This window comes from Equus caballus, chromosome 12, assembly GCF_041296265.1.
Source record: "Equus caballus isolate H_3958 breed thoroughbred chromosome 12, TB-T2T, whole genome shotgun sequence".
In the NCBI taxonomy this organism is placed as follows: Eukaryota; Metazoa; Chordata; class Mammalia; order Perissodactyla; family Equidae; genus Equus; species Equus caballus.
In genome coordinates this window covers 28,363,355-28,503,712 of record NC_091695.1, presented here as the reverse complement: position 1 = coordinate 28,503,712, position 140,358 = coordinate 28,363,355, and the positions used below count along the sequence as shown (strand labels likewise).

Here is a 140,358-nt window from a genome sequence, read left to right as displayed (position 1 = left end):
ATTGTACTTCAAGTCTAATTTTTATAAGGAGTCTTCTTCTATGGTGGCTCATTTAGCCTGAAAAGACAAATCTGTAGAGGGATGATCTAAATTTATAGGCTGTGTCAATACACTTTGGCATAAATGGGGAGCTGGAACCCCTCTGAGACTATTGTTCATATTTAAAAGGAGAAAACAAAGAGCCAGAAGAAAAGGTGTGGGTAATTATTGAGAGGCCTATACTTCCTGATTTGTTCCACTAACAAGTCAAATTTGAGCATTCTACAGAAGTCTCCCTAACTGAGTGGACTCAGTTCAACTTTGATGAACAGGTCAGTTCTTGAGGAAGTGAGGGACCACCAGTTGAAAATAAATGCAATGCTTGGTTTTCTGACAGTGATCCTGCCCATATTGTTCCTGATAAACAAAGCTCTTCAGATTTTGTTTCCTGCTCTACAAATATGGTGAACTTTTCCAAAGTCAGCTAACTAAATATTAGGAAGGATTATTGATGAAATATCTTAAAGAAGCAGAGCTTGTCAAATGGGCCACTTTTTAATAGTCTCCTTCCATTTCCTTTGTTTTTTTTTTTTAATTTACTAAGCAGAGTAAAATGGAGGTCAGTATGTGGAGGGGGACTATCTGATGTCAGAAATGACTTGAGAAAAATTGAAGGAAGAGAATCCACATAAGCTTTATCCCAAGATAAACTTTATCCAAAACAAAAGGTAGAAAGCTTAGGAGTCCTTAATAAAGAAGAGGAAACTAAAAATAAGGTTTAATTAGAAATGATAGAATCTGGGCTGGTTGAGAAAAGCAATGTGGCAATTAAAAGGTGCTCTGGGATAAAGAATAGCATCACTAGTCTGACATAGTTCTCTGTGTGTGGTACAATTGGCCTCGGTAATTTTATCTTAGACATCTGTGGGTACAAGCTTTGCAGTGTTCACCATCTAAACCTGAGATTTCCCTTTCTGGCAGTTATACCAGCACGTATTGCAAAACATTTTAATATCCCCTTATTTCTTCTTCCTGAAAGAAGATAAATTCTCCTTCAGTTTATCTCACTGACTTGGCAAGCAGTCACCATTACAGCCTTTCTGTTCATTTCCTGAAAGTGCATCTATGTGAAAAGATGTGGTGATCATGTTATTGAAAGCATGCTCAATTACGTTTTCATTGCCCTGTCCATTTTTATAATAATGCATCTGAAATGGTGTCTGTCATTCTAGAGATCTTTTGTGAGAAATTCTTGCAATGACTATGCGGGGGCATTCCCCCATCTCTAATCTCTTGCCCACATCCTGTCAGTGATCACCTACAAGAATTTATCTCTGTCTTTCCCATGCCACACATCATCTCTCGTTTTGTGCTATGTCTCTATGGGTACATTTCTTATCTCTCTTCCTGGGCTATAAGCTCCGTATTGGCTCGTTTACATCATCCAACGCACCAAGTATAGTCCTTTACACTCTCCAGTGTTTAGAAACAAGATTAATGCAGCAATTAACATATTTTAGTGTGCAGTTTTAGTGCAGATATTTAAAACGTGGCTCTGGAGTTAGACTGCCTGGATTTGAATCCCAGTTTGGCCTTTCATGGGTTGTGTGTCCTTTAAGTTCTTTGCTGCTCTGACCCAAGGTCTTCTCATTTGTAAAATGGCAATAACAAGTGCACATATCTCATAAATTTTAGTTGAAAACTAAAATAAGATAAAACATAGAAGTATTCAGAATAGCACCTGGAACATAGTACATACTCAATAAATATTAGCTACCTAAAAATATACTTGATCTTCTGGCAAATTCAATCCTATTAGAAGCAGAAAAAAATGAAGCAAATCAAGTAGCTTTGCGTTTTAGAAAAAAAATGGCCAGGAGTAAGCTGCAGTATTCAACTCTTTCACAGAAATATTATTTGTAAAGGTGTTACTGTTAGTACTGTGGACTATATATTCAAGGAAACTAGTAATGCCAGATAAAATTTAAAAGAATTTTTTAAAGGCTGAGTCAGTGAGAAAGCAAATAAACTTATAAAGATTCAGAAATGAGAAGAAAAAGCACAAACCTCAGAGGCAGTGAGCTGGGGCCAGTATTTTCCCCAGAGGATCTGCTAATCTCTGGTCGCCTCATTGTGGGTTTCAATGAGCAAATATCTAAGAGTTAGGAGAAAAAGACAATGTGTGAGATGGACTTAGAGACAGCACCCTTTCCCCTCAATGCCACTGAAAACAGGGACTCTCCAGGAGTGACATTCTCAGACGGCAAACTATTAGAAAAAAGAAAAAACTATGCACAAAATGAGACAGTGATAAGCACACCTCCCTCAGCTTTAGTTTGAGAGAAAGAGAAAAAGCAAAAGAGTCTTCCTTGATAATTCTGTTTTTAAAATTTATTTTTATTGAGATAATATTGACATATGACATTGTGTAAGTTTAAGGTGTTTGATGTGTCGATACATTTACATATTGCAATGCACTTACCACTCTAGCATTAGCTAACACCTCTATCATATCACATAATTATATTTATTATTTTGTGGTGGGGACAATTAAGATCTAGCCTATACAGATTTTGAAATATACTGATGTACCTCCGAAATTTATATAATGTTATAAACCAATGTCACCTCAATAAATAAATAAAATATCTAGTTTCTTAGGAACTTTGAAGTTTAAGATAGAATATTGCTGTCTGTAATCACTATACTGTGCATTAGATCTCTAGGATTTATCTGAAAGTTAAAAGTTTGTACCATTAAACAACATATCTCCAATTCCCTTAGCCCCCAGTCTCTAGTAACTTCCATTCCATTTGTTTTTACAAGTTCGGCATTTTTAGAATCCACATGTTACTATCATATAGTTCTGTCTTACTCTGTCTGACTTATCTCACTTAGTGTAATGCCCTCACTGTCCATCCATGTTGCTGCAAATGGCAGAATTTCCTTCTTTCTCTTGTCTGAGTAATATTCCACTGTGTGTGTGTGTGTGTGTGTGTAACATCTTCTTTATCTATTAATGCATTGACAGACACTTAGGTTGTTTCCATATCATGGCTATTGTGAATAATGTTGCAATAAACATGAGAATGAAGAGATCTTTTTGATATCCTTTTTTCATTTCCTTTGGATATATACCCAGAAGTAGAATTACTGGATCATATGATAGTTATATTCTTAATTTTTTGAGGAATCTCCATACTTTTTTCCTTAGTGGCTGGACCAGTTTACATTCCCAAGGCAACACATGCGAGTTCCCTTATCTCCACATTCTCGCCAACACTTGTTCTCTCTTGTCTTCTTGATGACGACCATTCTAACAGGTGTGACGTCATATCTCATGGTTTTCATTTTCATTTCTCTGATGATTAGTGATATCAACCATCTTTTATGTTCCTTTTGGCAGTTGAATGTCTTCTATAGAAAGAATGTCTATTTATTTTCAATGTCATTTTTAATCAGATTATTTGTTATTAAGTTGTATGAGTTCTTTAAATATAGAATATAATAAGCCCTTATCTGATATATGGATTGCAAATATTTTCTTCCATTCTGTTGGCTGCATTTAATTTTTTTGATTGTTTCTTTTGCTCTGTAGAAGCTTTTTAGTTTGATCTAGTCCCACTTGTTGATTTTTGCATGTGTTTCTTGTGCTTTTGGTGTCATACAGAAAAAATCATTGCAAGATCAATGTCAAGGAGTTTTCCTCTATTTTTTCTTCTATTTTATGGTTTTAGGTCTTATGTTTAAATCTTTAGTTCATTGCAGGTTAAGTTTTGTGAGTTTTGTGAGTAAGGGATCTAGAGTTTGCTCTGCCTTTCTTTGGGTACTCCTGGTTCACTCTTCTTGTTCCCTCTTGTGGCTGAATTCTTAAGTTATTGTGTCTTTGGTTGTTACCACTCACTAGGCTGGCTACTGGAAACCTCTTTTCTGTTCCAGAAGGTGGTGCTCTAGCTCATGTTTGCAGTTTCTCCCTTGTACAAAGGCCAGTTCTGTTTTTCTGAGAGCAGTCTGTTTGCCAGATTCAGGAATGTGCACAAGGAGCCAGTTGCAGAGTGGAGAGAAGTGTGGGTTTGGCACTGGAGTTTTGGGCATTCCTGTGGATGTGGTGGGGTAATCCTCTGGTGAGGTACTCCTGGGGCCTCATGGGAGGACTTCCTGCTGAAATCATGAGCCCTTGCATTCCTCTAATTCTCTCTGATATTCCTATCTGCCTTTTAACCTGATCTCCCTTCTCCCTCTGCTCATGGTCTATCTGCCTCAGTAGTCTAAGTATCTCTAGAGAGCAAGGAATTCCTAGCTGCATCCATATTTGGGGAAAGGAACCCTTTTACCTTATTTATCAGGCTATACCTTATGCTTCTATAAGGATTTTCTCTTTTCATTCATCTTTGGAACAAGGAGAATGGGAAATGTTTAGGAAGTAGGAAGAAGTTCGGGATGCCTAATGCTGACCAATGATTGCAGCTCATAGACAAAGTTTATTCCATTAAAGACACAGCCCTTTTCCAGGGAAATCTCCATGACTTCTACTATTACCCATATACATGACTGCCAGGCTACATTTGACATCTGTTTTCTACTTTTCATGGCTTCCCATGGTTTGCTTTCTATTTTGAGATTATCTGAATAAAAATGTGTTTTTGATGGGAGATGTTCTGTGACCATCTGGAAAGATGACAGCTATAACATCTTGAAGAAGGCTTACCGTGCCTGGTGAAAAATATTCTTTGGTTATTTAGCATTTGGCCTGAAGGCCTAGTGCTTTCCTTCCCTGGACTGGCTCCAAAGAACAAAAAGAGAAAGAACTTCCAGAAACCCTGCCTAAGTTTCCCATCCCTGTGTCCATTGCCTAAGCATCGTAACCTTTTCATGATTCAAGTCACTCTACTTTGTAGGAGAAACCTTGAACATAAGAACAATGAATAGAACCAAGGGTGATTGAGAATCCAATAAAACCATATGCAAAAGTGATAAGAGGTTGCAGTTTGCTGGGTAGAGGGTCCAGAGTTTCCAATAGACTTTTGAAAGTATCATTGACCAAAGAAGATCAAGAATCACTGTCTTAGACAGTTTAATTCATAAGTATCTCTGATTAGAGGAAATAAAAATCTGTACCTGCAAGGATGGGTGGATAATGGCTCTTACAACTTGATCTTTTCTAGCTCCTCAGGAGCCTTCTTGGTGTCATTAAGTTGGGTAAGTCACATCCATTTCTAAGCTGTGTCTTGGCGTGTGACTCTTTCTACCATTTCATTATATTTTTCTTATATCTCTCTTGGCTTTGTGAAAGCAGAAAGGCAGTTACAGAACTTTCCACCCTCCCTGATTACAAATTAATTGAGTATTTGTTCCCAAGGGGATTTTAAAGAACACCTACTTCACCATCCTCATTTAATGGTCCAGCATAATTCAGGGGCTTTTTCAAGCACTTAATTAATTTCAGAGCCATGACTGATCAGATTCTTTCTCTTTTACCATATAAAGAGATGAGAGTATTTTCCTTAATTACTTTGTTTCCAATCCTCATACGTTCGTAAACTATGGATTGGGAAAATATGAAATTAAGGCATTTTAGAAGATAATGTACTAATGATGTCCGTTTATTGCCTTTGTCCCCAAAGAGAATTACAGTATTTACGCAAGAGAATTTTTTAAGTTGAGTTTGGTAATTATAAATGGAAGACACTGATTAACTCAAAGTTGATGATTAAGATATATATGTAGCCAGCTACAGAGTGAAAAGAAATTAAGAGTATTTCTTTTTGTCTTTTGAAAATGAAATAATTTCCTTCTCCCATCTTTTTCCCTGCAGATGGTACCAACCAGGTCCATGGAAGGAGATAGAAATCAACCTCTGCAGTCGTGTTTGTTCTCCTGGGGCTCTTAGATGAAAAAAGGTGAAGCTTATCCTCTCTCCACTCTTCCTAGGGATCTACCTTGCGATCCTAATTTGGAAACTGGGTCTCATCATCCTAATCAGGATGGACTCCCATCTGCACACACCCACGTACATTTTTCTCAGTTTCCTGTCCTTTATAGACATCTGTTCTTCTTCCACCAGCCCAAGGATGCTTTCGGACTTCTTAAAAGATACAAAAAATGATTTTGCTCATTTCCTGTGCCACCCAGTATTTTGCTGAGTCCTAGATTTGTCTGACTGAATGCTGCCTCTTGGCTGCCATGGCCTATGACAGATATGTTGCTATTGGTAGGCCTCTGCAGTACTCAGCCATCATGGCTCCCAGCCTCTGTCAGAAGATGGTTGCTGGGGCCTATGGGAGTGGTTTCCTTGCTGTCATCGCTATTACTATGCCACTTGGTTTCATCTCTGTTACCATGGGCCCAACATCAGTTCAAATTTCTTCCTTGACATAATCCAAATTATTTTCTTGTCTTGTTCTAATCCCTTCATCAGCCATACCATTCTTTTTCTCGTATGTATTTTTGTTGGGTTCAGTTCTTTCTTAGTTATCAGCTTATCCTATGTTTTTGTTTCACCTTCCATTCTGAAAATATCTTCTGTCAAAGGTAGTGCCAAAGCTTGCAATACCTGTGCCTCTCACCTGGTAGTTGTGACAATCTTCTATGGCACAAGCCTCTCTGTGTGCCTACTTCCCAGCTCTAGCCACTCCAACAAGCAGGACAACGTGCTGTTAGTGTTCTATGTTATCTTTATACCCATGTTAAATCCTCTTATCTATAGTTTGAGGAAAAGAGCTTTCAAAGAGGCCCTGAAGAGGGTGGTAAAGAGGCTAATACATTTACCTCAGTGAGAACAATATTTTTGCAGCTGTTATTTCCCCTATGAGGAACACAAGAGTAAGAATACGTGTGACCCTTTGTAGGTCACAAGAATAGCTAGGTAGAGAGATGGAATGAAAACCTGGCTCCTTGATTCCTGGTGCCATTATGTTTAGCTGTCACCATCAAGTGATCTATTTGAGGCAGTGTCACCACCATTGAATTCAGTTTATAAAGTGTGTATCCATGATTAGACCCAGGTCGATAAAACCCTACACTTTGAGAATAGAAGTTCTGTAATATATTTCATGTAGAGAAATGATGAGAATCTAGGAAGCCACACAGACAGTTCTTTCCTCATTGATTTTTTCTTTTATATATTTTCAATTGTTGAGAATTTATTTGTACTTCAAGAAAATTTTTAAAAAGAATGTATAAAATTGCATATGTGAATGTTAAAAATAATTTAAAAGTGAATACTTTATCTTATTAATTCCAAAGAGAGTGAGAGAAATCTAGTGTGAGAGAGATGGCACAGAATCAGAAAATTGGAAAGAGGGAGAAAAACAGAGAGAGAGAGAGCGCAGAAAAAATGGGTACAGAGGGAAGGAGAGGGGAAGGAGGAGAAAGCAGGAGAGGAAACTAAAGGAAAAGAGAAAAAAATAGTGTTCTGGCTTTATTCCCAAATAACATTGTTCCTTCTATCTTATTCCTTGAAACTCCTTGTGAATTGAATTGTGAAAAACAGATGGGAGAAGGGAATGGTAGAAAGAAGGGGCAATTTTAAGGTCAAGAGTTGGGGAGATTCTCACAGGCTAGAAAGAAGTCAAAGTCATCAATTTCCGGGCATACGTGGCCTGAAGCATGTTCTGTGGTAGCCTCCCAGAGACCATGCCAGACTCAGAAATGAAGGCTGTCATGGTATGTCTAGGAAGGCAGAGTCTGAATCTCAAAGATCTAAGCGCATGGAATTTCAAGGCCTTAAGTTGACCAGAGAGCAGCAGAGCAACCAGATGTGGGGTACCATGGAGACTCAGGGTCCAACTGGTATAATTTAAAGAAAATTTTGAAAAGAGATGTTTTCTCATGCATGAGTTGTGGACTAAGCTTTACATATATTATGTTACTATTTACACAATATTTTACACTTTACATAGTTACATTGCATAGGTTTGATTTTTTTCTCTTACCATGTTCAGTTGGCAGGGGATAAATTAGACCCATTTACAGATAAAACCTTTGGTCATATTGAGGTCTGCCACATTCTTCCCAGGGTAGCAACTATTCTTCTTGAAGCTCACAAAGTGTCATGTATGGAACAAAATGGTTCTTACTAACCAGAAACATTTCTACTGCTACTTGTCCATGGTGCCAAATTTCTGTACATTTGATGTTATAGCTTTAAAACTATCTTAAGAATCTGTTCCTTTTAAAATATTAATTTTTTACAGTTCTTATCAGAGTGACTATATAACTACTGACCAATTAGCAAGTGTTAAACTGAATAATTAACTCTTTATCCCATCCATCCTTTTCACTCTAGAAGTAGCATTAGCAGAAGCAGATCAAATCATGAATGAGAACTTCCTAAATCAGGTGTTTCCCTAGTAATGGCAGGGTAGATGAGCTCCATCTTAAAAAAAAAAGGAAAAACAAAACCCAAAAAACAAAACCAAAATTTTGTGGGAATCATCTTAAGCAGATATTTTTAATGAAGGATTAGTAATGCAGCATAATATGTTGTAAAGAACTCCAATTCAGAACACATGAATTAAACCTACTTTTAATAGAAGGCATGCCACGTACTTCACACTCTCAGTGCTTTATAAGGATTATCTAATTGATTCTACGAAGAACTACTCTATAAAGTAGCTGATACTATAAGCCCATTTTATGGGTGATATTAATGGAGCTTGAAGAGATTAACTTGCTCAAGGTCACACAACCAGGAAATGGAAAGCTGGAATTCAAACCAGATTAGCTGATACTAATGTCCATGGTATTAACCATGATGATCTGTGGCTCTGTCAAGAATTAGTTTTACTGTATTCCTTATTACTTCAATATCCTTACTTATGCCTAGGAAACCATGCAATATCTGTCTCATAGGGCTGCTGTGATAATTAGCTCAGGTCACGGAGTGAGAAAAAATATATATCTAAAATGGAAGGCTTTGTAAACAGGGAAATGTCCACATATCTAATTTATTGTTATCAAGCAGTATTCTCAGTTAGCTGTGTCATCTTTGGCAAATCTCTTAGCTCCTCACCTTGAAAATGATGATGGTATTAGACTAGAAGATGTCCAGGTCCTTTCCATGTCAAATGCCTCCAAGGTTGTTAAAAGAAATGTTATAATCACAAGACCATAATAGGACCATGAGGAAGTGGGGAATTGAATCAGAAGGGACATGGCAAAGTGGGGCATGAAATTAGATGGAGTAAAATTCCATGACAACCATGACCCAAGAGAATAAGCACCTGGAGTGTTTTCTCCCTCATTGTCTTTTCTCTTTTCACCTCTGCCCTAATAACACATTTAAGAAATACCCATCCAGTTGTGAGTGTTTCTTTGGCTGTGAATGGACAGCCAATTTCATGGCCTAAAGCACCAATCTTGGAGTGCAGTAGGGCCCACCTGAATAGATCTTTTGAAAGCAAATGAGCAATTTCAAGTTTGGCAAGAGCTCTGTTATCCTGGGGGATGTAGGTCAAGGTGAGAGGGCAAGATTTATAGAAAAGAGTGGATTCCGTGTTATCTCAATATCCAAGTGATTCTTCCAGTAAAACCTATGTGGAGTAAGATTTGTGGTCCTCATACATTTTATGAGGTTTATGCTCTCTTCTCTTCTTTATCTCTTTCCTCTCCCTCACTTCCACACCCTCCACTTAGGGCTTTTCCTGGGGTTCTCTTTCTCCCTACCCAAATTCTCTCACCTTCAGTGAAAAGAATAATCTCTAATCTAAAATGTCAATATTACTATGGAGTGAGGGGTGGATGATGTTGAGTTCTAGTTCTGCAATTTCCTAATGATGTGGTCTTTAACTCAGTTAACTTGTGTTTTTCACTTGTAAAATGAGAGAAATAGAAACATTTAGAATCTAATGAGACAATTTCTATAAAGCCTACCACACTCTAGAAATTAATAATAAAGCATTGAATGAAAAATAATAATTTGCTGAATTCCAGGGGATTTAACTAATATCAAAACATCTTTGTCTAAGTATGGCCCTCTCATCACTCTTATTCAACACAGTACTGGAAGTTCTAAGCAGAGAAATTAAGCAATAAAAAGAAATAAAAAGTAACAAAATTGGAAGAGAAGGAGTAAAACTGTCACTATCTGCAGTTGACATGATTTTATACTTAGAAAGCCATAAAGAATCCATCAAAAAACTATCAGAAATAATAAGCGAATACAATAAAGTTTCAGGGTACAAAGTCAATATACAAAAATCAGTTGTTTTTTTTTTAAAGGCAAAGATCATACCCATTTCATTTATTTATTTTTTTAAAGATTGACACCTGAGCTAACATCTGTTGCCAATCTTCTTTTCTTCTTCTTGTCCCTAAAGTCCACAGTGTATAGTTGTATATTCTAAGTGTAGGTCCTTTTGGTTGTGCTATGTGGGACACCACCTCAGCATGGTCTGACGAGTGTTGCCACGTATGCATCCAGGATCCAAACCGGAGAAACCCTGGGCCGCTGAAGCAGAGCACGTAAACTTTACCACACAGCCACGGGGCCAGCTCCAGTTGTTTTTCTATATACTAACAATGAACCAGCAGAAAGAGCAATCAAAAATAAAATCCCATTTATAATCACAATAAAAACAACAAAATGCCTAGAAATAAATTTCACCAAGGAGATGAAAGACCTGCACACTGAAAACAGTTAGGGATTGTTGAAAGAAACTGAAGACAGAAAGAAATGAAATGATATTTCATGCTCATGGATCACAACTGATTTCTGAATGTTGACTTTTTGTTCTGGAACTTTATCAAATTCATTTATTACTTTCAACACAGTTTTGGTTGAATCTTTAGGATTTTCTGTCTACAAGCTCATAACATCTGCAAGTAATGCTAATTTTATTTCTTATTTCCCCATTTGTATGTCTTATATCTCTTTATCTAGCCTTTTTGCTCTAGCTAAGATTTTCAGTCGCTATATTGAATAAGAGTGGTGAGAGTGAGAACCCTTGTCTTGTTCCTAATGTTAGAGGGAAAGCTTTGTTTTTCACCGTTGACTATAATATTACCTCTGGGTTTGTTTTATATGTTCTTTGTTATGTTGAGGAACATTCCCTCTAGATCCAATTTTGCAGGGTTTTAATCATGAAAGGATATTGTACTTTGTCAAATGCTTTTTCTGCATCTATTGAGATGATCATGTTTTTCACCTTTCATTCTACTAATGTGGTGTATCACATTTATTGATTTGTTCATTGAACTTTCTTCCTTTCCTAGGATAAATCCCACTTGTTCGTGGTGTATAATCCTTTTACTGTGTTGTTGAATTTGGTTTCCTAATATTTTGTTGAGAATTTTTGCATCTCTTTCAAGATGGATATTGGTCTGTAGTTTTCTTTTCCTGTGTGCTGTTCTTGTTTTCTTTTCTTGTGTGTTTATCTGGCTTTGGTGTCAGAGTAATACTTTCAATTCCAAAATGCAATAGGAAGCATTCCTTCCTGTTCAATTTTTTGAAAATGTTTGAGAAGGATTGTCATTAATACTTTTTTAACGTTTGGTAGAGTTTGCCAAAGAAGCCATCTGGTTCTGGGGATTTCTGTGTTAGGAGGTTTTCAATTACTGATTCAATTTCCTTACTTGATTTTTTTCTATTTAGATTTTCTGATTCTTCCTGATTCAATCTTGACCGTTTGTATATTTCTCGGAAGTTATTCATTTCTTCTAGATTATCCAATTTGCTGGGCTGTAATTGTTCATAGCAGTCTCTTATAATCTTATGTATTTTTTACTATCACTTGTAATGTCTCCCCTTCCATTTCTGATTTTATTTATTGGAGTCTCCTGTCTTTTATTGTTAGTGTAGCTAAAGATTTGTCAATATAGTTTATCTTTTAGAAAACTAGCCCTTAATGTCATTTATTATTTCTATTGTTTTTCTGGTCTCTATTTAGTTTATTTCTAGCCTGGTCTTTGTTATTTCCTTCCTTCTATTCACTTTGGTCTTTGTTCTTCTTTTCTCATTCCTTGAAGTGTAAGGTTAGGTTGTTATTTGAGATCCTTCTGTATTCTTAATGTATGCATTTATTGCTGTAAACTTCCTTCTCAGAACTGCTTTTGTACCATAGTATTGGTTTTGGTGTATTCTATTTCCATTGTTATATGTTTCAAGATGTTTTTTGATTTCTCAGCTGCGCATTGATTTTTCAGTAGTGTGCTGTTTAGTTTTCACATATTTGTTCATTTCTCAGCTTTCTGCTAATGGATTTCTAGTTTCATGCCAATGTGGTCAGAAATGATACTTGGTATGATTTAAATCTTAAATTTTCTAAAACACATTTTGTGTCCTCTCATGTGATCTATCCTGGAAATGTTTTCTGTGCACTTTAGGAGAATGTGTGCTCTGCTGCTATTGGATGGAATGTTCTATAAATGTCTGTTATATCCATTTGGTCTAACGTGATTCAAGTTGAACATTTTTGTGGGAATTTCCTCTCTGGATCATCTATCCATTTCTGAAAATGGAGTATTAAAGTCCCCTACTATTGTTGTATTGTTGTCTATTTCACCCTTTGTATCTGTTAATATTTGGTTAATATATTTAGGTGCTCTGATTTTGGGTGCATATATATTTACATTTATTATGTCTTCCTGATGAATTGACCCCTTTATTATTATGTAATGACCTTCTTTGTCTCTTGTTTCAATATTTGGCTTAAAGTCTATTTTATCTGATATAAATATAGCTATTCCTGCCTTCTTTTGTTTTCCACTTGCATGAAATATCTTTTTCCATTCTTCCACTTTGAGCCTATGGGTCTCATGAAAGCTTAGTGAGCCTCTTGTAGGCAGCATATAGTTGGGTCTTGATTTTTCATCTATCTAGGACTCTGCCCTTTTTTTTGGTGAATTCAATTCATTTACATCTATTGTAATTATTGATATGTAAGCACTTACTAATGCCATCTTGTTCATTGCTATCCAGTTGTTTGTATTTCCATTGTTTCCTTTTTTCTTGTGTGCACCTACCTTTGCACATGTGTTTTTTTCCATGGTGGTAGGCTCTGTTTCCCCTTTCTTATCTTTCGTGAACCTAGTCTAGATTTTCACTAGGTGATTACAATGAGGGTTGTATAGAAATCTCATAAGGAAAACAGTCCATTTTAAGCTCATAGCAGCTTGACTTCCATTTTCTACAAAAACTGGACCCTTCTACTCTTCTGTTTTACATTGTTATGTTATTTTTGCCTCTTTTTATATTCTGTATTCTTTAACAAATTACAGTAGCTATAATTATATAATACTCCTCACTTTTAGTCTTTATACTACAATTTAGTGGTTAGCACACCATCCTATTACAGAATTAGTCTTTTCAGTCTGCCTTTATATTTACCTTTATCACTGTGCTGTATTCTTTTGTATGTTTTCATGTTGCTGATTAGTGTCTTTTCATTTCAGCTCAAAAAACTCCTTTCAGCAGTTTTTAGAAGGAAGATGTAGTGGTGATGAACAATCTCAGCTTTTGTTTTTCTGGGAAACTCTTTACTTTCCCTTCATATATGAAGTATAACTTTGCCTGATAGAGTATTCTTGACTGGCAGTTTATTCTTTCAACACTAAGTATGTCATTTCACTTTGTCCTGGTCTGTGGGATGTGGCTGAGAAAACTCCTGGTAACTTAATGGGGGTTCCTCTGTAGGTTACCATCATTTTTCCCTAGTTGCTTTTGGGATTTTGTGTTTATCTTTGATTTTTAAAAGTTTAATTATAATATGTCTTGGAGAAAGTCTTTTGGCATGAAATAATTGGGTGGTCTATAAGCTTTGTGAGCTTGGCTGTCCAAGTGTCTCCGGGTTTGAGAAGTCTGTAGTATTATTCCCTAAATAAATTTTCATCTGCCTTCTTCCTCTTTTTTCCTTTCAAACTTCAATTCTTTTAATTTTGTTTTGATGAAATCCCATAGATTGTATAGGCTTTCTTTGCTCTATTGTCTTTCTTTTTTTCTTTGCCTCGCTCTGACTGGGTTATTTCAAACTTCTTGTCTTCTAGCTCACTTATTTGTCTTCAGTTTTCTTTACTGCAAATGCTCTTTATTGCATTTTTCATTTCATTCATTGAATTCTTCAGTGCCAGAAATTGTTTCTTTTTTATAGTTTTGGTTTATTTAGTACATATATATATGTGTGTGTGTGTGTGTGTGTGTGTATCATTTTGTTCATTTTTTTCTCCTAACCTCATTATTGTCTTTTTAGTTACCTTGTAGTTCATTGAGATTCTTCAAAAAGCTATTTTGAATTCTTTATTAGCTTGGTCACAAAATTATGTACCTTTAAACTTCTGAAATTGGAGATTATGGTCATCTTTAGGTGACAACATATTTCCTTGATATTTCATATTTCTTGTAGGTTTTGGTTGCTGCTTTTACATTTGAATTTAAAAAGACCTCCTAAAATCTTTACTAATTGCCTTCCTATGGGGTTTACTGTCACTGGTGGTGTTATATCTGAGATTTTCTCTGACTTTATATGGGTGAATGTGCTCCACTCTGCTTGCTACCATGGTTGGCAGAATTTTTAGGCTATTGTGTCTTCCTCGTTACAATTCACGAGGATGGCTACTGGAAACCTCTTATTTGTTTTCTCAAAGCTAGTGCTATAGCTCATGTTTGTGTGTTCTCTCTTGCCATAGACCCAGGTTTATTTTTCTGAGACCACCCAGTTTACCAGCTTTGTTGTCACTGCTTCCCTTAGAAATATTCACAAGAAGCCAGTTGCAGAGTGGGGAGAGGTGTGGGTTTGGCACTGGGGCCTTGTGGTTCCCACTGATCTGGGGGGGAGATTCTTGGGTGAGGTACTCCTGGAGGCTCACGGAGGATTTCAGCTGAAATCCTGAGTGCAGTAGGCAGGAACTATGCTCATTTAATGTCTTTTGATATTATCATTTGTTTATTTCCTGATCTTCCCCCTCCCTCCATCACCAACTACCTGTCTCAGTGCACTAGGTTCTTTTTAGAGACACAGATTTCTCCAGCTGTGTCCAACACTACTGAAGTGGCTGGGCACTCACTCACTGTTCTTTTCCCCTGTGGCATAGTTCACCACCGTTGAATATTTCAGACTGTGCATTGTTGCCTTGAATGAGTGGTCCTTGGAATGCTCCTCTCACCTTCCCCACTGTGACCAACTCATGCTTCTTTTCTGTTCCTATAGTTCACTGTACTCCACTCTCAAGAAGGCTGGGGTTCCACAAAGTCTCTCTCATTCATGGGTGTCTGCCAAAGACAGCACTCTCCAGACTTTACCTGATCATAACCCAGATGGACTTAGGTAGGTTCACTGACTCCTGCTGGCTCTGCAGCCCATTCTGAGGTCTGTTTGACTATGGGATACACAGGTAGGCAAGATTTTTCCTGGGTCCCTTGGTCTATGGCCCTGGATACCACAACTCCCACAGGGTGTTTTTGCTCAAGAATGGATGTCTAATTCATTCTTACAAAAGTGGGACAAAAAGAAGGACTGTCTTTTACTGCTAAGATGCTAACATTCCTCCTTCCTCTGATAATTTTTAATCTCATACACTTACTCATGTAGATATGCAGCTTATATCTTTGACTATTGTGACACCAAAAGACACCAAGTCAAAATTTTTGTTTAAAGGGATTCTGTGTTGGTGTTGCCCCTGAGGTATCTGACAGAAATAATATAAAGCATGTCTGAAGGAAGACATTTTAAACTCAAGCCTCAGTGATTCCCACAGATAAATTTTTTTTAAATGCTAAATTAAGATAAAAAAAATCACTAAGCAGACAAAAATACAAGATACCTTGCTAAGAGTCAGCTATAACATCAAACTATAAAATCAGATTTGCAAAACTATGTAGTTAAATTATTAGATATTAATAAGAAATAAATATGTTTAATATGTTTAAATAATGGATGCTATGGAAAGTATGATGAAAGAATAAGAGACTATCAAAGATGACCACTCAGGAAAAGAACAAAATGAAACCTTTAGAGAGAAAACAAAATATTATCACTGAAATGTGAAATTAAACAGATGCATTAAACAACCAGTTAGCAAAACTTATGATAGAATAAATTATCTGGAAGAGAGATCTGTAAAAATTAAACAGAACACAGGAGAGAAATACAAATAATGGATGTTTGAGTGAAGTGGAGGGTAGAGCAAGAAGATTCAATGACAGACATTTAATTGTGGTTCCAGAGGCATATACTAGAAATATAAAGACAATTTCAGAATATTACCTGTGTTTGATAGATAGCACAACAGGCTTAAGTTTACCTTATTGAATGAATGGACATTAGAGGAAGCTGTGAATACCTCTGTGAGTAGAAGATGAACAGAATATATCGTAGATGTAAAATCAATCTTTTTGTTGTCATGATTGTTGGTTAAGATGATGACTGCGATGATGATGAAGAATGCAGTTTTCTGCTCTGTTCTCACAAAATTCTCTTTCTATTCAGTCTCACTGTGGACAGAACCACACCTAAGTCTGGCACGATCAATACGCTCATGCATCACTTAATTGTGGGGAAACATTGAGCAATGAATCATTAGTCAATTTCGTTTTTGTCTGAACATCATAGACTGTACCTCCACAAACCTACTTGGTATACCTACTACACACCTATGCTATATGGGACTAGTCTCATAGGATCACCATCATTTATGCGGTCTGTTGGTGACTGAAATGTTGTTACGTGGCACATGACTGTACATATTCTGTCTGCTCCCATTTTTCCTTCCACATTGATCTCAAATCTTGCATTTATTTTCTAATTAGTAACTTCCTTCCTTCAGAATACTTTTCAAAAGAGTTCACCATGAAGCAAAGACAGATCTAATTTTGGGAAATGAACCCGTCTGCCTCACTTCTCAGACTACAGCCTTATGCTTCAATGGGGATTTTCTCATATTGTTCATTTTTGGTCCTAGAAGGCTGGGAAATGATTGGCGAAAAGAAAGTCATTCTGGATGGCTAATACTGACAAGTATTTGTAGCTCATAGACATAGTTTATTCCACTAATGTTGCAGTCTTTCTCCAGGGAAATCTCCAAGACTTCTACTTTACGCAAACACAAAACTCTCAGCTACATGTGACATATATTTTCTAGGTTTCATGGCTTCCCATGATTTTCTTTCTAGTTTGAGTTCATCTGAATAAAAATATACTTGTGCTGGAGATGTTCTAATGACCACCTGAAGAGATGACAGCTATTGCATCTTGAAGAGGGCATGCAGTGTCTTATGCAAAAATATTATTTTGGTTATTTACTGTTTGGCCTGAAGACTTAGTGCTTAACTTCTCTGGACTGGCTCCAAGGAGAAAAAGAGAAAGGACTTCCAGAAATCCTGCCTCAGTTTTCTAATCCCCATATCCCTTGCCTAAGCATCCTCATCCTTACATGAGTTCAAATCACTCTACTTCTACAGAAGTCTTGAATCTAGGAACCATGAATAGACTTGAGGGTGACAGAGAATCCAATAAAACCATATGCAGAGGTGATAAGTGGCTGCAGTTTCCTGGGTACAGGGTTCAGACTTTGTAACAGATTTTCAAATGTATCACTGACTCAAAGAAGATCAAGAGTCGCTGTCTTAGATAATTTAACTTATAAGTATCTCTGATTTGAAGAAAGAAAAAGCTGCACCTGCAAAGAAAGGAGCATAATGGCTCTTTCAAACTTATCTTATCTAACTTCTCAGGTGCTTTCCTAGAATCATTAAGTTGTTCAACTCACATCCATTTCCAAACTATATCTTGTCTCTGACTCTTCCCACTATTCTATGGCATTATTTTTAGATCTCAGATGGTTTTATGAAAACAGAAAGGCAGTTACAAGATAGTCCACCCTCCCTGATTACAGTTTAGTGGAATCTTGGTTCCAAAGATTCTATTTATTTATTTATTTATTTTCTGAGGAAGACTTGCCTTGAGCTAACATCCATTTCCAATATTTCCCCTTTTTTTCTTTTTATGTGGGCTGTACCACAGCATGGCCTCTAACAGAAGAATGGTGTAGGTCAGTGTCTAGGATTCAAACCCAGGTACCCTAAGTGAAGGGCACTGAACGTAACCGCTAGGCCTCTAGGGCTCGCCCCCGAAGGAGATTTTAAAAGACATGTACTCCAGCATCCTCATTTGGTGTATGAAGCCTCATGATTCAGGGACTTCTTCAAGCACTGATTAACATCAGAGCCATGTGTGAGGAGAATTTTTGTTTCACCATATCGAGAGATAGCAGTTTTCACCAGTTTTGTCTATTTCTGATTCTCATATATTTGTGAATTCTAGGAAGTTAAAACATGAAATTAAGACATTTCAGAGGATAATGTACTCATAATGCCAATTTACTGTCTTTTGTCGCCAAAGAGAATGAGAATGTTTATTGAAGGGAATTGTTCATTTAAGTTTAGTAATCATGCGTGGAAGACAGATTAACTCAACATGATGATTTAAGTTGTATATTTAGTCAGCTGCATGACTGGAAAAAGACGAAGAATACTTGTTTTTGTTTTTTGAGAATGAAATAATTTCCATCTGTCATCTTTTTGTCAGTAGATGACACTAACCATGTCCATGGAAAGGAATAGAAATGAGACTTCTGTGTCCACGTTTGTTCTCCTGGGACTTTCAGATGAAAAAGAGGTGCAGCGTGTACTATTCCCAGTCTTTCTAGGGATCTACCTTATGACTCTAATCTGGAACCTGGGTCTTATCATCGTAATCAGGATGAACTCCCACCTGCACACGCCTATGTACTTTTTTCTCAGTTTCCTATCATTTTTAGACATCTGTTATTCTTCTTCAAATAGCCCAAGAATGCTTTCAGACTTCTTAAAAGATGAAAAAAACATTTCCTTCATTGCCTGTGCCACCCAGTATTTTATTGGGTGCTGGATGGGTCAGGCTGAATGCTGCATCTTGGCCACCATGGCCTATGACAGATTTGTTGGTATCGGTAGGCCTCTGCAGTACTCGAGCATCATGGCTCCTGGCCTCTGTCATAAGTTGATTGCTGGGGCCTATGGGAGTGGTTTCCTTGGTAGCTTAGTTCAAACAGTTTCTTGCTTTCGTCTCTACTACTGTGGGCCCAATATCATTCCAAATTTCTACTGTGATGTAACCCAGATCATTTCTTTGTCTTGTTCTGATTCCTACATCAGCCAAATGATTCTGTCTCTCGAATCTATTCTTGTTGGGTTTGGTTCCTTCTTGGTAATCATCTTATCTCATGCAATCACTGTAGCTTCCATCCTGAAACTATCTTCCATCAAAGGTAGTGCCAAGGTCTTCAATACCTGTGCCTCCCACCTAGTAGTTGTGACAATCTTCTATAGCACAAGCCTCTTTATGTACCTGCATCCTAACTCTAGCCACTCCAAGAAGCAAAACAAGGTGCTGTCAGTGTTCTATGTTATCCTAATCCCCATGTTAAACCCTGTTATCTATAGTTTCAGGAACAAGATCAAAGAGGCCCTCAAGAGGATGACAAAGAGAGTAACACATTTATCTCCATAAAAACAATATTTGGGCAGGTGTTATTTCCCCTATAAGGAAAATAGAGATAAGAACATGTAAGAACTTTTTGTAGGTCATACAACAGCTAGATAGAGAGAAGTGAAAAACTCACTTCTTGATTCCTGGTGCCATCATATTTAGCTCACACTACCAAGCGATCAGTTTGAGGCAGTGTTATGAACATTGAATCTAGTTTAAAAGGTTTGTTCCCAGGATTATACCCACGTAGGTAAACCCCATATTTTGAGAACAGAGGTTCTGATAGACATTACATGCAGAGATAGACAAGAACCTAGGAATCCACACAGTCTTTCTCCTATGATTTTTAAAATGTCTTTTATTCATTTTCAACTGTTAAGCTTTTATATGTATTTCAATAAAATAAAATAATGTATAAAATCAAGTTGTGAAACTTAAAAATTATTTTAAAATGAGTACTTTTAATCTCCACCTCAAAGAGGGAGAGAGAGTGAGTATGAGAGGGAGGGACACAGAAAGATAGAAAGACTGAAGGAAAGACAGAGAAAGATAAAATATGACAGGAGAGGAGAAGAAGAAAGATTGATCTGGCTTTATTCCCAAATAAGCTTGTTCCTTCCATCTTACTCATTGAGCCTCCTTGTGAAGCGAATTTTGAAAAAGGTATGGGTGAAAGGAATGGTAGAAAGAAGGGGCACAATAAGGTCAAGAGTTAGAGAGATTCTCAGAGGCTAGAAAGAAGTCAAAGTCATCAACTTCTGGTCATAGTTGGCCTGTAGCCTGCTCTATGGTAGCTTACCAGAGACCATGCAAGACCTCAGAAATGCAGGCTGTCATGGTGTGTCTAGGGAGACAGGATCTGAGTCCCAGAGATCTGAGTCTCCCAAATATTCCTGGACCTTAAGTTTGACCAGGGAGCAGCAAAGCCAGTTTACTTGGGGGTATGATGTAGACTCCAGTCCAACTAAGAGAATTTAAAGAACATTTAAATGGACATATACTTATAGAGGAGAATTTTTTTACTTTTTACTTTTTTAAAGATTGGAACCTAAGCTAACAACTGTTGCCAATCTATATTTTATTCTTTCTGCTTTTTTCCCCAAATCCCCCCAGTACATAGTTGTATATTTCAGTTGTGGGTCCTTCCAGTTGTGGCACGTGGGACGCCACCTCAACGTGGCCTGATGAGTGGTGCCACGTCCATGCCCAGGATCCAAACCAGCAAAAGCCTGGGCTGCCACATCGGAGTGCACAAACTTAACCACTCGGCCAGAGGGCTGGCCCCTAGAGGAGAATTTAAATAGTAAGCTTCACATATATTACATTAGTATTTATACAATACTCTACACTTCATATAGTTAAATTGCATGGATGTGATTTTTTTCTATTACCATATGAAGTTGGCAGTTGAGAAATTATCCACATTTTACAGATAGAAGCTTTGAGCATATTGAGGTCTTCCATGTTCTTCCCAGAGTAGCCACAATTCATCTTAAGTCTCACAAAATTTAATTTGTGGAGCATAGATGCTTCTTATTGACCAGAAACATGCTCTCCATGGTTTGAATGGGTGCCCTAATTCTATACTTTTGGTGTTATATTTTTAAAAACATCTTAAGAATCTGTTCAATTTAAAAGATTAATCTATTACAGTTCTTACTTGTGGGAATATCTGACTACTAACCTATTAGGAAGAGTTAAATTAAATAATTAACTCATTGCCCCACCCACCACTCTCTCTCTAGAATTAATATTAACTGAAATAGAGCAAACCAAGAATGAGACCTTCCTAAAACATCTCTGTTTCCCTAGTAATGGCAGGGTAGATGATCTCCACCAAAAAAAAAAAAAAAAAAGACAAGAAACGTTTGTGAGAATGATCTTAAACAGATATTTTTAAATGAAGGATTAGTAACGCAGCATACTATGTTGTAAAGAACTCCAATTCAGAACACACAAATTAAACCTGCTATTAATGGGAGGCATGCTGTGTACCTCACAGGCTAAGTGCTTTATGAGCATTATCTGATTTGATTCTATGAAAAACTGCTGTATGAAGTAGCTACTATTATTAGCCCCATTTAATAGGTGATATATACTTAGGCTTGGAGAGGTTAATTTGCTCAAGGTCACACAACCAATAAATGGAAAGCTGGAATTCCACCCAGATTGGCTGACACCAATGCCCATGGTATTAACCACAATAAGTCATGGCTCTATCATGAATTAGTTTTATTGTATTCCTTTTTGCTGTGATTTCCTCACTTATGCATAGTAAATCACACCACGTATGCCTCATAGGACTGCTGAGATGATTGATTCAGGTTAGGTATTTGAGAAAGTGCATGTATGTATTTGTCTAAAATGAAAGTGCTTTGTAAAAGTGTCCACATATCTAATTTACTGTTGTCAGGTTATATTACCAGCCAGCTGTGTCATCTTGGGCAAATCTCTTAGATCCACTGGCTTCTAGTCCCCACCTGGAAATTAATGGTATTGAAACAGATGATCACTAGGTCCTTTCCACCACAAATGATTCCAAGTTCATTAAAAGAAAAGCTATAATCATGAGATCATAGTAGGACCATGAGGAAGTGTGGAATTGAATTAGAAGGGACATGGCAAAGTGGGGCATGAAAAATTAGCAGGGGAATAATTCCATGGTAAACGTGACTCCAGAGAGCAAGAGCCTGGGGAGTTTTCTCCCTCTAACTCTTTTCCCTTTTAAGTGGGAAGTGTTTCTTAAAATATTTTTTACTTTATTTTTTTAAAAAAGATTTTTTTTTCCTTTTTCTCCCCAAAGACCCCCCCCAGTGCATATTTGTATATTTTTCGTTGTGGGTCCTTCTAGTTGTGGCATGTGGGACACTGCCTCAGCGTGGTTTGATGAGCAGTGCCATGTCCGCACCCAGGATTCGAACCAACGAAACGCTGGGCCGCCTGCAGCGGAGCGTGACAACTTAACCACTCGGCCACGGGGCCAGCCCCTACTTTATTTTTTTTAATTGCGGCAACATTGGTTTATAACAAGTGGGAAGTGTTTTGTTTTGCTTTTTCTCTTCCTCCCTCGGTGTGGGGCCCTGCCCGTCTTCCTGTTCTGCACTCGCCTCCAAGCTCTCTGTATTGGGGTGGGCCAGACACCTGTAACAAATTGACTGCGCAGATCATGTCTTAAACACAGGATTTCATTTCCATCTCATGCAACAGGCCAGGGTGTATGTTCCCGGTCAGACAGAGGAGGAGGAGGGGATGGTAAGGAAGATCTGTTCCGTTCAGTCTCGCAGGGACCCAGGCTAGTGGGGGCTCTGCCGTCTCCAGCACATGGCTTCCAAGGTCTACCTGTCACCTTAATGTGGCTGGCTGAATAACGGCCCCCGAGAATGTCCATTTGGCAATCGTCAGAACACGTGAATATTACCTTATATGGAAAAAGGGACTCTGGAGATTCTCCTGGATTATCCGGTTGGGTCCTGAGTGTGATCACAAGGTCCCCACAACAGGGAGGCAGTGAGAGATTCCACCACAGAGAGGAAGTAGATGTGACAACACAAGCCTGAGTCTCAGTGACTCGAGCAAGAGGCCCCGAGGCACGGAATGCAGGTACAGGTGGCCTTCAGAAGCTGGAAGGGGCAGCGGGCTCTTCCTTGGGGGCTCTCTTTGGCCTTGACTTTGGCCCAATGAAACTGATTTCAGACTTCCGGCCTCCAGAACTGTAAGTATCTGCATTTTTTCAGCCACAACCTTGGTTGTAATTCGTCTCAGCAGCAACGGGCACGGATCCATCTTTGCCGTCATCCCAACCTATGGTAAGGGGGAAGCCGTGCGGGCGTTTTTATGGGCCAGAAAGCGGTGCATATCCTCCTCTCTGATGTTCCATTGTGAGATCCTGGCTATGTGGCCGCACCCGTCACCTAGAGAAGCTGGGAGATGTGGAGCTGGGCAGCCAGAGGCCCAGTGAGTCCAGAAGGAGGGCAGGGGATCCACTCTCTGCCACACCGAGTTATCCCGCCCTGCGTGGTGGTGTGGATGCCACAGGGGCTGGCCCGCTGGGGTCCTGTGTGGGCTGGGCAGGTTGTCCTCACTGCATTTGCCTTTTCGGCTCCTTGGACCAGGGTGGGCGCCCCGGGCCCAGCAGGCCTACAGCCTCAGCCCCCCACGTCACATTTCTATTCACTTCCGGTCCACAGAGACATTCAACTTGTTTTTGAGCACGGCTAAACCTTTTCGCTTTCCAAATTTGACGTTGTATCTGTCATGCTACTTGGCCAGCCAGTCTCTGCCACACACTCTCCTGACACGGTGTGTCAAAGGGGAGACAGGCGCCGCCTTTTGCCTTTTCGCCGGATGTGACTCTGAAGCAGTCTGTTCTCCATAGAGAGGCTGGATGGATCTGGGTGTCACAAACGGCTCACGCCACCCTCCCGCTGAAAGCCCCAGTGAGCTCTGGCTGTCCTCATCTGGGAAACGGAAGCAACAATACCCACCTCACAGAGAGAAAGTAATGAGTGGCTGCTTGCGCGGGCGGGGGGGGGGGGGGGGGAGCGGGGCACAGGGGTTGACTGCTAACAAGGTGGGCTTCTTTGGGGGGGGATGAAAATGTTCTAAAATTAGGTCGTGGTGATGGTTACACCACCCTGTGACTATATTAAAAACCACAGAATTGTACACGAGTGTATTATATTTTATGCAAATTACATCTCAATAAGATGCTCTTAAAAATAATTTTCAACTCATAAAGCTGTTTCCAGGGAAAAATGAACCATCCTGTATTAAAAGGATTACCTTGTATCCACAATCGCTATGTGGCCAGCTGGTCTGGGCCACACACTCTCCTGAGGGGCAGAAGCCACGTGCCCCGCAGGCTGCCTCCCCAGTGTTAGTTCCCCTCCTTCCAGTTCTGACTTCCTCATTAAGCCTACAAACCCCTCATTCTTCCCAGTCACTCAGTCAAGAAACCGCCTTCTGGGGGCCGGCCCGGTGGCGCAGCAGTTAAGTTCGCACATTGTGCTTCGGAGGCCTGGGGTTTGCTGGTTCGGATCCCGGGTGCGGACATGGCACCGCTTGGCATGCCATGCTATGGCAAGCATCCCACATATAAAGTAGAGGAAGACGGGCACGGATGTGAGCTCAGGGCCAGTCTTCCTCAGCAAAAAGAGGAGGATTGGTGGCAGATGTTAGCTCAGGGCTAATCTTTCTCAAAAAAGAGAAAAGAAACCTCCTTCTGGAGCCTTCGCTCCGTACATTGACTCTGCGTGTAGGAACAGACAGTTTCCACGCGTGCTTTGCAGGCTCGCACCCCGGCGGAGCTCGGCCCGCGCTGCCCGCGCACGCGCGCGAGGGAGGCGGCCGGGCGAGGGGCGCGACGTGCCGGGGAGGGGCGGGGCCTCGTCGGGACCCGGATGAGGCCCCGCCCCCACCCGAGGAACCGGAAGTGGAGCAGGGCGCCTGGGAGCGGCGGGCGCGCAGCTGCAGGGGCCGGGGCCGGGGCCGGAGCCGGAGTCGGAGTCGAGTGGGTCCGGACGGAGCCAGGCGGCGGTGAGCGAGCGCGGCTTCCGCCGGGCGGGGGGGGCCGGCCCCTCCGCGGCGCTCCTGGGGCGCCCCCGGGCCCCGAAAAGGGAAGGAAGCGGCGGCTGCAGCGGTCTAGCCGCTCTTCCGCTCGCGGTTTCGGGTCGGCCGCGGGGGGAGCGCGGGCGAGGCTTCCCCAGGCGGGGGAGCCGGGGCCGGGGGCCGAGGGGTGGGGGCCGGGGGGCCGCGGGGTGAGGGGCGGGGCGCCGAGCGGTGGGGAGGGCCTGGTGTCGGGGAGGAAGGGGCAGTTCTGAGGTTTAGGGGTCCGAAGGAGAGGGGCCGGGGCTGCAGGGAGGAAGGGGAGGAGAGGGCCAGACGGGGAGGGGGTCTGGGGTCTGAGAGGGTGCCCGGGACCCGGGGGCTAGGAGAAGAGAGAGTGGAGGGGCCGAGGGTCGGAGGGGGGCGAGGTGCGAGAGAGGCCATGCTGGGAGGGGGTGTGATCCGGGGGGAGGGGCTCAGGGCCCAGGGGTTTAGGGGAGGGGCGTGGAGGGCCGAGGGGAAGGGGCTGGGGTCCAAGCGGGGCGAGGTAGGAGAGGGGCCCTGCGGGCAGGGGTCCGGGATCGGGGGCGACGGGATCAGGGCCCTGGGGTTTAGGGGAAGGGGATGGAGGGCCGACAGGGAGGGGTTTGGGTCCAAGCGGGGCGAGGTAGGAGTGGGGCCCTGCCGGGAAGGACCGAGAGGGGCCGGGGTCTCCCTGGCGCCCGGGCGGGGCCGTCGCAGCCGCGGCTCCTGCGGCCAGGCCCGCACCTACAGGGAGGTTTAGCAATCAGGTCACTGGAAATGCAGCGACACGCGCAGCTGCAGACGGCCGAGAGGCTCTAAATTTGGAGCCATCCCTCTTCTGGCTGTGTTGGAAATCAGCAGAAAGGTGCTTCTGGGTTTTTGGTTCCTCTGTTGGAATCGCCTGAGTGTGGCACCAGGAACTCGATCTCCGCGGGCGGCCTCCCTGGAGCGGGTGCGGGGCCTCCTCCGCCCGCGGTCTGTGGACGTGTCGGGCCTGGGGGCGGGGGTGGGATGGGGGGGGTTCCGTTTCCCGCTGATCGCAGCGCTGGCGGCATCACCACTGAGTGCGCCCTCCCCGGGCGCTCCGCTTGGCGCGGGGCTGCCTGGGCCCCGCGGCGCTCTGCCTGGCTAATCCCCCAGGCCCTGACCGCGGGATTCAGCCGGGCGCCGGCTGGCGGCTGGCGAGGGCTGAGATCCCAGGGCTGTGGATCGGTGGGCCCCCCTGCCCGTGGCTGAGCGCGGCTGAGCCCCTGGCGCAGTCCTGACTCTCCTCTGGTTGGAAAGGTGCTCCCAGATGCTCAGGGAGCCGGGCAGAGTCCTAGAGGCAACTTTCAGACCCGCTGGAAGAAGGAGCCAAAGGGATGCAGAGTTGGTTTTGCCCCCCAGGAACTGGAAGTTACCCCCACCCCGTTCCCGCCCCACAGCTGACTTGTAGTGGAGGCATCTTGTTAGACTTATTCTTGAAACACTTTTGAGTGTATGTAAGTGGTGATTCAGACCTTTGCTCGCTGCCGTGCAGTCGGTGCTCAGAAAGTGTCTGAACGGTGAACTTCCGAGGTGGGAACGCAGTTCACGTCTGCCATCAGGAACGAAGTGCCCCTAACAGGTGAAAGGGACGCTGTAGACTGAGTCGAGCGTCACGCGTGGGTGATAGTGGGTTGCTCGTGTGTTTTAGAATGTGTGCTTGATCTCTTGCTGAGTCACACCGCGAGTCGTTTCTGTTCTGGTTCAACCAAGCGCCGGGTTAGCTCATATCTGCTCCCATGCCCACTGCTGCGTGTCTCCACAGACTACTCCAGCGGCTTCGGCGGCAAGTATGGCGTGCAGGCCGACCGGGTGGACAAGAGCGCCGTGGGCTTCGACTACCAGGGCAAGACGGAGAAGCACGAGTCGCAGAAAGGTCCGCCCGGGCGGCGCCCCGCAGCCGGTCCACCGCGCGGCCTGCCCCCTCGCCGCTGCTTCCCACACGCTTACAGACATGCGCACTGGGGCGTTTCCCCTGTGTACGGCGGGTCACGTTATAGTTACACGGTTTTTTAACTCAAACGTTTGGCCATTGTTGTTCCGTTTAGGTCAGCGTAGGGGTCTGTCGCGTTTTTGGTGACTGCTCAGTCCTTGTGGTGGGAAGATCCCGTAGTCTACGTAACCATTCCTCTGTGGAATGTACAAGTTAGGTTGTTTTCAATTTTCGATGTTAAAAGTCGACTGCATGAGTATTCTTCTCCCTGTGTCTTATGTACGTAAGTGGTTATTCAAGAGTAAATTCCTAGAAATATAATTGGGTCAGAGAACACTGAATTAAAATTTCGATAGATTGCCAGATTGTCCTCAGAAGCCGTGCTGGCTTCCTTTGCTGTGGCGGCCTCGCGGGTCACTTACTGCCGTCACCCAGCGAGGGCTGTAGGTGGAGGGCGTTAGATTCAGCCCCTCCTGCAGAGGCCATGAACCGTTGGTTCTCCTCATTGTTTTGTTTGGCCTGTACATTTAGATTTTTTAAAATGATTGCCAACATATAAAAACTGAGAGCTCACATATTTAAAAAAATCCCAGGTTTCTTTAAAGAACAAAACCAAAACCCAGCACTGGAAACCCCACTGGCTTGGCGTTTCTGCGAGGAGCCGGCCGTGGGCCAGCCCAGTGTCCCTTTGCCGCAGGCGTCACTTCCGTTACAGCAGGTGGCCTGCGGCACGGGGTCGCTGTCACTGCCTTCTCTCCCTCCCTCCTTGGAGCAGACCTGTGCTCCTCTACCCCACGCGCACCCAGTTCCTCAGGACCTGCTGCTGGATGCCTTGCAGTCTGCACTGACTTTCTCCCCAAGAGGCCTCTGGGGCAGAGGAAATGCCACTCTGGGAGGTCGGGGGCACAGCCCCAAGTGCCTGGGCAGGCAGGCTCCTCGGCAGCCCCAGGCCTTTGCGGAAGGGGTTTGCTCCGCGCGCTCGTGCGTTGACGTGCCCACGATGGAGTCCTCCTTTAGTGCAGAGAGAACCATTCCACTGGCGTTTCTGGAGGGCGTGTGTTTCTGGAGGGCGTTCCAGGTTTATCCTGTCTTTGCAGGCACCCCTGCATGCCTCTCCTTGTGCTGGTCCATGAAGCAGAGGGACCCATTAAAAGCCGGCTGCTCGGCTCGTGCTGATCCAGAAGCTTTGTAATAAACTGTTACTCCATGCTGTCTTTTGGAATGAAGGAAAGATGCTACAGTTATAAATCTGCTGTCTTTATAGGACTCTTCCTAGTCCTGTTATTACATATGAGCAAGACTTTTAGGTATTTTCTGTATCAGTGATCTTATAGTGAGCTTAAAAGATTTTTGGTTTATATTTTTTTTAATTGAGTGTTAAAAGTACTTTCTTGAAGCCTGCTGGAATCCACAGCTTGCTCGCTGGTTGTGTTGCTGGCCTGTAAACTGCTTTCCTTGTTTTTAGATTACTCCGAAGGCTTCGGTAGCAAGTACGGTATCGACAAGGACAAGGTGGATAAAAGTGCCGTCGGCTTTGAGTATCAAGGCAAAACGGAGAAGCACGAGTCCCAGACAGGTGCCTGCATCTTACCAGCTCTCCAGCCGGTGACCGTTAACGGGACGGGTGGTAACCAGAGCAGCAGGCAGAGACGGAGCGTAACCAGCAGCCCTTAATACGGACATCTCTCAGTTAAGCAGCCAGCTTTAAAACAGCAAAGCAGAAACACAGCTGTTACATGAGAGATCGACTCTTGCCAGTTTTTTTGGCTCTGACACCCCAGCAGTGCCGCTTGTGCTAATAGTGTCGCGTGTGTAAGTGGTGGGACTGTGGGGCTCCGGTTGCTGCTTAAGCTGCATCGCTTGGCGCTGCTTCTGTGGGGTCCCGTCTGCGTTTATTCGGAACGCTGGGATTACAGATGGGGTCAGTTTCCAGACGCTGTATGAGGAGGGCCTCTTGATGAGTGTTACCTAAAGTTTTACCGAAGATCTGAGAGAGAAGGGATGAATTGAGCGAATTGTGTGTATTGACGTGCATTGAAAAACATGTTTTCTCTCTGTTGCCCGGGCTATCCGTTAATACCAGTTTGTGTCCTTTTTCTAATCCATTAGACTACGTGAAAGGGTTTGACGGAAAATTTGGTGTGCAGACAGACAGACAAGACAAATGTGCTCTTGGCCGGGATCACCAGGAGAAATTGCAGCTGCACGAATCCCAAAAAGGTACCTTCATTTTGAATCTCCTACTTGGGATCGTTTCCCGAGTTTATTTCCCTTCCCAGGTCCGTCACTGTGCCGTGTTTTTGCCGTGTCTCTGTAGCAGTGGTGTTGTGTCTTCAGTGTGGGAGGTTGTCGTAGCCCTCCCGTGATTTGAGACAGCCCTTCAGCTAGAGGAGTGAGGAACCCCCGTCCCCTCCCACGGCAGGGCTCCCGCGAGAAGGCCCCATGTCACTGGGCTTCTGGAGCGCCGGTCACTGCCTGCAGCAGCTCTGGGAACGCTGTTTTCTGCCCTCAGCGGGCGGCCAGAGGGCCGACAGCGATCCAGTCCATGAATTGGTGCTGATAAAGCGTGCTGTAGGCTGTGGAAGGGGATGCCTCCTCTCTGCCCGGGAGTGTGTGCTTTCCACGACAGAACCATGTCCCTGGGAAAGTAGCACGTGGGGACGGGAGACCTCTGAGTGAGCCCCAGACTCACCCCGTCCTTTCAGCCAGCACAGATGGAGGTGGGGCTGGTACGCGTTGCCGTGCAGTAACCTCGTGTATAACGTGTCTCTTTCTTCACATGCGCAGAGATGCGTTCTCTTGTCTGCAGCGTGGGTAGGACCTAGAAAGAAACCTCAAAGCATGGAGTGGCTTTCCCGAATTACTTGAAATACAGTTCCTAACCCGGTCTCTGATCTTGGCTGGAGTGTTAAGAGTTTGAGTTTGCCCTCTAACCTTTGAGCCCAGTTTTGACTGTTGCTGAGCCTGCGAGCTGGCTCTGCAGCCCCTGAGCCTGGCAGAGCTTTTCCTTTCTCTAAACGATGTACTTGATTCTTGCCCATGCTCCCACGATTCTAACCGAACTGTGTTTCCTCTCTCGGTTTTCTTCACTGTTGCTTGTGGATTTCCAGGTTATAAGACTGGTTTCGGAGGCAGATTTGGTGTTCAGCCCGAGAGGCAGGACTCCTGTGCTGTGGGGTTTGATTACAAGGAGAGGCTGGCCAAGCACGAGTCCCAGCAAGGCACCGTTGCTCACCACCCCCCGCCCCCGCCTCCCCTCCAGTGCGGCCACTTCTAGCACAGACTTCCAGCCTCAGCCTTGCCAGCACCCTCTGTGCCCTCGAGGGGCACTTGGGCGTTGAAACCCAGGTGTATGCTGGAGCCATGGTGGCCTGCACTCCTCCCACCCCCATTCACTTATTCCCTGGCACCATGGGGTTTGTGCTTGGCAAGACATGGCCGTAGTTTGCAGGGTGTGTTGCCCTAAACCCATAACGTGGCTCCATCCTGGAGCGGGGTGTCCCTGGTCTCCCAGCAGCCTTCTGCTGGAGCTCTTGCTGTTGACCGTGACTTACCTACTGAGTAAGCCACCTGACTGCCTCTGAGACGGGGAGAACCATGTTTAGTTCAGCCAGAGGCGCGGGTCACCGGGGGGCAGGGGTAGGGGCAGCCGTGTTCTGTGTGGTCTCTGTTTCATCGTGGTGGTGTTTTTTTGACCAGGGGTGGGAGGTGTTTTTCGTTTGTTTTGGTTTTTTTGACGACACCACCTACGTATAACTTCCCCACACAGAGCTAAACGGTATGTACAGGAAGCTAAGAAGACACAGGAAATTTCTAGGTGTATCTGTTGGGAGTCCACACGGTGAACACATTTCTCCTTAGAGCAGTTATTTAATTGCTGTCCAAATTCGGACTTGGCCGTTAGAACCTGGACACACGAGCGGAAGACAAGGACGGTCCTCCTTGCCAGGGCAGAGCGTAGGCTCCGTCCCCTGGTTGGGAACACACGGCCGTGTTCAGGCGAGGGACGGCGGACGCACCTGATCCGGTGCTGATCCGGCAGCCTGCGCGGAGACGGCCTTGGCTCTGCGTGGCCTTAAGGCCGTGTGACGGTGTGACTGTCACGGAGATCTGTGTTGCTACGTCCTAAGAGTTGGCTGGTAGAATTTCCCCATGGAATTTTTTTTTTTCTTTTAAAAAGCAAGAAAACAGCTGCCTCGAGCCTCTGCCTAGTCCTAGTAGGGAGGGAGCGGTGCCAGGTGGAGGACTGTGCTGTTGGAGTGGCACGCTGCCCCGCGCCTGTGCTGGGCCCTCGGCTCACTGCCTGCCAGCCCACACGGCACCCTCTGTCCCTCAGGAGAGCACGGGATGCATGCGCACACCCCTTTTCTGCTTCTCCCCCGCCTGTGTGCTGAACACCACGGGTAGAAACCAACTCAACTTGCAAGTGAGGACCGCGCGGGGTGCGGTTCTGGTCTCTTTCTGCTCGGGGTGCGTCTTCTTGGGCTGTTTCTGGATCTGTTTGCATGCCTCTGCCCCGGGCACCTCGCTGGTCCTCAGCCTAAGTGTGAGTGTTGTGTTGTGCCACTTTGCAGACTATTCCAAAGGATTCGGCGGAAAGTACGGGGTCCAGAAGGACCGGATGGACAAGGTAAGGATTCCAGATCCAGGCCTGAGTGTCTTCTGCTGCCGTGTTCGGGAATTTAGGAGGTCCGGGAATTCGTGGAGCTCTTGGTGTGTCAGCGCACGGCTCCGTGGATGGTCTGGGGTGGGGTGTGGCTCAGGTTTTCAGAAGCACGAACGTTTAAGTCGGGCACGTGTCATCACTGATGGTGCCGATTGCTGACCTGTATGCCAGGCCTCGTCTACCGGTCACGGACATCCTCTCCGGTACCCCACATGGTCGTGCTGTGGGGGAGAGACTGTCCCTGTCCCCTTTTGCATTTGGGGGTCCCTGGCCAGGCAGGCTCAGTGCTTGGCCACAGCATAGCAGCAAGTGGCGGGGCCACCTTTGGAAGCCAGGCATTAGGCTCTGGGGCCAACACGAGACCCTTGAGGACGTGTGGCTGTTTGAATCCAAAGTAGTTAGCGGTAAACCGGCTGGAAATTGAGCTCCTTGGTCACACTGTCCATGTCAGGAGCTCAGTAGGCACGCGTGGTGGCGGCGGCTCTGGGAGCGCGCGGGTCTAGAACATCTGTATCATGGTTCATGGTGGAAGGTCCACGGGACAGGGACCGTCTAGAGGCAGGTCCTGCCCACAGCACCGCCTCCCACGGGTGTCCCGGGGGAACACGCTTGTTTCTCACTGGGGACTTTGTCACACGGTGTCGGATCTCTGAGAGTCAGTCTTAAGTGTATCAGACGGCCGTTTTTCTAGCGTACGGTCCAGCCATAGCAGAGTCTACACTTAGAGCAGGTGTGGAGTTGTCCACACGAGGACACGTGTGGCTTGTATCTCCTGAGCAAAGACGGAGGCCGTCCTGCCTGGTCCTGTGCCCGGCCTGTGGTCAAGGAGAGCAGGGCCAGTCCTCACGGAGTTCTGCTGCTGTCAGGCTCACAGCTGACCACACAGAGGCCGTCACCCAGGGGCTCCACCACGTGACCACGCATGGGCCCTGGGAGCATGTGGCAGGCCCAGGGCTCAGGCTGAGGGGCCAGAAGGGTCCTGGGGAAGTGAGAGGCTGGGCTCAGCTTTGACGGGTGGAGCATGCCGGGAAGATGGGCCAGGAGCCTGGAGAGCAGGGGCATAGCGTGTGTGCGGGGGTGGGGGTGACGCCGCAAAGACTGTTAGGGTCTCACTGCAGAGGAGGGCCGAGGGGGGAGGAGCTGGGAGGGACCATCTCGGGGAGCCCTGCAGACTACGTACGTCAGGTTTCGTTCTTCATCAGATGAGTCCTGAGTGGCCCTCGAAGGGTTTGGCAGGCAAGTGACACAAACGGGATCTGTGTTGAGAAGACCCTGGTCACAGTGTGGAAGTGGATTGCGGAGAAGCAGCGAGGCTGTGGCCCTAGTTAGGAGGTGGCTTCAGCGGTGTGAGCAGGGTGCGGTGCTGGCTCGGGCAGGGGCTCGTGGCAGAGGGAGAGCGGCACTGACCTCAGCGAGGCGGGAGGTAAAGCCCCCGGCTTTAAGGGCTGGCAGGGGCAGGCAGGACTGCCCCAGGTGGGCGGTGGGCCTCTGCTGAGCTGGGGCGCCTGGGAGGAGCAGGGGTGGGTAGCTGAGTCGGCTGTGGGTGTGTCCGGGGTGGGCTACCCAGCAGGGCAGGTGGACGAGAGTGCGGCTGGACCAGAGGCAGACGGCCACTGCACAGATGTGGACGGAGCCGGGGTCAAGTCGGAGGCGAGGAGAGCCTGCAGAGTGGTGAGCGGGCCCAGGGACACACCTGGGGATGGCAGCAGTCAGGCTGGTAGAGGAGACTGGGAAGTGCACCCAGCAAGGTGGGGGGAGCCCACAGGGTCTGGTGGTGCTGGTCTGAGGGTAAACAGCTTTGGGGCAGGGGGGTCACCTGTGCCCAGCAGTGCTGCTGGTGGGGGCGACGTCTGGGCGAGCAACGTGGTAGCCCCGGGAGTCCTGGTGAGGGCATTGTTGTGGGTGTTGGGGGGCAGGTTGGGGGAAGCTGGCCTGCAGGGACCCGCACCGTGTGGGGAGGGTCAGTCGCAGAGTCGGCAAGCTTGGGCCCGCTCCGCCCACTGTGGTCCTGTGAGCTGGGCAGCGGTCAGCCGAGGGGATGGTTCTGTTTAAGATGGAAGAGACGAGAACGTGTAGGGGAGCCCAGGCCGTAGACAGGCATGTGGAGGGAGACCGTGAGGTGGTGCTGGTGGAGAATGTGGGGTCACTGAGACGCAGCCGTGGACGGTAGAGGCTGACGAGGGGGCCTGTGACCGAGCCAGGGTGGTGGCTTGGCGCAGAGGTTGGGTGAGCCTGTGTCTGACGGTGACTGTGGTTCCTGTTGGTGGTGTGACGGCATCCACGTTGTACAGTTGGCGGTCTGAGGCTTAGGAAGGTGAGGGAGCTGCGCGGGGTCCCAGTGAGCTGCGTGTGGAGGGATTCGGGTGTGAAGTCCCTATAGGGGATGGAAACGGGTTGAGGGGTGTCCAGCAGGTGGGACCTGGGAGAGGTCGTGACCTTGAGTTGCCAGGCTGGACCGAGGGGAGGGAGGAGCAGGCGCCGCATAGAGGAGGGCGGTGAGAGGGAGAAGCTTCTAGTCGGCAAGCGGGTCTTGGTGATGGGGGCGTGCTGTGGAGGAGGTGGTGCGCGGTGTGGTGGGGACGCTGCAAGCGAGAACGAGAGGTTGGGGGCCGTGTTTGCTGGAAGCCCCCAGGTGACGGCAGAGAACTGGCTCTGGGCAGCGTGCTGGAGAACTGGCTGGGCTGGGCAGATGGGGGCGACAGGAGGGGCCCATGGGGAGGGTGCTGACGCCTCTGCCCCTGAAGCCACAGGGCAGGCAGGAGCCTGATGGGACAGCCGGAGGACAGCCGGGGGGCAGGGCAGGGAGTGAGTGTGAGAAGAGATTGTTCTGGAGAGAGGTGGCAGAGGCCCGGTCTGGTGGGCGGGTGGTCTGGGAAGGGAGAGCGCTTGGTCAGGGCAGCTGAGCGGTCGCACTCGGAGAGGGGGGCAGGGGGGCCAGGGTGGCCCGGGCGCCGGGCTCTCAGGTTGGCTGTGGCTGGGCATGGCAGACGGGTGGGCAGACAGCCGTGCTCTGGCCGAGCGGGGTGGCTGTGGAGGGAGAACGGGGCTCTGGGGGAGGGTGGGGGCCTGGCCCGTGAGTGCGGCACTCCGCGCAGGGCTCAGCCTGTGCCTGGACGGGAGGGAGCTGCCACTCACAGTCACCCTCAGACAGTGCCCGCTAACTTCAGGTCCACGTCCTCGGGGCCCTGCTCCCCTGATTTGTGTCAGGAAGGCAGTGACTGTCCCATGCCCCAGGTGTGTCACTGAGAAGTGGTTGCTCACGAAGAAACTGAGGATGGCCCATGGTTCCCAGAGCCTGTCTGCATCAGTGTCTGCGTCAGCATCAGCCTTGAAGGAGCAGCTGTCGCTCAAAGTGTCGTCTGACAGAATTGGGCCCCCACACTCACGCTCTGGGGGATGTGGACGGTCAGGCCAGGCGAGGCTTGTGGCACTGTGTCCCCTTCCGGGGCGAGGGCTAGAGCAGAACCCGCACCTGGTTTCTGATTGCGCAGGTGTAGATATGCTTTTGGGTTTTTTCCTACTCTTTTTTGTGGAGCAGTTTTAGCAAATTTGAGAGGATGGTACAGAGATTTCCCATATGCCCCCCGCCCCCACGACGCACAGCCTCCGCCACCATCAGCATCCTCCGCCAGCTGGGACATTGGGTACAGTCCGCGAGCCTACGCTGACAGGTCATCGTCACCAGAGTCCACGGTTGACTTTAGCGTCCACTCTTGGTGCTGGACGTTCTGTGGCTTTGCACACGTGCGTAAGGACATGTGTCCCCCTTGCACTGCCCTACAGAGTATTTTCACTGCCCTAGAAATCCTCTGTGCTCCGCCTGTCCATCCCTCCTCATGCGTGTACTTTTTCTTCTCACGCTGACCCGTGTCGTCACCAGCAAGTGTGTGTCGTAACCCTTTTCATGCCTCAGTTAACTTGCAGAACAGAGAAGGAGATACGAAAGCTTTGGGCTCCCCGGTGGGCTCTTTGGGAAGGTCGAGGGCAGGCTTTGCCGTCTGGGTGAGGTGGCAGCCATCACGGGGTGTGAGGAGCAGAGAACAGTGCCTTCCTGATGTTCCTTTCCTGTCTCGGTAGAATGCTTCAACCTTTGAGGATGTCGCCAAGGTGGCCTCCACGTATCAGAAGACTGTCCCTGTCAAAGCAGGTGAGTCCTGGCGGACCCCCTACCGGCACTGTGGTTTTTCCAGGAGGAAATTCCACGCTCTTTGGTTGTCCCAGGAAAATGCTCAGGGCAAAGGGTAGTTGGGGGGCTGGCCCAGTAGCACAGCGGTTGAGTTCACATGTTCTGCTTCGGCAGCCCGGGGTTTGCTGGTTCAGATCCCGGGTGCAGACATGGCACCACTTGGCAAGCCATGCTGTGGCAGGTGTCCCACATATAAAGTGGAGGAAGATGGGCACGGATGTGCGCTCAGGGCCAGTCTTCCTCAGCAAAACGAGGAGGATTGGTGGCCGATGTTAGCTCAGGGCTAATCTTCCTCCAAAAAAAAGGGTAGTTGGCAGAATGTGCACCGGGAGCAGATGGAGCATGAGTGGAGAGATGGAGCTGAACGGAGCGATGGAGCTGAATGGGGAGCAGAGTCGTTCCTGTGTGTTTTCAGGAAAGAAATTGACTTCCCTTTTGAGGGAAGATCCTCTTTGTTCCTGCAGAGGGTCAGAGGCAGCTTTCCCAGCTCTCCGGCCGTGGGGATCTGCTTTGGTGAGTGCCTCCCAAAGTAGAGCTGGGTTAACTGCACGTGTGTGAGGGCCCTTCTTGCTGCTGGAACCGCGTTCTGGGAGGGTCCTGTGGCACCTGCTGCTCAGACACGTTCGCTGGTGCCCCTGGACGCGGTCGGCCCTGGCTGTGACCCGAGGGATGTGTTGTAGCACCTGTGTGCGAGCTGGAGTAGGTGTTCTCTCCTTCGCTCCTTGTCCTCCTTGGGCCTGGTCCAGGCTGCCGCAGTCTGTCCTTTCAGTTGATTGCTCGTGTGAGGGCCTCTTCTAGTCCAGCTGTCTGCAGGGCACACGTTCGGTCACGTGGGCCACGCACTTAAGGAGAGCATTGTTTAGTCAGGAAAATATACGTGCTAGAAGGGAGTGCGTTACAAATAGGTCGCAGAGAATGACCGTCGGTTCACTGTGGACGCCCTGGCCCTGCAGTTCTCGGACTTGGTGCTCCAAGCAGACTTTGACCTTGTAGGAGTTATCGAGGGCCCCAAAGAACTATGTGGGTTACGTCTACTGATCTTTACTTATTGGAAACTAAAACAGAGAAGTTAACATTTTATAATTCGTTTAAAAATAATAAAGCCATTACATATCAGCATAATACTTTTATGGAAAAATAACATTTTCAAAACTAAAATGCAGAAGGGTGGTGTTTTGTTTCTGTCAGTCCCTGTGGTATAAGACTGCCTACTTCTCCCAGCTGCTTCTGCGTCTATGCTAAGTCCTGTTGATGGAGAAAGTCTGGGCTCGCCCAGATCTGCAGCGGAGAGGGAAGGCCGTGTGAGGTCGTCGTGGATGCTCTTTGATGTGACACTCAGAACAGGCTGTGGTTTAGTGGTTTTCTTGAGGCTTGTTCTTCCTTGCACAGCATGATTTTGTAACATGATGCATCGGTCGTTGGAAAATATCGGATCACTGAGTTACGGAGACCCCCCCCAAATGTTGCCGTGTCGTTCTGTAATACCAAAAAAAATCGTGTTTGTGAATACTGTCATCAGTGCTAGCACAGAGTCTTTAAGTAAAACTGGGAAATTGTCATGTGCACGGGAGCAGATACAGGTTTTCCAAAATTCTGATTTTGCTTGAAAGCTTATGTTTTCCCATTGACAACAAATGGTGCGGTTGTTGTTGACGCGATAGGCTTGGTTCGTTTATTTTGCAGGAAATGCGTGCTGAGTACCCAGTGTGCTTAACTACAGCCAATCAGTTATTTCAGGGACAAATCATGCTCCGTGAGAAGTCAGTTCAACCTGCGACGCAGACAGTCGCGCAAGTGTCCTTCCTCGAGACAGCCGCTGAGCTTGGTGTGTGGCAGTGGTGCTGTCTGTGTCCCTCCCGTTTGTCGCACAGAACATTAAAGACGTATGCTCAAGGGTTGAGATTTACTAAAAATTAGTATTTTTTACTGCTTTATCAAGGGCGTCCTGAGGGAAAATTGGCTACTCCCCCCGCCGAGTATATGGTGGTAAAGAATACAATGATGTTTGGAATTTAAACTATTCCATGGCTTATGATGTTCATCGGTCCTGCCGAAAGTGTGCAATGGGCAGAAGGCACGGAGGCCAGTTCATGGGGGGGCGGGCTGAGCTGGCGGCTGGGGGACATCTCCCTTCCATGGCGGGCGGGACCGACGGGTTCCCCCAGGAGAGGTCACGCTGGCACGGGGCGGTGGTCCGGGGAGATGGTAGTTGTGTTCTGACATCACACTTAAATCTCTGCTTCCGTCTGCAGTGAACAGCAAAACAAGCAACATCAGAGCTAACTTCGAAAACCTCGTGAAGGAGAAAGAGCAGGAGGACAGGCGGAATGCGGAAGCGGAGAGGGCGCAGAGCTTGGCGAAGGAAAGGCAGGAGCCGGAGGAGGCCCGGAGACAGCTGGACGTGAGTGAGGACCGGCCGCCGCGCTCTCCTGCGCCGCGCGAGGGGACCGGGAACTCTTGGGCCCGTGGGTTTGGTTTACTCCTTCCTCGGTGGTCCAGAAGGTTTTCAATAGAGAACATGTGGAACTCCCGTTGGGCTGTCCTCTGAGGGACTTTAGGTCTCAGCTGCCCATAGAATCAAGTCTTTTGACCACCGGATTCTAGACAGTCGCCCTTGCTGGCTCAGAGCTCGGTAACCCTCGAGCCTGGCCTCCCTCTGTCCTGCTGTCAGCCCGCGTGCCCTCCGCTGAGCTCCAGTCCAGATGGTCTCCTAGCGTCTCTGTTCCCACCCGTCACACTCTGGGACGCGCCCTTCCCAGGTAGAAGCTTGAGAATACAGAGGAATCCCCTATGAGGAAGCGGATCCGCTCCTGCAGCTCTCGCTTCTGCAGCCTGGGTCTGCTGCCCTTTCCTGTGAGTGTTTGTAGTGTTTCCCACCAGAGAAGGTAGGAGCGGGAGCCTGGGAGGTGAGCAGGAGGGGTGGGCTCCTCCTTCCTCAACCTGTCCTAGGTGGGCTGGTGTCTGAAGGCTCAGGTCCCTACGTTCTCGCCTACCAACTGGGCGACCCGTGACAGATGAGCTCGCTGTTCTGTGCCTCATGTTCTGGTCCGTGAAATGGGGGTGGAGACACTCATCATGACTCTTTTTGGGGTAGTTATGAGGTAGAGTCTGAAGTCATGCATGCAACATTGATAAACCATAAAGGTGTGTTTAACTCTGTGGACGTTCTGCCCCAAATCATGGGGGGGGATGTCGAGAACGTGGATAATCGAGGAAATTAACATGCAATAGACAGAAAATGCCGACCTGGAGGACGTGAGTTAAATAAGCCCTGCTGTCTTACCACGTGCGGTGAAGTCGGAATAAGAGCAAGTTTTACGGTTACCATTTACTATCCCTTAATTGCTGGAAAACTTTTAGACATGTCTCCTTCAAGTTTTTAGTAAGCTGCTTGTAAGTTAGCTTTCTTTCATTGCAGAACACACGCTCACAGACTACAAGGCATTTTTTCCTGCTATCTTGGTCTTCTTTTCAAATAGTGCCCTCCTCATTTTTTGCCTTAGAAGTTTGACCCCTGCCATCTAAGTCGCCTCAGCATCCACAAGATGCAGAAGGGATGGGCTGCTTGAGAAGAAGAAAACTTTTGATCATCGTCACCTAACCTCTCTCCTTTTGAGGTTCTCCTGCTGTCCCTTCGGGTGTGTTGTCCTTCTCTGTCCCCAGCCCCTGCCACCCGTCTGCTCTCTTCCTCCTCCCCAGTGAGAGCGAGTCTCCGTTGGCACAGTACTGCTCCCAGCAGAACCCCTGGGCTGTGGAAGGGCGCTGGAGCACTCGGCTCCCCGACAGCACATGTCTTCTGAGTGCTCCCTCCTGGCAGGCGAGGAGAGTTTGACGTGGGTCACGTACGCCTGACTCTCAGATCCTGGAAGCCCGCCTCTGGGAAGGAGTCTGCCTGTACCCTGCCACCTTTGGGAGGACCTGTCCTAGAGCCCATGGCCTGGAGACATGTTTCTAGAAGTGATTCATAGACGAATCCGTGGCCCTGTGCCTCTGCAGGCCCCGGTCTCTCTGCAAGCCCACCCTCAGCCCGGCCGCCCAGCCCAGGCACAGCCCCTTCGAGGAGGCGCTCTCCTGCCTCAAGTACTTGTGGGTGCGTCCGAGTGACTTGCGGTGCTGGGACTCTCCTGGGGGGTGGGGAGGAGAGGGCTCAGATTCCGCTTCTGCCCCTCGCTGGCATGCGTCCCTGGGTGTGTGACTTACCCTCTCCGGGAGCTCAGTCTCCTCGTCTGAAACCTGGAGAAAAATCCAGCCTTCCAGCTGGCAGAAGTCGTTCCTGTAGCTGCTGGATCAAATGACCACAAGTTTAGTGGCTTAAAACAACACTCATTTCCTGTCTGTAGTGCTAGAGGGCAGAAGCCCTAACAGGTCAGCAGGGCTGCGTCCATTCTGGAGGCTGGAGAGGACGACGACGTTCCCTGGCCTTCTCCAGTTTCTGGGGCCGTCCGCGTTGCACCCTCTGCTTTGCTCTCTCTCTCACATGGCTGTCTCCCTCTTGTAAGACCCTGTGATGACATGGGCCAACCCAGATAATCCCGGATTGTCTCCCATCTCAGATGCCTAACTTCGTCGCATCTGCGGTCCCTTCTGCCCTGTGAGGTCACATGTTCACAGCATCTGGGGCCTGGGATGTCAGCTTGTTTAGGGGCCGTATTCTGTCCATGACAGTCCTCGCTCTGAGCCCCAAAGATTCATGTCCGTACTACGTGCAGAATACATTCTGCCCATTTTAAAAGTCTGACTTGGGTTTGGGTGGGACTGGGGTTGTAGCTCGGTAGTGGTACTGTTGCCTTGCCGACTGCACAGTGAGTAAATCCTGTGGCTTATGTGGTGGCAGCAGGAGTATTACGGGCCACCGAGGTCCTAGTTCTTGAGAATACTTGACTGACTGCGTGACCTTTGCTTCAGAGCAAACTTCCCTTAAGACCTGCTGGTGTTCGGTCTCCGTGCTTGGTACTCTCTGCTCTTTTTGCCGGAGCCGTGTTGCCGCGGAGGCGGCCTGGTGACCCAGGGTGTCCTAGGCGTGTTCTGAGTGCTGCGTGTCTGTCGATCACAGGAGCAGGCCAGAGCCGGGAAGCAGACCCCGCCCGCGTCCCCTGCTCCTCAGCCGGCACAGGAGAGGCCGCCTTCGAGCCCCGTCTATGAGGTGGGTCTTCCGTTGTTTGTGAGTGAGTCTCTGGCTTCTTGAAGCCATCCCTCCTGGGGCAGTGCCGCCACCGCGGACGGCGTGGGCTCCCTCCTCAGCTCTGCTAGGTGCCCATCCACAGAGGGCGGCTTGGCGAGCAGCCTCCTGGTGCTGGGGGACGCTCCCGGGCACACGGCCTGCTTCTCACCGAGAATGGCCGTCCTCACTGGGCTCCTGGACGAGGCCCCCTTCCTCAGCCAGCCCGCAGCCCCCCAGTGGGGTCTCCGAACACCGAGTGGATGGCTTCTGGTCCGGAGCTCACGTGGTCATGCTGCATTTGCGCTGACCCCGCTCTTCTAGAATCCGCATCCTGCGGCACCCAGCTGCCGCTCCCGCGTGGCCTCGCTTCACTGGAGCCCTCTCCAGCTCTCCCCTCCCTCAGCCCCTCTTGAACGTGTCTGCTCCAGAGGCTCTGTCCTTGGCCCTTTCTCCTCAGTTGTGTCGTCAGTGCCTGGTGCCTGCCTGTGTCCCCAGGGCCTGCTAACACGGATCCCCATGCTCTCTCCTGATCTGAGTTACTGAGCTGCCTGCCTCAGCTCTCCTTCGCTCTGTCACGGGGTCTCCGCATCTCCCTCTCTCGGGAGCACCCCTGCCACCACCGTCCATGGCCATACCCGGCTGAGCCCCGAATTCCATCCCTTCTCTGGCCCTGCGGCCACTGTCCTGGTTCCCACACCCGTCTTCTCTCCCTGGACATTAGCCCTCAAAGATCATTGAGTCGCAGGGGATGAGAACTAACTCATATCAGCTGAGGCATAAGGGACGAGGATGCGGGGAGAGCTGTGGGCCGGGGCAGCAGGCCTGGCCTCAGGTCCACAGTCTCATCACCACCAGGGTCATCTCCTTGTGTTGCTGTTCCCTCTGTGTGGCGGCCGTGTCCTTCTGGACTTCTGGGCGGGTGTGTTGGATGTGGCCTTATAATTCGTAATCCAATGGAAAACGGGGACCTTGAGCCACCCCCCGCATCATGTTCCACTACTGGCCCGTCACTGAGCAGTTGGTTCTTGAGAAGGCCAAGATGGCATGCTGTCCCTGGCAGGGATGGGAGGTGGGTCCTAGATCAGCAGCCCTGCTGGAACCCTGTGCTGGGTGGGGCAGAGGTGGCGTTGCTGGAAGATAGGAGAATAGGGTGCTGCCAGTGTGGGATGCCCGCCGTAGTGCCCACCTGCTCACGGTGCCCCCACATGACTAAGCTGAGGGTGCGGGCAGCCAGCTCGTGCCCCCACACCATGGCCTGGCCTTTAATCCTCCAGTCCATTCCCTTTGAATCCAGGGGGACCTTGCCAAAAGGAGCCTCTGGCTCTGTCCCTCCCTCTTTAACCCTTGAGTGACTCCTGGTACCTGGCCTGGAGGTGGAGTGCCCTCTCTGTGGCCTTCATAGTACCTCTCCCAGGCAGCAGGCACTGTGCTGCTCACCCTCCATCGAGAGCTGGTGCCTGAGCACCGGCCCTTCCTGGAGCTTCTCCCCATGCCCCGCCGCCTCTGGCTCCCGAGGGCGCCTTCAGGAGGACCCTCGTTGGAAACACTGGTGAAAGCCACCGTTGATGATCAGGAGTTCAGGACTTGGGTTCGAGCTTGGAAGTCCCGGTGCTTGTGACCAGGGAGTTGGTGATTTCCTCCTGCACGTGATCTGGTGCTCCCTCCCTCCCGCCCCTCCGCCAGAGGACTTGGTTAGGACAGAACCCGGCCGTCCGCGGCCTTGCCAGCTCTGGCCGTGTGATGGGGTGACATTGTGAAGCTGCTGGGTGGCCGTCGGAGGGCTGGGACCTGAAAAAGAAACAGGCCAGACCTGCCCCAGGCGACAGCCTGAGAAGCGCTCAGCTCGTGACAGCCGTGCGGGTTCCAGTTCCTGCAGGATTTGCGGGCGCTGGGGGGCGGTGAGGATGGGGGTTATTCAGGAAGAAGTGCCACGTGGTCCCTCTGAACACACTTAGCACGGTTAGAATCGAAGCCGTCTGCACACGTCGGCAGGTGTTGCCTCCTCTTCTCCGTGTCCATTTGCTTGGTCTCAGCTGGACTGAGAAGTGGTCCGTGTGTTTCCCTTGGCCGTGGCAGCGACCCGCCCGGCCCGTGTGAACTGTCTCCCTGGCTCTTCCCCAGGATGCGGCTTCGTTCAAGGCCGAGCCGAGCTACAGAGGCCCCGTGAGCGAGCCGGAACCCGTGTACAGCACCGAGGCCGCCGACTACCAGGACGCCGATAGCCAGCAGGGTCTGGCCTACGCCCCAGAGGCCGTCTATGAAAGCACGGAGGCCCAGGGCCACTATCCTGCAGGTACGGGGGGGCCCCTGTGGTGTTCCCCGGGCAGAGGGTGCCCCTGTTAAGTTGCCCTGTGAAAGTTGCCTTCTCCGATGACTGATCTGCCCCCCGCTGTGTGGTGCCTTCTGACCTGTCGTCTTAAGCCATTTCTCGCTAAATGTGTATTTCCCATGGGTTTCATCATATATTTCCAATTTCCTAATGAAATTTAGTGGACAAATAGGATGGATTTCACAGAGAAAATATTTTTACACACCACCTTTATTAGAACACCTGTGTTTTGTAAATCCAATCTGTTTTAGGGGGTGGAAGACTGGAGGTTGACCCCTTTGGAACTTTGTCCTTGGCGGATGAGAGTTACAAAGCTTAGAGTCACACTGAACTTGTTAGTCCCGGTGTGTTGGCGTTGGGACCAGGGTGTCAGAGCCTTTCCTTCGGGAGCTGAGTGAGGGTGTCATGGCAGGTGAAGGAGGAAAGCGGCACCTAGGAAAGTGGAGGGTACGTGGGTTCCGGGGGCCTCTGGGCTGTCTTGGTGCCGTTTTACTTGCTCGTAACAGGTGCCTCTGTGGTGCTTTCAGGTGGACCGAGTGGGTGCACACTTACACTCTCGTGATGGGTCTGCAGCAGTGAGTTAGGAGATGAGTAATGACAAGCTTAATGCGCTTCTTGGCTTAGTCAGTCCTTCTGAAAGATTGATTAGCCAAACATTTGGGTTTCCTTTTTTTTTTTTTTTTTTTTTTTTAAATATTTTATTTTTTTCTTTTTCTCCCCAAAGCTCCCCGGTACATAGTTGTGTATTCTTTGTTGTGGGTTCTTCTAGTTGTGGCATGTGGGACGCTGCCTCAGCGTGGTCTGATGAGCAGTGCCATGTCCCCGCCCAGGATTCGAACTAACGAAACACTGGGCCACCTGCAGCGGAGCGTGCGAACTTAACCACTCGGCCACGGGGCCAGGCCCTGGGTTTCCTTTTTAACATCTAATTCGCGCTGTGCAGGGCTATAATGCTCCTTCTCTGTTGGGTTAGAGAATCATTAAGTCTTTTGTCCTCTGAATCTTATAAATTACGAAGTTCGTTTAGGTCAAATTTTATTACCACAGCTTAGAAGGATTGGTCAAATTATGTTTTACTGGGATTTTCATGTATTTATCTTTTCAGTAGTTTTGTTTGTTTGGTTTTGTAGCTGTGTTTGTTTTCATGTAATTTGGGGCACTTACACTGAAGTGTGTGTCAGATACCGCGTATTTGATAAGGTGGTTTTTGAGAGAATGGTCTCAGGGGCCCTCGCAGGGAAGGGACAGGAGTGTGTGCAGTCCAGTGTGGAGCGGCGGAGGCCATCGCACCGGCGGAGGAGCCGGTCGCTCAGTGGTTTGTTTCCAGCCACTGCTCAGTGTTGTAGCCTGGAAATGCCTCGCCGGGTGGAGAAGGCGGTGACGTCAGCGGTCCCTGAGCCCAGCGTTTCAGAAACGCAGGAACCACTGAGTGAACACTTTCAGGACCCTTCCGATTCCTGGCGTTTGTCTCATGTTTCGTGGCTAATAGTGTGACCAGAGAGGCATGTGCTTAACTAAATGCATTTGTCTTTCTGGCACTTTATGTTGACACGTAATGCTGTACTTATAAAAGATTTAGCTGTAGCATACATCAGAGAATTTCCCCAAGCGTAAGTGTGCACCTCAGTGACTTTTTCACTAAGTGAACACACTCTCGTAATATACCGCCTACATTAAGGAGTGAAACATGGCCAAGCTTCCCAGAAGCCCCCTCGTCCCCACTCCCAGGAACTGTCCCCCAAAGCCGGCAGTGGTCTTGGCTTTCCACCATTGATGACTTTCCCGTGTGCTTGACTGTCTAAGTGAAATAAAGTTATACGTACATTTGGTTTCTTGGTTCTTTCATTCAGTAGTACCTTTGTGGGATCCACTCGCGTTGTCTCGTAGCTTTGTTCTTTCTTGTCTGCTGCCCAGGAACCCAGTCTCTGAATTTACCATCATTTATTCTTTCTGCCATTCTTGGGTATTCTGGATGTTCCTAGTTCAGACGAACGCCGCCCTGCATATTCGTGCTTGTTTCTTTGGTGCAGGTATGTATGCATTTCTGTTGGTGTTCACAGGAGTGGCACTGCAGAGGGCCAGGGTCTGCGTCTGTCCAGCCTGGGTAGACACTGCCCAAAGTGGCGGTGCTGCCGCCAGCCGTGTGTGAGCCGTCCGCCGTTCCCCAGCGCTTGGTGTCGTCAGCTCGTTCGTTGCGGCTGTCCGGTGGGCACCGAGTGGAGGAGGCTCGGTGTGCTGTGGGCTGGCTGCTGCCCGGTGGCCGGGGACGCGCAGAAGCAGACTCTTTGTGTGTGTCTGTTGGCGGTTTCGAGATCCTCTCTTGTGACTGCTTGTCCTTTGCCCGTTTTTCGATTGGGTTTTCTGTGTTGTTTCTTACTGAGTTGAAGGAGTTCTTTTCATATGTTCTGACTACAAGTTATATATTCTGAGTACATGTGTGTGTGGCAGGTTTTTTTACATTCTTGTGTATGTTTGCCCCTTCGCTCTCGGTGGTGTCTTGATAAGCAGAAGTTTTAATTGTAATCTAGCCCGATGGATCAGTCTTTTCAGTAATAATGAATGCTCTTTGTGTTCATTGGAAGATAGTATCACAAAGATCATGAAGATATTATCCTGTAAAAGCTTTATGATTTTATCTTTCACATTTAGACCTGTAATCCATCTGAAAGTGATTTTTGTTTATGGTGTGAGATAACGGCCAAGGTTCCTTTTTTTTCCTTAAGTGTATGCTATGCAGTTGACCGAGAATAATTTATTAAACAGACCCTCCTCTCCCCAGTGCACGACAGTGTCGTCTGTGTCATCAGGCAAGTGACCGTAAATATATGGGCCTGGATCTAGACTCCGCTCTGCCCCGTTGGTCTTTCTGTCATCTTTGCACAAGCAGCACACTGTGTAAATTGCTGTAGATTTAGCCTGTCCTGGCATCTGGTAATTTGAGTCCCCCAGCCTCGTTCTTGTGCAAGGCTAGCTGGGCTAATCTTCACCCTTTACATCCTCGGTTAAAATGTAGAGTCTGCGTGGCCGCCTCTCCCCGGAAAACGTGCTCTGATTTTCACTGAGATTGCGTTTCATCTGTAGACTAGCGTGGGGAGAAATGACAGCTTCTTAATATTGGTCTTACAGGGGCCCACGCGGTGTGCGGCGGTTAAGTTTGCGCTCTGCTTTGGCGGCCCAGGGTTTGCAGGTTTGGATCCCGGCTGTGGACCTGCGCACCACTTATCAAGCCGTGCTGTGGCAGGCGTCCCACGTATAAAGTGGAGGAAGATGGGCATGGACGTTAGCTCAGGGCCAGTGTTCCTCAGCCAAAAGAGGAGGATTGGCAGCAGATGTTAGCTCAGGGCTAGTCTTCCTCGGAGGGAAAAAACATGGGTTTTAAAATCCATGAACACAATATAGCCTTCTATTTATTTAGCTCTTCTTTAATTTGTCTTAATACTATACAGTTTTCTGTATATATATCGTCTACATGTTTAATTACATTTATTCATAGATATTTCACATTTCTTACTTTATTATAAATTATATTATGTAATTGTTTATTACTGTTATATAGTGATAGAATTGATTTTTGCGTATTCACTTGCTAAATCCATTTATTTCTAATAGTAATTCTTCTTGTATTTTGTAGGTGTTCACAAGTATGTCTGCAAGAGACAGTTTCTTTTCTTTTTTGTTTCCAAGTGCTGTACTCGTTTTTCTTTTTCTTGCCTCGCTGGCCTGGCTGGGACCTCCAGCACAGTGCTGAGTAGAAGTGGTGAGGGTAGGGATCCTCGTCTCCCTCCCAGTGTCAGAGGGAAGGCTTTCGGTATCTCACTGTTATATCTGATGTTGGCTGTAGCTTTTCCATAAATATTTTTATCGAAATATCCAAATTCTCCTCTATTAGTTTGCTAAGTGTTTTTTTAAATCATGAATTAAATTATTAAATTTTCTTAAGTGCATTTTCTGCATCTTTTGAGACAATCCAGTTTTTTTCCTTTTATGTGGTGATTTACCTTTTAGTTTGCAATTCTAGAAGAATCCCAACCTGACCTTGATGTATTCTGCTTTCCCCGGATTTTGTTTGTTAATATTTTAAGATTGTTGCGTCTGTGTTTGTGAGAGCTTGGTCTGTAACTTTGCTGTCTTGTGTTGTCCTTGTTAGGTTTGGCTCATGCTCGTCTCCTAACACAAGGTGGAAAGCGTTCCTTGTTGATTCCCAGAAGAGCCCCTGTGAGACTGGTGTTTTCTTCCTTGCAGTTTTGGAAGAATTGACCAGCAAAACCAGCTGGTGTAAGGTTTTCTTTGTGAGAAGGCTTTTAGTTTCAGATTCAGTTATTCACGTGGAAATAGGATTTTTCTGATTTTATATTTCTTCTTGTGTCTGTTTGGGTAAGATGCTCTTTTTTCCTAGGAATTTGTTCAGGCCACCCAAACTTTCCGATTATTAAGTGTAATATGGTTCATAATATCCTTATTTTGTGCAAGATCTCCTGTAATATCCCCTTTTAAAAATTTTTGATATTGGTAATTTGTCCTTTTCTCTTTTTCTTCATCGGTCTTGCTAGAGTCTTATGAATTGTAGTAGCCCTTTCAAAGGACAGCTTTTGGCTTTATTGATTTTTTTCTGTTTAGTATTTGTTCTCTATTTTGTTAATTTATGCTTTTTTCCTTCCATTTACTTTGTGTTCTGTTTGCTGTTCTTTTTTCTAGTTTCTTGAGATAGATGCTTAACTGATTTTGGCTCTTTCGTCTTTTCCAGTCTATGTATGTGAGGCTCCAGCTGGCCCTGTAAGTGCACCTTTAGCTGCATCCCGCAAGTTCTGAAAGCCAGATTTTCGTTCTCTCTTGTGTGAAAACATGTTCTGATGTTCATCGTGGTATCTTTTTTTACTCATAAAGTTTTTAAAGAATTATGTCACTTGACTTCCCAATGTTTGTGGGGATTCTCTGGTTAGCTTTTTGTTGGTTTCTACCTTCCTTGCATGAAGATCCCTGTCTTGGTCTTTTGGGGCTGCTATAATCAGATGCATAGACTAACTGGTTTATGAACAACAGAAGTTTATTTCGCATCGTTCTGGAGGCTGTGAAGTCCCGGATCAAGGCACCGGCAGATTCCGTGGCTGGTGAGGGGCCGCTTCCTGGTTCGTAGACGGCCAGCCTCTCACTGTCCTCACATGGCGGAGGGGGCGAGGGAGCTCTCTCAACTCCAGACTAATCACCTCGCAGAGTCCCCGCCTCCTGATACCATCACCTTGGGGCTGACGAATTTTAGGGGGACGTAAACTGTCAGTCTGTTGTAATCTCTACGTACACCCTGCATTATTTCAACGTTTTGAAATGAGTCGAGCTTTCCTAATGGCCCAGCGTACATTCATTTTTGTTAAACGTTCCTTGGGCCCTTGAAAATGTTATTTATCGGTGAGAATGCAGTGTTGTATGTATACCAGGTAGATCAAGTTTGTTAATCATATAATTTAGATTCTAGTAGCCACATTACATAAAGTAAAAAGAAATAGGTGAAATTAATTTTGATAATGTATTTTATTTAACCTAAATATCCAAAATATTATAATTTCAATGTGTAATCAACATGAAAAGACTACTGAAATATTTTGCCTTCTTTTTGTTGTGATAAGTCTTTAAAATCGGGTGTGCATTCTTGCAACACGTCTCAATTTGAAGTAGGCACATTTCAGGTACTTAATAGTTGCATGTGACTGTTTACTGGGCAGCCCAGTTCTACACTCTTACTTTTTTTTTTGAGGAAGATTAGCCCTGAGCTAACATCTACCGTCAGTCCTCCTCTTTTTGCTGAAGAAGGCTGGCCCTGAGCTAACACCTGTGCCCGTCTCCCTCTACTTTATACGTGGGGCGCCTGCCACAGCATGGCTTGATGAGCGGTGTGTAGGTCTGCAGCCAGGATCTGAACCGCCGAACCCCGGGCCGCCGAAGTGGGACGTGGGAACTTGACTGCTGCGCCACTGGGCCGACCCCTACACCCGTACTTTTTTTGGGTCTGTTTTTTCTATCAGTTACTGAGAGATGTGTCTTAAAGCCTCCCACTGTGATGTTGGCTTTGGTTGTTTCTCCTTTTCTATTTCTATCAATTTTTCTGTCTTTTGAGATCGTGTTGTGAGGTGCATTCAGATTTAGCGTTTTTATCTTCTTGGTGGATTGCACTTTATCATTGTGAAATGCTCCTCGTTAGTCAGGCTTCTTGCTGTCGAGGCTGCTTTATTTGATAGTGATCTTTGCCACATCGGTGTTCTCTTAGGTAGCGTTGGCCTGGGGATGTTTTGCTTTCACCTGTCTGTGATCTTGTATTTTTAAGCGTGCCTCTGTGGAGAGTATACAGCTAGTTTGATTTTAATCAATTTGACGATTTTCATCTTTTAATTAGAGCGTTTGCTCCATTTAAATATAATTGCTGGTATTTTGGTTTGTAGGTACCATGTTACTATCTGTTCTCTGTTTGTTCCACCTATGCTGTGCTGTGTTTCTCTCTGGCCTTCTGTTAGACGTATCGTGGTGTTTAGTTCGGTACTTCTCTCTTAGGTTGTTGGCTGTGTACATTCCTAGATACAGGGTGCATTTTACATTTGAGCCTTATTTACTGCTTTTACTACCTCCTGACACTGCTGTTTCCTTTGACACTTGAACTGCACTGAACTCCCTCCCGCCTCCTGTGTCATTATCATACTTTTGAATTTTAGATACATTTTTGGCATTATCCTCGTTTTGTACAGTTAGTGCTTATGAAGGTTGATTCTCGTAGTGACCCTTTCTGTTGCTCTTCACTCCTCGTTTTTTCGTATTTCTGTCAGAGACTACTTTTCCCTGAAGAATTGCTTTCATAATCCTTTTAGTTCACGCCTGTGGGCAATGAGTTGTCTCATTCTTGTTTCCTGAAAAGTCTATATTTTGTCTTCACTTTTGAAGTGAAAAGTCTATATTTTGTCTTGACTTTCTATTGGGTATAGGATTCCAGGTTGGTGGTTATTTTCTTTCGGCATTTTATAGATGCCAATCCATTGTCGTCTGGCTTCCTTCCCTGTCCTTAAAAAGTCAGCTCTCAGTGTTCCTGTTGTCCCACTGAAGGTGGTGCCTTTTTTCGTCTGGCTCCTTTTGACACTTTGTTCTTGCCTTAGGCACACTCCGAAGGACTGCTGAAAACCAATGTGTGGTTTTCTTTGTTGAGTCAATGGCTTGATTCCTTCATCACTTTCAGACAAGTTTTGACCATTGTCTGTAGATGTTTCTTACTCCCTGTTCTGTCTTTCCTCACTTTGGGAGTCCCCATTTATATGGACATTAGACCTTTTACTGTGTCCTACATGTCTTTTGGGCTCCTTCTGTATTTTCCAGACTTTTTTCTTGTGACTTCTGTCTGGCTGTTTTTTACTGACCTGTCTTCTGGTTCACTGATCCTCTCTTCAGTTGTGTTCAACCTGAGCTTAAACCCATAGATTGGGTTCTTAATTTCACTTACCCTATTTTTCAGTTCTAGAATCTGTTTTGATTCTTTGGTGAAAATTTTCATTTTGTCAAGTCTATTTTTGACCAGTTGAAGTCTGCATCTGATAACTACACTGTATGGGTCACCTCAGGGTCTGTTTCTATTTCTGTTTTCCTTTTTTCTCTTGGTCCTGTTTGTTGTTATTTTTCTAAGTGAACCTTGGGCGTTATGGATGAAAACCTGTGGAGACTCTAGGTGATGCTGTCTTCCCTCAGCGCTTCCTCTGACACACACCCAGAGGACAGACACTCTCCGTTCAGCCAGCTTCTGAGCGACTCTAGGCTGGATTCGGTCTTTGTAAGCCTCAGTCCTTATAAGCTGCCTTCATCTGCCCTCTCACCCAGGGTGTAGCCCCCGGGTCTCCATCTGAAAGCCTGAAGTGTTTCCCGGGGCCCCTCCTCCTTGGCAGGTCCTGAAGCCCAATTTTTGTCACCTGAAGGCAATGAGATTCCTGAAGGCTCAGCCTGTCAGGCAGTTTTTGCACAGTGCTGGGCTCATTTTCTCTGCCTCCCTTTTCTCAGAGATCTTGGCGCCTTAAGTCCCGTCTGATTTGTCAGGCCTGTATTTGAATTTCTGTCTTCCCAGCCCCATGGAACTCTCCAGAGCTCTGTTAGCCAGTACTTTCTGCTTGGCTTTCTGCTGTTTTCTTCCCAGCTTATTGGTGCATTTCCCCAAATCCCTGAGGAACACCTGATCGTCCCATGCCCTGAGGGAGAGAGTGGCTCTCGGAATGTTAGACTGGCCTCAGTGGGCTGCCCTTTTGTTTGGAATCTTTGCCCCTCCAGTTGGCTGCCTCAGTATCTCCTTGATGCCTTCAAACAGTCTTAAAAGTGTATCCAGCTTTTCTAGTTGTTGGTGAGTGGATCTCCTGCAGGCTGTTCGTGTATGTAGCTGGACGTGGGCAAACAAATCGGTGTTCCCTCTCCATCTGAAGCAAGATGTCAGAGTCCTAGTAAGTATAGTGATCGTTATTGTTATGAGAGCAACCTAAACCCACTAGTCCTTGCTTAGTACCCCCTGTTCTTTTTCTACTCAGCATCCCGTTTGCCCTGGCCCAGCCATTTACACAGGGAAAGACGGAGCAGGTGGCCCACCCCACCAGGACACACAGGCAGCACCTCCGCTCCTGGCTCCTCTCTCAGCTGCTGCGCGGACGCTCCATCCTGGCACTGCTCCCTCCTCTTCCCCTTGCCCTGAGCCAGCCCAGGGCAGGCTTTGTGATGACAGGCTGGCAGTGGCAGAGGAGAAGGCTTAAGAGTTGGAAGGGGTTAAGTGACATTCTGTGAATTGATCACATGTGAGTCTTCACTTTGAGTGTTTAAACAAATTACTGCTTTTAAGCTTCCCTCCGGTTTCATTTTAAAGTTGAAAATGCAGATTTTGTTCTTGAAATCTAGTGCAGTGATTTTACAGTGTTTTTGAAAGCACCGAATGAGATTTTAATAAGACGTCTCACTCAGAGAGCTCCAGTATGTAAGACTGAGAAAAGAGAATCTATTTGGGTTGAATTGTGGGTGGGACCCCAGTTGTGGGTCCCCCAGAGTCCACCAATGCCTGAGACGGGGCGTGTCTGTAGGACTCAGAACGCCCTCGGGAGTAAGGTCTTAAAGCCACGACCTCGTGACGCCTGAGTCGACCTGTGTCGGGTGTGTTGGTTGTCAGAGCACAGGTCGAGGCTAAACTGGTAGCGGTATGAGGTGTGCTGGGGGCTGGAAAGGAAGAAGGTGCAGGTGCAGCCCGGTCGGCAGGAGGAGAAAGGACGAAAGATGATGCGGGGGACAGCTCGGGTGGTTGGGGTGACAGAGGAAGGTGCAGACACTGGGCAGTGTCTGGGGTGTTCTGGTTGTCACAGCTAGGGGCAGGGGTGCTCCTACACATTCTGCAGTGCGGCCCCCACAACGAGGAGTTACTACTATTCAGGAAGCAGGTGCCAAGTGGAGAGGCTCTGGTGGAGGAACCCAGGCTTCTCCCGGGGACTGCTCTAATCTCCAGTGGGGTGCGGCGCACCCCTGTCGTTTCATCCTGAGTGCTCTTAGCAAGGCTTCCTCAAGCCCTTGCTGGGCTTAAGCTGGTGAGTAAATGAGGGAGAATTGACCTCGTAGTCCGCATGAGGTGAGACTAGCTCAGTGACTGCTGACTGAGGGTCCATTCTAGACGTCCCCTTCAGTTTAGATAGTGCCCCTCTGGTGGCCGTTACTGACTGCTGCTCTTGTAGGAGGAGGTGGCAGACCCCCCAGAAAATCAGGCTTATTTCTGTTGTGTTTGGTTTATGAAACAGTTAAATATATCCCTTCAAAGTAGTATTGGACTATTTGCATCTTGTCTCTTTTCTACACACTCAACTTGCCATCTCTTTGAAAGCAGCCCTGCCTTCTTTTCTTTTTTGAGGAAGATTAGCCCTGAGCTAACTACTGCCAGTCCTCCTGTTTTTGCTGAGGAAGACTGGCCCTGAGCTAACATCCATGCCCATCTTCCTCTACTTTATATGTGGGATGCCTACCACAGCATGGCATGCCAAGCGGTGCCATGTCCGCACCCGGGTTCCGAACTGGCGAACCCTGGGCCGCAGAGAAGCGGAACGTGCAAACCTAAGTGCCGTGCCACGGGGCTGGCCCCGCCTTCTTTTTTTCTTTTTGTGAATCCTCTTCTTTTTGCTGAGGAAGACTGGCCCTGAGCTAACATCCGTGCCCATAATTCCTCTGCTTTATGTGTGGGATGCCTGCCGCAGCCTGGCCTGACAAGTGGTGTGCAGGTCCGCCCTCGGGGTCCGAACCAGCAAACCCCACGCCGCCCAAGTGAAGAGTGTGAACTTAACCACTGTGCCACCGGGCCGGCCCCCAGCTCTGCCTTCTTGTCTTCCTGTTTCTGTCCCTTTAATCGTCTGCAGGAGCCAGCGCCACCCCCAGCCCCTCTGTGACTATATCTGGTTCCGGGTTCCAGGTTCCGTGCTCCTGGGAGACAGTGGTGGAGGCACACAGGATCGCAGTCCTCAGAGAGCTGACAGAGCGGATCCTTTCTCACGATCAGTACAGGTTGTGAGCGCACCCTGACAGGAGGAAGTAGTTAAGAGGAAAGACACGACCCGGTGTGTGGGCAGGCCGCCTGTGTGCACACCGTGGTCCAGCAAAGGCCTTTCGGAGGGCTCACGTTTGAGCCAAGATCTGAAGCTGAGCGGAGCCAGCCTGAGCGCTTTCCCGGTGCTGGGCCTGCTGGGGCCAAGGCCAGGGGCAAGGAACAACTTGGCCGCGTCAGGCCATGAAGCTGTTGCGGAGGTTCCTGGACCGGAGGCGGAGGGAAAAGACGAACAAGGTGAGGGGGACCAGGGAGTTGGGAGTCAGGTGGAGCCTTCCCCAGGAGAGCTGGGATTTTTGTTTTGTTTTTAAGGACTTCTGAGGGCCCGAGGGTATTGTGGCTTCTCAGGAAGGGGTTGAGGTGATTTGGGTGGGTTTTTATGACGCTGGTGCTGTGTGGAGAATGGGTTGAGCTGGAGGCAAGAACGGATGGGGAGTAGGAACCGTTGGTCCAAGAAGGCACTCCTGATGCCTGGGTTGAGCTGTGAAGTTAGTGCTTTGGGCCAGCACTAAAGTCCCCTTCACATCGCCCACCCCACAGAGCGCAGAGCAGGGTGCATGTGTATGATGTTGCAGAGGTAGAGAATGTTTCAGTGGCGGGTGTGTAACGGCTGTGTGTGTACGCCTGTCACGTGCACAGCACTGTGTTCAGATACTTCCCGAGTGCCTGTTACGGGGCAGGCACTGTTCTAGGTGCCGAAGAGTCAGGATGTAGTAAGGGGCGCGTAACCCAGGTATGTTTCAGTTGTGCAAGGAGAGCTGGAGGACGGAAGGGCTGTGTGGGTTCAGCTGGAGCAGGTGAAATGTGTGGACGGTGCGGTGGCTGCAGCCGTGGCTGTTTTGTCCTGGGTGTCTGTGCAGGCGGACTTGGGGAGGCCGTGATCCCTGTACTTTCAGCCACGCCCTCTGCTCTGTCTCGCAGAGACCTGCCTCAGCGCCACGCTCTCTACCTCCGTTTGGGCGGTCTCTGGGTTCCTTCAGTTCAACATCGGCCACAACCATCCTTTGCCCTCGTCTGTCCCTCCTCCTGTGAGCAGTGTGGCCTCCCCCCAGCCAGGGGCTCAGAAACCGGGGAGCCCGCTTCGCCTCTTCCTCAGCCTGCAGTCTGCAGGTCCTGAGGCGTGTGCCTGTCCTGTCGGAGCCCGCCTCTGAGGTGCACTGGCGAGAGCTGGACCGTTTTTTCCATCAGGGTGATTCGAGGAGCGGTTGGCTCCCGTGGCCTCTCCCGCCCCGGCCCCCTGTGGTCTGGCACCCGCCGCGCTGAGCTGTGGGCAGTTCCTCACATGCAGATGTGTTGTTTTCTGGAAACTTCTTTGTAAATATGCTGTTCTCAGAGAAGGCGGTCTTTTTTACTCACCCTGTGTTCTGCTTGCTGATTCTTCGTGCTAACGACTGCTAAGTAATTTGATAACTAACTCTTTTGGAGAACCAGTTTCGCCCTGTGAATAAAGATCTTCAAAAGTGCTCGTATTCTGCCCGAGCAGTTTTACTTCTGCTCCAGAAATGGTTGCTTTCTGGAGGGGACTTTCGGCATAAGGATGTTCACCATAACAACTTAGCGTGTTTACATCCTTTATTCCTGAGCAAGTTAGAAAAGTAATAGATGCCAGCATCTATTTATTTTTAGAAACCATTTAAAGCATAAATAATGTGTAATTCCCACTTCATGGGTTTACCATCTCTCGCTTTTGCCTCCCAGCCTCACCTCCTTCCCCCTGGTTTTGGCATCACCTCGGGAGGGACATGAGTTCCTGTGGGCCCGTTCTTGTGGTTGGAGGTGGGGCAGCGGGCCCTGGCTGTGACTGCAGACCACGCTGGACTCTCCCGGAGCTTCCTCGGGCGTCTGCGGAGGGCCACAGACAGGGAGCCCATTCCCAGCGACCTTCCTGGTCAGCTGGGGCCTTCTAGTAGTCGGAGTGCCCATTGGTGTTCCTGCCCGAACCGGGTCCTGTACTGGAGGTTGCGAAGTGGTGATTTTTCTGACTCAATCCTCCTTCATTTGTTAGCTGCTCCTCTTCAGTAAGGAGCATCCCTTTCTGTTCTCTTTCTCTCTCTCAGTTGCTGTGGCCCCTTGCATTTGTATTTATTCAGTGTATCGCAGTCAGTTATCATCATTATTCCTTTGGATACTCAGATTGTCCCCTCAGCTGGGCTCCTGTGTCCTTTCACCAGGGCCCTATTAGTCTTTGAATGCTCCGTTGTTTCCTGACACAGAATTTGTCGCAGACCCACTTTGTGTTTCTCCTGCCTCAGATCTGCAGTCGTTCCTCTGAGGAGCCCTGGTTCCTTTTGGTGGGGAAATGCTGTTTAGAAATCAGTATCTGGGGGCTCGGTGTGCTCACTGTCACAGAGGTTCACATCTAGGTTCTTTTCGGGACAGAGCTGGAGAAAAATCTTGACAAAAAGAAAAACCTGGATTTCATATTGGTATTTCCTTTACAAATTAAACCTAGTTTTTTCCCCTTAATTTCTTTCTTTCTTTTTTTCTTTTTTCTTTTTTCTGCTTGATCTCCCCCAACCCCCGATACATAGTTGTATATCTCAGTTGCAGGTCCTTCTAGTTGTGGCACGTGGGATGCCGCCTCAGTGTGGCCTGACGAGCAGTGCCATGTCTGCTCCCCGGATCCGAACCCGCGAAACCCTGGGCCCCCGAAGCGGAGCGCATGAACTTAACCACTCGACCCCGGGGCCGGCCCTTATTTTATACTTCTTGTCTTAGACTGACAGTTTTGATTTCTAATGATATTAGCCTTAATTTTTTTATCCTATGATACACATAAAATAGTTTAAACCTTTTAATATCGTATTGTTATAATCATCCTGTTGAGTGAAGTTTTAGAGTTTCTTTGTAGTTCTTTTGGATCTTAGAATAAACCTATCTTAAGAATACATAGCTAGAATAATGGGTTTCAAAGCAATGTGAAGTAACATAACCGCACAACATTTGATAAACAGTTGGAGTGCCCGTTGGTGTTCCTGCCCAAATCGGGCCTTCTGTTGGAAGTTGCAAAGTTCATTTGTTTCTGCTGCTTCTTAAGTTTAGGGTTTACATTGTTCTTCTGGAGTTAATTTTTCTTCAAATACATAAAGCTTTTACGTGATTCAAAAACGAGAAGTATAGAAAAAGGCATAGTCGGAAGTCTTGCTCCTCCCGTCCCTGTCCCACTCACGCCTTCTAGGTGGGGGACCACGGTCCGGTTTGCCTGAGGGTAGGCCTGGGTTTTGCCTCTTATCCTCAGGCAATTAGCAGTCGTGCCCCTTTCACTCTCAGAAATGAAGCATAGGGAAAGCCTTGTCGGCGCTTGCTAATGCTCATGAGAGAGCGGACAAAATGTTTCCACTTGGTAGGTTTTTCCCTGTGGCTGGAAGGAAGCTCTTGGCCGAGCTCTGCTGACTTGGATCGCGGTTCGCTGGGCAGGGAAGGTCCACCGAGGGAGTTCTTTGTGGCTTCCAGAGGCTCATTCTTATTCTGAGGAGGAAATTTCCCCTTTCTCTGAAAATAATCTGGGAGCTTGAAGCATATCTTGCATTTCCAAGTTTTTCTGCTTTGCAAATGGGTAATTATCCCTCCTGCCTATGTATTTTTAAACCTTTGCCAGTAGTAATATGGAAATTGATTTCGTGTAGCGCCATGCTGAAGAAGACTAATCAATGTCTCTGAGCCCTTAACATCTCTGGAAATCCCGGGGTGCTGCTAAGAAGCTAGGACACACTCTTGCTCCCGCCTTAAAAATAGTTCATGGGGAAAACGTGAGTGACAGGTGAGGTCGCGATAGCCTGCGCGCCCTGCAATAGAAACAGCTGTGGCAGGGCAAGGGTATTTTGAAGAGTCTTGAGTATTAATTCTAGGATAGTCTGATGTGTTATTTTCATGCAAATGAAAATATGAAAGACTTCATTTTTGACTGAGTGTGAAATGCAGTTGATGCACAGAGTTAAAGAAGTCCCGTATAGAATTTTACTTGGCTGTTTTGTGGCTCAGCTCCTGTAGCTCCCGCAGAGATACACACGGAAGGGAGACCGTCAGCCAGCTGGCGTCTCCTTCTTCGTGCTGTTTGAAGGCGCCTCACGCAACGTGCTGAGTGCCTGTCCCTCCTCCGGCGGACAGACTGACTGCAGAGGACAGTGGCAGCAGGTGTGTGGGTGTGTGCCGCCCTGTCTCCTGTGCTGCCGTCCGTCTCTGTAGGTAGACCCCCGGTCTCCCTCGGTCCCGGTGGGCAAGGCTCGGAGGAAGCAGCCTGGTGGGCAGTCGGCGGACTCGCGCCCCATCCTCGCCGAGTTCCCTGCGTCAGTTACCTCGTCTCTGAGCCTTCGGAGTTCTCATCCGTCAGTTAGGGACGGTAACTGTCGGTTTTGCTTCAGCAAATATTGATTGTCTGCCGTGTGTTAGGCACTGTCTGTCCAAGGGCTGGGTAGACAGATGTTTGGGGGATTAAATGAGATAATAGCCAGCATTTATTGCTTCTAAGCCTCTTTCTGTGAGTTATCTCCCTGAGTCTCATAACAGTACTGTAGAGCATTCTTTCTACTGTAAATAGTGCTGGAAGGCAGGGGCCTGTTCCGCAGCCCGTCTGACAGTGAAGGAATTGAGGCACGGAGAGGTTTGGGAGCCCCTTCAGAGGCCGGTAGCGAATGAGTGTGGAGATTGGTTATGGTGAAGAGTGCTTCCCTCTGACTCCCACAGTTAACCGTGACCAATAGGGAAAAAAGGAGAATGACGAAGAAAAAGTGCAAACGGTATGCAAATGAGTGGTGGACAGAGTGACAGTCTCTCTCTCCACCCCGTATGTCCACAGTGTGGGGTATTTTATCTGAAAGGCGGTGGTGTTTTTACTGTGCGTTCATACTTTTCGTAGAGAAAGATGGGTGAAGTTCTACATTGTGAGAATACAAGTAATGAGTAAAATAAACTTGCTGAGTCAGGGGGCTTAGCGACAAGCTGCCTGGTGATCCGTGCAGAGAAATAAATTATTCTAAGGCCTTTGGTTCCCCGCGTCGATGGGAGGGTGGGAGAAGAGCTCTGGAGGCCCCCCCGGGTGTGTTGCGGTCCAGTGCTGCCCCCCTCCCGCATCCTCACCAGGCGTGCCTCAGTCCAGTGCTGCCCCCCTGCCGCATCCTGAGCTGGCGTACCTCGGTCCAGTGCTGCCCCCCTGCCGCATCCTCACCAGGCGTGCCTCGGTCCAGTGCTGCCCCCCCTGCCGCATCCTCACCAGGCGTGCCTCGGTCCAGTGCTGCCCCCCTGCCGCATCCACACCAGGCGTGTCTCGGTCCAGTGCTGCCCCCCTGCCGCATCCTTGCCCGGCGGGGCCCGCGATTAAAGGATGCCTCTGCACACTGCTCGCTTCTTGTCTCAAGTCTGAGATTGGCAGGCCTGGGGCCGTCCTGCGCTGCCCCAAATGCAGGAGAGGCCGGGAGAGTAAGTGCCTGGGGCTCTCAGCTCCTCTGGCCCGGTGCTGTTCCCAGGCCTGGTGAGGGGCTCAGAGGCCAGGCAGCCAAAACAGGTGACAAATTGTGACAGCGTGCCTGAAATCACTGCAGCTGTGCCTCTGCAGCTGGAGAAGGCAGTTTAGTGTTACTTACATGGCAGCTGGAACGCTCCTCCTGGCTGGGATTATCGGGGCCAACTGCCACCTCCCCCTCCCCTGCCCTGACTTCCCCGAGAACGGAAGAGAACACGTGTTAAATAAACCCGGGGATTAGGGATTTGGAGTTATATACCGCCCCCCCCCCCCGTTTGTTACTTTTATTCTCCTTCCTGATGATCTTGACTCCATTTCTGTGAGACAGTTTCACAAACTGGACAGCGTGTCTTTTTGATGTGTGTATGGTGGGTGCCTGACAGTCACCAGAGTGGGAGAAAGGCCCATGCAGGACAAAGTAGTAGGTGGTTAGAATAAAGGGTTTAAGTTGGAGAGAATGTGCATTCCGAGGTTGTTTTCTTGTGCAAACCATAGAAATAGTTGTTCCTAACGAAGTTTGACGATGAACTAAGAGATTGTGTGGAAGCAGATTCCTGATTATAGGTTCTGCGTAGTTTGTACAAACCCTTAACGTCCAGTTCGTTCCCCTTCATGTTCCCCAACTGTGTCCACAGGGCTGGGCGCTGCGGGAAGGGAGCTGTTTCCAGCAGACCTGGAAGCGTTAATACAGTAGCCGCTCTTTCCGCGGCTTCCAGGCTGCGAGCCCGTGCCCCCGCCTGGCCTGGAAACCCACGAGCTGTGGAGGGCAGGGCGTCACTGCCCACCGTGTCTGGGACTCGGGATGCGGGTTTCTCTGTGCTTTGAAACGCTGCCGGTGTTCCTTCAGTTGTAAATTCGTCTGAAGAGCCTCTGCTGGGAAGTTTTATAGTAATGCCGTGTAAAGAGATAGTGACACACGTAGTGCTAATTTGCAGTAACTTTAAGCATTGCCAGTAATTTAATTTCCAGGGAGCTCCTGAACCGCCTGTGCTCGGGTCTCCGTGGTTCTGTTTGCTGCGCTCGCTGGCGGGCATTAGGTTCGTTCCAGTTGGAAAACCTCTGCGGGAAGGACGGAGGGAAAGGAAGCACTTGCTATCCACACATTCTTGGGTAATTATTTTCATTTGAACGAAAGTTTTGTGCCACTGACTAGGAAATATGTTAAATCCTAGCCCTCTGCTCCCTCTGCTCTAGTCGTCATCTTGGAGATTCCTTCGTCTCTGTGGGGTCACCCGTCCCCTTTTTGAAGATGATCGCCATGTTTCTGTCTGGAGCTCCACATTTGGGATGCTCCTGCATGCCCAGCCCCGAGTTTTGCCATATCCCTTAGACGGCCCGTAGACGTCCTGCTGTGTCTCAGTCCAGGGTCCTGCTCCGCCTTCCTCCTTGGTCAGCCTCGAGTCTCCCTGCCTCCCTCCCCACTTCACGCGCCTCCTCTGCCCTTCCTCGCTCATCCTGCAGGGCCAGTCCGCAGCTCTGTCTGGTGTTTTCTGCTCTCACGTCGTTTCTGTTTTCCTTTGTGCTCTGGTGCGCTAGCTTGGGCCGTTCGTGGGGCCTTGGTGTCTACATGAGGTGGCTTTGCTTGTGCTTTCTTCCTTTCCAGGCCACCTAGCTCCCAGGGTAACCCAGACCTCTGGCATGAGAAGGTTTTGGCAGGGCCTATCCATGGCAGCAGGTGTTTGGCAGTTTGGCATTCATGGCTCCGTGTTCTGGCTTTATTCACCTTTCCCACATCTTTCCCTCTGTAAATGCCCCTTCACTCTGCCCAACCAGTCTGCTCACTCTGCTCCCCTTCCCTGACGCCTCGTCCTGCGCGATTCCCTGCTCGGGTACTGCCTCTCCCTCTCCTCGCTTTCATCAGACCCCAGCTGCCTCTCCAGGCCGAGGTCACCCCTGTGAGGTCTGCTCGGACCAACTCCGATTCCTACTGGGATTCAGAGTCGCTCCCATCTCTAGGAGACGACAGATTTGGTGCTTGGGGCTGGTTTTACTGTGATTCCTTTTATCTTTTCTCCAGTTTTTCAAAATGCCACCAGCTTTAAGAAAAACGCAGATGAAAGAGTAGGATCAAGGTCATTCTTGAGGGGGCAAAAGAAATCACAAAAAGATCTCCTGTGGGGCGTGTGGCCAGCCTCTTTCTCCCCGTGGGATGATGGCAGTGGGCTTGCTGGGTGAGCGTGGAACAGTCTGCTTTTTCACTGACTGCTGAGTGGCTTCCTCTTCTTTCCCACCCTCCCCTCCTCCTCTACCTCCCCCTCCACACCCGTGTCAAATCTTGGATCCTCTGCTTACTAACTTTCTGATCTTGGCCAAGATATTTCACTTCTGAGACCGTTTTGTCGTCTGTAAAGTAGAGATACTATTTATTTCCCAATATTATAGGCAGATTTAGTGAGAACTAAAATAAAGCATCCACCGCTGTACCCTGCAGAAGATGGGCCTTCATTAGATGCGAGGTGTCTGTCTGCAGACCCCGTAACCCTGACTCGGGTGACTGGGAGGGCGTACAGCCTGCGGGGGCTTGGTTTGGGTGCTCACCGTGGGATCTCCCCCTGAAGATGACATCGTCTTGAGCTCTGAGTCCCGAGCTGCTTATCAGCCAAGTGACCTTTGTAGGTCACTAACCTGCCCGGGCCTGTCTTCCAGTCTGTGAAGTGAGCTCATTATGTATGCCTTCCTGTCGTATGTGACATCTACTTTTATGTGATAAATATTGGAAAATATTTTGAAAACCAGTCAAGCATTAAGCACGTATAAAGTTATTACAATGAATATTTGTGTCTTAGGAGTACTTAGCATCGTGCCTCCCAACTTTTTTGTTCAGTAAATTGTCCAGATTAATAGGGCTGCTCCTTCTCCAGCTGGTATTGCTGTCTCCTGAGCTTGCTGGAGCCTCGAGAGGAAATCCCTAATAAAGTAGCTTCCGTTCCAGTTTTGTACTTAGACCTTTGGTTCTTTCTGAGACGCCCTTCTTGTTAAGTTAGAGGGTAGGTAAAACTGGTTATAATATAAGGCTCGTGTGAGACTGGTTTGCAAGACGTGAATACACGGAGCCATGACAGTTTAAGAAGGTTACAACGCGGTAATATTCACAGTCAGACGTAGTCGTTGCTGGTTCAGATCCACGGGGACCTGTTGTTTGAACACTACATTGTTCGCCCGGGCTGGGGATTTTGAAACAGTGAGGGGAGCAGTTCTTTCCCTCGAGCAGACTCGTGTGAGTGTGGTGCTGCACGGAAGGGACAGGTGCTGTCTTTCTCAGGGGCCGGCGGAGCCTGTACAGAGCGGCAGGGTTGAGCTCCGGCTGCGACGTCGTGTTGGGCATGCGGGAGGCGCGGGGCTGGGGCGGCATTGGGAAGGAGGAGCTGCCACGGGCGCGCGAGCACGAGCAGAGGGAGCAGTTGTGGGCCGGCTGGGCGGGCCTGCTCCGTGTCGGGTGGTTGGCTGCGGAGGGGTGTGGTGTGCCAGGCACGCCGGGTGGGAGGAGAAGGGTCGACAGAGGAACAGAAAGGCACCGAGGGTGTGAGCTCACGGCAGGGTGGTCCCCGAGGGCTGGAGTCAGTTCTCCGAGAGCGCTCTGGTGGGGCAGCGTGATGGGGGCCCTGCAGGTGCCGAGAGGCCGCCTTTGTTGACGCTGCACCCTTACCTGAGATCCACCAGCCAGCTGTGTGTGCTCCGGGGGCCGTTGTCACTCCTGCTGTGGACACTGCAGGAGAGGGGGTCGACAGCGTCTTCGGGCTCACCTGTCCTCACTACTGTCAGCCGAGGCTGCGTGGCCTTGCACGCCGCAGCTCCTGTGTTTCTTTGACTTGTTAGCAGGCGGGGAGGAGCTGCTGTCAGTGTAGCCTCAGGTAGCCGTAGGTGCTCCTTCTGAACTTGTGTTTCTGCTGACCCGGCGTGATGGAGCCGTGGGAGGAATCCCGCATGGAGAACTTTCAGGCACGGCTGATGTCGAGACCCCTGCCTCAGCCCGAGATGCCCTTCTGTCCCGTGTGTCCAAAACGCTCGTCAGAGACGGAAAGGAGAGCAGGCTGCTCGCTTGTCCTCGGTGTCCTGTGCGCTCAGCTGGAGCTTCCAGGTGTGGTCTCCCCGTATGTGTTGCAGTGCTGGCCCAGCTTCTCCGTGCTCGTTCCCTGCCTGCCTTGGGAATTGCGGGTGGCTCTAGGGCAGTGAGGTGCAGTGTGCGGGGACCCAGTTGCCGTCAGAGTGGGGCTGTTGAATAGTACCCGCGGGGGTCTTGTTTGACATTTCTGTTCCCGTCAGTAGTGGAGTCTCAAAGTGTGACAGAGCAGGTCCTGTCTTAGATCCCTTTCTGTGCCGTTGTGCTCGGTGGTACCTATGAAGGCCTAGGGGGTGGTGTCCAAACGCTCTTCCACATCTCGGACGTCCTCATGTAATAAAGGTCATGAAATAACTTCACAGAGTGCTTCATCACACGCAAAAGAGTGGATTGTGGCTTTCTTTGCAGAATTGAAGTGCTAGTGTGAACTACTGACAAGCCTGAAAAATGCTAAAATAGTAACTGAATCGGGGAAACCTTGCTCACAGCCTAGGACTTTTCAGGAGAATTGCTAACCTGTAAGCTCTAAAGCTGTTCCTGAGAGGGGCTGGGGAGACCAGTATGACGTCATTTTACTAGAGGAGCGGGGGCGTTAATCAGGTTACTGTCCTCCCCTCTCAGGTTCAGGATGCCTGGAACACTGGCACCCTCCATCACTTCAATGCCTTTATTGGCTCCGTGTTTTGGTGGAGCCATCATTGCCGGGAGGGATACCACCACATGCTAAGGCGGGACCACCAGTGGCTCTGGAACGTGGCGGAGTGTGAGTGACGGAGCAGTGACTCGCAGGTGGAGCGTCCTAACGGAGGGACTCCCTCGTGGTAGATGCTGTCAGATGAGTCTCCAAGGGCTCACTAAAAGATGAGCTGCTGTTGTCAAGCAAGGAAGACTAGGAAACATAGTTTAAGGGTCTCGCGGAGATGTTTTAAAGCCTGGTGATGTAAGTGCAGAGTAAGCATGTTCGATGTGGTAACTTAGCGTGCAGCTGGCAGGAACACTTTTGTCTGCCTGTTTACTGTAATAAATTTGTGGGGCTGAGTCGGAGTCAGAGTCGGCTGGTGCTCTACTTTCCTGGAAGGGTGTGTTAACGTGGCCAAGCTTTCGGGCAGCGTCTTCGTAGGGAAATGGGGGGCTGGCCCCTTGAAGTCGCCTTGTGTTTAGGCACACAGACTATGTATGTGATGTTTACATAAGCTTCATAACTGGGGTGTCAAGCTGAATAATCACAGGTTTGTGATTCTTTCTACTGTTATGTAATAGCGTAATATTTTAATCTGTCCTTTATTGCCATGGGAGGTTAAAAAAGGCAAAGATTTGGGGCCAGCCCCCTGGTGTGGTTAAGTTCGGTGCACTGCACTTCAGTGGCCTGGGTTTCGGGTTTGGCTCCTGGGCACAGACCTACTCCACTCGTCAGCCCTGCTGTGCCAGCAACCCACATGCCAAGTAGAGGAAAATTGGCAACAGATGTTAGCTCGGGGGCAGTCTTCCTGGCCAAAAAGAAAGGGCAAAGATTCTACATAGAGAAATTGCAGTGAAATAAAACATTATTTTTGCAAATAATGTTTTATCTTCTAAAAAGTAGTAAGACAGTCCTCACTTTGCATGGGACTATAAAAATGACCATGCAGCTGGCCCGCTACAAAGCAATCTTAATCATTGATGGAGACGATTATGTTTGAGATTGTTACGTTTTTTTCAAGACATTGCAAACTCTCTTAAATTATAAATGTATGAGGAAATGACAAAAACAGTAAAACTAATCTTTATTTAGTACACTGCAATTTGTAACATTAGAAACGTTGAGAATTCAATTCCATAGGTCTTGGAGCCAGCAGGTCCATTTCTGGGTCTGTCCCTCAGAGCAATCCAGTACCTCCTTTTTGTACATAATTTTAAAAAATCAGTACAATATCCTAATTATAAAATAAAGTAAATTTAAAAAGTTAGTTTACCGTGAAACATTTCATTCTGTAAATGTTTGGGCACGACTGCACCGAAGACGCAAGTCAGATGTTTGTACCTTCTGCTGATGAATGAGTTTAAGAGAAGATGATCAGAAGCCATTCCATAGAAAAATAGAGAAATGTGAAAGAAGAGGTGGCCACTCCATAAAAGTGTGTTAGGATAAGTAAACACAGACCAATCTCAATTGTATTTGATCCGAGAAAAATGAATAACCGTGACTGAAATAAGGACAAGGTGCCGTTCGTATCACAGATTGTCAAGTAGAGACCTGGGCAAGTACAACAGTCTCGCATACGAGCTGAGCCTTCTTTGCAGGTGAAATGTCAGAAGAGTTCCCTTGGTCATGAGAGGGCCAGGGGAGTGACGGAGGGTCACGAAGAACATATTGCCTCTGGAACTCTCACCAAATGCCCAGGCATGCGTTCAGTCCCTGTCATATGAGAAGATTTTGGAGACCCCTATTTGATGGGCGACAGGGAATGGAAGATGGATCCAAAAAAGAAAGTGGGCCCTAAGGTTTAATAACACACCAGGGTGGCAGAGCTACAGGAAACAGGTGTTTCATAAGCTGCTGGCCCAGGAGGAATAATTTAGCAGTAGCTATTAAAATTGCAACTGACCTTTGACTCAGAAGTTCTAAGGTTTTATCCTGCAGATGCACTTGGCACACGTGCAGAATGATACATGTACAAGGTTATTTGTTGCCATGCTGTTTGTCAGAGCTAAAGAGCGGAAGCACAGTCGTAAGTGTCCATCGGTAGGAGAAGAATAAATACGTTACGGCTTTTGTGTCAGTGCGGCTGTGAGAGGAGGAGGACGCTGCGAGCCGGCCGGCCCTCCTCAGGCCGTGTCCCTGCTGGAGAGGCACTAGAGGGAATGCGTGTCTCACTGGATTCTCCGCGCGTCGAACCTCGGGATAAACGGGGAGCGTCTGCCTTCAGCTGCCTGCCGAGTTGAAGAGCCACCAGGGCTGGAAGGGAGGCCTCCATGGATACCTTTATTACCATTTGTAAAAAACAAAGTTTTAAAAGTTGGTGTGAAAAAGAGCTCTGTCCTGAGCATCCTTCCATTGCTGCTGCTATCCCTGTTTTGTAAAAGTTTGTGATGGCCAAAACATCTCCGTGGAAATGTGGATTTTACGCTGCTCCTAATGATGGCTTTAGGCTGTCAAGGTCAGGCAGGCAGTTTCTGGTCTCATACTTTAAAGACAGTTTCTTTATGATTCAGTGGTTTTTTGGCACGTGCATAGATCTATGAAAGGAAGTATTCGAAAATGAAAACTATTTTATACTCCAGTAAGCACGAGCAGCGCCAAAAATCACATACTTGCTTTACTGGAAAGTTTGAAACATGGTGTGAATATAAACTGGACATTAATATGCTTCATATTGTGTTTTCATTTTATTATTATCTAGTGTTGTTAATTTATCTGAAACTCTTTAAGGTAGTCGTCTTTTGTAAAAAAGTAATGTTTAAAAAAAAAACCTACCTAGAAGATTCCAGAAGGCACTCATTCCTATTTGAATAAATATTTCTGCCCTTGATTTTTTATTTCATTGGTTTGATTCTCCCCTGCCGCTCAGGCTCCGTTTGAAAAATTTAATCAGAATGTTTTTGCCTGTGAGTATTTCGCTGTTATTATGCACTGAAATGTTATGCTTCTGAAATATACTTTCACACTAATATTTCAGATTGTTTTGAAATATACGTGTGCATTCATATTTCACATTGTCTTGACTAATTGTGAGACATTATTTGTGTTTAAATACAACATGCTTGTAACAACCGAAAACATTTTGGTTTACTATTTAGCAGAAAGGTAAAAATACGTGAAGCAAATCTTATACTCACTGCCCATGAGTAAATCCCCATTTTTGCTTAAAAGCAGATGCCTTCCAAAGAAGAAAGGAGTGATGGCTAACATAGCTAGAAATTTAAATTGGAAATGAGGAACAAAAATGGAACAATTCGGGGCTGGCCCCGTGGCCGAGTGGTTAAGTCTGTGCGCTCTGCTGCAGGCGGCCCAGTGTTTCGTCAGTTCGAATCCTGGGCACGGACATGGCACTGCTCATCAAACCACGCTGAGGCAGCGTCCCACGTGCTACAACTAGAAGGACCCACAACGAAGAATATACAACTATGTACTGGGGGGCTTTGGGGAGAAAAAGGAAAAAATAAAATCTTTTAAAAAAAAAAGAAAGGAATAATTCACTCATTGCCATTGTAAAGAAATGTGTCTACCCATGTGTACACCCGAGAGAAAACATAGCATAAATCCACATGAAAACTTGTGCAGGAACGTTCATAGCAGCATTATTCGTGATCGCTAGGAAGTGGAAGCAACCCACATGTTCATCAGCGAATGAAGGGATAAACAAAACATGGTCCATCCATGCGGTCGAATGTTATTCAGCCATAAAAGTGAACAAGGCCCTGACACACGCTACGATGTGGATGAACCTTAAATATGTGATGCTGACTGAAAGACACCAGACACGAAAGGACAGATATTGTGTGATTTCATTTATACGAAACGTCCAGAACAGGCGAGTCCGTGGACTCAGCGGATTTGTGGCTGCCAGGGGCTGGGGGGGAGGTAATGGGGAGTGACTGCTAATGGATCAGCTTTTGGGGCGTGACCAAAATGTTCTGGAATTACTGGTGATGGTAACACAACATTGTGAATATGCTGAAAATCACTGAATTGTACTCTTGAAAATGGTTAAGATGGTGAATTTTATGTTAGTGACTTTTGTCGTAGTAAAAAATCTCAAAAAGAAAAGAAAAGCAGTGTGGTCACATTTTTTATGAATTTGAGTGATGTGGATTGAAAATAGTGTTATAAAATAGTCACATCAGGGGCCGGCCCACGGCCGAGTGGTTAAGTTCCCTGGTTCTGCTGCGGCAGCCTGGGGCTTCACTGGTTCGGATCCTGGGCATGGACATGGCACCACTTGTCAGGCCACACCGAGGCAGTGTCCCACATGCCACAACTAGAAGGACCCACAACTAGGAGATACAACTATGTACTGGGGGGATTTGGGGAGAAAAAGCAGAAAGGAAAAAGGGAAGAAGAAGATTGACAGCAGTTGTTAGCTCAGGTGCCAGTCTTGGGGGGAAAAGAAATTCACATCAGTGTTTGAATTACTGTGAGGTAATGCAGTTCTCTCAAGAGTAAAAAAAGTTAAGATGTCAAAAATGATCAAATGTCAGAGTGGGCAGACCAAGTTGTGAGTTGTGTTTGTGTTATTGCCGCCTGGCAGTGCCCCTGCAGCCGGTGGACAGACCGCATCCTACAGAGATGCTCAGGTTTGGCTCTAAAGGATGCTCGTTTGGAATTAGACTCCCACACAATGCATCCTCCCTAGTTGCCAAGCCAACAGTTAGGAAAGAGGCACAGGATGGTTTCTTTCAATAAACTTTATTTTTTAGAGCCATTTTGGGCGTACAGCAGAATTGAGGGGGAGATACAGAGGTTTCCCATATACCTTGTGCCCCCCACTCCCCCAGCCACCCCTACTGTCCACACCCCCCACCAGCGTGGCACATTGGTTACAGTCCTTGAACCTACTGCATCGTCACCACCCAGAGTCCACGGTTGACGTCAGGGTTCGCTCTTGGTGCTGGACCTGCTGTGGGCTGAACACGTGTGTAAGGACCTGTGTCCACCATTTTAGGTCATCCGGAGTAGTTTCACTGCCCTGAAATCCCGTGCTCCCCCTGTGCATCCTTCCCTTCCCCCAGCCCTGGCCATCACTGATCTTTCGAGCATCTCCATAGTTTTCCCTTTTCCAGAATGTCATATAGTTGGAATCATACAGTATGTGATTCTTTCACCAAGATTAGCTTCTTTCACCAAGGAATGTGCATTTAAGATTCCTCGGTATCTTTTCACGGCTTAATAGCTCCTTCTTATTAGTGCTGAATAGTACTCCATTGTCTGGGTGGACCATAGTTCATCCACTCACCCACTGAGGGACTTCTTGGTTGCTTCCAGGTTTTGGCCATTATGGGTAAATCTGTAACCATCTGGCACAGTGTATTTTTGACCTGGTCCATACATACATTAAAAAAAAAAAACACTAAGGTAGTTTTTTTCTCCTCCAAATGGAAGTCACGTTCGGTTTTTGGCAGAACAGGTTTGAGCTGCTGTTGGGAGCAGTGGCTGCTCAGCACTTAGCAGAGACGAGTTTTGGAAGACGAGAGCAGGCCCCGGGGCCGACAGCTGGCGAAGGGTCCAGCGCAGGGAGAGCGGAGGGCTGGGTGGCGCTCAGGTTTGCTGATCTTAGAGAGCGGTAGGTCGGTGAGTGGCAGGGAGAGGGGGCGGACAGCGAGAACCTGGGCGGGCATGAGCACGGGTACGCGGGGCAGCGTGCAGACCGCCTCTGAAGTGTGGTGGCGAAGGTAATGGGAGGTGACAGGGCGGGCTGGAAAGCCAGCCAGTGGTCCCTGTTGGAAGAAGGTGAGTGTACGTGTGATCGTTTTCCCCATGATGGGTGGGAATGCTTCTGTTAAGAGCTGAGCTAACGTTTGAAGGTACTTAAGTGACATCCGTTTTAGCAATATTGCAAAAATCAGCCCGTCAGAACCCTGTTAGCCACCTGCTCCTGGTGGAAACGCCCGGAGATGCTGTGGAAGGAGCTGGGCGGGGCCAGGTGGCGGCCGTCGCCTGTGTTTGAGGGCTGACAGTGAGGCCTTTCAGCGGAGTGGCTCATTTCCAGCGTCCTCATTTGATGTCACACTTGTGGCCGTGGTAGAACGTAGATATTGCTCCCCGTATTTTTAGATGAGTGGTCAAGATGGAGAACTAAGTGACCAGTCCAAGGTCATAAAGGTCAGTTGTTTCCCAGCATGGCTACTGAATTCCCCTGGGAAGCCTTTAAAAATACATATTCCAGGTTCCACCCCAGAAATGTTGATTCAGTAGGCTGAGGCCTAGGAGTCTGTATTTTCATCAGCTGCACAGGTGGTTTTTAGGCAGCTGGTCTGGACAGCACGGTTCCCTGTGCCGCCTGCAAACCTCTGAGGTGGACGGGTGTTTTGTTCTGCAGCACACGGCCCTTAGGCCGTGAACTGAGCAGGGCAAGTGGTGGCCAGGGGAAGACCGGCCGATTCACAGACCTGAGGCAGAGGGCACAGCCGAGGCACAGACGTGTTCTAGGAACTGTAGATGAGTTGGGACTGACATGCCGTGTAGGAGACACAGAGTGATGAAGGAGGAGGCTGGAGAGAGAGGCAGGGTCAGAGCTGCGGGAGCTGACTTCTGGAACCACCCTCCAGACCAAGGAGACCTGGTGGCCTAGGCAGAGCAGGAGGCAGCGAGGACCCTCCAGAAGATCCAGGTAGGAGGCAGAATTAGTACCCAGCAGCTGGTTAATGTGGGGGGAGAGGAAGTGGGTGATGTGACGTCCGGGAGTCTGGCTTGGACAACTGCCTGGGTGGGTCCTCTGCTGAGTTGAGTGAGGGCCTGGGAGGAGTTGGGGGCTGGGTCAGGGAGGAGGGTGATGAACTCCGTTCGGGGAAGGTGGTTTAAGCGTCCAAGTAGAGATGTCTGACGGGCAGTTGGACAGTTGCCGGGGTGGGGGCTTAAAGTCTTGGACACAGGACACAGTTGTGGAGAGTGAACAGGGCACCCAGGAACCTTTTGTTCAGCAGTTACGAGATGAGCAGGGAAAAGGACGAGGGGAAGAGAAGGGGAAGGTGGGATCGCATGCTCCCTGACGGTGGTTGGCGAGGTCAGCGAGCACGAAGCCTGCCTGGGGTTAGCGCAGGCGAGGGGATTGCTGTGTCTGAGCCAGAGCGCTTTCAGGGCAGCAGCGGGGCCTGAGGCCAGGTTGCAGAGAGCAAGAACAGGATTCAGGATTGGGGTGTGGTGGCTGAGGGGGCAGGTGTTTCTGAACAAGTTCTGTGTCCACGTGGACAGTCCATATTCTGGTCGCGTCCTGTGCTCTAGCATGGTTTTGGGAGACAAAAAGAGAAGGGAGGATTGGTCTTTTTTTTGTTTGTTTTTAAATACAAGGCAAGTACATAGTTAAAAATTTAAAAAGGAATATAAATTAAAAACGAAGTCTCGCTTCAGCCCCCTTTCCCAGTCCCGGTGGGTAACCTGCATTAGCTGTTTGCTGGGTGTCCGTCTCTGTGTTATCTTAAAGACGTAAAAAATACGCATGGTGTGTGTTTGCTGTGAACCAAGTTGAGATGACGCTGAAATACTGTGCTGTACTGTCTTTTTCGGTTCGGATTATACAGTCTCTGCTATGAATCCCTAAATGCTGAGCAGCAGCATAAATTGTGTCAGTATCCATTTCTTAAAGAGAAACCGACAAGAAAAGAAATTAGATGTATTGGGACTTTGTAACTGCTTATGCATTTTACTCTGTTGCTTGCAAATGACATTCAGTGACTGAAAATCCCGTGCTGTTGCCTTAAAAGTGGCTTTCCACAAGTCTAGTGAGCTGACGGTCAGCTTTTCCAAGGGCGTAAAGTTTGCTGTCTTCTGACTGTGCCTCTTCTCCCGTCGTTAGATGCGACATGAACAGACAGTTAGACATAGTCTGTTAACAGGAATAGATAGTTGTAATAACCTTTCTAAGCACACTTTTAATCAAGATGCTGGAGTTTTGAAACATATGATTTGCTGACTCGTAAATAAACTTCCAATTTCCCTTATTTCACAATTTGACATGCTTTAAAACCTAAGGCTGAAGCGGGTAGCTTCTGCTGGCACAAGATAATCTGTCAGTTCTGCAAGTCAGTTTTTCAGGGGTTCGTTTGGTGTGCTAACAGTTAGACCCTGTTTCTATTTGTTTATTACCCTCCCTGTCCCCACACCAAGAGGACGGGTACTTTTTGCCGCCACTGAAGCTTCGCTCCTGTTTCAGCAGGTTAGCGAAAATAATGAAGAGTAGCTAAAACATAAAACGAAAGTACTGATGGAGATGCTAGAGAGTGAAAGATGCTGAAGCGCAGCGTGGGATGGCCGAGTGAAGAATTTGGGGGAGGGCGGGGGGGGGGCAGGACTCACGTGGGGCTGGGGGAGTGGGAAGGGCGGCTGCTTCCAGCCCAGAGTCCTGCAGTTGCTGGGAGCTACTGGAATGACTGGGAAGAAAGAATGTTCTTTGCTTTCGGAGCTAAATGTTGCATCTGATCCATAGGACGTAACTTAAAATTGGTCTCATGGCGGATTTTGATAAATAATGTCTGGTTTGCATAATCTGGACCTGTTATCCAGATCTGAACCTTTTGTCCAGAAATGCTAAATGTCAGCATTTTTGAGCGTTATGTGAAACCAAGTTCTTGAGCTGGTGTTAATGGCTGTTACCTTCCCTGTTCTCAATCCTAGAAAGTGTCAAACGGAAATGCAAATCTGTATTGCTCAGACTTATACTTTAAATGAAAGTATCCCAGTGATTATTGGATCTGTTCAGTTTCAGAGATACTTTAATTATAGTAAATAGAATGACACTTTAGACTAGTAGTATATGTGGCTTACAGTATTTTTTAGAGCAACGTTTTTTTTCTAAAGAGGAAAAAGGTAGATGCTGACAATTAGATTCCTGTGATGGTAACAGAGGAGGTCATTTACTGCACATATTTGGGGTTTGTTCAGCCTGTGCTAGTTTTTTCTGCAATAATGATACACAGTGCACATATGAACGTGCTTCTGGAATCTTAAACTTTGGAATTTCCTGTCTAATGTGTATCTAAACTCCTAAGTTTAAATTTGCTTTGATGCTTTTTCAGTTGTCGAATTCTTTTGAGCCAAGGGAAAAGGTTTTCCTTTAAGGAGTAAAAATAATTGTCAAGTTCTGTAAATGTGTTTTCTACCATGGCCAAAGCAGTGTGTCACAGATTTCTTTTGAGATATAACCCAGCGATAGGAATGAAGCATATTCTCTTTACAGGTGAACGAAGACAGTCTGGGCTGTTAGGAAGAACTTAGGGGAACTGCATGAAAGAGACAGAGGCTTGCCCGGGGAGCGGGGCGGGAGGAGGTCACGGGAAAGCGAGGTGACAGGCATCCAGCATAGGGGCTCGATGGGAGCGCAAGTGGGCTCCGGGGCGGAGCTCCCTCTTTCCAGGCGGTGTGAGTCCGTGTAGGAGCCAGCTCCTCGTCCCGGTGCGCAGGGGAGCTTCGACGCACCCCATGAAGCGTCCAGTGTCCACCTTGTTGTGCTTCGACTAGGCGTTTCATTTAAAGGTGGCGAAATTTGTCCATGACAGCTAGTAAGACTTAAAAATAAAACGCTGATACTCAACCCTCCTGGGACTGCAGGTCCCCTGCCACTTGTCATGGTCCCTCGCCCTTCTCCCCTCTCCCTTCTTCCTCACCCCCCTGAAATCCCATGGTCCGTTATCATCACAGCCTTGCACGCCCTGCCCCTCCCTCGCCTCTTTCACTTCACTGTACTCACCGGCAGAAGCCTGCACCCAGTAAGTGCGTTCTCCGTCCGCTGTCGTGACCAGTGACCGGAAGTGGACCCGCATGCCGCCACAGTCACGTGACTGTCAAACAGCGACTCTTCTCTTCTAGGTGGCTGTTTTCTTCCTTCCCCTTTCCCCTCCCCAGCGCTCCTCACCCACCCTGAAACTTAACGCCAAGTCCTCTGTTTTCTCAGTGAAATCGGAAGAAATCAGAAGAGGTCTTGCGTAAACTCTCACCACATGTCTACCTATTTACCTGGATCTGTGCCCGTGTATTCGGCTGCCCTTCCTCTTACTGTGGGCGAACTGTGTGCACCCAGGAAAGGCCACCTCTGCACTTGGCCGCTTGGCCCGATCTGCTCGCGCTTACTCAGGGGAGTTACTCTGTCAGTCCCACCGCTCCCCTGGCTTCCTGCCAGTCAGCACGCACACTGTCTCGTCCTCCAGAAGGTCTTTCTAAACCCATGTCTGCTGCAGCCCCTGCCCTGTTTCTCTTCCCCCTCTACCGCCCAGTTCCTCAAAGGAGTTTTCGCTTCTCCTCCTGCTCTCTAGTGACCTCAGCCCAGTCAGGCTTTCGGCCCTGCCGCTGCGCCAGAACTGCTGTTCTCACGGTCACCGCTGACCTGCCTTTCAGCAGATCCACCTATCAGTGATCGGTCAGCCAGCATCAGAGATAGGGCTGATTCCTGCTGGGAGCGCTGGATTCCGGCATGTCCTCCTGCCCACTGCCCGCTCCCAGTCTGCTTTGTTGATGCCCCTCATCTCCCAGCCGTCCAATGTTAGGTTGTCACAGGGCTGGAACCTCATCTCTTCTTGTCTGCGCTCAGTGCCTTGTCCATTTGCGTGGAATGCAATTGCTATCCCGTCTTGGCCAACGTTCCCGAGAACTCCAGACAGGGAATTGCAGCTCTGCACTGGGTATCTCACTCCGCGTGAGTGTCTGATGCTATCTCAAATGGAGCAGTCCACACTGGACTTCCGCCCCTCTCTTCAGAACGTGCTCTTCCCATGCTCGTTCCCTTCTCGGAACGTAGTGACTCCGTCCCTCCCTTGCTCCTGCCGGAATCCTTGGCATGCTCTTGGGCCTTTCTTCCTCTCAGATCTGTTGGGTCTGTCAGCACATCCTGTTGGCTCTCCTCCAGGGCATCTTCGGAGCCCTCCGACTTCTCTTACAGTGCGCTCGCTCACCTGGTCTTGCCTGCGTCATTGCAATACCTGCCTGGTCCCTCCACTTCTGGCCTCACCCTCTTACCAGCTCTTCTGAACACAGCATCTCCCTTGAGGGAGTGTGTGTCAGGCTTCAAGGCACATTGAATGACTTCTTTTAGTGTTCCCGGAGTTTCTTTCTGTTTGCAGGCCTGCGGTGGAATACTGAAGTACAGAGTCGTCCGTGTTCTTTAGCCAGTCTTGTGCTCTCAGGAGCAGCCTTTTCTCCAAGGGCACCGTGTGTGTGTAAATTGTGATAAAATATACAGACCATATGGAGTAAAGCGATTCGTTTCAGCAGGGGAAAGGATGACTTGAGTAACTATTGGTGTTGAAACTGTTGTCTATCCATTTGAACTAAAATAAAGTTAAACCTTAATTTTGTACAATGAAAACGTATATACCTACCATTTTAACCAGTTTATTGAGTAGCTGGATGATTTCAGTGAAGCCTGTGTCTGTGGCCCCCGGCTGTGCTCCTGGGGGGGGCGGGGAGGTGCGGCTCTGGACAGGCCCCCAGTCGCCCTGGGCGGTAGTGGCAGTGGTAGGGGCCCTCTTCCCCTCTGTCCCTGACCCACCCAGCTGTTAACTCCACTAATTGCCAGCCAATTGCTCTAGTTCCAGCAGTGCCCTGGGGCATAAATTCCCCTACACACGAACCCAGTCAAATCCTGCCTCCTTTCTAGGAGTTGTCTCCAGGTCAGAGTTTGGTATTTGCCCTGACCCCAGGAGGGTTCCTCCCAGCTCCCCGAAGCTCCAGTTCCCTCCTGCACACCAGCGGGGTACCGTCTGGGCTGTGTCTTGGGAAAGCCGGTCATCTCCTCCCAGCTGCCCAGCTGCCTGTCACCTGACCCCCACTGTTCTTGAGAGCGCCCTTAGGCTTAAACTTCACCCGTGGAGTCAGCTCCTTTTGGACGAGATTAGGAGCTCTCTTACTGCCTCCCCCCGCCCCCCCACCGGAAAATCTCTGAACTAGGGCTCTGGAGCCTGGTGCGGACAATGGCAGGCTCCTCTGAGTGACACCTGTGCTCTAGGAGCTGAGCACTGGCAGGGGTGGGCAGCAGCCTGGGGTCTCTGCAGCCTTGGAACCACTGCCTCAGAGAGCGAGGGCGGGGATGATCAGGGCCAGGATTCTCAGCACGCGCCACCCAAGGTGTGGCGTGAGCCTCTATTCCTTGAGTGGAAGTTGGGCAGAACCTGGGAGCCCGCACATCTCCACCATGCTTCCCTCTGCGCCAGGTAGCTGGGGGCCCAGGTGGGAAATGCTGCTGTCCTGCCCCTCCCAGGAAGAAGTCCTTCTGATGGGGGCGAGGGGACGGGAAGCCTGTGTTCTTGGCTGCAGCCTCTAGATTGGAGTCTCTACCTCCTGGAGCTGGGGTGGGGGAGGGAGCAGTCTTGGTGCAGAAGCCGCAGACTCGTCCCTTTCCACGGAATCTTCATAGATTTTCTTGAAAAATAGATGTTTCTTCATTTGTTATTTGCCCTTAGGACCAGGTCAGAGGCTTTGAATAGTTGTTTTTTTGGTTTTGGGGGAAGATTAGCCCTAGGCTAACTACTGCCAGTCCTCCTCTTTTTCGCTGAGGAAGCCTGGCCCTGAGCTAACATCCATGCCCATCTTCCTCTGCTTTATATGTGGGACACCTACCACAGCATGGCATGCCAGGCGGTGCCATGGCCGCACCCGGGATCTGAACCGGCGAACCCCGGGCTGCTGAAGCGGAACGTGTGAACTTAACTGCTGTGCCACCGGGCCGGCCCCACGAATAGTTGTTTTGATCTATTAATCTCACGAGTTTCACTGGGGAGCAGGTCAGCAGAGCTCCTCATGCTGTCAGGCTGGAAGTTGATCACCCACAGTCATAGACTCTTGAAGAAGAAATTAGATAAAATGGGCGTTAGCTGACTATATCCACAAAAATGTTCACGTGTCCTTCAAGATCTCTGTAAACTGTCTCCATCCCCATCCCCTTCTATTTGTTACCCTTGAGATAACAGCATTCGAGAAAAAAATAAATGTTTTCACTTTACTCTTTTCCATTGTGGAATGTAACAATATGGCTTGCTTCCTTTCATCCCCCAGGGGTAAGTATTTCAGTTCTGTATCATGGCTCAAATAGGCTTTTGTGGGCTAGCCTTATAAAGTCAAATTCTAATTGACCACAGATGGTAATGCTGACTTTGAGTTGCAAATGATTAATTTAGGAATGAGCTTTACACCACCTGTTTGTCAATTGATTTTCTAGAATTACCTCAATCAGCCTCTTTTCGTATTTTGACTGGCAGCTGGATTATTTGTTAGGTGAACCTTTATCCGTTCCTTTGTCCAGTAAAGAGAAAACTCTTAAAATGTTGAGAAACGTTGGCAGTTGGCAGATAATTTTAATTATTTCAGAGGAGTTTTGCTCCATTGAAAAACTGACAGGAGAATGTGAGTGCTTTCCTTTCTCCCCAGCTTAATGACATCGTGTTTGTGTGAGGGTGCTCAGTGTTGCAGTTAGAAGTGACCCACGGTTGACAAGGGGAGCGCCTGGCACCTCTCCTCTCAGTGATGTCGTCAAGGAACTTTTTCCCCTTAGCTAACGAAATGTCTTCTTTTTTTTTTTTCTTTCTGCTTTATCTCCCCAAATCCCCCCCGACCCCGTACATAGTTGTATGTCTTAGTTGCAGGTCCTTCTAGTGGTGGCACGTGGGCCGCCGCCTCAGCGTGGCCTGATGAGCGGTACCATGTCCGCGCCCAGGATCCGAACCAGTGAAACCCTGGGCCGCCACAGCGGAGTGCGCGAACTTAACCGCTTGGCCGCGGGGCCGGCCCCAGAAATAAGTCTTCTTAAACTTCCCCTTCCTACCAAAGGCTTACCGGCATTTGTGAAAAGTCCACATTAGGGAGTTGGCTTTGAGTAATTACTTGGCCAATCCGTTAGCGTTGGAGTGCCATCAGCCTTTTCCTGGGGATGCTCTTCCCCAGGGGAGAATCCGCGTAGAGCAGGAGGCTGGGCACAGGGCGGCGGCCTTCGGGGCCTCTTTACTCTCCGGTGGCTCCAGGTCACCGGGGTGCGAGTCGTTTAAAGATGTCTGTGTCCACTTGGTGTCAGGATTCCTGCTCAGGAACGTGTCGAGGGCTTCTGTGGGTCTGAGGAGGTGGGCTTGGAGTCCCTTCTTCCTCCGCTGTGCGTGTGCCCAGGTGCAGGGGTGGAGGGAGGGTGGCGTCTGAGTTACGGCGTCTGCGCGGTCTTGGGCTGGTGGCTCGACCCCCCACGGAGGTCCCTTAGAGCCTCCGGCTGGGGTTGCCTGTGTGAGGACTGGGGTGGCTTGCTGGGAGTCTGTCCTTAAAAGATCTCTTTCCCCCCTTATTTTCTAGGAGTATGCAGCACTCATTAAAGACCTCAGTGCGTGCAGGGAACAGCTCCTTGAGAGGGAGGAAGAAATTGCCGAAATGAAGGCCGAAAGAAACAACACCAGGGTCAGTAGGTGCCGGAACTTGAGCCTCTGGGCCACTATCAGTCACTCTGGCTGGCTTTAAACTCGAAAGACGTCCACTCTACCTGGTTTCAAACACATTTTCGACATTTTCCCACGACTTAACTGTGATCGATCAGTTCAGCGTTCTCATACTTTTCTTGAAATTCATAGTTAAGAATTAGTATTTTGATCCATTTGAGGAGGAATTTCTCTAACTTTCTACTGGATTGAAGGCATTCACACTGGTTCAGCATGAGATGGAAAGGATTGATTTGCCCCGAATCCCAATGTGCAATTGAAGGTGTTGTTTAAACTTGCGTCTGTGTTGGCCTTTTCTCCCAGCTGCTGTTGGAGCACTTAGAGTACCTCGTCTCCAGGCACGAGCCGTCCCTGAGGATGACGGTGGTGAAGAGGCAGGCGCCGTCCCCCGCCGGCGTGTCCAGTGAGGTGGAAGTGCTGAAGGCGCTGAAATTTTTGTTCGAGCACCACAAAGCTCTGGATGAGAAGGTACCGGCGGCCCCGGGGCCAGCCTTGGGCTGCGCGCTGTGCACCCGGCGGGCGTTGTGCGTGTGCAGCTTCAGTTTACTCTTAGTAGCTTCTGGAATTCTTCTCAACAAAGTTCTTCTATAAGAAGACAGTTCTATATGGTTAAAAAGTATTAGTTGGCAGAAATGTTTTAGATTTTTGTTTGTTGTTTTTTCCTTTTTCTCCCCAAAGCCCCCGGTACACAGTTGTGTATTCTTCGTTGTGGGTCCTTCTAGTTGTGGCATGTGGGACGCTGCCTCAGCGTGGTCTGATGAGCAGTGCCATGTCCGTGCCCAGGATTCGAACCGACGAAACACTGGGCCGCCTGCAGCGGAGCGCGCGAACTTAACCACTCGGCCACGGGGCCAGCCCCTGACATAAATGTTTTAAAATTTATTATATCCCGTTTATAGATTTGCTGTTAAGAATTGGGTAATGTAATTTATTTAGGGAGAAGATTTTTCTCAAACTTAAAATTTAAAGCTGTTAAAAGCAAGTTTCCATGACGGTAACATCAATGAGAGACGTTCCAGGTGTTCTGTGTTATATTCTGCTAGTGATAGGGTCACTGTCCGCGAAGGCTTGGAGAAGTGTGCACCCACACACTCCACCCCTGCTGTTTTCAGGTGAGAGAGCGGTTACGAGTAGCACTTGAAAGATGTAGTTTGTTGGAAGAAGAATTAGGAGCCACACACGAGGAGGTAAGCTTGCTAAATCATTGTGTGCTTGGAATTGAGGGCTGTTAATTTTTACTTCTTAATTTTGAAAAAAGTATGATGCCTTAGTGGTGGATATCGGATGTTCTTTATCTTTCTGAATCTGGGTCATTTGAATGACTCGTAAACTAGACTTTTATTTCCAAGTTGCAAAAGTCTCTTAAGTACCCGGTTGGCCGGGAGATAATAAACTCTGTTTTGATAACCTGGTTCCCCTCAGGGTGGGTGACACCACCATGTGTTTTCTTTTTGTGTTATGGTTACAGTTTATAGTTCTGTTTTTCCAAAAGAAGTTTGCTATCTTTCCTTATTTCTTTGCTCTTATCCAATTTTTTTTGGTTTTAGCTAATGATTCTTAAGGAACAGAATAATCAGAAAAAAACACTCAAAGATGGGGTGCTTGACGTAAACCGCAAACAAGAAAATACACGGAGCACTAATGGAAAGGCAAGTCCGTGGGCTTTCTCTTTGTCGTCTCCTAGTTCCATCTGCCCGCAGTGTGCGTGCAGCACTGTTTCACAACTGTTGTCGAGCCCCGCTTCGAGCTTGAGTGTCGTGAGCGCTGTGCCATCCAGCAGGTCTCGTAAATCAGCTTTGGTTTTACCTTCCTCCTGGAAGTCCTTTACTTCCTAGCTCACCAAACAAGCCTATTTAAGGATTTTTTTCCCCCAGCAGCGATCTTCCAATGGTTCCTTAAGCCACGAGGAGGACCTTGCTAAAGTCATCGAGCTCCAGGAAGTCATAGATAAGCAGTCGAGAGAGCAGAGGCAGATGAAGGAGCGTCTGGCCGCCCTTTCCAGTCACGTCACGGAGCTGGAGGAAGACCTGGACACCGCTAGGAAAGCTCTCATCAAATCTGAGGAAATGAACACCAAGTTGCAGCGGGACGTCCGCGAAGTGAGTGGTGGTGGAGACGGCGCTGCCCTGGAGTCCCAGGGCTGGGCGGTTTGGGTTTGATCCTCGCTCATCTTGTCCCTCACGCTCCCAGCTCCCTCCAGCCTTTGGGTTACTGTATAAGTGACGGCCAAACAGAACAGCACTGTGAGGCTGTGGTAGGCGCCTCCCCATCTCTGTGGTGAGGCCTCCTTTCCCTGAGGTCTTCGGAGCTGGAGGACCCCCGGTCCAGCTGGTCCGTTAGCCTGGTGGCCGCGGCTCCCCGCCGTGCTGCGGTGTGGCTGTAGTGCCCTGGTCTGTGGGTCCCTCACGTCCACGGCTTCCAGGCTGTCTGAATTTATTCTTCGTTATGCTCAGGTTTCCTTCTTGCTTAAGGGGAATGTTGGTTTCGGTTGTCTGCTTGTTCCCTGAAAGTGATGTGAGCGTGATCTGCTGAGCGTTAAGGGCGCGTTCCTGGCAGTCTTGCGGCGCTCTGACCTTCTGCTCTGCGAAGGGATGGGTGACGGTATTGAATGTCAGAGGTCGGACCACAGCGAGAGTGGAATTGGCTCACACTGTGCCGTGAGGAGCGTGCTGGAACAATATGCAGAAATAGACTCGTTTCTGGCACATGTTTCTGCACGTAGAATTATTTACGAGAATCTGTCTAACCATCATTATAAGAGCAAATGAGGGCTGGATACTTTCTCTGGTGCTTCCTCCTGTCACTGCAGCCCGTCCTTTGTAAACAAACAGAAAACACGCACGCGCACCCCTGCGAGACCATCTCAGAGAGCCTGTCGGGAAGACCCTTCAGACCTTTTCACGTGGGTGCGGAGCAGCCGCACTGCCCCTTCAGCAACTCGGTGTGAGCAGTTTTCTGTAGGAATTTAAAACAAAGAAAAAGACTACATTTATTACAGAACTTGTTTAGTTATATTGTTCTTTGGCAGCAGGAGGAGATTATTTATGTGGCGGAGTTTAATATGCAGAGGATTTCGAACTTCTTTAAGACCCGTCACTTTGAATATTAAGACGTGGCTAACGTGAGTTCCTTAGTAAACAAAGAGGGACCTGAAATGGACTTTTAGGTTGGGGGACAGGAATGGCGCTATCAGAAAGTTCTGGTCCTGGTTTCAGTGTTCGATACTGTGTAATAGAATTTTGCTGCTGAATGAGGCATCAGAAGGGTGCATCCAATTAAATTGAACTTTGACTTCTGTTCCCATTTGTTAATGTTATTGCTTTAATTTTGTGGTAATTGCATGAGATTTCATCCAACTTCTAGCCAAGAAAATGAGCCTAGTGTCTCAGCATCGTGTCCTTGAGGGGCTTTGCCCCGTCCTGCAGGAGCGCACTTGCATCGTGAGGCACACAGAGGTCGTGTCTTCATTGTCAAGACCTTCACCTCCTGGGATTCTTGCAAGATTGGGCTATTTTATTGTCCATTTTTCTGGGTAATCTTATGTAGAAAAGGATAAGCTTCGTAAACTGAGTGGCCAAACATAGTAGGTGAATATTTATGAATATTTATGATATTTGAGATAGGTACATTGCCATTCACCTTGAAGGAAACTGGCATCTCTATCAACTGAATTCTGAGGACACTAATTTTATATTTGATTTCAAAATTAGAGTTTAGTCCAGTTTTTTCTCTGTTTAGCATTCACCTTTTTTCCGTCTGAAACACCTAATGTAGGCCATGGCCCAAAAGGAAGACATGGAAGAGAGAATCACTGCTCTGGAGAAGCGCTACCTCGTGGCGCAGCGGGAGGCCACCTCTGTGCACGACCTCAACGACAAACTCGAAAACGAAATCGCGCACCAAGACTCCGTGCATCGCCAGGTAGGGGATCTTACAGAGCTCTGTCTGGCTTTCGCTGAATAATTACTAAGGCAGTTAAAGGCCTTTTTCCTGTGACTTCCATGTTGGAAACCAAGGCCCAATGTAAAGTTTTTGTAATCTTAGACTACTGTGTTCAAAAGGGTGAATGACTTCAACTGGCCAGTTTTAATTACTTAGGATTTGATTTAACCATTTTATGGAACTGCACTCCTTGCTTCTTTCTCCTGTTTTGTTTTGTTTTAAGTGAATGTTAATCTGTTGCTTGTTAGCGTTTTTACCAAAGGAGCAGAGTGGCAGAGAGCTGCAAGGCAGTGGCTGCTTGTTAACAGCTGGGTCAGTGTAATACATGGCGCGTTTAGAAATGCAGCCAGCAGGGAGAGTCTGCCCCTCCTGCGGTTTGCTGAGGCACGCTTGCTCCTGTTTCTCTGTAGCCCCAGAGAATCGAGTTAACCAGAAAACCCCAATCCAGCTTCTTGAAAATAAAGTGAGTTCATCTGGTATATCATAAAGTATATCATTAAACCCAAAATAAAAATAAAACATAAAATACTAGGAAGCCATTAACAATTTTATTGTGGAATACTGTTTGAGAGCTTGGGAGTTGTTCACAGGGATGACTTTAAAGGGCAGACCACAAAATACTGTGGACAGTGTGACGCGTTTTCCAAAGGTTTTCAAGCGTAATATATTGTCTGTATGTCTACGGAGATATGTGCACACAGGAAGAGGAGAAAGCTGCTTAGGAGCAAATGTCCGCCTCTCAGGAACCTGAACTTACAGATGATTTTTAAAATTTTCTTTTTTTAAGAAGTTCTTGTCTAAATTTCCCACATTGAAGTTTTTTTTTAGAGTAGGAGGACTTTTTAAAAGAACAATGATACATTTACAAAAATAGCTTGACTAGCTTTTCCTTAGGCCGACTCTTCGAAGGTCTCTGTTTCAAAGGAGAAGGCCATCTTTTGGCTTACCTGCCCCTGGCAGTTGGCTGGAAGTAGTGTTACCTTCAAATCATGGGTCTGGTTATTTTTTAAAAAGGGTTAATGATGACTCTTCTTCCTTAACTTGTCAATAAGAATGAGCAAGCTTCCACAGAAAATGCGTTTTCTTTCATGTATAGGAACTTTGTTTTTTGTTTTGTTTTTTTTTAAGAAAAAAGACTTCTTCAAAGATATTTAGGTAAAGTAACTACTTTGGCAGAGGCGCTTTGCACATTGAAATCAAGCCCAAACAGTGGAAGACGAGGTTCACTCTGAAGTGCCTGCCAGCACAGTGCTGCTTCTGTCAGAGCTGGTTTAGGAGATGTCTGCGTTTAGAGTTTTCCTCAGTTTGTCAATATGGAGAGGGCCAGAAGATTTGGTCCATTTTGATGCTCTGCTCTCGTTTCGTAGACTGAGGATAAGAACCGCCGGTTACAAGAGCGCCTGGAGTTGGCGGAGCAGAAGCTGCAGCAGACCTTGCGGAAAGCGGAGACGCTCCCCGAGGTGGAAGCGGAGCTGGCCCAGAGGGTGGCCGCGCTCTCCAAGGTGCCGCCTTGGGTTCCCTTCTGGGGCCAATGTCGGGATTTTGATCTTGAGATGATTTCCCTGTGTGCCTTGTTTACCTTTTGTTCTTATGTCGGTGCACCTCCGCCCACGAAAGAGCTCAGATTGGTTCTTAGTCTTGCGTTGTCTGAGATTGGACCGCTTTTTAAATGTCCAGTGTGAGCCTCCTCTTTTGTTATCCCTGAACTAATTTCTCTCCAGTTTTGTCAGGTGTGTGCTGTTCATCCCCAGGCTGCTTGATCTAAGAGTCACTGCTGCTTAGAGTTAGTCAGCAACTCAAAGTGTAGGATGGAAGCTTTGTGTAGAAGGATAGACTTGGTCCCAGAAATCGGAAAACACCATTCTCATTTGTTTTACTTTTTCTTTTTTTTTTGCTAAGCAAGAGTCACCCTGAGCTAACGTCTGTTGCCAGTCTTCCCCTTTTTTGTATGTGAGCTGCTGTCACAGCATGGCCACTGGCAGATGAGTGGTATAGGTTTGCTCCTTGGAATTGAACTCGGGCTGCCAAAGCGGAGCACAGCGAACTTAACCACCAGGCCACCAGGGCTAGCCCTGCCATTTTCTTTTAAAGACAATGAAAATAAATTTGTAATAAACAAATTTTTAAGCAATTTATTCATTCATCTGTTCAACAAATGTTGACTAGGCGTATGCAAGACACGCGCCCTGCCCTCTCTATCCACAGGTGACTAGGCACCTTCAGAATGATGTTGTAGGTGCTAGAAGCAGGTGGCCCGTACGGGAGGAAGAAGCACGTGATGACAGAGAGCCCAGCCTCCCTGGGCCTAGGGAAGGCTTAGCCTCCAGTGCCCGTGGGAGTCAGCCAGGCAGAGAAGCGGCCCCGGGCCAGGGGGCCTCCTGGCAGAGGCCTGTGTGGGCGCCTCTGTCAGTGGTTTCATGTCGCCTGGTTCGAGCTTAGTGAGCTGCTGGGGAGGGCACCCGTGGGAAAAGGGCAGGACAGGCACAGGCTGCTGCTGGTGAAAACTCGCCTTGGGTGGGTCAGATGCTGTCGAGTGCGCACAGGCCTCCCTCAGAGCAAGTTCATTGCTAACAGCTGTCGCAGAACCGCTTCTCTTCCTTCGTGATCTGTGTTTAAAGTGTCGGTTTCTTCTCTCCCCTGTCGTCTCTCCTGTCCCTGGTTGACCTTATAGTCTGACCCTTGGTCTTCTGGAATGTCTGCTGCTAAGGAAGCTAAACTGTTCGAACTTACTTCCCAGCTCAGGAAGGTAGAACGTGTGCATTGCTCTCACTCGCGCTTGCTGCTTCCTGCTTTCCCTGCTGACTAACCAAACGCGGTGTGAGGGTGGGGAGCATACGATCCACTGAAATTGGGCACGGGGTCGGGGAAGCACATTTCTCTCACCACATTTGTCACCAACACCAGTCCTGCCTCAGCGTCACCAACGTGAGAGGATTAACCGCTTCCCAGATGAGCACGTGAAGCCACGTAGGCTGTGTCGGGAGATGTAAGGAGACGCTTTCCGTCTCACGTGGTTGACAGTGGTGCACGCAGAGCATGTTCCGCTGGCTGCCGCCGCAGTGGCGTACAGCATGCTGCCAGGGAAGCGGAGGCACTGGTTGAACTTACACTGTGTTTGCTGACAGGCCGAGGAGAGACACGGCAACATTGAGGAGAGGCTGCGCCAGATGGAGGCACAGTTGGAGGAGAAGAATCAAGAGCTGCAGCGGGTACGTGTCCAGGCACAAGGCCGAGCGCCGAGCCCGGTGCGGGGGGACGCGCTCAGGCAGGGGAAAGCGACACCTCGTGATTCCACTTGTCCCGACGCGGACACCGGTCCCTTCTCCATCCTGTCATGTGTGTTTCGTTTGTGGCCTCATGTACGAGTCGTCTGCTGACAGGTGCATCCACCCCGGGGACAGTCATGCCAGCACTGCAGCAGGGGAAGAGCTTGGTGCCCGTAGGCCCTGCAGGGAGGTGGGTCCCCAGCCCGAGGAGGCCGCTTGCTTCTCTGACCAGCCCGTCAGGGGACCTGCTCCAGGCGCCCCTGAAACCTGAGGTGCTGGCCTGGGGTCCCCGTGAAACTTAGAGTGAGGCGTGTTGTCCTAGATGACAGGTCCACTTGCTTAGGATATGGCACTGAAAGCCCAAATTCAGGTCACGGGCCTGACTGTCTCCCAAAGTACCAAAGTATGACTGCAGACACACAGGTGTGTGCAGAGGTGGGTATTGGCGAGGAAGAGGAGACTGTGACTGAGCTGTGAGCTGTGAAGAGAGTGTGCAGTGGAGGCTCGTGTCAGTTGAATCCTGAGAGAGTTTTCCCTGAGGAGTTGGTCAGGTGTCAGTGTGGAGCATCCAGGCAATGGAGCGAGTGGCCGTCCTGCGTCCGGCTGGCACCCAACCTTACGACACCAATTCAAGGCTGTCAGATTTTATTTTCACCAGAAGCCCGTATTCTTGGGCGTGGACCGCAGACTTTCAAACATTCTGACTCCCTTCAGAAGATTGTATCTTAGTCCTCTGCCTGCCCCCCATACGCACAGGCGTAGCTCTTAGGCAGAGATTTTTATCCGTTTGGGGATGCACTTCCTTACTTTCAGAACTGTTGATAGAATTTGGAAGGACCAGTGTTGAGATAGGGGTGCCATTAATAAGTAAGGCAATTCCAAGTAAACGTTTAAGTTGCTTTGCTTTAAAAATATTTGAACACCGGTGCCTTATTGTGTGGTGAGCTGGGTCTCTCCAGATGGTGGTAGCTGCTGTGTGTTGGGCATGATTCTGAGAGCCTTCTGTTTGATTTGACCGTGACCCATGAGAAAAGGGAGATGCTGGCACCCGTGGTGGTCAGCTGAGGACGCTGAAGCACGGAGGGCTTGACTGTGTTGGTGATTCCCTGTGGGCTGCTCCTCCAGGCAGCGTGGCTTGAGCGCAGGTCTCAGCCCCCGAGCCATGCTGCCCTCTGCCCGGGAGCTGCCCACCGGCCCGGGGGACTCACCCTGACAGGTGCCGCCTGTTAGCCCTTCCTGTCCCCTCCACGTGCCCTTTGTATTTGTTCAGAATAAGGGGTGAAAGCAAGCTTTTTAAGCCATGAAATTGATGATAGTTTTATAAAACACAGACTTAGCAGCTTTATTTTTAAGTTTTAAAATTACTCGTGATTATTTGTAATTTTTCAACATAAACGTTCATTACAAAAAATTCAAGTGATGTAGGAGTATAAAGAACAGGTGAAAGTCTCTGTCTCCACTGTTTTTTCCCCAGATGAATTTCTTTACCTTTTGCTTTGTGAGTTGAGTTCATTTTTTCTCCGGAATCCAGACGCAAGCTTCTGTTTACATGGGCAGATTCCTCCACTGGTGTGTGGATAAGCTGATCCCCTTGAAACTCTGCTGTGTCTGGGTGTAAATCTGCTCCTGGAGCCCACCCGACAGTCAGGGATGGGTGACGTTGCTGAGGCCCCGTGAGGGCCTCGTTTAAGGAGCAGTGGACGTTCTCATTAACGCTCTCGCAGACTTGGCCCTGCCTTTCTCTGCGCCTGTGAGGCAGTCCTGGTCATCGTGTAGACGTCCACTGATGGCGGAGGGCCGGAACAGCCCAGGGATGGCGGCACGGGTGACTCCACGGTGGGGGAAACGATCCTGCCTTTGCTCGCAGTGGCCAGGTGTTTGTTTCTCCTGTTCCAGGCAAGGCAGAGAGAGAAGATGAACGAGGAGCATAACAAACGCCTGTCCGACACCGTCGACAAGCTTCTGTCAGAGTCTGATGAGAGGCTCCAGCTTCATCTCAAAGAGAGGATGGCTGCCCTGGAAGACAAGGTGGGATGTCACACACCTCGCCGAAGGTTTCCCATCCTTTACAAAGAGATCGCCCATGTTCTGCTCCCCAGGGATGCTGCATAATGGTGGTTAACAGCCATTACAGGAAGTAGAAATGACTCCGTAAGGAGGAAAAAGTGCCAACTGTTAACCGCTCGCTGAATTAACTTCTCGTTTGTTATGTTCTTGCCCAATTTGTGTGTATGGAAGCTTGTTTACCATTCTTATTCTCTAGAGCAGGAGTTGGCAAACTGTTTCTATAAAGGTCCAGATAGTAAAAATTTTAGGCTTTTACGAATTATGAGTGATTGAGCAAAATAATTTCATGCCTACTAATAATGAGCATGAAAGCAGCCGCTGATGACATGTGAGTGAGTGACTGTGTTCCAGTAGAACTTTGTTGACAGGGACAGGCCCTCGCTTGCCAGCCCCTGCACTGGAATCTTTTGCTGGGCCCAGCCCTCACCCCTTCGTTGCTCCTGCGTCGGAAGTTAATTTCTGTCTCGTTTATAAACATAACGGTGTAGGAGAATGGTGTAAAATAAAGGCTTGGATCAACTGAAAGTGTTCCAGCTCCTCCCTCTCTCCCTCCATTCGGTTTGGAAAACGTCTGAGCAGGACTCATGCTCCTCTCATCATGGGGACACTTCAGCCATCCCCAGGGTGAAGGAGAGCCCTAGAATTTGTCAGAGAAGCTCTCATGGGCGACAGTTGCATTGGGCCTTGGCACGACCTGTCCCGACTACACGGGTGTCCCTAAAGATAACGGCCAGAGCCTGCCCTGAGGTGGGCACCGTGGTCACGCTCATTCGAGAGAGACCAGTGGTCATTACTAATGACGTGACGTTCCTGTTGCACAGAGCCCGTCAGGAAAGGCGTTATCAGAGACCACACAGGGCGCTTCCCCCTTTCCTCCTTGATCAGTGGGCCAACCTTAAGGGCAGAATACTTTTACCTTAGATTTAAACTGTACGTTTGAAACTTATGTCAGGTTTCCCAAGTGACCGATGAATTGTAAAATCTAAAAGCTACTATAAACCAGTTTAACGGATGCAGATAGGCCTACACTATGGGCTTGACATGCTTACTTAGAAAAATCCATCACGGAGGTAGTAGGTTCTGTTTTTACAAATTATCATGAGAAGTTGCGATGGTCTCACTGTTGCATTTCACTCTAATACTGCTCATGAGTACGTTCACGTGGCCCCTTTTCCGTGGTACTTTATTGTCTTAGACAGAAATGTAGCCATACTATTATGTGGAACGTTTTCAAGAATCAACACTAAAGGACTCTTCATCTTTTGCAGAATTCTCTATTACGAGAAGTTGAAAATGCAAAAAAGCAGTTAGAAGAAACGCAACATGATAAGGTACTTAAATGTCTAAATCATTGAGAAATCCGTGAATTGAGCGAGTTCACTGTTGCTATAACTACTACAGACGTTGGGTGAAGTGGGGTCAAACTTTCCTGCTGTAAGATTTATGGCACTCCTAGAGTTGTGCGTGAATGCGTTTGTGTTGGCGGTGGATGTTAAGTCTGGCAGCGGGTAGGGATCAGAGTTCTGAGTCCTTTCTGGGTTCATTTGGAAGGTAAAACCTTAGCACAAACCTGTCCTCTAGAACTGTGCTGTGCAACAGAAATGTAATGGGAGCCACATGTATAATCTAAAATTTTCTAGTAGCCACATTTAAAAGTGTAATGTGAAATTAGTTTTACTTAACCTGATAGAGTCAAATGTTATTTTATCATGTCATTAATATAAAAGCTAATGAGCTGCTTTACATTCATTTTTTCATAGTGGGTCTTTGAAACCCGCTGTGTGCTTTATAGTTACAGGACATCTCAGTTTGGACCAGCCCCATTCAGGTGCTCAATGGCCACGTGTGGCGAGTGGCTGCTGTATGGGACAGCATAGATCTAGAAGGTTATAGGTGACTTAAAAAGTTTTTTGTCAGTTTTCCTTACTGTTTTGACGTGTACAGAAATGAGATTGGACGTACAAATGAACAAATGATTCATGAATGAATGAATGTGTGCTCGATGTGAGACAAAGACAATACAGAAAGGAAAAAGACAACACAGGGAAGTCTGTGCAGTAGAAGGTGAGTATTGTTCGCCTCTCCCACCCCAAATCTCTCTACAGAATTAATAATTGTTAATGACTCGGTGTTTCGCCTCTAAAAACTTCTCTTTGACTAAGACATGACTTTTTATTCATCAGGGTTTATAAAGCTAATTTGGTGGTCTGAGTGTTTATGTTTACTATAGGACTCTTGGAGAAAACGTTCTCAGAACTAAAATACTTGATATTTATAACTGCTAATTTAACCTATTATGGTTATGTTCAACATTTGATGCAAATAATTTTAAATCCTGAAGGAGACAGCTGCAGTATGTATCATTTGCTGTTTTGTAGGATCAGCTCGCACTGGACATCGAAGCCTTGAGGGCTGAGCTGGACCAAGCGAGGCTGAGAGGGGCGTCCCTTCACCACGGGTACGGCACTCACGCGTTCACAGACATGCTCCAGCACCTGCTGTGTGTGTACGGGGCGCTCACAGACGTGCTCTGGCATCTGCCGTGTGTGTACAGGCCACTCACGTGCTCACAGACCTGCTCTGGCACCTGCCGTGTGTGTACAGGCCACTCATGCGCTCACAGACACTCTCCAGCACCTGCCGTGTGTGTACAGGGTGCTCGCACACTCACAGACGCACTCCAGCACCTGCTGTGTGTGTACAGGGCGCTCACACCCTCACAGACACTCTCCAGCACCTGCTGTGTGTGTCCAGGGTGCTCACAGACATGCTCCGGCATCTGCCATGTGTGTACAGGGCACTCATGCGCTCACAGACACGCTCCAGCACCTGCCCTGTGTGTACAGGGTGTTCGCACACTCACAGACACATTCCAGCGCCTGCTGTGTGTGTACAGGGCGCTCACAGACATGCTCCAGCACCTGCCGTGTGTGTACAGGGCGCTCACGTGCTCACAGACATGCTCCGGCACCTGCCATGTATGTACAGGGCGCTCACATGCTCACAGATGCACTCTGGCACATGCCATGTGTGTACAGGGCGCTCACACGCTCACAGACGCACTCCAGCACCTGCCATGTCTGTACAGGGCACTCATATGCTCACAGACCCACTCCGGCACCTGCCATGTGTGTACAGGGCACTCATATGCTCACAGACGCACTCCAGCGCTTGCCGTGTGTGTACAGGGCACTCACATGCTCACAGAGGCACTCCAGCACCTGCCGTGTCTGTACAGGGCACTCACACCCTCACAGACGCACTCCAGCACCTGCCGTGTGTGTACAGGGCGCTCACATGCTCACAGGCGCACTCTGGCACGTGCCATATGTGTACAGGGTGCTCACGTGCTCACAGACACGCTCCAGCACCTGCTGTGTGTGTACGGGGAGCTCACGCACTCACAGACACGCTCCAGCTCCTGCCGTGTGTGTACAGGAACACATGCAGGCCACAGGGGCAGCCAACTGAACACACTGCCTGGCCTGAGCTCAGGGAGCCTGGAGCTTCGGAGCAGGCCGGAGGGCAGAGGACAGCATCATCCTGAAGGTTAGGTTCTGGTACCTTGGAGGTTCCCGTCACGTCCTTGACTCAACTCAGAACCGCAGGAGGAGGTGGGGCTGGGGACGATTGATTAGTGTCGGGCATATGAGTCTGAGGCACCCGCCAGAGTGTGGGCGTGATGGTGTCGGGATCGGAGGACAGAGCCCAGGGTGCCAGAGGAAGCCCCGTCCACCTGGGAGTGACGGTCGCATCCTCGAGGTGAAAGAGAAGGCCGCGGAGAGCCTGCGCTGCTGGAGCGGGAGGATGCCCTGACGTTCGCGTGTCTGGTGCGGCGCTTGGAGTCTGTATGTTTTGAAGAGGCTGAGAGTTAACGGCGTGGCGCTCGCAGATCTTTCGAGGCGTGACCGGGCCGGCTGCTGCGGGAGTGAGCCCCCTGGCTCGGCGTGAATCTACCAAGTTGCCCGGCATCCTGAGTTTTTCTTCCTCACCGTGGTAGAGGCGGTAATTCTCATTTAGGTGATTTACTTCTTTGTAGAAAATGGTCATCAAGTGAGAGTTACGCTTTAGCAAAAGTTATCGAAGCGCTTACCTGGTGGCAGTGACTGAAACACAGGAGACGGGCCCCTGCCTCCAACACGACTCAGGAGGAAGCTCCGAACCTCTGCAGGTGTTCCGGCATTTGCCAAGTTAGGACATCCTGAAGGTTTAGGGTATCTTGCGGCTGTCCCTGCCTAACCCACTCCTAGAAACTAGAGGAGAAATCAGCGAGGACAGAGAGGCAGAGCCAGAAGCTTCCCCTGACGCTGAACCCGCTGGAAGGTGGCGTTTCGAGGAGGAGAGTGTGCGCTTCAGAGAGCGAGGTGCAGAGGAGGACCAGTGCAGGGAACAGGCACTTGCTTTCTGCTTCAGGTCCTCGCTGGTGGAAGGCTCGTGTCGTTAGAGCGCTGCAGGCGGACCCGCTGCTCGGGATTGCAGGCGTGTGTGCGAGGAGGCTCTCACAGGCACGTGGGTGAAGAGGAAGTGGACACGCGTGTGTGACTCTTGTGGAAGTTGAGTCCTGAAGGGAAGGGAGCCGGTGTAGGAGCTTGAGGGGGTGGCAGAGCTGGGGGCAGTTTTTCCGATGGAGACGTCTTGACATGTTTGCCGGTCCCAGGTGTGATGTTAGAGGTGAAAGACAAGGAGAGAAAGGAGCTCTTTGCTCTGGTAGTGCAGAGGTGGCAGGAGGGGATGGCCAAGGTCACCTGGGGCGGAGTGGTCTGAAGACAGTGGGCAGGAGAGGCTGCATGCGGAGGGAAGGGCTTTGTTTTAGGGAGGCAAGGCTAGAGGCTGCATGTCAAGTGGCCTAGAAGAGAGGTGGTTGGGAGCTGTAGAAATGGGGGGAAGACCAATCACAGTAGGCGTGGAAGGGCCTTGGGTGGACTGAGGAGAAGGGGTCTGGCAGGCAGGGCAGGCTCAGCTCATTTGGTGTGACTCCACGGTGAGATCGGTCATCTTGTTTTTGTGATCTTCTCCATGAGAAAAGGTAGTCTAGCTTGAGGAGTGGAAAAGCACGGTGATGGGTGGCCTTCCATAAACAGATTGGCCATATAGAAGAGAGGCTTCAGCAAGTGATCAGCTGCAGGGTGGTGGCGGGTCGGGAGGCAGGTAAGCCTGGGAAGGGGTGTCAGAATCGGGAAGCATTTGTGCTTCCCGAACCATCCAGAGGTACACGCAGGATTTCAGGTGCATCGCTTTCATCTGCCGTTGAACCGTCTCACGGCCCCAGAGCAGTTGGGCTGGAAGTCACCCTGAGGGAGAGTGAGAGTGTCGTGAGGAGTAAGGGGTAGAGGAAGTAGGGCTGGGTGTGCTCCAAGGGGAATTCCAGACTTGGAGATCTTCGAACAGGCAGTAAATCTCGTGTAACGCTGCAAGAAGGTATTTCTTTAAAAAGATGTCGAGAGGTGTGTACCAAAAGTAGATGAGTTGGCATGTCAGCCTGGCCCTGTCCACGATCGGGTGGGGAGGCTCGAGGGGTCCCCTGTCTAACTGGCTTTAATCAGATGAATGGACTCTGTCTTCTCAGATCGTAAGGCCTCCTGAAAATGAAGGCAGCCAGCCTTCTTTCCGGAGAACAGGGAGGCCCTCGGTGGCGGGCCAGGACTGAGGTGTGGCTGGGGTGCCCACGGTCACGGCTGAGCGCTGGGCTGGGCTGCGCCCTCCTCGCCTCTGCTCACCAGTTCCTCCCCAGGGCCTCTCCTAGTGACTCTCTTGAGCGTCTCCCTCGCGGGTGCTCAGGGCCCCAGTCACTGGTTCAGGGGACTGTTTTAGCCGGGCGTGTTGATTGTCTGTCAGTCTGATTGCACGCAGTCTCTGCTTTTGGTTTGGAATCCTCAAAGCGTCCTGCCCAGCCCGGTTCATACCAGCCCGAGCTGTGGTCAGAAGGGCTTCTGCAGCCGCTCCCTCCGAGGGGCCTGTGGGAGCGCTTCAGACAGTGCCACGCAGAGAGAGGAGTGTCGGTGTCCACCAGCCTCACACTGCGGAGCCTGGCACAAATGGGAGAGTGACCGTGGAAGGCCGCAGGTCGGGGTGGGGGTGCTTCCTGGTGGGTCGAGGAGAAGGTCGAGCAGAGGCAGGGCTGAGCACCCCTCTGCGGGCCCTGACATGGGTGACGGATGCCTCTTCCACGGCCCAGACAGCTGGACCCCATCCTCTCATCTCCAGGTCTGCAGTGGCAGCATTGGCTTTCCTAGGTATGGAGTGTCCCCGCTGGCGGGGCTGAAAGGCTCAACGCTGGCGGGAGCGAGGACAGAGGTGCCCTCCTTGGAGTCCTTTTTCTGTGAAATTACGTGTTTTCCAAATTGACAGCTTCTGGCTTGACTAACAAACTTAGTTCGCTTTTCTTATCTAATAATGACCTTTTGTTTTCCATATTTCAGCCGACCCCACTTGGGCAGTGTCTCGGATTTCAGGTTCCCTGTGGCAGATGGTCCCGCAGACGCCTCCAGCAGCAGCGCGGTGTTGCGGCGCCCCCAGAAAGGCCGCGTGGCAGCCCTGCGGGATGAGCCGTCCAAGGCAAGGGCCTCCGTCCTCGCCGCCCGCGAGCTGCCGGCCCTCGGGCGCGTCTCCTGCTCGTCCCGTGACTTTGAGACTTTGGGGATTCCAATGGTCATAGGTCGCCTTCTCTCTTCCCCTCCCCCCATTTTCCTTTTTCTGGCTAAGAGTTTCGTTTTAGGCATGCTTTTTTCTGAAGAACAAGTTCTGATAGAATATGACCTACTCTTAAGTGCAACGTAGTGTAATTAGTACGGTTTGGAAGCAGCGATAAGCGTGAATGAATGCGTGTATCCGTCATCTTTTAGTGAGAAGAATTCACATCGGGAAGTTTAAATACCTTCCTACTTGTGTCTGTTTAACAGCACGTCTTTATCTACTTCTACGTATTTTTATTTACAGCACCCGTATTCAGTGCACACCTGGTTTGGGCCAGGCGTCATTATAGACTAGGGCTCCAGCAGTGAATACAGGCAGAGAAGATGCCCACACCGCCAGGGCACACGTTCTAGTGAGGAGCCAGCGTGCGTGAGAAGTACAGTACGGGCCGTGTGTCAGTTTCCTCTCACTGCGGTCACAGGCTGCTGCGAGCTCAGTGGCCTAAAGCAAGGAGCACTTAGAGTTCACAGGTTCCGTGGGCTCGGGGCTGTGAGCAGGACGGTTCGGGCTCAGTTCTCCTGAGGTTGCAGCCGTCCGGATTCTCGCCTGGGGCTGAAGAGTGCACTTCCAGGCTCACTCGCCTGGCTCTGCCTGGCCCCTCTCTGGGGGCTGCTTGAGTGTCCTGGAAAGGTGCCCACCAGCTTTGCTCCGGGCTCATTCTGAGAGAGAGCCAGGAGAAAGCCCCAGAGCCTCTGAGGCCCTGGTCTGGAGGCAGCACGCCTTCACCTGGGCTGCACTCGGTGCGTTAGAGTGAGTTAGCGAGTCCTGCCCTCACTGTGGGCCAAGGGAGGAGTGTTAGAGAAGTGTGGACGTATATTTAAACCACCACAGGGTTTCCGATGGTCATAAGCAGGGAAAGGAAACCCGGGGTACCCTGAGCTGTAGGAGGGGAATGATAGTTTTAAGTAGGGTAGCCAGCGAGGTCTCACAGGGACGGTGACATTTGAGCCAAGGAAGGGAAGGACCCATTTGGAGATATTAGAAGGTCATGCCAACACGATGTGCTGATGGGTTGAATATAGAGTATGAGACAAAGAGGCGAGTGAGGCCCCCAAGGGCCCGTGCTTGAGCAGCTGGAGGCTGGAGGCTGTCTCCTGCGATGAGGAAGACTGCGGGGCAGGGGAGACGAGTGGAGCCTGGCCCTGATCAGGTCGACAGCCCTATCTGCTGTCCAGGTGGACGTGTCAGGTAGGCAGTTGGATATTCTGGCCTGGAACCCAAGAGAGAAGTCTGGACTAGAGATAAAGATGTGGGGGTCATGACCATACAGATGGTGTTTAAAGGTGTAAGATGAGATCAAGTCCAAAGTGGGTGCCTGTTGATAGAGAGGAGCTTCCAGGATAGAGCCGTGGGCCCCTCCAAAATTGAGAGGTTGGGGAGACTGAGAAGGGACCGGCAGGAGACTAAAGAGTGACAAGGAGGTAGGCAGAAACCCTGGACAACGGGGCCTGCAGCCGAGTGAGCGAGATGCTCAGGGAAGCGGGGAGAGCAGCAGGCCTGGGCCTGCCGATGGGCCAGACGAGAGGGCGGTGGAGGTCAGTGGCGGACTTCTTAAGGTGGGCGCTTTGATCCTGGAGCAGCTCTGCAGGAGGGGAGGTGAGCAGGAGGAGAGGAGGTGGAGGCGGAGTCGAGGCGGTTCTGGAGACCTTTTACTCATCGGGACGAAGTGCAGTGGTGGCTGGAAGGAGACGTGGCATCCAGGTTCCGTGGGTTCTGGTGTGTTATCTGAAGGAGGGAGAAGGGCGCAAACCTTCTCAGGCTGATGGGAGTGGGCCAGTAGAGAATCGATTACCCCGAGAGAGGGAGGGAGCACAGCAGGCGAGCCTGGAGTCAGCCGGAGGGGGTGCGCCTCGTGCCCAGAGGTGGGGCTGGCCTGGGTGGGGGCCCAGGTACCTGGCCACGACCTCAGATCTTGGGAGGGGAGGTGGAGTGCATGGGTAAAGGCCCGGGGGACGGGGAGATAAGCCAGCAGGGCATCTCAAGTCTTGTGGTTGCTCTAATGTCGTGTCGGTGAAGTGGGAGGCAGGGCCCTGGGCTCAGTGAGGACGGGAGAGGAAGAGATGGAGGCTTCGAGAGAGGGGCTGAGACAGCCGCACGGGATGGGTCACGTGGCCCCGGCGCGCATGCCTTCTCTGTGCGTGTTCTGATTGCACACGGTACCCCTCCATCACGCGAGACAGGAGTTGGCTCGGCACAGAGGAGCCTTTTCTCCGAGAGCCTCAGTTCTCTAGAGAACGTGGTCCGCCAGCTCGCTCTTCCCTGGGTGTTGAGACGAGTGCGTCCAACGGCTGCCCTGCTATCTCTTTCTGCCCCTGCCTGCTGCTGTCTGTGCTCGTTCACACCGGGCTCAGAAGAGGGAGGATTGGGGAACTCCAGTGAGGTGTGTTACTCGATAACACTAGTACAGTGGTGTGGCAACTGCAGTGAACACAGCTGCCGTGGATGTAGTGAACTTTTTACTTCCCATTAGCGTGGCTGATCGTGCCATGTTTTTGTGTGTGTGGTTTTTGTTTTTGTTTTTGCTGAGGAAGATTAGCCCTGAGCTAACGTCTATGCCGGTCTTCCTCTGTTTTATATGTGGTTCGCTGCTACAGCGTGGCCAACTAGCAGTGTAGGTCCAAACCCGTGGATTCAGGCCACCGAGGCAGAGTGCACTGAACTTAACCACTATGCCACAGGGCCGGCCCCCCCATGGTGTATTTTTCTAATTTTCAGTTTTTGTTTGCCCTCGGTCTTGTCACCATTGTGAATAACGTCATGGAAATGCCTTGTGTCCACAGTGAGATGTGACTGTTACCAGGCAGTCTAAGTAATCGACTGTCCTGCCCCTGAAATACTGCCTGCTTAATACGTGTCAGCAACTTACAAGCATGGCCTATTTTTCCAAAATCTTTTGGGCTTCTATTTAAAAGATATTTAAGTTTCTGCTAGGTTTACTGTAAGTTGCTGTAACTTGGTTGTTATTTTCCATCTTTGCTGAGATTTGATTTTCTTGTTTCTAGGTACAGACTCTTAATGAACAGGATTGGGAACGTGCCCAACAAGCGAGTGTCCTGGCCAACGTGGCGCAGGCCTTCGAGAGTGATGTGGACGCGTCCGACGGCGAAGACGACAGGGACACCATCTTCAGCCCAGCTGGCCTCTTGTCCCCCAGTGGGCAGGCCGATGCCCAGACGCTGGCCATGATGCTTCAGGAGCAGCTGGACGCCATCAACAAGGAGATCAGGTACGTGGGCTTGTGCATAGCACCACAGACACCATGCATGTCTCTAAAGAATTGTATGCTACCTAGGACAGTCTGGAAGAAATACTGTGGACGTATTCTACATGTCCCATGATAGTAAAACTTTGTTCAATCCTGTTTTAATAGTTTTAAGTTCTGAGGTTGCCCTTGATTGGAAAGTTGAGTTGACCGGGCGTTCTCGCCACAGTTGTGGTGTGGGTACACTTGTGTAAGATCTTGCAGAAGGGTGAAAGGGGTTCAGTCCGTTCCCCCACGAGCCGATGACACAGCTGGAGAGCGTTGCCGGGGAGCTCAGTGTCCACCTGTGCCACTCTGGATCCCAGGCCGGGTTCCAGAGACGGCCGGGGTGCAGAGAGCTGAGCACACATCAGAGGAGGCCTCCCTGCTCCGAAGTGCAGAGGGGAGCTGTGGTGTGGGGCAGGGCACCATGGAGAGCCAGGAGGAGGTGGACTGGCCTGGCGCCCTTGTGGGTAAGAAGCAGGACTCTTTTCACGGGCAGTGCCAGGTGGCGGGTGACTTACGAGGAGAAACGCCAGAGTTCAGTCCACTGGCAAGCGAAGGTGAAACATGCAGTAGGAAGCGGGAGGGAGAGTTTCCTGCCCCCCTCCAGCCTGAGTGTCCCCCAACTCTGAACCCTGCGGGGGGCAGGGAGCTGGGGCAGCGTCCACCTGCCGCTTGTGCCTCCTCCAGCGCTGAGGAGGGCCCTCTTGTGTGTCTTTCAGAGCCTCACGTTTTCAGGTGTGTCACCCAACCACCTGAAACAGAAAGCCGAGGTTTTCAGATTGGCAAATTCCCACTCCTACTTGCGTTTTCCTCTATTAAACTAATAGAATGTGAAAATTGGTTCATTACAAGACAGTGGTCAGGGGCAGGCCCCATGGCCGAGTGGTTAAGTTCACGCGCTCCGCTTTGGCGGCCCTGGATTTCACCAATTTGGATCCTGGGTGCTGACACAGCACCGCTCTTCAGGCCATGTTGAGGCGGCATCCCACATAGCACAACCAGAGGCACTCACAACTAGAATCCAGCACTATGTACTGGGGGCTTTGGGGAGAAGAAGAAGAAAGAAGGCGACGATTGGCAACAGTTGTTAGCTCAGGCGCCAATCTTTAAAAAAAAAAAAAGACAGTGGTCAAAGGATGGTTTGAATCTTAACCTCGTCAGTGTTTCAGAGGTGTTTTCTTTGGAAAGCCTCTTAGCAGTTATAACAGTAAATTTACACGACAAAGGGCCGACTGTGGGGTGCAATCCAAAGACTTGCCCGTCTGAGGGGGGGCTGTCCCCATGGCCGAGTGGTTAAGTTCCTGAGCTCCGCTGCAGGCGGCCCGGTGTTTCGTTGGTTCGGATCCTGGGCGCAGACATGGCACTGCTCATCAAGCCAAAGACTTGCCCGTCCGAGGGGGCATTAAGAGGCCTTAGGTCTGGGGTGCAGGGTGACAGGGAGCCCAAGATCTGCCCTGTCAGGCCTGAGGCAGCCGTGGTCCGGTCCTGCATGCACACAGAGAGCAGCCGTGTGCCAGTGACCCTGCTGGAGGTCCGGGCAGAGTTGCTGCCAACATTTTGTTCTTGTCAAGCTGACACAGACGCCAAGTGCCGCTTCCTGCGCAGAGCCTGCGGGAGGGAAGGAGGGGCAGAACTAACTCCAGGGAGAGCTGTAGGCTCTGCAAGGAAGGGGTGTGCGGCCTGCAGTCTGCCTCCCTAAACCACGGTTCGTGTGCTGTGTTCAACCCCGCAGAGCCCGGAAGACTGCCTTTCCCCATCGCTGTGGGAAACGCGAAAGGATTATAAACGTCAGCTTTTATTTTTCACAGTGTATTGCTAAGTAAAATGGGTTCTTCTTTATGTAGCAAGTTGACCTGATATAAATGGTAAATTCTGTCCACTGCCTTGGTATCAGTAACAGAAAGTACTTTCAGAATATATAAGTAGAACTTTAATTGGACAGGTTACTGCAAGGTTACTACTAATTTAATATTAGAGTAATGATTTGCATAGTCAAATATTAAAACTGCTGTTTAAGCATCCACTATACATTAGGAGAGAAGAGCTTTAATTATGAATTTCCAAATTAATGCAGCATGGTTGACGTGAATTCATTCAGATGAGGCTGGTGGAGAATTCTGTCAAATAATACAAACAAAATACTTTTGTTCGAACTCAACCTTTAAAAAAAAAAAATCAATGTTTTCGTCTAGTCTAGAGACTTAAGTGTTTGGAAACTCCTGATTGCTTTGTAAATTGATTTTTTGATTATATCAGAGTTCCCAGTTTCCAGTCAAAAAAACCGATAGGTAAATGTGCAGCTGTGCCCTGAGAAGTGGGAATGTCGGAGCTGTAAAATTCAAACATCTCGTTGTGTAGTAAGAGAGTTGCCAACTAGCCCCTCCAGACTTGTGGGGTACGTAAATAAAATCAAACGCGAGTGATCAGAGATAGTTGGTAAGACTCAGTGGAAGGTGTACTTTGTGCTGTTCCGAAGCCGAGTGTGTTAAAGAGAGAAAAAGTAGAACGTTTTTGCTGAAGTGTTAATTGTTGGAGCAACCGTCATTGGAGTTTCCTTACAGTAATGCAAGCACCGATTTTTTCATCTGAACCCGTTAATCTGTCTGCTAATGAAGGAAGGATGACTGTTTTGTTTTTACTTTAGGTTGATACAGGAAGAAAAGGAAAACACAGAGCAGCGGGCGGAGGAGATTGAGAGTCGAGTTGGCAGTGGGAGTTTTGGCAATCTTCGTCGTTTTAGATCAGTGAGCTCCATTCCCCTCTACCCTGCCTCCTCGCTCGCCGGCTCCTCTCCTCCGAACAGTGGCCGGTCCACCCCGCGAAGGATTCCGCACAGCCCAGCTCGGGAGGTGGACAGACTAGGTATCATGACTCTGGTAAGGATTTGTCTTTTCTTGTGCTGTCTCCCCTCGCCCCCGACACACCTGATTTAAGTCTTGGACACCACGAATATGCTTTATTTTTAACCCGGAAGAAAATCAGGTGCATTTGTTATGCTCAGAGGTTTGAGATTTTTAAAACCAACTCATATTTAATCATTCAACAATAGCATGGTGACAAATTAATTTTAATATTGGGGTGATGCCTGAACTCCAGAGAAGTTTTCACTTGTTCAGCTCTGAGCGTGGTCAGCTCTGCAGGGTTCGGCAGCTAGGGGGATATTTTTGTTTTCCAGCGATAGACAGTGTAACAAAAGTAAATACAGCAGCCATCGTAACATATAGGAAAATGTGCAGAGAGAGTCAGTGCTGTCTGTCTTTACGTTCGGGATGCCTGACTGGAGGGTACAGAATATGCCCTCAAAAACAAAACTGAAGAAAAAGCTAAATCGGTCCTCTTAATAATGCCCTCGGTGGCATGCTTGGCACCGGTTCTGCAGGTGAATCCAGGGTGGCGTGAGTGAGAGCGTGCTGCCGCTTGGCCTCCCCGGGAAGCGCGGGGCTGCGTTCGTGCGCAGCCTCTGGAAGTGCAGGGACCGCGACAGCGTGCTGCTCTAAAGAATAGTGCCTAGCTTTCTCACGTGTTTAGTCTGGGTTTTGTGAATGCATGAAATCATGTTGACAGCGTTCTGCTTTCTCACTGCGCTTCCGTTCTCATTTCTTCTGCTACCACCCATTTTCGTTTTTAGTTGCGTTGTTAGCCTGCATGTAATTAAATGAACCGTGAATCGCTTTAGTAGCGTCCGAAGTGGTAACTAGTCCATTTCGCGGTGTTTTGACATAGTATTTTTATAATTTACATCGTTAGCTCATTAGCTGATATTTTAAGCTCTTTGACAATTTCATGCTTATTTCCTTTCAGAGAATTTGTAAAAACAGTTCTGTTTTTCTTTTTCCTTGTTTTTGTAGTTGTGTGTGCCGGCTGACGCTGTGTCTGCTTCCGTGTTTAGTTTTGATTTCCTGTGTCATCCTTCTGTTTATTTTGTCACTGTTAGTCCAGGCCTCAGCCCGCGCTGTGACACCCCCTCCACGGGGTGCTCAGGGAACCGCCACAGTGGGGGCCATGGTGTGTGTGTGGGGGCCACTGGGGCTCATTAGTGGGGTTTCTGCGTTATCTTCGTTTCTCATGAAATAGTGTCTTTTTCCCTCAGTAGTGATACGTTTTTACTGCTGTGTCACTGTACAACAGATGTGGATACAGGCATGATATCGCTGGATCAGAGTGCTTTTATTCAAACTGTGTAGGGTTTGTGTAATTCAGAAATGAAATCTTTTATATATACAGAGATAATCCGCCAAGTATAGAATTAACGGAAACTTGACACAAACAGTATACCTTTTGGTTTTGATGCTTATATTCAAGACTGTAAATTTCATCAACTTGTTGGACATAAACAATTAATGCCTTTAATAGACTATTTTTTAAATTCACATATCTCATAGGAATCATAGAATGTGAAGATTCCACCTGCTATTCTGCTAGCTTTTATCCTTACGTATTTTCACAGGGTACCCTGCTTTAATCAAAAAATTTATGTTTGAGAAATTTTAAATCAATTTCTAGGTAAGAATTTTATATGAATGACCAATAGGTGATTAATAACTAAAAGTAGGTTTGTTCAGTTTTATAGTAAGTCTTGCAATAACTTCCTCGTCAACTAAATTGATGTTTAGAGACATGTTTTTCATTAGGGCAAACTAAGTTCTAGAGAAGTTTGGCTTAGAATAGACAACTGTTAGGGCCCTTTGTTCTATAAAATGCCGTATTTTAATAAATTGTATATGTTGTAATAGAATTTTATCTCCCTGAGTAACGATTTATAGTGTTTCTCTAGTAAATCTTGAGTAACTTACTGTTTAAATTTCATGGTGAAAAAGATGTTCCATTTCCAGTTACGTTTTCTCTGAATCTCAGCTCGCTTATATCTGTCTTGTCATTCTCTTTTTAATATATTTACCTGTACTGATCCTTGAATTTTTAACTTCAGAGTATGCAGTAAATCTGGTTTCTCTTCATTTCTTTGCATGCGTCCGTCAGCCTAGTGATTTAAGGAAACATCATAGAAAGGTCAAGTGTTTAGTAATTTAACATACCTTTGTTTCTCTGAAGTATTGACGGGCACCTATCATTTGGCATGAATGAGCCCTGTGAATCACTGACATTTAAATGGACATGTTGACACTCACCTGGCATGTCACAAATGACGATTGTCCTGTTGGAGACAGGTCACTGGTGGTTTGCATAGAATGCTGGGACAGGCGTAAGGGTGTGCCTTTCTTCCACTCATTTGCCTTCTCATCGTTGCATGCTTATTTATAATGGCTATAGTATTTTTTCAATGAGAAATTACTGAAGCAGAGCCACAGATTTTAGTTTGGGGAAAAACTAATTTTAATAAGCATAGCTAGAAGGGCCGGCCTGGTGGCGCGGCACTTAAGTTCGCATGTTCTGCTCCTCGGCAGCCCGGGGTTCGCCGGTTCGGATCCCGGGTGTGGACCTGGCACCCCTTTGCGAAAGTCATACTGTGGGAGGTGTCCCACATATAAAGTAGAGCAAGATGGGCACGGATGTGAGCTCAGGGCCAGTCTTCCTCAGCAAAAATAGGAAGATTGGCAGTAGTTAGCTCAGGGCTAATCTTCCTCAAAAAAAAAAAAAAACATAGCTAGCTGTCATGAGCTCTTACTGTATGCCAGGCCCTGTGCTGAGTGCTCTACGAGTCTGCTCTCTCGTCCTCATGGACTTCCCGTGAGATGCAGGTTACTGTCGTTATCCCCATGGACAGATGTGGAACGGAGGCTCAGAGAGGCCACGTGCTGTGCCTAGGGGCACACAGTTAGGGAACGCTGCAGTGTGGACTGGTCTGATTTCAAAACCAGGACACTGAGTCGCTTCCCCCACGGCCTGACTTCTCTGCAGATTCTCTCACCTCCTCACTCGTCCCTGACAGCGGGGGCCAGAGGGCCTCTTCTCCTTATAGATAGTCGTGAATCGGGCCTCCCTGTTCTTGGAGGACGTGCACGCACTGGGGAGCAGATCTGTTGACCAGAATGCCTTCCTCCTAACCTTCACGCCATGTGCCTAGCCTGCACCCCGACCCAGAAGCTGCCTGATCCTGCGCTGGTAGGCCGCCCTTCAGATGCTCGGGCAGCTGTCCTCTGACCGCAGCGCTTAGAGCACATGAGCTGGGCGGCAGCCGTGGGAGCCCTCCGCTGCGCAGAGCACCGTGGCGATTCAGCGAAACGCAGGCTCAAGTCCCCGCTGTCAGTGATGATTTGTGACCCGGGTGTGCTGCTCGCCCTCTCTGCGCCTTGGTTTTCCCTCCTGTTTAAGTGAAGACAACGACAGAAGCGCGCTCCTCGGGGTGGCCGCAGACGGTGCCCGTCCGTGCACGATCTGCAAGGAGCTGAGAGCTTATAACCGGCCCCGCGGCGCACAGCACGCCCTCAGTCCCGCCGACTCGCATCCGTGTTTCCCTCGGTGGGAAGGCTTTCTCAGGGAAGGAAGGAGCGTGTTGATTGACGTCCAGGCAGGACAGCCTGACCCTGTTGCTCACGGCACTGTGGGCTGGCTGGCTGGCTCCTTCGAGGGCCTTGCTGTGGGGCTGTGGTGAGGATGAAAGGCAGGAGTGCAGGCATGGTGCAGACACGGGCGGCGTGGGCCACGCACTGTCCTCCTCCTCAGCGTCCCTGGCCTACGCCGCCGTGACCCCCCAGCTGTCGGGGAGCTTCGTTCCAGTCAGCTCTGAAAGAGCGTGCAGGCCCCAGCCTGGCGGGCCCCGGGCTGGGCAGGGCCCCTCACCACGGGGGCGCAACGGGAGCAGCCACCGGCCAGGGCGGGCCGCTCCTCCTGAGCTCTGTCTCCGCTGAGGACAGTGAACTCAGTCCCGTGGACTGCTCCCTGTCCTGTTCTTTTTTGTTTTTTATAGGTGATTGTTTTAACCTCAGTTTGAAATCTCTCCCTGTTTCAGTTTCGTATTGATAGTTTCTAGCCGTCGTAGCCTTTGGTTGTCTGCAGATTGTAATTTGAAATCAGGAGAGCATGCGGAATCTATCCAGCTACGGCTTAAGGTTCTATCTTAAATGAGTTCGACTCCGTTTTGCACTAAGCCCCTTGGTTGTCACTGAGCCGCTGTGGGGCTGCAGTGGAGCGACACTCTACACAGTCGCATTAAAAAAGCCCAAGTTGGCTGCTCAGGTCTTGCTGTTTGTACAAACGCCTGCCACGCACGTTTTGAGGACTCCAGCCCTGCCTTCACCACGGAGCCACATGGATCAGTAAGACCTGCCGGAGTTAACGTTTTCCCCACCGCCTCCTTCCTGTCCTCACGTTCCCCGACACGGGAAAACTGGCAGTCTGAAGGAGAGGATCTTCCAGTGGAAGGCCAGGACTGCTTTGAGCCGGCTTAAACAAATTGCTTTTAAACCGCGTAGAAAGACCTCAGTTTATAGCATCTGTTCTGCACGCTGAGACGTATGAGACAGACAGGCGTGTCTGGGATGGAGGAGTTAGATTCCTTTTTGCTTTTCCACTTGTTACAGAGTCCAGGAAGGTGCATCACTACTCAAAATGATAGTGGATCATGGTACAAGCTATTTCTCTTTTTCTCCCAAAACAAAAAGTTCTGGACAGTTTACCCAAGAGGTTTCTGCCCTCTCTGGTGTTTCTTCTGAATGCATCAGGAGATAAACACGTTCGTCTTCAGCTCCTCATCAGGGACAGTGAGTGCCGTGCGTGCTGTGTGAGGACGAGGTTTTGGGCGTGGTTCAGATCTCGGTGCCCTTCAGTGGCTGTCCTCGTGGTGGCCTAGGATCCTAGGGCGGGCGGGCCCTCGGGCTGCGAGGAGGCTCAGGAGGAGGAGTGCCCGTGTGTCCTGCCCGGGTCTCTGCGCTCGTTCTGGTGCTCGTAGGCCAGGAGTCGGGCTCTGCTCTGTGCTCCTGCTCCTGATAAGTAAGACGGTCCTTTAACGTGGCGTTGGGCTAGAACGAGGCTGGTTGTACTCAGCAGAAAGCATAGCTCGTGGATTTCCACATAAGTTTATGGTTATAATTTAAAGCCTATGTGTTGTGGGGTTTTTTTGGTCACAGTGTGTTGTTCACTAATTTTACACTGGTCTCAACCCCTCAGTTGCCAGCCTCCCTAGAAGAGGTACGAGACGACAAGACGACAATAAAATGTGAAACCTCGCCCCCGCCCTCCCCGCGGTCCCTTCGGCTGGACAGGCTGCACAAAGGGGCGCTGCACACGGTCGGCCACGAGGACCTCAGGGACTTACGGAAGTAAGGAGGGCAGCGTCCCACCCTAGCCCGGCTCCAAACAGACCACCTTCTCATGCTCAGCTTTCAGAAATCCATTGCTCTCTTCTTGGGGAAAAAAGTCAGAATGATGACTTTAAAGAAATACTGGTTAATTGAGTTGAGTTGATTTAGATGATGCCCTCGGGCTGCCCTGGGAGCTCAGGTGAGCCCAGCAGAAGATGCTGTCTGTTTGGGCGACGTGAGTTTAGAAAGAGAGTTCAGTGATAGCAGCAATCTTAGAAAGCCTTCATTTCTTCAGAGTCTGCAAATTGACTCTTGTGAGAACTTTCTCTTCTTGTGGAGCATTTGCTAAGCATGTGGCGTGTTCTGACCGTTGCTCTGCAGGACCGTCCGTGTCCCGCCGCTCGGATGCACTCTCTGCCTCTGAGCTGTGGAGAGCCCCACCTCGTCCCCAGCGCTCCAAGCGCCTCCCCACAGGGACCATGAGAGCCAGTGGGTGACTAGTGTGCTCCTATGTCAAACTACCACGGGCTGTGCTTTTGTCCCGCCCTGGCAGCCCTCGGTGGCGGGTGCAGGTGTCCATCCTCGCCGCCTCTGCAGCAGGCCCTGTGGCTCTTGTTTCGCGGCAGGGACGGTGGCACTGGGGAGGTTGCTGGGGCGCTGGGGTCAGGCCTCCAGTTGGGAGAGCATCTTCACAGCCGAGGGGCGGCCCTCAGGTGGGCTCATGGTGCTCTCTGCCTTCCATGGTTCGGACTGGAAGCCTTCTCAGAAGGAGAGCTCCGGCTCAGAGCCTCAGCTCCTCAGAAATGGTTCTCCGTGGTGGGATGGCTGGGAGCCTTCGTTTCTACACGCGATGCATTTTGCGAAGGAGACATGCCTGGAGGAGACTTGGAATGCTCATGTAGTTGGAAGAGCAAGTATTAAAAGCGTGGAGTGTTCTAGTGCCTGTGAATGGAACGTTGTGTTGGGACGAGGGCGCTCATTAAAGATCGTTTTCTGTCCCCAAAGCTCCACAGGCTCACAGGACGGCCCCGTGAGCAACCCCAGCAGTAGTAATAGTGGCCAGGACTCGCTCCACAAAGCCCCCAAGAAGAAGGGCATCAAGTCCTCCATCGGCCGCCTGTTTGGCAAGAAAGAAAAGGGCCGACCTGGACATGCCGGCAAGGAGTCATTAGGACAAGGTGGGTGGCTTCCAGCAAACATTCTTAACCCTTAGGATGGAGGCGGGGGGCCTGCCGTGTGTGTGCCTACTGTGTGCCCCCGGTTGTTCCCACGGGCGGTCTGTCGAAGACGCTGGGCGTTCTCAGGGAGTGAAAGCTCAGGAGGCGTATGTTTTCTCTGGGACACATGCGACCCAGAGAGCCACGGTGGACGTTCTTTGGCCCTGAACAACCTGGTGTCCCAGACAGAAAGGGCTCACTGTCTCTCGAGCATTCTCGTGCCTTGGTTGCCTAGTCAGAAACTTAGCCTTTAGAGGTGTTCTTTGCCTGCAAGTGCTCTTCCACCTGTTTCTGAACTCGCCTAATGCGGCCGTGTTGATTTCTCTCGCTGTTTCAACCGCTGGGCCCTCACAGCTGGCGTTTCGGAGACCGAAAACTCAGCTCAGGATGCCTTGGGACTCAGCAAACTGGGAGGACAGGCGGAGAAAAACCGGAAACTTCAAAAAAAGTAAGCTTTTCGTTATTCGTCCATCTCACTGAACACTTCTCAGTTGTGCCTGATTTTTAACTAACGTTTATTTAATAAATGTAGTATCTATTTATGTGTCTATATTACCTTCTGAAAGGTTAACCTAAAGCTTTTAAGAGACTGTGCTTCCTGGGGGGCTGAGAGCCTCTGCTCAGGAAGGGGGAGAGGACTCAGGGGAGGCTCCCGTCCCCCGGAGAGCTGTCTGATGAGGAGGGCTCCCCGCCAGGCGTGGGGCCCCGAGTCCGGCTCCGGTGCGTCAGCTCTGGGGGGAGGGGCCGCTTAGCCTTGCTGCACTCCCGGTTTCCTCCTCTAAGATGGGAGTGCAGCGGTACGCGCCTCACACGGCTTTGTGAGTGTTAGACACGCATCTGTCGCTACATAAACACACGTAAAGCACTGGCACCAGTGCCAGCCATCCTAAAATAGGGAGAACTGAGTGTGTAATTGCAGCCACCGCTCCGACTTGATCACCAGCATCCAGAGTTTGCCGTGCGGGCTATGATCTGTCAGGAAATATTCGCTGTGTTGCCCCTTTTTTCCTCCTCCGGTAGATTTTGTATTTTTATCTTCAATAGACTCGTGATTTTGTGGTCTGTTTATTAAATTTTGATTCCGATTTGTCTTGACTCTGAAAATAGGTGATAGCAGGGTGATCATTTTCTGCAAAGGTGCTGAGACGCTGCGATGCCCCGGGGTAGGGGCATGGAGGAATAGTGTGTGCGTGTTTCTCTGGCTTCGTTCTGATCGGGAGCAGGTTGTGTGTTGGTTGACCGTATGTCAACCAGAATTAAGTAGATGAACGAGGTAGGGAGAGACAGTATCCCAGTGAACTGGCGACTGAAAACTGAAACTGAACCACCCTCTACGACAGAAGGGGCAGTTAGCAGTCCCAGAGGGAAGCGCTGACCTTGAGAATGGGGAAGACGGGCGAGAGCCAGTGGTCAGATGGCAAAGCTGGGCCTTGTGACAGGCTGACGATTGGTAGGTTCTGTGGTCAGTCTGACGATAGGAAAGGTCGTCTGGCCACTCAAGTACCCTGAGACAGCCTCATTGGTGTGGCACCCGGGCCTACAGTGCGCCCCGAGGACCACGCTGGGGCCCGGGGACCCTCTCCCCTAGAGGCCACGTGCCTTTAGCTGTAGAGTTGCCGGTTGGGTTCCCTTTTGTGAACCCTGCCTCGTTTTCGTTCTCTTCTCAGAATCGTACTAATCTTCTTGACTGGCCCACTGCTGGTCTTATTTCAGGCGAAGTGCCGTTGTTTCTGTTATTGCTCACCATGCCCTAGGAATACTCAGTCTTTCAGGTCCCCGTGAATGGAAATCCGCAGACACCATTGAACAGCAAAACGTGCTTTGAACGTTGCTGTCTTTGAACTGTATAAAAATGTTTTAAAGTAACTTGGGTAATTGCCATTTGCCTTTGTGAAACGTATCCCAGCCAGGCCTTTTGCCTCCTGGAGCCATGCCAGGAAAAATGTGTCCGTTAGATTTTGCTGATGTGTTCTAGTGCACACGCTTGCACATGCTGGAATAAAATCCGTAAGGTTTGTGGCAGTGCGCCTCGGTCCTCGTCCCCGGAAGTTCATGGTTCCTGTAGGGTCACAAACTATTCAAATTGGCCCAAGTTTGGGTCACCCTTGTTTTCTAAATTTATTTTGTAATTCGCAGGAGGTATGCTTGAGCACTTGGCTGTGTGGAGACAGCCTTTATTGTTTGTCCCGGCACGTGACTCCGTTTGCCGCTGCGTGGGGAGCGTGTGTGGTGGTGGGTGGTAGGCAGGTTTCTCTGGAGCTCCGGGTTCCCCGTGATGGCATTGGCTCTGCACTTCTGTGTCACCATAGCTGTAACTGTCCAGGGGCAGGCCGTTCTCTGAACTCTGTGGTCGTGCACGGCAAGTTCTAGGATGTACTAGTAAGTTACTAGGGAAAAATTCAAAGTATGGAGGTTATTTGTCTGACTGCAGTGGGTAATTTTAGTTCTGTCAGTTAACCAGAAATAAAATTGACTTTAGGAAAAATGCTTTATTATAATTGTGGGAAAATGTTTGAGTTATCCGGAAAAAGTATTATTGGAATACAGTTTTACGTTTATGGCATTATAGAGGTAAGAATCAAAATACGGTCCTCAGAAATATTTCTTTTTATTACCTCAAAAGTGTGCCTTTAGCTGCCAAAGTCACACAGCCAAACACATCCACTTTTAGAGAGTTTTCAAGAACCTGGTGACTTCGGTGGAGAGCTCACTTTCAGGTTTTGTCAAAGTTACATAAAAGAGAGTGGTGGGCGCGTTCGGTGCTGGACATGCTTAATGAATCCGTGGAGGGTACCGCTGGCGTGAAATCAGCATCACTGTGTTCGTCCGCTTGGCGGTGCTCCCACAGCGTTGCCGGGCGTCCCTGGTGCTGTCTGAACTCCGTCGCCTTAAGTAACCTGGTGTTCTAATGCTCTCTTTCCCGTTTCTCCCTGGTTGACTCTAGTGTGGTCGCAGGGTAAGTTGAGGCGGAGGGTGTGCTGTGCTGAGCGTGTGTTACAGCCTGTGGCGTTGGCGGTCACCAGCCTCAGGCTCTGAACTGAGGTTCCGGGAGAGTCGTGCTGCTTTGCTGAGAGCTGTGCCGGGTCCCCTCACCCTGGCCGCCCCCCACCCCCAGCCTCTGACAGCGAGCTGCACCCCATGGCGGGAGTAGTGCTTTGCGTGGGCCGTAGAGCCGTTTGTGACGTGAGCCCAGCAGGTGTTGGTGCAAGGTGCCATGGTACTGAAAGTGTCAGCCTCAGAGAAACGAGGTGCGTGTGTCGCTTGGATGGTACACCTTATGTGGGGTCTGGTCAGCAAAGCCCACACCGCTTCTCGTTATGAAAGATAACTTCATCATCGTGTCCTGTCCTAGTTATAAAACACACGCCGTCACTCACGGGTTACATGACCTTTGTCTCATCCGTGTGCCTGTTCCCCAGGGGATTTAGCATATTTCTGAATGTCTTTCTCCTCTGACTCTAATGTTAAGGCTGGGAAGCATGGCACATCAGTTTCCTGGTATAGAGGTATTTAAAAAATCGCCCTTGGGGTCTAGAATGATCTTCGAGGGAGGAGGTCAAGTCCCAGCCAAGCAGCCGCGAGTTGCTGGCTGACTATCGCGGGCCCAGCGCTCGTCCCTTTACCCCGCAGGGACGGCAGCCCCGCCCTTGTTTCTCGAGTAGCTCTCTGTAAACGGAGATCGCAGATCCTAAGGGTGGACAAAGCGATGACAGAGATTGCAGTATCTCCAAGCAGAGGAGGGAAATACGTAACAACAGAAAGCAGACGAGTCTTGTGTTTGCTTCTGGGCAGTGGTTTGGGGCCATAGAATCTGGGCACACAGAATACACCTCATTGCCCCAGGATATCAGCTTCTGCCTCAGCCTCTGCAGAACAGAGGTGGGTGCCTCGGGTAGACTTAGGATGCAGAGAAACGCACGGCACTTGAGAGGCCCGCCGCCTTCGATCTCTCGGGTTTCAGGCCTTGGAGCGAAGGGCCAGTAGAAGACGACCTCGTGCCCTGGCGGTTAGCTGTCACGAGGACTCAGCAGCTATCGTGGTGATCTCTGGTTGCGGTGAAGTCGAACCACACGGGTGGTTCTGTTGATTCTTAGAAAGTGCTCTGATGAGTAGTCACAAACGAAGGAGAGCGGCCGTCTGCCTGAGGCCGTTCTCAGTGGCCAGCAGGGAAAGGCAGTTCCTAGACCGAGCAAGAAGGGAGCGTATTTGTTCGAGAAACCGAGCTCCAGAGAGGGCAGGAGTGGCGCTGGCCCCGGCGTCTCCAGTCTGGTCTCCGCATCCTGTGCTCACCCTACCCTGCACAGCTTCCAGGGGCGCTGCCCTCTCCTCTCCCACGGGCATGGGCCTTCTTCACGTGACAGAACAGTCACCCCCAGAGAAGAAGGGGGTGCTGGTGTTCCTGCCTGGGGTGATAACGCAGGGATCTGGCTCCGTGTGGGGTCTTCAAGGTCACCAACTAGCCTGATAGGGGAGGGAGCTGGAAGCAGACAGAGACCTGGGCCGGCCGCCCAGCTGGAGTCTCCTCTGCCCTCGCGCTCACTTCTCGCGTCTCTCGGCGGCATCTAAGAGATGCATCGTTCTCCCTCCATTGCCTTATCGCCCTTTCAGCAGGGCGCTGGGCCTGCACTGTGAAGCCCAGAAGTAATCCATACTAGAGAAAGCTGTTGATAAAAGCCAACGACCATTGCAGGTGAAGTCAGAAGGGTGTGCACCAGTCCCCAGATGATGGAATTACCAGACTATTTTTAACCCTATGTTCCTGTGTACAATGAGCGTCTGTTTCATATGAAAAACGAACTCTCTGCCAAGTGCCCCGGACTCAGTACCTGTTTAGTTCACTTCAGAGTGTGGGGATCGGAAAGCCCTGTTGGCCCGGCACCAGTGCCATCCCCGCCCCTCCGCCGGGCCAGGCGGGCAGGACTTGGGCCTTGACCGTGCTGTCAGGGTTCAGGTCTTTCCCTGCTCTGTCTGCCGAGGAGGTGTTTGTCTTGCTCGTATGGCTCCTATGGCTCACAGACATGTTAACATAAGATAGAGCCACTGTCCTTGAGGAGAACTTGTCCCCAGGAAACACAAAGTGGCACTTAATTCAGCACACTGGCGGTCGGTCCCGCCCAGCGAGGCCCTCCTCCCCCCTCCGTCCAGCATTGGCCTCCTGTGTCAGGGGGACGGCAGTTCCAGTGGACTTGACTGCTTTTTTATTTATGAGTAGCTTTGCTTATTTGAACTAGAGAAGTTTGCCCCTTGTTAACTCTACTTGAGCTATTAAGATATTTGTTGCATCCTCTGGTCGAATTATCCTGGATAGTTACAATATCTGTTATTCCCCAGAAGCCTAAGGGTGACTTAAGGAACACTTACTTGAGATCCTGTGTGAAACGTTTTGAGCTTTAATTGTCCGTAGACTTCATAGTCTTAAGAAAAGTCTAATAGCATTTCAATATGTTGAAGAGCTGTTATGTATCTTTAGAAGTAAAAGATTCGACGACGTGTTCTGTAGAAATGATTATGGAAAATGACTTGGGGTGTCGGGGTGCGTGCGGTGAGCAGCCCCGTCTCCTCTCCGAGGCTCTCCCTGTCAAAGTGATAGGGTGTCTTAGAAAGGCTTGGAGGTAAACAGCACAAAGCAGTAAGATAAGATTCGTGAAGCTTCTTTGTTCTCTCTTACATAGCCATGTTCCCAGTAGACAGAATCATTTGCAAAGATGGTAATGTGGTAAAGTTCCAGTTCGCCTATTTGAAAATCAGGCCTACAGAATATTTCTGATCTCACGAGGGCCCTGGGACTCCTCCCTGCCTCCTGCCCCACGGTAGCTGTCAGCGCAGGGCATCTTAGGCTCACACTCCGTCTGGGGTCCTGGTAGAAACTGTCCGGGTTGAAATTTTCTGGATTTGAAGCCTGTGGGTTAAACCACAGAATGACCCAATGTCTGAATTTAGCAAGTACCTAGTTAGCTAACTAGCAACGTGGAAGAGAAACAGCCAAAATCCAGTCCACTACTTGCTTGCTACAGTAGACCATTCCTAGTGTTAAAAATCCACATTGTTCTCGGTGTTGGTGGTGTGAACGCTGAACGTTTGTGAAGCTCCCACAGAGGCAGGCTTCTCTGTTCAGACCCGGTCTAGTTTCCTCTTTCTCCATATTTTCCCTCATCGTTTAGAAAGAGAAGAGCGAGTATGTTTTCGCTTGAATGTCCTACCTTGGATACAAAGGCTCTGCTGGGTTTTTTTAAAGTGGGTAATAACTCTTTAATTCTGCGAGGAGATGATTCTACAGAGAACCTTGTCAAGTCCGTCAGCATTTCATTGTTCAGGAGTTCTTCCTGACATGTACCAAACTACCGTTAAGTGGATGGTTTAGAAGATTAAAGGAAAATAATGAGATATGTGCTACTATGCTTGTGAAAGTGTATAGAGCGAGTACTCTGCTAACTTGCTTCCTGTATGCGTGTGATCGAGTCTTTCACTGTGACTGTCTGGTTATTTGTAGGCATGAGTTGCTCGAGGAAGCCCGGAGACAAGGTTTACCTTTTGCACAATGGGATGGGCCAACTGTTGGCGTCTGGCTGGAGGTATAGTCGTCTTTCGATCCTGGATCAAGTATGTGACTCATGTGAACGTGTTAATCCATTTCACACACTGTGCATAACCTTCTGGCCTTAACATTTCCTGTCTCTAGCTCTGGGTTGGGTTGCCAGCCTGGTATGTGGCCGCCTGCCGAGCCAACGTGAAAAGTGGGGCTATCATGTCCACCCTGTCAGACACGGAGATCCAGCGCAAGATCGGCATCAGCAACCCTCTGCACAGGCTGAAGCTGAGGCTGGCCATTCAGGCGATCACGTCCCTCACGAGTCCGTCAGCCCCTCCTACGTCAAGAACGGTGCGTCTCCCTGAAAGCAGTTTATCCCCTCCTGACGTTGCTTCTCCAAGTCTTCGTAAACACACCCAGGGCTCCGGTTTAAAATTTCAGCCTGCAGAAACGTCACAGCTTCTAACGGGTGAAAACTGAGTGGTTAAAAATACTTTATTGAATGCTTTTTTTAACAGCCTGGCTTCAGTGGCTGCATTGTAACATAGAAGTAGGAGTTTCTGAAAACAACAGTAGCGATCACAAATTTAAACATAAATTCATCAAAAGTGAAGGGAAAAAAGCCTCGATCCCCAGTTGCGCTATAAGCAGTGTTTTACTCTAATGTGACGTTGGGCCCCTCGGTGCTTCCATTTTTGGCACTGAGGGCCCTGGGAGCTCAGGGTTCTGAGCAGTCCATTAGCCTGCGTGTGCGCACGCACCAGGCATTACCTGTGCTCATCCGGTTTGCTCCCCGTGGGGAGACCTCGAAGGTCCTTAAAGAGGGTCCTCCTATTTGAAACGTTAAAAACTAATCTAATGAAAACATTAGCGGTTACTGGGAGATAAGGGCAGGCCAACGCCTCATTTCTAAAGTGCAGACTCTTTTCATTGGCCCAGTGCCCACTCTCTGCTTTTAGCTTTTGGTTTACTCTCGAGAGAAAAACCCTGATTAAGAAACCAAGAGCCTCACAGGCATGCTTCTCTGAGTAGCAGGTCAGGGCCCGATTCAGGCCTCGGTTCCTTTGCACAAAAAGTGTTAAGAGCCTTTTTTGTTTGTTTGTTTGATTTTGTCTCTTAGTAAAGAGTTGTGGTAGCGACAGTCAGCCTGTGTTCTCACCTGTCGCACAGACAGCTCTTCTCCCAGTGGAGTTTTGTCGCAGTATCCGATCTGGTCCCTGTTCCCCCATCATTTCACATGAGCGTGGCCTTTCTGCAAGTGAAGGCGCTGGGGTGGTTTTCCCCAAGTTTTTATCAACTGTCTTGAGAAAGCTCGCGTCCTGCGAGCTGAGGTTAACGGCCAGTGGTGAAGAGCCCGTCCCCCGGGAAGCTCTGCGTTGAGAGCTGCGGGGCCTGGCTGTCCGCGGCTGCAGTGACGGGGACGGGACGTGGGGCCGGTGTTCCGGTACAGTTGCGATTGGGCCTTCTTTTGGACACACTCAGTCCTGCTCCCTGCCTCTTGAGCCCCCCGGCGAGGTTGTGCAGGCCGAGAGGCCCCATCCTGGGAGCGCCTGCCCCGAGCCGTCTCCCCCAGTCCGGAGCTCGGCTGCGTGGGCTTTCTGGGCTGAGGCCCTTTCCCATGGGGCGGGTTGATGGGCACTGGAGAATGACTCACACTTTGAGAGGCGCAAAATGTATTTTCTTCTCTTTATATTTCACATACCTCAGGGGGTGAGCAGGGCAGATCCAGCTCTAGGAATCATGGGCTCTTCTCGTGTGGCTGACCACACAGCATTAATTAGGTGTGGTCACTCTTTAAGAAGGGCGAGCTGGTCGATGTTCTCTCCTTTTCTACGTGGGCATCTCAAATGAGAAGAGGGGGAGACGGGCCTCGCCTCCCCTGCTCCTCCTGTGTGCCCGTGGCTCACGTGTCTGCCACCTTCCTCTCTGTCACTGCTTCCCTCGCCCTGGATGTGGTGGTCCCTGGGTCACCGTAGACCACAGGAAATGTCTGGTTAACGCATGAGGAGATGGAAACACTCGCGGCCTCGCCACAAACGGTCAGTCCCGCCCCGAGCCTGTCCTCCTCCCAGGGCACCCCACTTACAAGCGGCACCATTCCCGGCCTTTTTGTGGGAAACAGAAAGGTCATTTTACACTCAGTTGTTCCTGATAAGTATTTCCGCTAGGTATTAGTCAAATGTATAAAATAGGATCCGTATTTTGTCTTATTTTCGATTTTTCCAGGAACTTTACATTGGTAGGCCCTCTCTCTTTAGAGTAGGTTGAATTCACACCTCCTTTAGGGAGAGGCCTCGGCCGAACACTCCATTTTGAGGGTCTGGCCCATTTTCTCCCTCACTGAGTGTGCTTGCCGGGGGGGCCTCGGCTCCTGCCTGAGAAGCTGGGATTGTTGTTTTGCATGCGTTTTGCATGATACCTTGATTTCTCGAACTTTCCCCTCCGTCTCGCTGCACCTTCTGAAGTTGATCTGCTTGCCTTACTAAGCTCACCGATACTAACAGCTGTGTTCTTTTCATTCCTAACCACGTAACATCAGGAGGATGAGGAGGGAAGCTGGGCTCAGGTTGGAGACTTTCTATACTATATTCTTCACTATATGTACAGCAACAAAAAGAATTGGCGTATGAAAACTCGTAATTTACTTTTCTTGACATTTTTAACATCTTAACTTTTTCAGAATATTGTTAACGATTTGAAAGCATTAGGCGGAAGCAGAGCGTAGAGTTAAAGAGCACGTCTCATGGACAATTTTGAACCTCTCTTCCGTGGGGCCGTGGTGTCAGTTCTGGTTAGCGTAGACGGCTCTGTGTAGCGGACCGGCTCCTGGACGCGGTCCTGGGGCTTCGGCGGCTCCTGACATTGCGGATTTAAGTACCCGCTTGGGTAACTTAACCGCAAGGTCTGCCGGTGGGAAAACTGAATTCTGAGAACTTTCCAGCACAGGAGTTGCTGTGGAGACGTCACGTCCGGGTCTTCGTGTTGGTGTTTTACTAAGTGCTGATCAAAAGGCTTTCTTACTAATGGAATTCTCAGAAATTAAGCCTCTTCTTGCTTAATGTACTTTTCCGTTTTCAGCTCCCCAGCTCTTCAGCTCACAAAAAGCTGCCACACGTGTCTTGCAGCCTTCCTCTGAGACAGCTCGACTAACACAGCGGTGTCCCTGCCTGTGACCCCACCAGCGTTGCTGTGTGACATGCCGCACTTTAGGGACCCGCACAGCCGCGCGGTGTAAGCAGGCGGCGTCTCCAGAGGCTCTTGCTGAGGGCGGAGCGCTCAGGGTCCTCACGGGATCGTTGTATGTCTGAAAAGAATCAGGATAGTTTCAAATCAGAATTTTCCTGAGTACAAGTTGTTGGTTGAAATGCCAGTTTTCCTCTGTTTGTATTCCCAACATAAAGCCAATTCTCTCTCTCTTTGTAACAAAAGAAGAGAGAAGCTATAATATGATGGTGTGAGCCCTCTGCTCCTGATTTGGGCCTTCTGTGCTGCTACGCCAGATAAATATCCTCATTAATGATTTAACCTGGTCAGCTACCTCTTTACAAGGCCACTGATGACCATCAGTGAATTAAAAAGGGTGCATTTTGTAATTACTTAAATGTCGGTGTATTTCACACTAGGAAGCAGAACTTTGTCAGCACTTGAGTAGGAAATTCCCTGTGTCCGGGGCACGAGGTATAAATTAAATAAGCGGAATGTTTGCTCTCTGCAGTAGAAATACAAACACGGGTGAGCTGTGCCCGCGGCAGCAGAGTTAGCCAACACTCAGTGTTCCTAGTAAGCAAGAGCTGCTCTCGCTGTCGCCTCCCCTAGATGAGAGGAGTGAAGAGGCTTCCTGGGCTCTGTGAGGCCGCCTGGTCTGCTGAGGGCCGCGGTCACACAGTGTTCCTCTCCTGTGCCCTTACCTCGTGGCCAGCTCTGAAGCCGAGAGGACGTTCAAGGTTTCCTCGGGCCCTCGGGAAGAAAGCATCAAGGTGTGGTGAGAGCCGTGGGTGCCTTCATTTAGCAAGTGGCACATGTGGGCTGTCTGTGGGAGGCTGTGCTGCTTGCTGCAGACACAGGAGTGAGCGGGACAGCCACAGTCCCTGCCGCCGGCCCTCACAGTTTACAGAGATCACAGAAGTGTGTTTGTGATCATTTCAGTGGTGGATTAGCAGGCCCTGGGCAGTGGCTGCCTCTTCTGGCCCAGGTGTTGTCCGATGATGGAGATCCATGTCAAGGGCTTTTTCAGAAGGCTCTGATGGCGGCCCGGGAGATGGAGGGCTCCCTGGACTGGGCCTGATCCTCAGTCGCTGACCTACGTTATCTGACGCTGACCACTTAAGAAGTGTGACTAGAGTGTATGATGAGGAAACAAAAAGGAGGAGGGTTCCGCTTCCATGGAATTCTCTTATTTAGAAATCTTTGCGTTGTGTGCCCATTTAAGAATACGTAATCACAGGCAAGGAAATGAGACCAGATGCTCATGCGTAAGTCTCAGGCATATGAGATGAGAGTAAGGTTTGAAAGAGTGAAAAACATGACAGTGTGATGATTTCCCGAAAATGTTTGATGTTTTTCCCACTCATGGTTGCTTAGAGAAAATAGTGAAAATGTTTTTTTCTGTTCGAATTTGAGCATTCTTGTTGGAGTGTGAGTCATTTCTTCCAGCTTGGTTGGTGTAAGTGATAAATTAGACCAGAGGCCGTGTTTTCAAGGCAGAGCACGGTGGTAGTTGAGAGGGACTGTGTCCAGGGATTCCGTGATGGGACTGCAGAAGGCCTGTGGGCGCAGCTGGTCTCGGACAGAGGGGCAGAGAGTGCCTTTTTTGGATATGTCTGTAGATACATATAATGTGTGTGCTTATTTTTCATTGTACAAAGCTTGGCTGTGTTCTGTTAGATTTATCCCTAAGGATTTCATGACTTTGATGACATTGTGAATGGCATTTTGTAAATTTCAGTTTCCAGTTCACTTCTAGTATTTAGAAGCACAGCTCGTGTTTGTGTCCTGGCCTTGTGTCCTGCCGCTTTGCTAAGCTCACTGTAGTTCTCACAGCCAGTTTGTAGGTGCATTTTCTATGTTGCTAATCAGGTCATCTGCAAATAAAGACAGGTTTTTTTTTTCCAATTCCTATGCTTTTGATTTCTTTTTCTTGCCTTGTTACCGTGGCTTGGAGTTCCACCGCAGCGCTGAATAAAATTAGTGAGAGCAGACCCTTTGTTCCTGATCTCAGGAAGAATACATTGTCTTTCACCGTTAAGTGTGATGTCAGCCCTGTGTTTGCTGTAGATGCCCCTTATCAGGTTGAGGCCGTTTTCTTCCATTGCTAGATTGCTGAGATTTCCATAAATGAATGATGAATTTTGTCAAATGCCTTTTCTGCATCTTTTGAGATGATATAGTGGTATTTCTTTTGAATCCATTGATAGGATGAATGTCATTGATTTTTCAAGTGTTGACCCAACCTTATGTTCGTAGGATGAACCTCACTTGTCGTGATAGCTTATTCTTTTAATTTATTATTGATTTAATTTGCTCATATTTTGTCGAGGAATTTTGCATCTGTGTCTATGAGAGATACTGGTCTGTAGTTTTCTTGTAATGTGTTTGTCTGGTTTTGGTATCAGGATAGTGCTGGCTTCATAGGATGAGTTAGGCATTTCTTCTCCATTTTTTTGGAATAATAGTGTAGAATTGTTATTTTTTCCATAAATATTTGGTAAGATTCACCAGTGAAGACATTTAAGGTAAAGATTTTATGTGTATGTGAGAGAAAGTTTATAACTGCAAATTTGAGTCCTGATAAGATACAACTTATCTCTTTCTTATGAGTTGCTCTCATAGATGATGTCTTTTGCCCATTTTATCTAAGTTGCTTACAGTTGTTCACAGTTTTCCCTTTCAGTGTCTATGTCCTATAGTGTGTCCCCTCTTTCATTCTTGATATTGGTAATGTACGTCTTTTCTTTTTTCTTAGTCACTCTGTCTAGGGCTTAGTCAATTTTACTGATCTTTATGAAGAACCAGATTTTAGTTTCATAGTTTTATTTTTCTTGTTTCTGTTTCATTGATTTCTGCTCTTTTATTTTCTTCCTTCTGCTTGCTGTGGATTTCATTTGTTCTTCTTTTTCAAGTTTTTTAAGGTAGAATCTTACATTGTTGTTTTGAGACCTTCCTTCATTTACGACATAAGTGTTTAATACTATAAATTTCCCTCAAGACACTGCTTTAGCCATGTCCTACAATTTTTGAATAGATTGTGTTTCACTTTCGTTCAGTTAGAAATATTTTCCCATTTCTCTTGTTTTCTTCTTTGGCATGTGGGTTATTTAGCCGTATGCTAATTTCCAAATACTTGAGAATTTTCTAGATATCTTTTTATTATTGATTTCTAATTTAATTCTGTTGAGGTCAGAGAACATAGTTTGTATGATTTCAGTCCCTTTAGATCTGTTGAGATTTGTCTTGGAGAATCCCATACGCACTTGAAATGAACGTATTCTGCTATTATTGGGTGGGGTGTTCCACGAAACGTCACTTAGGTCAAGCTGGTCAATAGTGTTGTTTAAGGCTTCTGGATCCTTACTGAGGGGGTCTGTCTGCCTGTTTTGGCTTCTTTGTTCAATCAGTGACTGAGTCAGAGGAGGGTTGAGGTCTTGTGACTGTAACTGTGGATTTTTCTGTTTCTCCTTTCAGTTCTGTCAGTTGTTGTCTTGCTTCTCTCTTCTTTTAAAACTATTTTTCGGTTCACTTTTTTTTTAAGATTTTATTTTTCCTTTTTCTCCCCAAAGTCCCCTGGTATGTAATTGTATGTTTTTAGTTGTGGGTCCTTCTAGTTGGGGCATGTGGGACGCCACCTCAACATGGCTTGATGAGCAGTGTCATATCCAGGCCCAGGATGCAAACCGGTGAAACCCTGGGCTTCTGAAGCGGAGTGCGCCAACGTAACCACTCAGCCACGGGGCCGGCCCCTTCAGTTCACTTTTTACACGGATTTTGAAATTAACAGATTTTTTGTTGAGGAAATTTGGAAAACAAAGTGTTAAAATTAAAACCAGCCACAGATATTTTTGTGTACAGTTGGATTGATCCTTCAAACTTGTTCATGAGTCGTGATCATTCTTTGTTGTTATAGTATTATACACAAAAATTACTTCAGAAAGATCATGTGTTATCAGCTACATTTTTATTGTGGTTGGGGAAATAGGTTAAATTTATAAACACGAATGAGTCATAGGTTTTCAGTGGTATAATACCTTCTGTTAAAATTCTACTGACAAATTTAAAAGGTAGTACATAGGAGATCAAATTATTTTGAAATGATAAAGAACAGTGTTGTCATTCATTTAAGCTTTAAGGATATGTAATAGGTTAAAAATCCAGTTTAAAGATTATTTAAACTGCCCTTGTGACCTCTTGGGTGTTCTTTTTCCTGAACTGATCGTACTTGCTTGTTGAAAGCAGACGCTCGCCTACGGGGACATGAACCATGATTGGATCGGGAACGAGTGGCTGCCCAGCCTGGGCCTCCCGCAATACCGCAGCTACTTCATGGAGTGCCTGGTGGATGCGCGCATGCTGGCCTATCTCACCAAGAAGGACCTGCGCGGGCAGCTGAAGATGGCGGACAGCTTCCACAGGTCAGTCGTTGCACACAGTTCCTGCTCGTTGGCTAGGAGGCTTTTGACTGTTTCCATCTGTAATTTTGTTTTTTTTTGTAAATAGAAAGAGCTTCCAGTGTGGAATTATGTGCCTGCGAAGGCTGAATTATGACCGAAAAGAACTGGAAAGAAAAAGAGAAGAAAGCCAGAATGAAATAAAAGGCTAGTACATTACGTTTAATTGATTTAGCGTATTTCTGCTTCCCAGTCTATTAGCAGCCTAAGTGATTTCCTAGTTTCTTTAAATTAAAAAAAATATTTTTTTTATTGTGGTCATAATAGTTTATAGCATTGTGAAATTTCAGTTGTACATTAATATTTGTCAGACACCATGTGAGTGTGCCGCTTCGCCCCTTGTGGCCACCTTCCACACCACTTGCCCCTTGTAACCACTAAATTGTTCTCTTTGTCCGTAAGTTTGATTATCTTCTACATAGGAGTGAAATCATCCAGTGTTTGTCTTTCTCCATTTAGCTTATTTCGCTTCACAGGATGCCCTGAAGGTCCATCCATGTGGTTGCGAATGGGACGATTACATCTTTTTTTTTATGGCTGAGTAGTATTCCATTGTGTATTTATATACCCCATACTCTTTATCCAATCATCCGTCGATGGGCACTTGGGCTGCTTCCACATCTTGGCTATTGTGAATAATGCTGCCATGAACATGGGGTACATAAGTCTCTTTGAATTGTGGATTTCAGTTTTTTTTGATAAATACCCAGTAGTGGGTTAGCTGGGTTGTATGGAATTTCTATTTTTAATTTTTTGAGAAATCTCCGTACTGTTTTCTGCAGTGGCTGCACCAGTTTGCATTCCCACCAGCAGTGGATGAGGGTTCCCTTTTCTCTACAACCTCTCCAACGCTTGTTGTTTTTTGTCTTGGTGATTATAGCCATTCTAATGGGTGTAAGATATCTAAGTGTAGTTTTTTGCTTTTTAGGTTTTTTTTTAAAGACAGGCACCTGAGCTAACATCTGTTGCCAATCTTTTTTTTCTTTTTTCCCCTTCTTCTTCTCCCCAAAGCCTGCCAGTACATAGTTGTATCCTCCAGTTGCACGTCCTTCTGTCTGTGCTATGTGGGGTGCCACCTCAGCATGGCTTGATGAGTGGTGCCATATCTCCACCCAGGATCTGAACCAGTGAAACCCTGGGCCTCTAAAGCGGGGCATGCGAACTTAGCCACTCGGCCACGGCCCCGGCCCCTAAATGTAGTTTTGATTTGCATTTCCCTGATGATTAGTGATGTTGAGCATCTTTTCATGTGCCTATTGGCCATCCAGCTATCTTCTTTGGAAAAATGTCTGTTCGTATCCTCTGCCTACTTTTTGATTGGGTTGTTTGTTTTTTTTGTTGTTCATTTGTGTGAGTTGTTTCTATATTATGGAGATTAACTCCTTGTCGGATATATGATTTGCAAATATTTTCTCCCATTTGGTGGGTTGTTTTTTCATTTTAATCTTGATTTCCTTTGACTTCCAGAAGCTCTTTAGTCTGATGAAGTCCCACTTGTTTCTTTTTTTCTTTTGTTTTCCTTGTCTGGGTAGACATGGTATTCAGTAAGATCCTTTTAAGTGTGATGTCAAAGAGTGGACTGCCTGTATTTTCTTCCAGAAGTTTTATGGTTTCAGCTCTTACCTTCAAGTCTCTGGTCCATTTTGAGTCTATTTTTGTGTATGGAGAAAGGTAGTGGTCTACTTTCGTTGTTTTGCATGTGGCTGTCCAGTTTTCCCAGCACCATTTATTGAAGAGGCTTTCCTTTCTCCATTGTATATTCTTAGCTCCTTTGCCGAAGATTAGCTGTCTGTAGATGTGTGGTTTTATTTCTGGGCTTTCGGTTCTCTTCCATTGATCTGTGTGCCTGTTTTTGTACCAGTACCATGCTGTTTTGATCACTATGGGTCTGTAGTACGTTTTGAAGTCAGGCACTGTGATGCTCCAGCTTTGTTGTTCTTTCTCAGGATTGCTTTGGCTATTCAGGGTCTTTTGTTGACCCATGTGAATTTTAAGATTCTTTGTTCTATGAAGAATGTCACTGGGATTCTGATTGGGATTCCATTGAATCTATAGATTGCTTTAGGTAGAATGGACTTTTTTTTTTCTTTTAGGAAGATCAGCCCTGAGCTAACTACTGCCAATCCTCTTCTTTTTGCTGAGAAAGACTGGCCCTGAGCTAACATCCATGCCCATCTTCCTCTACTTTGTATGTGGGACGCCTTCCACAGCATGGCTTTTGCCAAGCAGTGCCCCGTCCGCACCCAGGATCCGAACCGGTGGACCCCGGGCTGCTGAGAAGCAGAACGTGCGCACTTAACCGCTGCACCACCGGGCCGGCCCCTAGAATGGACATTTTAACTATGCTTATTCTTCCAAATCCATGTGCATGGAATATCTTCCCATTTCTTTTGTCATTATTGATTTCTTTCAGTGATGTCTTATAGTTTTCCTTGTATAGATCTTTTTATTTTTTATTTTTTTATCGCAGTAACATTTGATTATAACATTATATAACTTTCAGATGTACATCATAGCATGTTTCAAATTCTATGTAGATTCCATCATGTTCACCACCCAAAGACTAATTACAAGCCATCACCACACACGTGTGCTTAATCACCCCTTTCACCCTCCCCCTATTAAATTTATTCCTGGGTATTTTTTTTTCATGTTGTGAGATTTTTTACTTTATTTTATTTTTTAAAAAAATTTTTATTGAGTTAATGATAGGTTACAATCTTGTGAAATTTCAGTTATGTATTATCGTCTGTCAGTCGTGTTGTAGGTGCAACCCTTCACCCTTTGTGCCCACCCCCCACCCCCCCTTCCCCTGGTAGCCACTAATCTGTTCTCTTTGCCCACAGGTTTAAATTCCTCATAGGAGTGGAGTCACACAGAGATTGTCTTGTCTATCTGGCTTATTTCACTTAACATAATTCCCTCAAGGTCCATCCATGTTGTTGCAAATGGGACGATTTTGTTCTTTTTTACGGCTGAGTAGTGTTCCATTGTATATATGTACCACATCTTCTTTATCCAGTCATCTGTTGATGGGCACTTAGGTTGCTTCCATGTCTTGGCTATTGTAAATAATGCTGCAGTGAACATTGGGGTGCATAGGACTTTTGGAATTGCTGACTTCAAGCTCTTTGGATAGATACCCAGTAGTGGGATGGCTGGATCGTATGGTAGTTCTATTTTTAATTTTTTGAGGAATCTCCATACTGTTTTCCATAGTGGCTGCACCAGTTTGCATTCCCGCCAGCAGTGTATGAGGGTTCCTTTTTCTCCACAACCTCTCCAACATTTATTACTATTTGTTTCAGTTATTTTTGTCACTCTAATGGGTGTAAGGTAATATCTTAGTGTAGTTTTGATTTGCACTTCCCTGATGATCAGCGATGATGAGCGTCTTTTCATGTGCCTATTGGCCATCCGTATATCTTCTTGGGAGAAATGTCTGTTCATGTCTCCTGTCCATTTTTTGATCGGGTTGTTTAATTTTTTGTTGTTGAGTTGTGTGAGTTCTTCATCTGTTATGGATATTAAGCCTTTGTCAGATGTATTACTTGGAAATGTTTTTTCCCAGTTATTGGGTTGTTTTTTTGTTTCACTCCTGTTTTCCCTTGCCTTGAAGAAGCGCTTTCGTCTGATGAAGTCCCATTTGTTTATTCTTTCTATTGTTTCCCTTCTCTGAGAAGACATGGTGTCCGAAAAGATCCCTTTAATACTGATGTCAAAGAGTGTACTTCCTATATTTTCTTCTAGAAGCCTTATGGTTTCAGGTCTTACCTTTAGGTCTTTGATCCATTTTGAGTTCATTTTGGTGAATGGTGAAAAAGAATGGTCCAATTTTCATTCTTTTACATGTGGCTTTCCAGTTTTCCCAGCGCCGTTTGTTGAAGAGACTTTCTTTTCTCCATTGTAGGCCCTCAGCTCCTTTGTTGAAGATTAGCTGTCCATAGATGTGTGGTTTTATTTCTGCGCTTTCAGTTCTGTTCCATGGATCTGTGCAGCTGTTTTTGTACCAGTACCATGCTGTTTTGATTACTGTAGCTTTGTGGTATGTTTTGAAGTCAGGGATTGTGATGCCTCCAGCTTTGTTCTTCTTTCTCAGGATTGCTTTAGCAATTCAGGGTCTTTTGTTGTCCCATATTAATTTTAGGATTCTTTGTTCTATTTCTGTAAAGATGTCATTGGGATTCTGATTGGGATGGCGTTGAATCTGTAGATTGCTTTAGGTAGAGTGGATATTTTAACTGTGTTTATTCTTCCAATCCATGTGCATGGAATGTCTTTCCATCTCTTTATGTCGTCATCCATTTCTTTCAGAAAAGCCTTGTAATTTTCATTGTATAGGTCTTTCACTTCCTTAGTTAAATTCACCCTGAGGTATGTTCTTCTTTTTGTTGCGATTATGAATGGTATTGTGTTCTTGAGTTCTTTTTCTGTTAGTTTGTTATTAGAGTATAGAAATGCTACTGATTTATGTAAATTGATTTTATATCCTGCTACTTTGCTGTAGTTGTTGATTACTTCTAAAAGTTTTCCAATGGATTCTTTGGGGTTTTCTATGTATAAGATCACGTCGTCTGCAAATAGCGAGAGTTTCACTTCTTCCGCCCCTATTTGGATTCCTTTTATTCCTTTTTCTTGCCTGATTGCTCTGGCCAGGACCTCCAGTACTATGCTGAATAAGAGTGGTGATAGAGGGCATCCTTGTCTCGTTCCGGTTCTCAGGGGGATGGTGCTCAGTTTTTGCCCATTGAGTACGATGTTGGCTGTGGGTTTGTCATCTATGGCCTTTATTGTGTTGAGGTAGTTCCCGTCTATCCCCATTTTGTTGAGTTTTTATCATAAATGGCTGTTGGATCTTGTCAAATGCTTTCTCTGCATCTATTGAGATGATCATGTGGTTTTTATTCCTCAGTTTGTTGATGTGGTGTATCACATTGATTGATTTGCGGATGCTGAACCATCCCTGTGTCCCTGGTATGAATCCCACCTGATCATGATGTAGGATCCTTTTGATGAATTACTGTATTCTGGTTGCCAAAATTTTGTTGAGAATTTTTGCATCTGTGTTCATCAGCGGTATTGGCCTGTAGTTCTTTTTCGTGCTGTCCTTGTCAGGCTTTGGTATCAGCATGATGTTGGCCTCGTAGAATGTGTTAGGAAGTGTTCCATCCTCCCTAATTTTTTGGAATAGCTTGAAAAGGATAGGTATTAAATCCTCTCTGAAAGTTTGGTAAAATTCCCCAGGAAAGCCATCTGGTCCTGGGGGTTTATTCTTTGGGTGCTTTTGATGGCTGTTTCAGTCTCTTTGCTTGTGACTGGTCTGTTCAGATTGTCTCCTCCTTCTTGAGTGAGCTTTGGGAGATTGTAGGAGTCCAAGAATTTATCCATTTCCTGTAGGTTATCCATTTTGCTGGCATATAGTTTTTGCGTAGTATTCTCTTATAATCCATTGTATTTCTGTGGAGTCTGTTGTTATTTCTCCTCTTTCATTTCTGATTTTGTTTATTTGAGCTTTCTCTCTTTTTTTCTTTGTAAGTCTGGCTAGGAGTTTGTCAATTTTATTTACCTTCTCAAAGAACAAGCTCTTTGTTTCATTAATCCTTTCTACTGCCTTTTTTGTTTCAATACCATTTATTTCTGCTCTGATTTTTATTATTTCTCTCCTTCTGCTGACTTTTGGCTTTGTTTGTTCTTCTTTCTCTAATTCAGTTAGGTGTAGTTTAAGATTGCTGATTTTCTGGTTTGTTAAGATGTCCCTGAATGGCCATGAATTTTCCTCTTAATAGAGCTTTTGCTGCATCCCATATGAGTTGGTATAGCATGCTATCATTTTCATTTGTCTCCAGGTATTTTTGGATTTCTTCTTTAATTTCTTCCATGATCCATTGCTTGTTCAATAGCGTATTGTTTAGTCTCCACATCCTTGTGCCTTTCTCAGCTTCTTCCTTGTAATTAATTTCTAGCCTTATAACATTATGATCAGAGAAGATGCTCGTTATTATTTCAATTTTTTTAAATTTGTAGAGGCTTGCCTTGTTTCCCAACCTATGGTCTATCCTTGAGAATGTTCCATGCACGCTTGAGAAGAATGTGTATTCTGCTGTTTTTGGATGAAGCATTCTATATGTATCTATGAAGTCCCACTGTTTTAGCTTTTCGTTTAGCTCCACTGTTTCTCTGTTGATTTCCTGTCTGGATGATCTATCCATTGATGTGAGTGTGGTGTTGAGGTCCCCTACTATTTTTGTGTTATTTTTGATATCTTCTTTTAGGTTTGTTAATAGTTACTTTATGAACTTTGGTGCTCCTGTGTTGGGGGCATAGATATTTATAAGCGTTATTTCTTCTTGATGAAGTGTCCCTCTGATCATTATATATTGGCCCTCTATGTCTCTCTTTACCTGCCTTATCTTGAAGTCTGTTTTGTCTGATATAAGCATTGCGACCCCTGCTTTCTTTTGTTTGCTATTGGCTTGGAGTGTTGTCTTCCACCCCTTCACTCTGAGCCTGTGTTTGTCCTTGGAGCTGAGGTGTGTTTCCTGGAGGCAACAAATTGTTGGATCTCGTTCTTTAATCTATTTTGCCACTCTGTGTCTTTTTATTGGCGAGTTCAATCCGTTTACGTTGAGGGTGAGTATTGATGCATGAGGGCTGAATGCTGTCATTCTGTTGCTCGTTTTCCGGTTTTCCTGTGTTTCCTTTGTTTCTTGTCCTGTGTGTTTTAGCCTACCCATTGACTTCTGCAGTTTCTTAGGCTGGGTTTCTTAGATTTTTCCTTATTTATGTTTTATGTTTCTGTTCTGTTGTTCAGTTTAGTGGCTACCCTGAAGTTTGTATTCAGAATCTCGTGTATAACATAGTCCATTTTCTGGTGGTCTCTTACTTCCTTAGCCTAGATTGTTTCAGTCCCTTTCCTCCTCCCCTCCGAAATTATTATTTTCATCTCTTATTCCAACTTGTGTTGTGAGTTTGTGGTTAGAGTGATAAGATTATCTTTGCTTTGGTGATTTCCTTCCCTTTATCCTAATGCTATAGTTGAATATTTGCTATCCTATTTAGCTTCTGTCTATTTGTCTCCCTACTCTGTGTTTTGTGACCCCTTACTCCCTTTTTTTCTTTTTTCAGGTATGAGAGCCTTCTTGAGGATTTCTTGTAGTGAAGGTCCTGTGACTACGAAGTCCCTTAGCTTTTGTTTGTCTGGAAAAGATTTAATTTCTCCCTCCTATCTGAAGGATATTTTTCCTGGATAGAGTATTCTTGGCTGAAGATTTTTATCCTTTAAAGTTTTGAATATGTCACTCCAGTCTCTCCTAGCTTGTAAGGTTTCTGTCGAGAAATCCGCTGAAGGTCTGATAGGGGTTCCTTTGTAGGTTCTTTTCTTCTGCCTTGCTGCCCTGAGTATTCTTTCTCTGTCCTTCATTTTTGCCATTTTTACTACTATGTACCTTGCAGTAGGTCTTTTTACGTTGACAAATGTAGGAGATCTGAAAGCTTCCTCCACACACATTTCTCTCTCAATCCCTAGATTTGGGAAGTTCTCTTCTCTGATTTCGTTGAGCACACTTTCTGCTCCATTTTCCTTTTCCACGCCCTCAGGAATTCCGATGATTCTTAAGTTGCATTTTCTCATTGAGTCAGCTATTTCTCTGAGCTTTTCTTCAGTTTTTTTAATTCTTAGTTGTCTTTCTTCCTCTGTCTGGAGCCATTCAGCCTGTCTTTGATTATGCTAGTTTGCTCCTCTATGGTGTCTACACGGGCATTCAGGGAATCTGTATTCTGTTTTATCTGGTCCATTGTGTTTTTCGTCTCTAGTGTTTCTAATTGATTCTTCTTTATAATTTCAATCTCTTTTGTGAAGTAACTCCAGAACTTGTTGACTTGTTTCTCTATATTTCCCTTTACCTCATTGAGTATTTTGAGGATAGCTATTTTGAACTCCTCTTCACTTACTTTACCCATTTCCAAGCCCTCAGGACATAATTCTGTGTTTTTATTGTTTTCCTTTTGGACTGGAACTTTTATAAATTGCTGGATGGTAGAGGAGAGGTTTTTGCGCATGATGCTGTTATTTGGTTGCAGGTACAGCCTGTCGCCACTAGATGGGGGTCGAGAGCCTTGGTTCTGAGCCCTGCGCCTTCAGCCACGATGGTGGCGCCCAGCATGGGTGGAGGGAGGAGGGACACTTTCTCTCATGCCGACCTGGATTGGCACAGCTCTCGCTCTCTGGTCTCCCAGGGCCCTGGCTTGCTGGGGTTCCCCCACGCGAAAGCTGTCCCCTGTTAGAGGGTTTCCGCTGCTCCAGCGGTGGGAGTCCTGCACGATCTCCCAATGCACGGCCCCTCCCCTGCTCCTTCTCACACCCACGGCAGCGATCCCAGTCTCTAGGGGAGGGAGCGAAGACCCCGTTCCAGCTCCTCCGAGGGCGGCTCCAGCCTCTCCGCCTTCCGTCGTTTGGCTGCTGTGGGTCTGTGAGGATTTCTGTTATTGGGATTTTTTTTTTTTTGGTTGGAAAGCAGTTGCTCTTTTTAGTTGTAATTTGGAGGGGAGAGAGTCCTGGGTGTGCTCACGCTGCCATGTTGCTGACGTCACCCCTATTTCTAGATATTTTATTCTCTTTGTTGCGATTGTAAATGGTATTCTATTCTTGAGTTCTCGTTCTGTTAGTTTGTTATTAGAGTAGAGAAATGCAACTGATTTTTGTAAGTAGACTTTGTATCCTGCAACTTTGCTGTAGATGTTTATTTCTAATAGTTTTCCCATGGCTTCTTTTTTTTTTTTTTTAAAGATTGGCACCTAGGCTAACAACTGTTGCCAATCTTTTTTTTTTTTTTTCCTGCTTTATTTCCCAAACCCCCCTGGTACATAGTTGCATATCTTAGTTGCATGTCTTTCTAGTTGTGGGATGTGGGACGCCGTCTCAACGTGGCCTGATGAGCGGTGCCATGTCCGTGCCCAGGATCCGAACCCTGGGCTGCCTCAGCGGAGCGTGCGAACTTAGCCACTCAGCCACCGAGCCGACCCCGCCATGGCTTCTTTAGGGTTTTCTCTATATAAAATCATGTCGTCTGCAAACAGTGAGAGTTACACTTCTTCACTGCCAATTTGGATTCCTTTTCTTTCTTTTTCTTGCCTAATTGCTCTGGCCCAAACCTGCAGTACTATGTTCAGTAAGAGTGGTGGGAGTGGGCTCCCTTGTCTTGTTCCTGTTCTCAGGGGGATGGCGCTCAGTTTTTCCCCATTGAGTATGATGCTGGCTGTGGGTTAGTGATTTCCCATTTTTAAAAATATTAGGAAATTTGTTAAGTGGAGAAAACTAGTCTGGCATCCTTACAGAGGAGGGAGGGTTGGAGATGAGTGCTTTGAAGACCCTCCTCTCATGGCCTGGTGGTTAAAGTCTGGCCCCCAGCACTCAGCGGCCCAGGTTCGCTCCCTGGCCGCAGCACCACAGCACCTGTCTGTGTGTGGCTGTGCTGTGGGGCAGCTCGTGACTTACCACCAGGGTGCGCCACCACGCCCTGTATCTCTGGGAGGAAGCACGGTCCTCCTCTGAGGCACAGCACCTGTGCCTGCTTTCTTGTGCTTACGTCAGTCTGCGCGAACCGTCTCAAGGGGAACACTCCTCCTGTGACTTGTTCTGACGTGTGTACTCCTTCACTCAGAAATGCCACCCCGTGCCACACTGCTGGGTAACAGCAGGGCACAGACGGGCAGGACTCTGCTATCGGCTCACTGGACTCCAGTGTGGCGATTCTGCTCTAGCCACTTATCAGAGGGCTTCAGGAGCACAGATGGAGCCCTGTGGCTCTGCCTCCAGGGCTCAGGGGGCAGCACAGAGGCGCTGGTTCAGCTGGGCCTTGGAGGTGGAGGAGGAGCTCCTTAGCAGGGGACGATGGCAGAGGCGGCTCAGTGAGAGCGCAGGTGGGGAGATGCAATGGGAGCCTCTCACCCGGCATGCCTCGAAAGCATCGACTACAATAGTCTGCTTTTAAGTAAGACGTTAACGATTAAGCTCAAAGTAAAATCTCCCAGAATTTTCAGAATAAAGAAATCACTAACAACAGTCATAATAATAGGTAAGACTTAAGAACTCGAAGCACTTTCAGAGGTTAATTGTTTAATCCTTCCCACAACCCCGTGCGTGTGAGTGCTGTCTTCTTCCCCAGGTTTTACAAAGAAAGAAACTGAAGACAAAACTGGTTGAGGACACAGCCCGTTTAAAGGATAGTCTGGTCATGATTGAGCTAACGTGAATCACAAGAAAAACCGTAAGCCAGCTTTTATACTATATATATATACACGCTTTATACTATATATGTAGTGCGTATATTTTATACTATATATATAGTGTGTGTGTGTGTATAGTATAAAAGGGCATTGGAAATAAAATGGGTAAATCAGTTTTGTCTGTTTTCTGTATCTGTTTTAAATCTTTTTATAGTTGACAAAAGTTGTCTTTGGAAGTGATTGGTGAGCATCCGGAGATATTTTCATGGAGTGGCTATTTTTAGATCTCTACTAGAGCGAATTTAATAATGGATCACTTCGTGTGGTGTAAGATCTTCCCCCCAGTCTCTGGTATGCTGGAGAGCATCTTTAAGTTTCTCTCTTTTTAAAATGAGACAACAAAAAAGGCTTCAAGGAAACAAGCTTCAAGATTACAAATGAGACATTTGTGTTGAATCGAGCAGGGCGCCAACTCCTTCTCTGACGAAAAGAAAGTGTTTCAGAAACTCTGAAGGCTGTAGAGGAAGCGCGCTCGTGCCTGGTGGGCATTCAGCTTCTTCTCTGTCCTTCTGGTTTCTGACCCTGGATCCTCCTCATTTTCTGTTCTCTAGAAAATAAATGTCCGTAAGAACTTCATTGCTCTTGGGTTCTTTGGCAGCATGAGTTCTAGTGGGACAGTTTCCCTTCGATGGAGGAGGGCCGAGGCGTGACCTCTAAATGCAGCAGCGGTTGCCTGCCCACCTTCTGTGTGCTGTTACAGGTGTGCATGATGAAGACAGCTTTGTGCAGACGCCGTTCTAATTGTTTCTGTTCACCTGTAGACGTGCTTGTGTGGAGCAACGATCGAGTGATTCGCTGGATCGTCTCAATTGGTCTTAAAGAATATGCAAACAATCTGGTGGAGAGTGGCGTTCACGGTGCACTTGTGGCCTTAGATGAAACCTTCGATTTCAGTGCACTGGCGCTCTTGTTACAGATCCCTAAGCAGAACACACAGGTATGCTGCAGAGCCGGCCCGGCTCTCACTCAGCGTTCAGTCAGGTCTCCTGATGGAGACGTCTAGCTGGTTAACTGAGTGGACACAAAACTTCACAGTACCTCAGACAACTATCCCTAATCCACAAAATACTGGTTCCAAACCAGCAATGCTTAATTCTTCATTAGTTTTGCCTGTCCTTCCATTTTCTGTTGTCAGCATGAGAGTCTTGCGATTAAAAAAAAAGGGGAAACTTCGTGCAAGTCCATATGCTCGTAGGAGTGACGACGTGTATTTAGTTCTTACGTGGAAAGAGAAATGCTCATAGGTACACCGATGGAGATTCTGTTAATTTTGTTTCTATTGCCCTGTGTGATTCTTTTTGACACACGGGCTCACCTGAGAATCAGGAAATTTATTCTTCTTCTACAGAAGATTGTATGTCTTTTGCCGATACCCCCCATCCCCCCACCAGCACCAACCCACAGAGCACACTTTCGTAGATAGTCTGCCAGCGGTCATGGGTCCCTTTCCCTGAAAGCCCATCCATGGGCTCCGCAGGAATCCCCTAATTTAAAATGTGGTTGTGGGGGCCAGCCCGGTGTTGCAGTGGTTAAGTGCGCACGTTCTGCTTCTCGGCAGCCCGGGGTTCGCCGGTTCGGAGCCCGGGTGCAGACGTGGAAGCACTTGGCAAGCCATGCTGTGGCAGCGTCCCACATATAAAATAGAGGAAGATGGGCATGGATTCTAGCTCAGGGCCAGTCTTCCTCAGCAAAAAAGAGGAGGATTGGCAGCTGGTGTTAGCTCAGTGCTAATCTTCCTCAAATAAATTAATTAATTCAATTAAATTAAATGCTGTCATGGCTCAAGGTGTTTATAGCCTGAGCTTTTTAAAAGTCTTGATTTGAAAAACAGTTGTGATATGCTAACGTCCTTCAGATTAGATTGATGAAGCTTTGCGGTATTGTTGTTTTGTTATGATTTCAGGCTCGCGCTGTCTTGGAACGAGAATTTAACAACCTTTTGGTCATGGGGACGGACAGAAGTTTTGATGAAGTGAGTTTTCAGCCTAATGAATTTTATTTAAATTTGCATTCAGTGTGAATTATTTGTTCATATGCACGTGAGCCCCGTCGGCAGTCTCTCTTCTAAGTGTGGAGATGATTTTACCTCCTGAGCTAAGCTTTGCTCTCAAAAATGTGTTAAATGAGATAGTAAGAAACTCGTATTTTCAGTCTGAGGTTTTCTGTTTTTAAAATATTTGCTATTTAAGTTTTGATAGCCCTCAAAAATGTTGTTCCCATCAACATTGGTGGCAGCCGAGGCATGGTGTCCATGGGCTATGTTTGGGGACCGCTGGATGTCTGACCCCAATCCAGAGTCCCTGTGCTTTGGAGAAACCTGTTAGAAGGAGATTAGAGAAACGCAACATGTTAATTTCCCCTCACACAGTCGTGACTGGTTTGTTCCCACACTGTTTTTATTCTTTCCTTCGTTGCCCCTTAAGAAAACGTGAGTTTGCCTGGTGACTAGGAGGACAGCTAAAGGAGCGCTTGCTGGCTCTTCCCCGGCTCTAAGGCAGAACTGCTTCCAGCTTGGAAACTATTTTAAGACAAATAGAAATGTATTATCTTATACGGCAAGAAGATGATTTCTCCAAGATAAGAAAGGAAACAGGGTGATGAACAGGAGGCACATGCACCTGGCCGGCCCAGGGCCGTCCTCATCGATGCCCAGTGAGGGCCCCACATAGTGTTACTGGGCCCGTCACTCTCAGAAGTTCCCGGTGGGGACAGTAGATCCTGTGGTTATCAGGAACGGGTTAAATAGGTGTGAACAAACATGCAGTGACAAGTTCAGCAGTCAGGTCCAAGGCTGGTAACTTGACTGTCTATTTTTGTCCTTTATTTTAAAATCAGTCTTGTTTTCTGTCCTTTAATTTCCCAGGACCATGATAAAAGCTTTAGGAGAGCACCTTTTTGGAGAAAAAAATTTAGACCAAAGGATGTTCGTGGCTTAGCTGCTGGGTCCGCAGAGACTCTCCCCGCCAACTTCCAGGTCACCTCCTCTCTGTCCTCACCCTCCATGCAGCCGAAGAAGACGCAGCTGGACGGTAGGTGTGCAGGGGCGGCCAGCCGCTGTGGGCGGCAAGAGCAGCTTTGTGGCTGGAATGTTAACCGTGATCCAGAATGGCCTCTTGATTGTGTTACAAGGCATTGAGTACTGGTGCATGCCCAGGTTAAGTGTTTTAAAATGAATCCTAACATCTGTGCATAACAGTTTAACAATAATGTAGGTTTTTTAGAGTCTTGTCTGGTTGAATCTTAGCATATCCTTCCAACTAATAAAGCTGAGCGTCGCGTGTGTTCTCGGCGTGCTGAGTGGACGTCCTGTAGCCTGTGTGTGTGGCAGGCAGCCCTGGAAGGCTCCGCCGGAAGGTGGTGCAGCAGCTCTCGGGCCACGCCGGGTGCTCCCGGGACGTCTCTCCACCTGGAGAGGTGACTGAGTCCATCTTAGAGAACACAGTTTCCCCCTCTGTGAGCCTTCCCTTTCCTCTCTCCACCCCTGCTGGCGTTGGTCCCTGTCACTGCGCACCATAAGGACGGAGAGGAGGAAGAAGGTGAGCCTGGGCAGGTCGTCACTGGAGCGCGGTGGGCCGTGGGAGCGCACGAGCCTTGCAGTCAGGGTTCCAGATGGAGCTTGCGGTTTTCCCTTTGACCGCCGCTCCGCTTGGAGGACACGGCTGATGACAAGTTGGTCGCGCTTTACTGACAGACCTCTCAGCTCTGACCGCGTCCCCCACGATGACAGGATCAAGGGCAGATGGCCTCGGTGGACCCTGGCTCTGCCACTGAGGAGGGGCACAGCCTCGAGCACTGTGCCTCAGTCTCCCCGTCTGTAGGGCCGTCGTCGTACAGCCGTGTCCTCTTCAGCGGCTGTGGCAGTGAAACGGCTGCTCCTCGTCAGGCTCGTAGGAGGCGTCTGCGGGTCCTGGTCCCGTGTGGTGCTGGCCGCTGGGGCCATTGTAGCCACGCTCCCGTTACGAAGGACTTCGTTCTCCTCTCTGTGGCCCATGGATCGGCTATGGGAAAGGAAGCGCTTTTAAAAATTGTCCTGAGTTGGCTTTTACAAGTTTCCCTGTTCTTAGCCCTTCCCGTATGTAGGTTTGTGAGTTTGGCTCTCACTTGCTTATATCAAAATGAGAGAAAAGCGCGTGTGTGTAAAGCCTTCGCTCAGCCGGACGCTTGGTGAGATGGCCCCCAGGGCAGCACTGCTGCTGGAAGCCTGCATCTCTCTGCAGAGCTCAGTGATCTGGTTAATGGGGCAAGAGTAGCAGTGTCTTCAGTAGCATTCTTATTCTAAGGAGCATGAGGTAATTTGTATAACTCTAACGGTAACTCGGCCCTCCACTTATTGAATAGGCTGACGGAGCGCCTTCTGATTTTCTTCACAGCTTCGTGCCCAGTTTCCTCAGACTCAGTCACACTTCCCGTGTTCAGTATTGACGGCGACATTGAGATTAGAGTTCAGATAAATTAAAAATAAGCCTAGAGAGAGGTGTAGGGAATATATTACATGGAAGACGGCTGTTGACCCTTATAGGAAAACTGAGGCCCAACCCCGGGAGAGTGGACTGCTCAATGCCTTCTTAAATAAGGGGCATTGGGGAAGCTGCAGCTGGCCTCCTGGGACCTCAGGGTCAGGGTTTGGAAAGATGACCCATGCTCACCGACAGTGCTGGCTGTCGTGCCATCTCTTCTGGAACCACGGCACATTCTTGATAAAACGTGTTCCTGCTGGACCCGTGGGAACACAAACTGTGTAACTGGCAGTCGGGAATATCTGCTCCAGGTGTTTGCACATTTTCTGTCCAGGTTGCAAGGGAGAGGCGGGGCTCACCTCTTGGGCCGTGCCGTGTGTTTCTCGACAGGAACAAGGCCTCAGTGGTACACATCACTTCCGGCAGAAACTGAGACTGGGTTTTAGTGTTCTTAGATGAGTCATTGTCCTCTACCCACCCCCTGCAGCCCGGCCCTGGGGAGGAGTGCCCTGGATGCTCCCTCAGACAGGCGCGGAGGGCAGGTGGCCCGAGGGCGCGTCTCCCGTCAGGCCAGGCCTGCGTTTGACTCCGGTCACCAGCACCCCGTGGTGTCTAGCGCTGCCCCGGGTTATCTACCTCACACCGGCCTTGGGGATATCACGTTTAGGCCCTGAAGAAAAGTCTAGTTGCTCTGCAAATCTAGAGAGTCTCAGGAGAAACAAAGTTACCAGGTGAAGTAGTTGTCACTTACACAGAGGACATCACGAAGTGTGTATCATCTGAGGCGTCCTTGCTGTCGTGAGATTAGCTGCCAGTGGCTCCCAGGGCTGCTGGGGGCTGAAGAGAACCCCCTCCTGGCGACGCTTAGGTTCTCTTTCCCTGGCTCGTCCGCTCCCATCTAGCAGTTTCCCTGGGAGCCCTCAGTAGGTGGTGTTGTAGGTGTGCAGATGTGTGTGTACGTGTGCCCCGTGTGACGTCTGAAGACTAACCGCACGCTGTGTTTGCACGCTTCCTCCCCGGTGTCGGAGCAGGCAGCGTGTCGGGAGCGCAGAGGCTGGACGCCGCCACGGTCAGGACTTACTCCTGCTGAAGCCCGGTGGTGAGTAGAGGGCTCCGCGTGCCCGGAGGCCGCAGAGGCGGCCGGGTGACCGCACGGGGGCGCTGCCTGGCCCGGAGAGCCCGTTTCCATTCCTGCAGGCCTTTAGGAACACGCATGCAAGCCCGGCTGCACCCGTTACGTGGTTCTGGTGTTCTGTATGCTCACAGTTGGTCACAGAGGGGTTCGTGTATCCTCATTTGTTAAGGAAAAAAGTGTATTTGCATTTTTTCCTTAAAACTGAAAGTGCTGGACTCTTTTCAGTATCTGCTAATGTCTTTTGGGGGTGGGGAGGCAGGAGAGCAGCGCGTGGCAGGAGCTCACCGGCTCAGCTCTTGGCTGGCGACCACCCGTGGTTGAGAGCGCCCGGCACGGCGGCTCTCCGCCTTGACCCTGGCATCCGCGCTGGTGTCGCTCCCAGGTCAGCGGCGCCCACTGGCTTTCTTAGAAATACACGGTCTTGAATGAGCCGCACCCCGCACGGCCAGGTTTCCTGGGGCCACGCTGTCGTGCGACCCTGAGGGCCTGGCGGGTGGTTTTAAACACACAGCTGCGTTGCCATCGCAGGGGTGCAGTTACGAGCAGCCCGCTCGCGCTGAAGGGGTGACGTGGGGCTGGGAGCCCAGCCCCTGCTCGTGGCGCCAGGGCCGGGGGCTCTGTTCCGCTCTCCACTTTTCACGTCTCCGCCAGAAGGTTTGATTGGTTTCCTAATCTTTTTAATTGGTAACTTTTAGACATACGCCAAAAGGAAGTCAGCAAGGAATTTTCTCATTGATACGCGTACTCCTTGACGTTTCATCTCAGTTCTCAAGCAGCTACAGCGCAAGGGGCAGGGAGGCAGGGCTGGGCCTCAGGACGCAGGTGCGCGCCGGGCGGCCCGTCCTGAGGCTGATTGTCCTGTTTGTGCTTCCTTTCCAGTTTACCCACACTACTTCTACAGATGACCGTGCAGCGCTCGGGACCCGGCGAAGACGGCCTTTCAGAATTCAGTGGATCTGCAATCTGTTGATACTTGTTACATGGACCCTAAGATATTTTATTACAGAGTTTTTAATTAGTGAAAAATTCACGAATACCATAGAGAAAATATTTTAGAATTTAATGTTTCTTATATTTATGTAAACATGACTTCATTTATATAGTTAGTTACTTTTTCATGTATATCCAGGCTATAAATATCCTTTCAAATCGATTCTGTTCTTCTATCTAATTTTAGTCTTTCAAACGAATGTACTGTAATGCTTGTATGTATAAATCCTATGAAAAGATACAGGGCTTTTGTAAATTATGCATTTATTGTAATTATCATTAATTTTTTAATAATAATCGGCGAGAGAGAAGAGGATTTTACTGCATTTGCATTTGTAAGATCATCATGACATGGTGCGCGTTATCCTGACAAATGTAACCAGCTCTACAACAATCATTTTGAAACAAGCAGACTTAATTTCAAGCAATTGCGTTTTAATGACTGACCTTACTCTACTTTTTCTAGCAAGAAATGCTTTATTCTGCAGCGTGAACAGACTGAAAGTACCTGGTGTTAAATATGAGCTTCTGATAAAATTTGGGCTGAAGGGGCCGTCAGAACTGTGAGCATCTCTGGTGGCTCTCAGTAGCTTGCAGAGCTCGTCCCTGGAGACCCGCACGGCTTGTCCTCAGCGCCCGGCACGAGCCCCAGCCGGGAGCACTTCTCTCGGCCGCAGGAAGGGCTGGGGGGCTCTCTGGGCTCTGCCCCGACGGGCGGACTCGGGCCCCCGCCCCGCTGCTCTTTGAGGACCAAGCAGGAAGCACCGCGCTCCACAGGGACGCCCCTGCCGGAAGAGGAAGGCGCGGGCTCCCTGAAACCAGGAAACCACGCAGTGCGACTCTACTAAAGGCCTTATTTTTTCTTATGTAAATCATCTTTTTACATTTGTTTGTAAACATGTTGAAAGGAGGGACCTATTGGTACATTTTTAGCTTTTGACGATATAGCCGTTTTGGACTGTCTAAGTAGCAGATGTAACTTTTCCTTTTTAAATGGCACATTAAAGAGCCAGCAGGAAATGTGTTCCCACCACGGTGCATTATTTATTATACAGCTCATTTTGTCGGTGGACGGTTTACATTCGGTTTCTGCTTTTAACTTCCTTGTACGATTCATTCGTTGTTACATTCTGTTTTCTGTTAATCTTTTGTGAACCTCCTGATTATGTAACAAAGTATGTACAGTCTCCTTTTGAACTATTTTTATCACAGTATTATTTATTGCTTTCTTTCAATAAAGTACTTAGGCGTTTTCCACTGCCAATAAAGGATACTGAGAATAAGCTGTCATTCTGTGACAAATCGGCCGCAGCTGGCTCATCTCCGGCTCCAGGCTGATTCAGTGGCGGCAGTGTGGTCGAGTGGACTTTCTTGGGTAGAAATCAGTTGACAGAATGAAAAAGCTGGGGGTGGAAGCACAGGATGGGGGCGTCCCCACCAGGAAGCCCAGGGGCTTCCCGCCTCGGCCCCCGAGGCCCAGACCCTCTCTCGCTGAGACCTGGGGGACCAGGCCCGGGCAGCCTGGCGCTCAGAGGCACCACAGGCCACAGGGAGGCGCGGAGGCGCGTCAGTCCATGCGCGCACTGGGGCCCTGCTCTCCTGCTGCTCCCGCCCTGGGCTGTGTCCTTCCGGTTCCCAGGGAGCCTGGTCTCGGAGCGCTCAGACGGAGTCCTGAGTCATGAAGCAGTCCGGCGCGAGAGGGGAGGGACGCGCCGACGGGCCCGGGCAGGCAGGCAGGCAGGACGCGCCCGGCTGCAGGGCGGCAAGGCGCGGCGCTCGTGGCTGGCAGCGCCAGGCCCAGGGCACCCGATGCCTCAGCCCCTACGTGCTGTCGCCCGCCCTCCCCCCACCGCAGTATTGTCATCAGGTCTGGGGGTGCGCGATGCCCAGGCCGACCCCATGCCTCGCGCTGTGTTGGGTGGGCGCTGCTGACTGTCGCCTCGGTTTTCCTTTTCCTGTTCTGCTGTCCTTCCAGGGCTGACGGCCGCCTCTCCTGAGTGACGTGTTTTCTTTATTCGGGTGAATACATTCCAGCTGGTGTCCGTCAGGGCACAGCGATCCGGTGGTTTGGTGTTCTCTTGAGAGCCTGTGCTGGCTGGTTTTCCAGTTTTGTTGGGGGCAGCCTTTTCTTGGCATTTCCTCATTCTTGGGTTCACTTAAGCGTGAGACTCAAAAGCACATA

At 48.5% G+C, this 140,358-nt stretch overlaps 2 protein-coding genes, 1 long non-coding RNA gene and 1 pseudogene across 37 annotated transcripts; 2 read left to right on the top strand and 2 right to left on the bottom strand.

Moving 5' to 3' along the window:
- Positions 1-18,339: 18,339 nt before the first annotated feature.
- LOC138916816 (olfactory receptor 5A1-like) lies at positions 18,340-19,431 on the top strand (annotated as a pseudogene).
- A 5,417-nt stretch (positions 19,432-24,848) lies between these two features.
- LOC138916646 (liprin-alpha-1-like) lies at positions 24,849-139,447 on the top strand. 35 transcript variants are annotated; one of them, XM_070229663.1, is made up of 36 exons: positions 24,893-24,974; positions 26,797-26,907; positions 28,430-28,540; positions 29,074-29,184; positions 31,539-31,594; positions 35,708-35,777; positions 36,232-36,329; positions 38,069-38,217; positions 40,870-40,959; positions 43,099-43,270; positions 78,351-78,452; positions 78,794-78,958; positions 79,603-79,677; positions 80,038-80,139; positions 80,368-80,589; positions 82,265-82,411; positions 83,800-83,934; positions 85,558-85,641; positions 87,595-87,726; positions 89,034-89,096; positions 90,144-90,223; positions 94,185-94,320; positions 97,461-97,684; positions 100,350-100,581; positions 105,770-105,921; positions 106,909-107,081; positions 107,475-107,568; positions 113,611-113,692; positions 113,800-114,000; positions 121,099-121,274; positions 121,360-121,457; positions 132,356-132,531; positions 133,498-133,566; positions 134,458-134,623; positions 137,083-137,150; positions 138,066-139,447. In XM_070229663.1, exons 10-35 carry the CDS (start codon positions 43,235-43,237, stop codon positions 137,139-137,141), a joined length of 3,381 nt encoding a protein of 1,126 aa, XP_070085764.1. In that variant the 5' UTR covers positions 24,893-24,974; positions 26,797-26,907; positions 28,430-28,540; positions 29,074-29,184; positions 31,539-31,594; positions 35,708-35,777; positions 36,232-36,329; positions 38,069-38,217; positions 40,870-40,959; positions 43,099-43,234; the 3' UTR covers positions 137,142-137,150; positions 138,066-139,447. The 35 variants fall into 35 exon arrangements, 33 of the variants coding, with proteins under 33 accessions (XP_070085762.1, XP_070085763.1, XP_070085766.1 ...); XM_070229661.1 differs by lacking the exon at positions 36,232-36,329 and having other exon boundaries at positions 24,849-24,974; XM_070229662.1 differs by lacking the exons at positions 36,232-36,329; positions 38,069-38,217 and having other exon boundaries at positions 24,849-24,974.
- Positions 25,080-26,062, bottom strand: LOC138916473 (uncharacterized). The gene is made up of 2 exons (XM_070229119.1): positions 25,922-26,062; positions 25,080-25,751 (listed from the first exon to the last, which is right to left on the bottom strand). The coding sequence occupies exons 1-2, from the start codon at positions 26,060-26,062 to the stop codon at positions 25,080-25,082; spliced, it is 813 nt and encodes a 270-aa protein (XP_070085220.1).
- Positions 100,710-102,781, bottom strand: LOC138916647 (uncharacterized). Its single transcript, XR_011423949.1, has 2 exons — positions 102,603-102,781; positions 100,710-101,346 (listed from the first exon to the last, which is right to left on the bottom strand). It is a non-coding gene; the product is annotated as an uncharacterized lncRNA (long non-coding RNA).
- Positions 139,448-140,358: the final 911 nt, after the last annotated feature.

Excerpts from the sequence above, each read along its gene's own strand:
- LOC138916646 (XM_070229639.1), top strand. The coding sequence starts at position 54,063 with ATGAAGCTGTTGCGGAGGTTCCTGGACCGGAGGCGGAGGGAAAAGACG. Across the intron at positions 80,590-82,264 it reads TGCAGCGGGACGTCCGCGAA|GCCATGGCCCAAAAGGAAGA; the intron begins GTGAGTGGTGGT and ends CACCTAATGTAG. Across the intron at positions 85,179-85,557 it reads TTACTTCCCAGCTCAGGAAG|GCCGAGGAGAGACACGGCAA; the intron begins GTAGAACGTGTG and ends GTTTGCTGACAG.
- LOC138916473 (XM_070229119.1), bottom strand. The coding sequence starts at position 26,062 with ATGCCGCCAGCGCTGCGATCAGCGGGAAACGGAACCCCCCCCATCCCA. Across the intron at positions 25,752-25,921 it reads CCGCGGAGATCGAGTTCCTG|GTGCGGGCCTGGCCGCAGGA; the intron begins GTGCCACACTCA and ends ACCTCCCTGTAG.